We start from the raw sequence: 144179 nt of genomic DNA, 5'->3' as shown, positions 1-144179 counted from the left end.
AATCTTTTATCCAGTGAGAATCAATTTTTGTTAATGGTGAAAGGTGGGAGTCCAATTTCAGTCTTCTACAGGTCGCCAGCCAATTCACCCAGCACCATTTGTTATATAGGGAGTCCTTCCCCCAATGAATGCTTTTGATAGGCTTATCAAAGATCAAATGATGATAAGTGGCTGGGTTCATCTCTTGGTTCTCTATTCTGTTCCATACATCTACCTTTCTGTTTTTGTGCCAGCATCATGCTGTTTTGATTACTATAGATATCTAGTATAGCCAGAAGTCTGGTAAAGTGATACCTCTTGCTTTGTTTTTATTTATGAGTGATGTATTGGCTATTTGAGTTTTTTTCTGATTCCATACAAATGAAGTACATTTAATTCTTAATTAACCATTAAGCAATCTAAGCAGGGTGCTTAAGGAAGAAAGGAGAGGGTGCTAAAGAGTTCCCTGACCTGATCATGTCTCCCTTGACTTTAATTCAATTTTTTTTTTTTTGGCCGGGGCTGGGTTTGAACCCACCACCTCCGGCATATGGGACCGGCGCCCTACTCCTTGAGCCACAGGCGCCGCCCTTTAATTCAATTTTTGTATCATCTTTACCTGCCATATTTTACTTTAATCTACATTATTAAATGTTTTCTTTGGCATAGTAAGTGATCAAAGTTTAAGTTTGGCTTGAAGATGTCAGACACCATATTTTGTTTCTAGTTCATAGTTTGAGAGTTTTGATTCCATTCAATGTAAGCACAGCTGGCTGTAAAAAATCCTTGAACTATTTTCGGCAATGGAAGCTCTGAGAGGGCACCATACTGGATGGTACTGATGACATCACCTTGCCTAAATTCAGCCTGGTAATTATTTATTCATTTATCTCATGTTTTAAAGGCTCCTGTGTGCCAGGCATTATGCTAAAACTGGAAATGCATGATGAAAAAGACCCAGTCCTACTTCCTTTCAAGATAGGTCAGGCTAATAAGTAAAAAGGAAGTCATAATGCAATAATTAAATATTATGATAATAAGTTCACTTAATACTCTCAGCCATAAGTCAGACTATGTGTTGTAGTTACATTGATCCAAATGTCTTCTTTCTCCCAGACACAGTTGAGTTTTCAACTCAAAAAGCAAAACCCAGATTTTTTTATGGAGGAAAATATCCTAAAACCCAAAATATCCCCACTAGGCCATACTTATTTACAAACATAGACATTTCAGCTTTTCTATTTGGAGAAGAAATTCTCAAACCATAATTGTCTAATTTCATCTTCTATGGTACGTATGCATCCTCCTTGCAACCGAAGGTAATTATCCCTGAGTACGCGAACCTAAAATTTGGATTAGGACTGCCTGAAGCCACTCTGGAAGTGCTGAAACCACAATAGAAGAAGGAATGAGCGCAATACCAGCGTGGGTTGTTAAGCATAAACATCAAAATCTGAATTTTCTTTAAAAAACAAACAAACATGGATCAGTAGCTGTAACCAAGGTCTCATAACTTTACTGCAAGTGATGTAGATCTGTGGATCCTCCTTTAATTTTACTATTTAAAAGAACAGTTTAGATTTTCTTCAGAGCTGGTCCTAGGTTATGGGAAAGGGAGATATATATCCTTGAGAAACCAACACTATATATCTACATACTTAGATCTTTATCTGAATCTATCATCTACTTCATCCAGATACACAAAGATTTGGGATATAAATAAAAGGTCAGTGTAACATTTTAAATCACCCAAAATATTTTTTCATTTATAATGGAAGATAAAGATGATTCTGACTCTTACAAAGTAAGGAAAGTGAGGCTTAGACATATCTGTGATTTGCCCAAGATCACGTACAGTTGTTCAGTGATAGAGTAAGGATTAAACCTTGATGGTTTCTCAGATGTCATGTCAGAAACGAAGCCCATGTCAGAAAAACTGGGGCCTAGAGGTCATTCATAATGTGTCAGGGTCTAGTCACAAAAATGAAACAATAGCAAGAAAGTCATTGTAGGAAATTTAATATGGAAAATTCACCACAGGTTAGAAGATCTTGAAAGAGCAACCTGGGAAAGTTGAGGTAACTCCATGATAAGCAACTACTGGAAATCATCATTACCCATGAGGCTAGAGGGAAAAGGGAGAAGATGCCCAGGAAATGGGAAGCTTGCAATGAGGGGGCCATCCATGGGATACTAAAAACAGGACTACTGAGGGAAGATGCATCTAGCAGGCAGAGTAGGGCAAGTGCTAGGTAGGTATTTAAAAATGAGCAGGGAGGAAGCTGAATGTGCTCAGCCTATTTTGGCTATTTTGGACTGGCTTGGGTCAGGCTGGCCCAGGCTGTTGTAGGAATGGGGCTAATCAAGGCCTTGCAAAACAGGATCTTGCAGGTGGGTTGTTTGGGGAGCTGGCTGTTTGGGGGGACTGATTAATGTCCCTTGAACTTTCTGATGAGGACAGGTATATATGAGTTGTTACGGGAACATGTTATGGGAGCAAAGTTGATCAAAACCCTGGGAAACCTACAAGCAGCAGCTGATATTTCTCAAAGCCGTGTATAAAATCTAGACACGGCACTTTCTGCAGGGCCTGTGGTCACTAGGACAGGACTTGGTTTGTTGTCCAAACTGTTAAAATAAATATTTCCTTTTGTAAAACTTTACTTACTCTTGTTCACTTTGGTTATTTCGGTGACTATCTTGAGCTGTGGCCGTGCTACCCTAACCGGAAGCATTGGTTTTCAACCTTCCTAATGCTGTGACCCTTTAATACAGTTCCTCATGTTGTGGTGACCCCCAACCATAAAATTATTTTTGTTGCTACTTCATAACTATAATTTTGCTACTGGTATGAATCGTCATGTAAATATCTGATATGCAGGATGTGTTTTCCGATGGTCTTAGGGATTGTGACCCACAGGTTGAAAACCGCTGATAGGGAGTTATTCTCTTTGCAAATAACCTGCCGGATGAGGCGCTGGGAGACCAATTTGCAAGTTATCCTGGGAGACACAGTGGGAGTCCCTCCCCCCTTGGGGAAAAAAAGCAAAGTGTGAAAAGGACGAGGAACAAGTCTGAGGAAAATGACCATCCTGCCATTTTCTTTTTTTTTTTTTTTTTTGTAGAGACAGAGTCTCACTTTATGGCCCTCGGTAGAGCGCCGTGGCCTCACACAGCTTACAGCAAGCTCTGACTCCTGGGCTTAAGCGATTCTCTTGCCTCAGCCTCCCGAGCAGTTGGGACTACAGGCGCCCGCCACAACGCCCGGCTATTTTTTGGTTGCAGTTTGGCCAGGGCCGGGTTTGAACCCGCCACCCTCGGCATATGGGGCCGGCGCCTTACCGACTGAGCCACAGGCGCTGCCCCACATCCTGCCATTTTCAATTGGAATATCTTGCATGTATGTGTTTTGCCTCTTAGTGATATTTTACTTGAAGAAGGGAATCTACATCCCCAAAACTGGAAGCTTGATATTCAGTAGGCTAGACAGACTCACGTTTAAGAGGCCATTCTACATCTTTCATTAGTATAGTATTTGTACTTAAAAGGTAGAAAGTGTGTTTCCTCTTAGAAAAATGAAAATTATCATTTTTTTCTTTTTTTGCAGTTTTCAGCCAGGGCTGGGTTTGAACCCACCACCTCTGGAATATGGGGCCGGCGCCCTACTCCTTGAGCCACAGGCAGTGCCCTTATCATGTCTTTTTTTTTAAATGAGGAAATTAACGCTTAGAGTAATAGCCCTCCCCTGTAAGACAGGGCTAGAAGGTGCAGCAGTCGGGACTGGAACTCTGGGTCTTGGGCTTATAATTTAAGTGCGACAGTACAAGTTCCCAGTGGTTGCTGAGGCACTGTAGGGTGCCCAGCAGATGTGAAGGGACGACACTAAATATTTTAGATCACTGAGGGAAATATAGTAACATCTTTTGGCTATACCTGAACTACTAACAGTTGCAAGGTTCAATTTCTGTGGTTCCACTTGATCACAGCATATCTTTGTAAAGGGGGGTTTTCTAGGATAAAAATCAGGACCACATGAAAACCATTTTAGGCAGAGGAAATGAAGGTAGCAGTGTCCCATATGATTCCAAGGTCCACGAAATTGTGCTGTGCTCAATAGATACTAACAAGTAATTACAAGTTTTTCAAACTTAACTACCTTATACCTTAAATGGTTATGTATTTCTTTTTGTCCAAGGTGTGCTATGAAAAAATTATTATGATATATAGAACATCCTAAACTGAGAAAGCCCCTCTGTTTTGGGGACATTACCCCATTAAGACTGAATGCAATAACCTTAAGAAATTGAGATCGGAGGGCAAGGAGGATATAAGGAGGGAAGAACTCACAATCTCCTAGGTTGTTCTTTTAGAATTTTAGCCACCCTCTTTGTTTGCTTGTACCTGAGGAGTTAACATGAGCCATGGTTGAGATGAAATGACATCTAGTTTAACAATGTGAAAGTCAAAGTCATTCTTACTAAGACAAGAATGCTGTGAGCATCCTTAGACTATTTGGTCTTCAGATTGAGGAGTGGAAATTCTGGTAGGTAACTTCCAAAGCCCACTGCACGACCAGCATGGCACATCATCCCTAACACCTCCTATCAGTGGTGGTTGTTATCTTGGCCTCTGTCAAGGACTCTCTGCGAAGCTTAACTGTGGCAAGAAGATTGCCATCTCTAACTGTCATTCAGATGTTAGGTTATTTTTCCCCTTCTCAAATCTAATTCTTGAAATGATTCTTATATCTCGAACACTTCCTCCTTATCTCTGTATAGAACTCTAAAATCTGCCTTTTAGTGAAAACTACACCTGACAATATATTCTCTGAGAATCATAGACATCTTGCAAGATCAAAGAAAATAGGCATTGAAATTTGTAAGTGATGTTATTTTAAACAAAATGGGTGAAACTGACATCCCGTGACAATATGGGGTGCTATGATGTTTTGTACTTGAGGAACTAGAGAACTAAATGTCTTAAGATCAAAAGATGAGGAGCAGAAATAAGAAAGAAATCAGTTGCAATAGTCCATAAACTGTTTCCTTCTTGTGAGTTAGAATGTAACTGGAGTCAGTATAATTTCAACAAAAGAGACTTTCACTTTAAATTTTTAAAAATGTACATCGCTGTGACTTCTTAATATGCAAAAATTCTCAGCCCTGGTTATGAAACAAATCATTCCTAGAAATTAAAACAAAATGTGAAGGCCCTGTCCCAGACCTTGACCTACTGATTCCCAGGGGCTACGGCTTTTGAATCCATGTATAAAAAGTGTCATTTAGGTACAGCTATTGAATCAGAGAATTATTGAATTAGCTGTCGTCTGCTTTGGAGCCATAAAGCTGCAGCAAGGTTGATTGGTGTTGCCTGGGTGTTTATGACAAAGGTAGAATCTCAGAACCCTGAGTCTGCATCCAGTTCAACAAGGTTCCGAGTGATTTGTATTAAAGTTCCAGATGCAATGGGCTAGGGGAGACAAACACCAGACTGGGACTCCAGGCACTTGTATGCCATTGTCCTGTCACTTACATAAGTCACATATCCTCCGTGAGTCTATTTCTCCAGCTAATGCTATAGACATAATTACGCCTACCCAGTTTACTCCAGGATTGTTGTAAGGGTATAAAATGGGATATGGAAAATATGTGGAAGTACTTCAAAAGATGAAAAGTGCACTGTTTATGTAAAATGCTTCTCTAATGTGGTCAACAGAACCACAGATTTGTAGAGCTACTTGGCTTTTCAATTTATTCCACCTCTATATTTTGAGCCACATCCTTGATTGCTACATGGTTAACTCCCACTCACGTTTATTCCTACTACAGATGCCCAAAGGTAGCACTGCAGTATTTTTTTCTCATAACTTTAAAGTCATAAGGAAGTAAAAAATAACAGCAAAAGGGAAGTTCAATTAGTATCCATAGACTACGTGTTAATCTGCTGTATATGTTAAGGAAACTGTATTTGGAATTTTGCAAATTAAGGATTTCAGCAGAGCCACCCTGGCTTTATGAGGCCTAGTAGTTTCTCTCGTCTTTATTAGTTGGTATTTTATTCATGTTTTCTTGATTAATAGGTAATCTTCTAGGGGTAAGCTTCTCTGGGACACCAATGTGTCCCAGGAATTTGGTCCTAGAGCTGTCATTCTGTCTAGTAAAATAAAAACGGGAAGAACCTCGTCTTTAGAGCTTCCCTGGGCCCTGTTCTCCCTCCTCCTTTTCTCCATTTCTGACACTTGGTGCTATTTGAGACTTCTTTTACTCCCAGCCCCTTCCCTACCTATCAAACCCTTTCTACCCCACCTCCATGCCTACAAAATGTCCTAAATGGAGCTTAGAACGACTTAAATACAAATCTGGATTTGCCTTTCACTCCACTCCTCACTTTTTACTTCTGTTTTACTTCTGAGCTCGCTATAACCCTGAGGCTCCACTCTGCCCCTTCTACTTCGAGAGTATCTTTCTGCAGGTGCTTGGTGTTCTTAATACATTTCTCAGAATCCTGCTGTGCCAGATGCAAATTCTAATAGCATTATTTTGGACTTTTTTTTTTTTTGCTTCTTCTCGCGCACTCTTGATTTTCCCTTTTTTGCATGTCTCCTGCCTGAAGTTACCCAGTACATTCATTGCTCCCCACCACCATAGGGAGCATGACCTGTCTGTCCATGGTATTGCTTCTCTGTGCCTTCAGCACATTCGCTTGAAGTTTTTTTTTGAGACAGAGTCTCTCTTGGTCACCCTTGGTAGAGTGCTGTTGTGTCACAACTCACAGCACTCACAGACTCTTGGGCTTAAGTGATTCTCTTGCTTCAGCCTCCCAAGTAACGGGCGCTACAGGCGCCCACCACAACACTGGCTATTTGTTGTTTTATTGTTGTTGCAGTTGTCATTGTTGTTTAGCAGGCTCAGGCCAGGTTCAAACCCACCAGCCTCAGTGTATGTGGCTGCCCACTGAGCTACAGGCACCACCTCACTTGAAGTGTTTTCATTCTACTAGGCTCAGCTACAGTCTTTTATGTTTAGATTCATTGTATTTTTCTTCAATCTGTGCCTCTAATTTTAGGTTGCATATTCTTTGATCATCTGTCACTAGGGGCAGACTTCAGCAGAATGAAGTATTTTACTTTCCTGTTCACATGTTTCTTATTCTTATTTCCTAGATGATGGGGGACATGATTTATTCCATCAAGAGCCATCATTATTCTGGAGGCATAGTGTCTTAGGATGCAACTGGAAAATCAGTTCTGAGGAAACAAAACCAGCTTGGGCTCTCTATTTCCTTTGATGAGCTCATGTCCAAAAAAAGAGATAGGACCAATGAGTCAATCATCCATTAATATTTTGAAAAAGTAGAAAAACATCTTCTATTTATGCCTATTTATGGTCTCTATTTCATGTAGGGCACATATATGGCATTTTTAACAGAGGGTTTTTTTTTAGTAACAGGTAATAAACTGTTAAAACTGAGAAACTGTTAAAACTCAGTTTCTGTATTACAAATTGTACTATTTAGTTACGTGGCTACAGGCTAGTAGCAACTAGAAGTTAGTTTAGAATTCAAATGGTTAACAGCTTATTTTTTCTTGTTTTAATTTCTGTTTTCAAAACTTAATGAGGTCCCTTCTATGCATGTTATTCTGTGTCTTCTTAGTGTTGAGAGGGAACGGGAAATCGAATCAACAAACATGATGAGGTATCTGTTATTGAAAGATTTAAGAACAATTAAATTAAAAGAAAGGAAGAAAAGGAAGGCATATGTCCTATGATCTCAAACAAACCTGGTCACTTGCATCTGGGCTTCATTTTAAAGTGTGAGTAGTTTTTGACAAACTCTGTGCAGTATTCCGTGAAATAGTCCAATACTAAAGCACATGTCAACTAGTCATGCTCTGAAATTCTTATTGTCAATTATCTTGCAGTTCATCTTTCATCATTATTCTTTCTGGCATTGTGTTTTTTCCTTCACCCCTGGACTAGATTGTTGTAGCCCATCTCCATGATTTTTGTCTTCTCACAGTCACTCTTGTCTATGTAGGAATAAATTATGTCATCCATAGGTCACTGTGGAAATAATGGAATGGGATTTCTGAGACTAGGTGATAGAAGACATTGTGCCTTTTTTTGGCTATTTTTGGGTCATTCGATTTGGGAAAGCCAGATACCATGTTGTGAGAACAATCAAGAAGCCCTGTGGAAAAACCTATGTGGCAAGGACCTGGGGCTTCCCGCCAGAGAGGATCTGAGTCCTCTTGAAAATAGACGTGAGCAAGCAATTCTGGGGAATCCCCCAACAAGTCCGTGGATGACTGCAGCTTGATTGACATTTTAAAAGACATCTCATAAGACAACCTGATCCAGAACCAAATGCAACAAAGCTACTCCTGAGTTGCTGACCTACAGAAAATCTGAGACAATAGATGTTTGCTGCTTCAAGCAACAACTTGTCATACAGCAGTAGGTAACTAATGTGTAGACACTGTGTTATCAGATCTCTGATCTGAATGATGTTAAATACAAGTCCCAAGTTAAACTGCTAAAGAAATTAGCATCATCCATGTCTAGTTTATTTATATTTTTGTATCTCTCAAATAAAACTATTTTTCCTTGATTTTATATTTGAAGATAATTTAAGCTAAAATAAAGAAAATAACACTATTAAATTAAATAGGGTAGGAATTTAAAAATAATCAATATGAAGGTTATTTGTGGATCTTAATTAATTATAGAAATAGTTGCTCTAATCTCTAAATAACTATAGAAATCAGTAATCTCTATTCAAATTAGCAATTTTTGAGATATAATAAAGAAACTAGGTTAACACAATTAAGTGCCACTTGCCAGTATTTTCCAGTTCTCTATAAAGTTAACTGAACATATAAAACATATTTTCTCCTGCTGTTGACTTTTTATTATCCTAAGCCTGTAGTAAATGTAAGGCTGCTATGCTTAAGGGTATAATTTTGTGCAGGAAACCACAATATGGTCTGGGAATAATTGCCCAAAGACTAAGATGAAAAGATAAAGTTAGCAAAAATCTTTGGACATTCCTATCCAAGTCTGTTTTCTGAAAGAAAAATTCCAATTATTTCTTCAATGATAAAATCAATATTAGAGGAAATGCAATAGATTTTATTTTGTTGTATAGTTAAGCAACATTTTAATCTATCTGTACTTACTTTAGGCAAAAAAGAAAAATTAAAAGTCTTAAAACTTTTTTGAGTCAAACTAGAGAAAATTTTTAAATTTTTAGTTTTCTTTAGCTTTAAATGTTTCTAACAAGTTACTCTCCCCCTTCACAAAATCATTCCCTTCAGTTATCCTCTTTCTATTTTTCGTTACGATGTTATAGAAAGTAAAATCAGTTTGGGCCAAACAGTGTACTATTAGCATTATGGAAAGATTCTGGCCATTTCCTGGGGAGCCACACAATGGCCCTGAAATCAGACCAGTCTTCAGGTGTTTTCGTGATCCTGGACCACTCGTTGAGGTCTACAGAGTTCAGAAGTAGCTTATAAAGCTCAAAAGATTTTGTATCTTTTTGAATTTTTATCTAGGATCCATAAGTTGGTGTAATGATTTTTTTTAAATGTACCTGAAGGGAGTTTGTAGTTATCAGCTTAACTCAACTGAGCGGGAGATCTTTGAGAAAATATACCATGCTCCTCGTCCCATCTGTGTCTTTACCCCAGCATTACCCCTGAGTCAAAGTGGGAGCATGTATTCTGCCCACAGTCTTTGTGAGAGCTTGCGCCTCTTACCAAACCATCCCTGCCTTGGGATGGTTTACTAGAATCCCATCAACACTTTTACCTGAGGCTTTAATAGGGAGATCCCAGGAAAATAAGACTGAAAGATAGCTCCTGTAATTAATTCTTTGTCAGGAAACCATACATAATATAGAACAACATATTAATGTGAAGAAAATGGAACTAAAGAGTCTGATTTCACAATAAAGACAAGCTGTCATTCTTTCCCAAATAAATATTCACTGGGCTTATTACAGTCATGCAGCTCATGGCCTGCATAACAGAAATTTTAAGACATATTGTAAACAGAAGTTTCAACACTTTGAACTAATGGACAGAGATGGCAAAGAAGAAAGCATAATATTGAGGCTTCTGTTTGTTTTTCCAGGGGAACTCAGCCTTTATTGTACATTTATTACTAGAAAGATATCATATTGTTAATAGGCAAAGTCAATGACAGTGATCCAAATTATTGGAGGACCTTAATACCCATGATCTCAATTTGACATATAAATCCATATGGTTTCAACATATGAATCCGTAGTTATTTGAGTAGGACTGCAACAAATTGATGACTTGATCAGCATCTTGAAACTTCACTTTTCCTATCTGAATTTGTGCTAAACAACATTGGTTTTGAGCAGAGAAACAAACTATAACTTCAGCTGGTTGAAATCCAAAGCTCTGTTTTCCACAGACACATAAAAGTTGAGAGTAGCCAATATTCTAGCCTGTACTGCAGTCTGTTACAACATCCCGTCTGCAAACCAGGTGCTCAAAATATCACAAGGAAGCGAAGTCTGGTTGCCAGTAATTAATGGGGTTGTTTGGTGGATGAAAGTCAAAGCAGTAGCAATATACTATCCTAAAGAGTTAGAAAAGTTTTCCTGAAGCTAAAACAGGACCTTGCAAATGAAAGCTTCCAATATCAGTGAACTAGGATATTCTTGGATTCATTAAAATTCAGTGTCTAATCATCAACCCTTGCTTAAAGAAGAGAGGAAGGGAAATATATTTTTACAGGATGGATAAAATATTCCCTAGAAAGCAAATAAGGCAAAGCAATTCATGCTAATGAACTGTGAAAATAATGGCCCCCTATTATTTTAGTGTGCTTAAGTGATAAAATTAAGGTTATTTCATATCTCCACTCTTAAAATGTGTGCCGTCTGGAAAGTTTGGCTCATGATTGGTGCTGGAATCTACACTTGTTCTCCTATATTTGACATTATTTTCTTTAAATACAATCATTTGAATCATGTCTAATGATAAAGAAGTAAGAGCTTATTTTGAAAAGATGGGAAGTAAAAGTATTAGAAGTCATTGATTACTGATCATTTGGTTACTTACGCTAAATAACTACAAATAAATGATTTTTTACATGAAGTGGGACTATGTTAAAAAGAAATGAGATTTTGGAGGTTTTATAAACTATATAGTCACACAATAACTCTAATTTTCTTTCATAATAAAATGTATCAAAGAAAGTTGAAAGATTATATACCACGGATGAAAGAGAGTTATCCTGTTTGCATCCAGAGTCAAATCACTAAATAAAAAATGAAAGCAAAATCAAAACAAAACAATAGCAAGAACAAGGAAAAAATAATCCCTTACCTACTGATAGACAACTGTCATTTTCTATGTAATGAATATTTAGTCGTATTTCCAGGTGTTTGGATAGGAATCTTTTAGTAAATTAACAGTTCCTCCCAGATCTTTAACATTGGACCAGACTAAGCTACTGTGATTTGTACTAGGAACATATGGTCAGATTGTAGTTTGTAAATGCAGATTACATAGATACAGAAGCAAGTAATTAATATCAATTTGTAATCTTTTCTGAGTATAAATGTTATCTCTCTCTCTCTTTTTTTTTTTTTTTGCGCTGGAGCAGCAAACCTATGATTAAAATTTAGTTAGCCAGTATGAGATGATATATCACTCTGATATTCCACTCTAATGATAGACCAGTGATACTTGATCTCTTTTGGTGGTTGCCCCCTTTTTTGAAGCTTTTTATAAAAAGAGTACAGTTTAAAATTATTGAATTTGTAATAAAAAAGAAAAAGTATTAAGAATCAGATGATGCACCTCCAAATCATGACACATATACAAAAAAAAAAAGTCTCTCTTACCTACGTTCTTTGTAATAAATATTTGGTCCAATTTCCAGCTGTTTTGGATGGGAGTCAATCAATTAACAAGTGCATACATAATAAAGGTAGTAGAAATCTCTGCTTTTAAACGCGATTTTCTTGGAAAAAGTAGTTCTTTGGTTTCACTAATGGGTGGCAATTGTAGCCAAATATAGGAACAAAACCATCCATGGGGTATGTTTAGAACACAAAGAGGATTGCAAGAACACTGGGTGACGGTGATGGTGACGCAGTTAAGAAAGAGAGAATGGAGGAGAAGAAGTCCCTGAAGGGGAATAAATAACAAACAATAGTCGGAGAGGAAGGAGAGATGTCTGAGGAGTATTATGACTGTGATGAAGGAGCTTGTCATCAAGGATGAAGTGAGCACTAATGCTAAGTGTCCCTGAAGTCAGGCAAGAGAAAGAGGTCAGCCATGTGACTGTTTAAGAATAGAATCAAAGTTCCCAGAACCTGGGCACTGGGCACTTACATGATTAGAACTTAAGGTTTTCAATGGATTTTGAAATTCTCTGCCATAATTTCAGGGCTTAGTGTGGGAAAGTTCTTTATCCCAGGACTTCTTTGTTCCATGTGAGTTAGGTTCTGGGAAGTGGTGAAAATTTGTGGATTCATTCTGACATGCAGGTTCAAGCCAAAACACTGAACAGCAGATCTAAGAGGCTCAGAGAAAACCAAATAGTATAAATACCAACAACTCTACATGTAGGCATATCCTTTTCAAACTGCAGAAAACCAAAGACAAAGAAAAAATCTTGAAAGAAGACAAGGAAATAAAGTACCTTAGCTAGAGAAAAACAAGATAAAAATTAGAGCAGATTTCTCATTAGAAACTATGACAGCAAAAAACAAAAAACAAACAAAAAAAGTGGTATCAAATATTTTAAGTGTTGAAAGAAAAGCTGAAACATCAACCTAGAATTCTATAACCAGCAAAATATCTTTTAGTAGTGAAGGAGAAATAAAAATTCCTTAAGTATTTCAAGACAGTCAAGTTTGAGAACCACTAGTTTAGAAAAAGGTGGCTTATGAGGTCTGACAATTAAGTTCTCAACTCATCCTAGAAAAAAATTCTACATACTTCATTGCTGAATACCACTATAGTCACCTTTGCAGTACTCCCTTTGAGAAGCTATGCACCAATAACAACACCTAGTCGGCCCTTTAAAGCAATTTTGGAATTCTTTCTGGAATGAATATAACCTGTTATTATATTATCCTTAATGTCCTCAATGTCATCAAAATGTCTTCCTTACAATATTTCTTTTATCTCCAGATAAAGAAAAATGTCATTGGGGGCCAGATCAGGTGCATAGCACAGGTGTTCCAATACAGTTATTTGTTTACTGGCTAAAACTCCTCATAAACAGTGCCCGGTGAACTGGTGCATTGTCATAATGCAAGAGCCCATTTTGTACACACTTTGCTCATGCCAAGATTTTCAGTGAAGATTATCCTAACTGTTTCTTTACTTGGTCTGCTATGCTTCCCACAGTCGGCGGACAATTTTATGCACAATTCGACACAGTTTTGCAATGTTTTCATCAGTTCTGCTTGTTACAGCTGCCTTAACCTCTCTTTGTCAGGGATGCTTGCTCCCCTCCAAAAAAGATGTCACCCATTTGTACATTGCCTTTTTCTTCATGACAGCATCCCCAGAAACTTGGACTAACATGTTTCTGATTTCACTTCCACTCTTGCCAAGTTTAACAAGAAATTTAATGTTTGTTTGTTGCTCCAATTCAAGCCCTAACATTCTAGCAACAACAATAATGAATGCCACTGAGCAAGACATCGTCACATGTCCGCACAAAGACAGCTGTGAGGCACTGATATAGCAAGGTTATGAGCCCTGACCATGTTGTGTGTACAGTAAGCTCCTGCTGGCAGGTTCACAAACTTAATTGTCAGAACTTGTATACTGCAAAAAGATATACAGTGGGTTTCATAAACAGAGTCAAAACATTTTAAATTAAATTTATCCATAGTTCTTCTTTCACTGAATACTAAAAAGAAGTTTGGTTTTGTGGTCTCAAGTTTCTCTTCCCCTTCCCTTTTAAGAGCATCTTACCTAACAGAAAAAGAAATAGTATAGAGAATAAGACTAATCAACAACTTACAGAAATTTTTTCTTACTTTTTCTTTCTCATGTGTGTTTGTGTGTTTTGAGAGATAATCAGCATGAAAGCAGTAGCAGTATATCCACTGAATGAGGAAAACTTAAGGGAAAAGAAATGAAGTTTTTGAATAAGTATTGCCATAGTGTTTACCCCTTTAATGATGTTGGAATGATGGAAGTACGTAAGTTGAGTTTGCTTTCACTTATTGCTCTGTGTTCTACTCTGCTCTAATAATGGACAAGTGGATTTTGACTTGAATAAGTTCATATTAAAACTGTATCTCACAATTATCTTCATGAAAATTTCCCCAAATTTGTTGAAACAACCATATGCTTCTTAAAGTTTCCATGATCACATCATGGACATGCATGGATGGATATTTTGTATTGATTGTGAATTGGGATAGGTTTAGGGAGGCTTCTATTTGCTTTGGTGAGGGCATTGCACAAAATATCTCAAATATGATATGAAGGACTGCTTCATATCATACATGATCTGTAGCATATTTATTGCTGGGATAATTTGACCACAGAAAGACGTCAATAGATTACTCAAAGTATTTCTCAAAAGTGGACAATTTAAAATAATTATTTCTCTCTCAAGAGGGAATATGTTGTCTTTTGTCTCAATCTAGTGGTTGCATAAATCTTTTCTAAAAACTAAAAAATGTGCCTTGAGTTTCAATGGGTCAAAAAAAAAATAGAAACATTCTAATAATTAACCAAGCATTGTTCCCTCCCCCTTTTATTCACTTTTCTTTGATTTTATTTTCTCCCAACGAGGAGATAACAGATAAACTACAGGATGATGGAAGGCACTGGACTTGTGTGTCTTCAGAGTTTGTAACTGATTTGGTCTGTTTTTGTTTCTTTTTTTATGGGAGGAGAGGAATTGGTGAAACAAAAATCTGAACTCATGCCCTGGTGATAAAACTTTATCTTTGATTCTTTACTTTAATCATAACAAACAAAAGTACTTCACAGGCAACTAAATTAGAGACAGCCCAAGGAGTTGAAATCTCTTACAGGAATGGTACAGGGCTAGAGTGAACCAAGCTGTGTTCATTGAGCCCTTAATCCAAATAGAACTATTTTTTCTCCCTATCACTCAGGGGCTCCACCCAGTGTAAAGGGTTGAAGGAATCTGGGAAATCTGGCCATTTGCTCATTCATTTAGCATAGGATTTAAATCATATATTATGATAACAACTAAGTCTTTTAAATAAACACAGTGCGCATACAGATGCAAATAGACATGTATATAAACTATATATATAAGCTTTATTTAATTTTTTAAAACTGCAAAAATCTCTCTATGAGTAGAATTGCTGTGATTTAAGGTATGCAAATGTTTAACTTTTCAAGATAGTACCTAATTATTTTTTAAATGGTCACAAAAATTTGCTTTCCTCAAAGCAATGAATATGAGTTCCTATTGATCCACATTACCCTCTCATAAATTGTCATCTCAAACTTCTAAATTTTTGTCAATGTGATTGGAAAAAAAAAAACTCATCCAGAACATAGAAGGGCAGTAAACATTTCTTGATGTATTTTACAAAGTCTGCATTATCATTTTGATAAAAGCAAGAACATTATAAGAAAAGAAACATTTAGGCTGATATTTTTCATGAATATAGATATAAAAAACCTTCAACAAAATATCAAAGAAAATTCAGCAATATTTAAATATGTAATGACACCAAGATTAAGTGGGTTTATCTTGAGAAAGTAAGACTGCTTCAATATTTATAATCAGTGTAGTTCAGTAAGTCAATAAACTAAAGAGGAAATGTGATTCTATATATACAGAAGAAGCATTTGACAAAATTAAATATCCATTAATGATTTTAAAAAAACCTTGACAAAATAGGAATAACTTCTCAACGTAATAAAAGGCTGGACTGAAACAAACAAACAAACAAAAGCTAACATAGTAGTTACCTGTGAAAACTGAATTCTTTCCTTCTAAGATTGGAAAAGAAGAAAGTATGTTCACTCCCACCACCACTCTCCTACTTAACATCACACTAGAGGTTCTAACCAGAGCAATATGGTAAGTAAACTAATAAGTAAATAAATAGATAACATACAGGATTGGAGAGAAAAAAATAAAATTCTCTCTATTCAAAGATAACATTTCTCACTGTCTATGAGGAACCTACAAAAAAAGATATTACAAGATCATAGAATATGTGGTCAAAATACAAAAATCAGTTTTATTTATTCACACTACTCATGAATAATTTGAAATTGAACTGAAAACCTAGAAAGGAGTATAACACATGTCTGGATACTCATTAATTCTATTGACTTATTTTTCCCTGTACAGGATATGATTAAGAATCTTAGTCAGGACTTGGATTTTCAGAGGGCTTCAAAGAAAATAGTTTATTTATTGGGTTAGCTTTCTCATGGTCTCATTTCAACATTTTCTTTGTCTCGCTTCAAATCTCTGATGATGCAATCAATTCAACAGCTGTTGCATGCAACACAGATTGACAAGATGTTCATTTTCAACAATGGGTCTAGAATAGTTTAGTCAAAGTTAAAATAATTCATGGACGGAAAATGCATCTGATCTGCCTCATGGTATCTCATCACTCAGAAGCATAGGTTCTTAATAGGTTTCTTAATAGGTTTTAAGAAAAGAACAGAAAATGAAAGATGTCTTCAAAATGGACTATTGAAAATGACACTTGAAAAGACTTCCAGATTTCTTAGAACCCAATATGTCACTATACATTTCATATATGAAAAATACACCTTTGAAGCATAGATGTGGTCTGGATATAGTTCACCTTTTATTTACTTTTAACTTAAATATAGGTATTTCCCTCAAACCACTGACTTGAAACATGGTAGGTTGCTATCTCTTTAACATAGATGTTTCAGTCTATGTTTTACGAGGTGTATTATATGATATGGCACTGCCACGTTCACAGACTACCAAGGTGTTTCTCCTGAGCTGCCCTGACGATAGGTCACCATTATGTGAGTCTTCACTAGAGATATAAGGCAGTGAAATTTTTCTTAGCCACAAGTCCTCAAGGCCCTCAGAAGAGGAAGTAATTATTTTCCAACCACTACAATGACCTAAGTAAAAACATCTGGTATTTCTACACCCACTATTACAGTAGAAAGGTAGCCACACTAAATCTACTCAATGGCTGGTTAAATAATTATTTCAGAAGAGCATTATGCATTCCTTAATGGATTTCATTTTAATTTTTTCCCTATGGATTTTCCTAAATAGATTATTTATTTGCTCATTCATTCTTCAAATATGTGAGAACTTAGTGTCAGGCAGTGAACCAAGATACAAAAATAATTGAGTAGCAACCAAAGTGAAGCAAAATTATATGGAATTATTTCTAAGCACTAATCCATCAAAAGAAACAGATCCTCAAATCTATAGGATCTGTTGGAATTTCTAGATTAGTTCTCTATAACCACATTAAGATTACCGTTTCATTCTGCTCTCTGGGACAAAAAGAATGAGAAGACAGCTTTTAGAGGGCCTAATGCTATCATTGTTCTTTTGGCTTTGAATCTCATGACTAATTTTATTTATTACTTCTTAATTTCATAGAAGAATGCCAAATTAAATATATTAGACACTTAAAATATAAATGTTGCTAGAAAGGTAAAAGGATATGTAGCCTCTTGTTGCTCTGCCAAAATAACTAAAAAATATACTTGAATTGGAAGAAAGAGAGATTGATCTTGAAAGTTTATACTGGATTGTTGTTTTATGCTCTGGAGAGATGGTATCAGCTCAGAGAAAAGAAGAGGAAGGATCTGTAAGTGAAATCTAACAAGTTTATATCAGCGATGGTTGGGATTCATGTCCTTGAGTTTTGTTTATTCAAAGGAAAAACAAGGTCAACCAGCCCAGAAACATTTTGTGGGCAGTTCGTATATTTCAAAACCATTTTATTTGCTTTTTTGGCTCACTCTTCTTAAGCAAAATCCCATGTTTTTCCAGCCACAGTAGCCACACCATTGTTCTGAAGAGTATACTTTCTGTATTATAATATTAATATCTAGTTGCCACAAATGCAAAGAAGAGAAGAAAAAATACACCTATTTCTTTTATATTTATATTTATGATACCATTGGGAAAAGAATTTTATAAAATTACAGACAAGACTGAGGATGCATAAATGGCATGTGTTAGTTTTTACAAGGTTGCTTTGAACTCAGTATAAGTTGGGCCATCTAGTTAGCAGAGTGCCTCTTTAAAAGCTCGTAATCTAGTGATCTCAATTCTGATAATGGCAAGAGAAATATAAGTAAATTCTTAACAGGATTTTAGAGTTGAAATTAAATATTTGGAACATACTAGTAGTTATGAAGAAAAACAATCGCTTTGACATTATTTCTTTGGAAGCTCTTGTGTGACCAGAGGAGATATATTTAAAGTCAGAGAATTCCGTGATAGCTGTGGGAACATATTCCAGTTGAGTTAATTGCACCTCCAGTAGGAGACTATTTGAATCAGTTTGAGCTGTGTTCTAGATCTCTGATGACACAATAGACATTCTGAAGTTGTTAAAACACAGAATGCTAGGTTCCTCTATATAATTGTGAGATTCCTCTATCTCATTGAACTTGAGAAGATATTTTAGGATGTTAAAAGAGTATTACCAAAGAATATTTAAGTTTAGGTGATTATAAACTGTTTGACCTCATTTCAGGGAATAAGAAGAGGAAAAACAGCACAGAAACCGAGGAAGAGGCAGCAAAATATGAGGTAATCAGCATGACGGAATTTACGTGAGAAGCGTAAGTGGTTCATATAATGTAGTCAGCACAAGGAAGTGTGGATTCCAAGAGTACAAGTTCTTGCTTTGGGGAGATGTTCTGCCTCTGTGAATATAGAATCTTCAGGTGTAAAATTGGTGATTACCGAATTTAGCTTGGAAGATTATGGACAGCAGTAACCTGATCCTAAGATTAAAAGATAGTCAGCGTCCAATAATCTCTAGCCTTTCCCACTTATTGTTCAATATGGCAACTGTATGTTACACTGCACTATGAGGTCATTGAGTAATGAGCCATGTCTCTTTCATATTTATACCCTGAGCACCTCATCACACACCTGGTGATAATGGAGCTAGAAACATTAAATGGAAGTAACAACAGAATTGTTGTTATATAAGAAGACCATGAAGTGACATATTTAAAAAAATAAACATACTAAATATTGTCTAAACATTATTGGTAGAATTGTAACAATAGTAAGGTTAGTAGAAAAAGATCAGAAATAGTTTTAAAATGCAGTGAAGGATTTGAAAGCCAATGGATTATGGTTCAAGAGAGTTGTGTATCAATGACTAAAAATGTTCTTTAGTTCTCAGCAGCTCTGTAAGAATCAAAGATGTGCTTAACTGTTCATTCCTCATTTACCTCAGTTCAGGGGATAAGTAAAGGAATAAGGAGAGGAGAAATAGTGAAAAGGCAGCAAAATATGAGGTAATCAGCATGAAGGAAGCTCTCTAGGTCAGATGAACTTCCCTTCTTTGACTTGCTGCTACATTCACTGCCAAGATCACTTGCTGCTACATTCACTGCCAAGTCATGGTCAAAGTCAGTCTCACATAGAAGCAGAGTTTGTTGGTGTGATGCTGGAAGCACCGTCCTACACCCTGAAGACAGAGGTGAAGGAGACAGTCAAGGTCCTTAGTGCCCCAGAGCTTACATTCTCACTGAGGAGCTAACAATGAGCTGAGACCTGATTCTTACTTAGTTCTGTGTTTTGCATGTATAAATTTTGTCTCTGTTCTTTCTCTTCCCAAGGAAAAAAACTAGTTCTATGAAAATAGAAAATCATCATATACTTCTTCCATAAGTTTAATCCTTGCTAGGATCTAATGTCTTAAAAACAAAACAAAAGAATAAAAAACCTAGTAGCTGGGATGGGATAGTAGGTTTTCAACTTGCTCCTCTCAGTTTCACCATTTCATCTTTGTGTCACTTGGATAGATCAATTTTAGAAACTAGAAATAGGTTACATAGGAAATTTCTAAATAGGAATAGTTAGAGAAACTTTCAAGAGAGACGTGATTAATGATCAGAATAAAAATGCTTAAAAGAGTGAATGCTCAATTGACATGCCTCCAAAATAGTGTGATGTCTTAATTGGCCGTACTCTCCACCCATATCACAAGTGTGGGAGAGGTAAAGAAAAATGACCTTCTAAAATTCTATCTGGAATTGCTCTGGTGAAATTGCAAAACCTAATGGTTCCTAATTATTTTACAAGCTATTGAGATACAGCTGAATTCTTTTTTCCCTGTGCAGATCTACTGGGTAAAGTTATGATGTGTAACTTATAGTTGAGATATTTAAGTTCATTTTATAGGCTACTAATCTATGGTAAGAGTGTTATCCAATTCAAAAACAAAATCAGAAAATGCAAAATTATTTGCTAAATGCAAAAGTTACTTGGTAACTTCAAACAAAAAAATTCATAAAATTCCTTAACTGAATAGTAAAAGGCCAGCAAAATAAAATAAAATCTTAGAACACCAAGAAATAATTAAATAGTAATTAATTCAAAAAAGTATATTATTTAACATGTAGAGATTATTTTGCTGAAGCAATAGTGTATATTTCTGACCAGTAATTTATAAACACACATAAAAGAAGATTAAAAGAAGTAACAGAACATTTTCTCTAGTAAGATATATTAACATAATTAAGGTGAAAAATTACAAAAATGATTATTTCTTTCTCAATGTCTATATCTATAATCCCAAATATAAAATCAGTAAATGAATCCACCTCTAGCTTTACTTGATAATATTTAAACATTTAGGGTGAAATACAGAACATTAAAATATTTGGGAAAATGGTTTATATTAAGGGATATTAAAATTAAACTCAAAGTATAACTTTACTAGATTGAACTTAAGGAAAAAGTCAAATGGTATGGTCAACCTGAAGAAATCATCAGCAATAAGTACATGGGCACCTCACCTTAGGGCTCTGGGAAAGAATTATATCCTTCATCTCTGTTTCCTTTTCATTTTTCTTTACTCAAAGGTTTATATACTAAAAGAGAATTAAAGCCCTAACTGTAGTTTATTACATAGAATGGTTATGTCTTAGAGAGGGCAAACTACAGTAATTACTTGAAGTGATGGGCAACAGCCTTTCCTAAAGTGAGCAGACGATGAAAGCACCAGTGGGGGGTCCAGCCTTTCTTATTGTCTAGTGATAAGAATTTGAATGTTGGAAGTAAGAGGATAGAAGTGAAACATTTTTGTCTTCAATATGTAGAATTAATCTTTATTTTTTGTCTAAAAGAGTGGTTAGAAACTAAAGTTGAAAGTAATATACAAATGCAAACAATTTTAAAACAGAATTATGTCTAATATTAAAATATGTAGATATATATGTATAAAAATGTCTAAAACTATTTCAAGGGATAAGTGAAAGGAACCCTAAACAAAATGAATAGATCCTAAGAAACCCTCTTACATTCTGCATTTTATGAAGGGGGAGGGCTCGTTTTTCCAAAACATCTCTGTAGCTCCAGAAGAAATTTATTTGAATAATAAATACAATTTATTTGATACAATCACAGTTGGATTAGGAAAAATACGTAATTTGGTGTCAGCATAGCTCTCTTTTGGTATTAGTTATTTCCTTTCTTATGCTGCTTTAGGAATTGGTTTGCTCTTCCTTTTCTAATTCCTTCAGATAATTCGTTGGGTTGTTGATTGCGATTTGATCAGTTTTTTAATGTAGGCATTTAAGGCTATAAATTTTCCCTTTAGGACTGCTTTTGCCAACCCCCACAGATTTTGATTCGTTCCCTTTGTCATTTAGTTCAAAGAGTCTTATGATTTTCATCTTAATTTTCTCCTTGACTCAATAATCGCTCAGTAGTAGATTGTTTACTTTTTCTGAATTTGCACAGAATTGAGTGTTTTGATTTTTAATTTTATTCCACTATGGTCTGAGAAGACACATGGTATAATTTCTATTTTTAAACATTTTTTTCGACATGTTTTGTGGTCTAATACGTGATCAATCTTGGAGAATGTTCTGTGTGCTGATGAAAGAGTAAATACTCAGTAGTTTGGGGAGTAGAATATTCTGTAAATGTTTGTTGGGCCCATTTTTTCTAGTGCAGAGGTCTCCAACCATTCCCCCCCCCCCCCACTGCACATTGGAAGAAGAATTGCCTTGGCTAACAAATTAAATACAAAACTATTAGTGATTAGCTAGTGTTTTGTATTTAATCAACACAAAGCTGATTAGCAAAAAAACAAAACAAAAAGCAAACAAACAAAAAGATGGTCTGTGTATACATTTTGTGAGATCTGGAAAGCACAGATAAACAGTCCCTACATAATCAATATGTGGCCTGCAGGGTGCAGGTTGGGCCCCCTGCTCTAGAGTCTTATTTAAGTTTCATGTTTCTTTATTTATTTTCTTCTTGAAGGATCTGTCCAGGCTTATCAGTGGGGTGTTGAAATCCCTGACTACTACACTGTTGCTGTTTATCATTTTGTTTAGATCTCTAGGTGCACATGTATTGGGTGCAATAATATTTAGAATTATTATGTTTTCTTGTTAAATTGGTCTCCTTACCATTATGTAATGATCATGTTTGTCTTTCTTTACTTTCATTGCTTTGAAGTCTACATTACCATATACGAGATGTCTACACTCACTCTCTTTTTGTTTGCATTTGTATGGATATTGCTTTTCATCCTTTCAACTTGAGTCTGAGTCCTTGTGGATCAGATGCCTTTCCTGGAGACAGTAGATACTTACCTTGTATTTTTTGTTCATTGAACCAGCCTATGTCTCTTGAGAAGGGATTCAATCCAATCACATTTATTGAAAGAATTGATAAATAAGGTGGATTTCTGTTCATCCTGTTGAGTAGAATGTCACTGCTCTGTTTTACCTCTTGAGCCATTGTGCAATCTGGGCTCTGAATTTTAGCATGTGTGTGATTTTATACAGGTGGTTTCGATTGCGCTGTTCAGTGAATAATGCAGATCTGAGAACTTCCTGTAGGGTTCATCCAGTCTTGACTAATTCCCTCAGAGTTTGCTTGTCTAAGAAAGTCTTTATTTCTTTATCATACAAGAAACTTAGTTTTTCAGGATATAAAATTTTAGGCTGTCTATTATTCTGTTTGGGAAGATTGAAAATTGGGTCCCAGTCCCTTTTGATTTGTAAGATCTCAGTTGAGAAGTATGCAGTTAGTCTGATGGGTTTTCCTTTGTAGGTTACCTGATGCTTTCACCTTATAGTTCATAGAAGTTTCTCTTTTGTGTTAAGACTGTTTGTAGTGGCAATTCCCTCTTGGTGATGAGTCTCCCCGGAGACTGTTGTGTTCCTAGTACCTGAGTGCCCAGATTTCTAGCAAGAGCTGGGAATTTTTCTTTAAGTATTCCTTCAAATAGGCTGTCCAGACCTTGTGTATCTTCTTCTTCCCTTTAAGGGATGCCTATAATTCATGTATTATGCCCCTTTTTATAATCCTGTATTTCTTGCAGTCTTTCTTCATTCCTCTTATTTCTCTCTCTCTCTCTCTCTTTTTCACTGACTTGTTTATTCAAAGGTGGTGTCTTCTATCTCTGAGATTCTTCTGCCTGGTCTAGCTTATTCATAAGAAACTTTTTTTGGCTAATTAGCTTTTCTTAGTGTTTATTTATTTCATTGAATGAATTTTTCATTTCAAGAAGCTCTGATTGATTTTTTAAATAATTTGATTAAAATAATTAATCAAAATATTTGACATTTTTATTTGCTGCATTGTTTTGTGATTTCTTTGTGTTGGGTTTCTATTTTCTCTTGTATTTCATTAAGCTTCCTTACAATTCATAATTGAAATTCATTAGTCATTGCAATATTCTCATATTGGCTAGTTTTCATTTGTACAGAGTTATTGTTTTCTTTCAGGATATTCCTTCACTCCAATTTATCATGTTTTCAGAATTTTTTCACTGATTCCTTCTCATCTAAAGCAGCTGCTGTTTCTTAAATCTGGATTTTCTTTTTTTATTAGACAATGGCATGTGCCTCATTTATTCTCAAAGACAGTAGATGGTGCTTGTGGGTGAGACTCCTTCATACCCTGTATGTCTGAATCAGTAAATGAACCCCAATTTTGAGACACTGTGAATTAACCTATTGATTGTCAATGAATGGTAGGGAAATGAATCAACAAAGAGACTTTTAAAAATTGTCACCTAGATATTACTGCCTCTTCATACTCCTGGCTAAGGAGCATGACATTAGATAATAGTGGGTTTTTTTCTCTGACATACAGAGAAAGAAAATTCCATTTGAATGGGCATAAATTTGAAAATAATTGCGCGGCTAGAATTCAAGACTATTGAACAATAGTAGTTCCCCAAACAGGATCATATTTTATTATGTTTTCTTGAATTCCATTTCTTCTTCTCCCACTTCTTAAATCACAGAGTTAAAAAAGAATACACATAAAATTATGTTTAGAGTATAATAATCTCAGCATATGAGAAGAAATACCATACAAAAGGGATGGGAGGAACACTACCAGAAAAAATGAAAGCAATGGGTTATAGAATTATGAATTTCATTTTTATGAACTTTTGTTTCTTTATTAATTAAAAAATTGGAAAACCAAAAGTCCCAAATTAAATATGAGTTTATGTTCAACTCTTGTGGGAAACAAAAATTTAGAAGTAATTTTCATGAGAAGAGTGAGCATACTTGACAAACCAGTGGAAAAGAAAGCAGAGTTTCTGGGCATTTCTGGAAAAGCAGCACATTTGAAAGCCTGTCTGACCAAGTCTCATCTCGGCCATCACTTAATTTCTCAAGCCCCCGTTGATCATCCATTAAATGAGTGAATTGAACTAATTGATCTCTAAGACCCTTGCAATGTTGACATTATATAAGGTATATATGTCTAAAACATTTAGAAGACAAATCAATTTGAAGTAAATATCAGTAAGAAAACTTTTAGATTTTCTTCTTACAGTGTAAATGACTTTGCATTTATTAAGCATTGTCCATAGAATAGGAACTGTGATAGGAGCTTTACATATATTGTTTTAAATCTTTATTAAAAACCTATGGATGAATTATAATCCTTATTTTACCATAGTAAACTGATCTTCAATTCAGCTAACAAATGACTGAGCCAGAATTTGAATGCTTGTGTGGCTAACTGCAATACCCATATTTTCTCTAGCACAGTAAGATTGTCTATTGAGATTAGTTCTTGACAGGCCTGTAAAGGAAATTATGAAAGAATATACTGAGTTATTTTACCTTAGAGGTGGAAGTAATAATTTTAAAAGACAAGGAATGATCATTAATGATTTTACTCCTTGCACAGTATGCTAAAAAGGATTAGAAGATAGTTCGTTTTCTCTCTCTCTCTCTCTCTTTTTTTTTTTTTTTTGCAGTTTTTGGCTGGGGCTGGGCCTGAACCTGCCACCTCCGGCATATGGGGCCAGCACCCTACTCCTTTGAGCCACAGGCGCCTCTCTCTCTCTCTCTCTTTTTTTTTTTAAGTAGATTTATTTAAAGTTAATGTGAGAGTACAAACAACCAGGTAGGGTCCTTATTGTGGTTATATCCCGAACAGAAAAGATGTGCCAAGTCCTCCCCACCCTGTGCTCAACCCCCTGCCCCTCCTTCATTGTAATTCCAACAACTTGAAATGAGTTTTTCACTCATGTGGGCATGCATCAAATCATCTACTGCCTTCATATTAGTATTGAGCACATTGGATAATTGTTTTTCCATTCTGTGATACTTTACTAAGAAGGATGTGTTTCAGTTGCATCCACTAAGTTTGGTTTTAGGTGTACCTGAATAACAGTTATCATGTAAAGTATGTTCTACAGGTGTTTACTTTTTATTTTCCTGAATGTTTGAAAACCCTTATACATGTTTGTGTGTGTGTGTACACCATCATGTATATTTATTCTTAAATCTGTAATTCTACCTAGGTGGCAACGAATCTGTTGCATATTTCATGCTCAATTAAAAAGAAATATTGCAAGATTCCCATGTATTATGGAGAGATCACCATCTGTCCCCTGTCTAATTAGGTCCATCCTGGTCAAGTTGAATGTGCTCTGGCTCTCTTTAAGTAAATTTTCTAAATATACATGAAGAAGCAGTTTTTAAAAAATGATTGTCAGCAAGAACCATAGGAATTCAAACAAAGAAATAAACTCCAAGAGAAGCTTAACAAATAGAACTACCTCCTATCTGAATACTTAGATTGAATAAAATATTAAAAATTCCTCTTTACCTCTCATGACTAATACACACCAAAATGCAAACGCAACTTGAAACCAGTCATTTTGGAAGCAGGAGTTTGGTTAATTTTTCCATCCTGTTACTTTTCACTTTGGAACACCTTTAGGCGTTTGGGATCTAATTGGAGCCAGAAGTGGAAATGCAGAAAAGACTATAGGAAAGGCTTGTTCTTGTTCTTTATACCTGATTTGAGGAAGCAAAATATTACTATACATTTTACACTAACACACACACACCCACACACACACACACACTTTTATGACTGAAATTTCCAGTGGGCAGAACAGATGCAAGAATAAAATAATTCAAATAATAAAACAAAATTTTGATAATCATGCAAAAGTAAGGAATTGTTAGAGGCTTCACAAGAGTAAGGGATACAGTACCACGTCTAGGCTCTGAGGCTTAGCTCTCTCCTTTGCTTTGCCATAAATTCTATGATTGTTTTCAAATGTTTCCCCTAAGTTTTCCTACTTAAAAATACATAACGGCAATCTTTTCCCATGCCTGATTACTAGAGATATGTGAGCATTTGAAGAACCCACAATTTCCTTTTTAATTCATTTATTTATGAAGGAGGGAGGAGAAGGGATGGGAAGGGAAGGGGGAGGCCAGATCCAGGGAGGATTAATGGTGGGATCACACCAACGGTGCATAATGCAAGGATACATGTTAGATCTATTAGTATAGAGTATAAATGTCTTAGCACAACAACTAAGTAAACGAGATGAGGTGTATATTAACCAATGTGATGTAAGCATTCCTTATTCTATATGAAATCAGCACATTGTACCCCATAAATGCATCAATGTATACATGATCTATTGATTATGATTTAATAAAAAAGTATTTATGCACTCAACAAATATTTGCTTGCCAACTACATAGTAGCAAGTCTAAGTTCTGGGACTACAATAATGAACAAAAAGTTTCTTCTCTAACAAATTATAAATTCCAGAAGTGAATAAATAAATATGTAATATGTTAGATTATATTAAATGATATGCAAAAAATGAATCTATGCTGGAAATATTTTTATAGAATGTTTAGGAAAGGTCTTTCTGAAAAGTGCCATTTAAACAGAGACTTGAGTGAGTGAGCCATCCAACATCCTGGGAAGAGTCCCACAAAGTAGGACAACACGTACACAAGTCTTGAGGTGCTTTGAGTTGGACAAACAGTGAAGACAATGTGACTGGAGAGGAGTGAGCATGGAGGAGAATGGGAAAAGACGTGTTTGGAAAATTGGCAAGAAACAAACAGTTCCTAAGTACTTCTTGATGCGTTAAGCAATAGTAACCAGCACATTCAGGGACACAGTTGCTATTCTTCCATGATACAGGAGAAAAACAGGAATTTACACTTTGCTCCCTGAATTTACACTTGCAGAGTCTACCCTACATCCAATTTGTCGGGCAATTGGTAGAAAACAAGAGAAGGAGATGACTGGGGGAAAAATATCAATCATCTCCTAAGTGAGCTATGCATTATGAACAATTGCATCAAATTTCAAAATGGTGCTTTCTGTTCCTCTTCTTCCTTCTCTCCCCTTTTCTTGCCTTGTGGCCTTCTCTTCCTTTCTCTTCTCTTTTCTTGCCTTCCCTTCCCTCCCTCCACCGTGCCTTTCTTCACTTCCCCTCACTTCCTCTCTCAAAGGTTACATGCCGTATGATGTCATTTATATAGGATTCTTGACATGATAAAATTATAAAATGGAGAACAGATTCGTGGTTGCAGGTGTTAAGGAGAGGGTAGAAATGGGAAGGCAGTGGATTTGGTTAGAAAAGGAAAAGTGAGAGATTCTATGGTGAAGGAAAAGTCCTATAGTTTTATTAATTGTAATACCCTATTTCTGATGTTGTACGGTAGCTTTTCAAGATGTTACCATAGAAGGAAATTAAGTAAAGGGTGCAGAAAATATCTCTGCATTATATATTGAAAGAGGATGTGTATCTACAAACATCTCCCAATAAAAGTTTAATTTGAAAGACTGAGCATCAGCCAGGTATAGGGGCATGTGGCTTAGGAGACCTAGGGAGGAGGATTATGTGAGCCCAAGACTTTGAGTTCCAGTTGGGCAACACAGAGAGACCCCATTTCTAGAATGAATGAATAAGTAAAAATTTCAAAATAATAAAATGCTGAGCATTTTATATACTAGAGGATGCCTTGGTACCAAATATATTCTAGTGGTTCTCAACCTTCCTAATGCCATGACTCTTTAATACAGTTCCTCATGTTGCGGTAACCCCCAACCATAAAATGATTTTTGTTGGTACTTCATGACTGTAATTTTGCTACTGTTATGAATCATAATGTAAATATCTGATATGCAGGATGTATTTAGGCGACCCCTGTGAAAGGGTCGTTCCACTCCCAAATGGGTCGTGACCCACAGGTTGAGAACCGCTACGTTTGGCACATTGATCCCTGGTATGGTAAAGTATCATTACCAATAATTTAAATTAGTTCTCTATTAAGCAAGCAGACTGTGATACTGTGATGAATGAGTTTTGTATGTTGAAGCTTATGAGTATAGCCAGTGAGAGCAGAAAAATCACCTAGATGAACAAAAATGCTTTTAGAGAAATAAGAGAACTTCATCTAAAAACTCATATAGAATAGAAAAGGGCCGGAAACCTTTGGAATATTTCAGCTAAGAAGAAAAATTAAATTGACTGTCCTTCTTCCTTCCTTTTTCAAAGCAGTGAATGAGTCTTTCCATTTCACCAAATTACCTCCAATATTTGCTGTTATCAGAATTTTTAATTTTTTTCTAATCTAATAGGTACCAAGTTGTCCCTTACTGTTGTTTTACTTTCTAGGAATTTGTAGGACTTCTTGGTATATTCTGTATAGTAAAATAACTCAGTATTATGTATTGTAAATATCATTCCCCTTTCTGAACTTTATATGAGTGTCTATGATTTAAGGTTGTATCTTAAAGCTTTGTTAAACCTTCCCTGAAACTATTTGGCAGGTTAAACTTTTAGTCATTAAGACTGTGTTTTGGCAGTAGGAATAGTTTTAGGAGAGGCTGAAGAGTCAAAAAATAGACCCACATACAGGTTGGAGTCTGGTTTCTGAGTAAAATGATGATATGCCCTGGCTTTCCAGGGATAGTTCCTGCTAATGCCTGTTTTCCCAGTATAATTATTAATAATGTCCCCGCTCAATTTCAAAAGCTTTTTGGTTTGGATGAAACAAAACATATGATCTTCCTACATATAACAGGGGCAAACTTCGAAATCAATAGGAGTAGCTTTGACTATTCATATCAAAAAGAATAAAATTTTATTTACGTTTTATGTACCATAGCGTAAAATAAATTTCACACGAATTGAAAATCTAAATGTGAAAATAAATCTTCAAACTTTGAGAAATAATTACAAGAGAAAAGCTTTACACCATTAAGATGGACAAAAATTCTTTAAAATTAGGTGAAAACACAAACCATGTTAATTTTTTTCTCAGCAAACATTAAGTGCTTTATTAGGAATTTTTTTCTGTTTGCATTGGTTCACATTACAGCCCTAAAAGGAAAATTTAACCATGTTTTCTTAAAGATTCATCACGAGCTGTTTTCTTTTAGTGAATGGAAGTGTTTGACAAAGAAACAATTTTCTAAGGTACCTTTAGAATTTTTTTTGACTTTATATAGATTTAGAAGATATACGTACATATTTGTTACATGTGTACATTGCATAGTGGTGAAGTCTGGGCTTTTTGTGTAACCCTCCCTCAGGTACTCTACATAGTACCCATTGTGTAATTTCTCAACCCACACCTCCATCCCACCCCTCTGAGTCACCAGGGTGAATTATTCCACTGTCTATGCCCATGTGCTATCATTAGTTAGCACCCACTAATAAATGAGAACAGGCAGAACTGACTTTCTATTTCTGAGTTATTTCACTTAAGATAACAGCCTCTAGTTTCTACCAACAATGTGTAAGCACACCCTTTTCTCTGCATCCTTGCCAACATCTACCATTTTCTGACTTTTTAATAATGGTCATCCTGCCTGGGATAACGTGGCATCTCATCGTGTTTTTAATTTGCATTTTTCTGACGATCAGTGCTATTCAGCAGTTTTATATGTTTCTTGGTCATTTATATGTGTTTAGATTTATATGTAAATCTATGTATTTATATGTAAATATATTTATATGGATTTTTCATGTCCTTTCTACACTTTTGAAAGTGTTTATTTGGGTTTTTTGTTGTTGTCGTCATTTTATTTGAGTTCCTTGTAGATACTGGGTATTTGTATTTTGTTGGTGAGAAGTTTGTGATTTTTTTTAACTCATTCTGTAGGTTGTCTCTTTACTCTGTTACTTTTTTCTTTTGTTGCTCAGAGGATTTATTTTTACTTTTTTCTTTCTTTTTTTATTTTATTTTATTTATTTATTTATTTATTTTTTTTTTTTTTGAGACAGGGTCGCACTCTGTTGCCTGCACTGGAGTGCAATGGTATGATCATAGCTCACTGTAGCCTCAAACTCCTGGCTCAAGTGATCTTCCAGCCTCAGCCTCCCCAGTAATTGGAATTATAGCTCTGTGCTACCATGCCTGGCTAATTTTCCTATTTTTTTTTTTTTTTTTTTTGTATAGAAAAAGTTTTACTATGTTGCTTAGTTTCGTCTTGAACTCCTGGCCTCAGGCTATCCTTTTGCCTTGGCCTTCCAATGTGCTAAGATGACAGGCATGAACTCTCATGCGTGGTCCAGGCTTTTAAGTTGAATTTATTTATTTTTGTTGCATTTGCTTATAAGGACTTAGTCATAAATTCTTTGCCTAGGCCAATGTCCAGAAGAGATTTTCCTCTAAAATTTTTATAGTTTCAGGTCTTTAATCCATCTTGAGTTTATTTTTTTATATGGTGAGGGTTATAGGTCAAAGTTCATTCCTCTGTATGTTCATTCCTACTAACTATCCCAGCACAATTTGTTATGAAGAATGTCCTTTGCCCAGAATATGTTTTCATCTACTTTGTCAATTATCAGTTAATTGTAGATATATGGCTTTATTTATGAGTTATCTATTCTGTTCTACCTATCTGTATGTCTATCTTTATACCAATACCATGCTGTTTGGTTATGGTAGCAAAGTAGTATGATTTGAAGTTAGGTAATGTGATGCCTCCAGATTTATTCTTTTAGTTAGGTTTATTTTGGCTGTTTAGGCTCTTTTTAAATTTCGTATGAATTTTAGTATTGTTTTTTCTGTTTGTAAAAAATAGTGTTGTTATTTGATAGGCACTGCATTGAATCCATAGATTGCTTTAGTCAGAACAATTACATTAATGATATTAGTTTTTCTGATCCATGAGCATGGTATGTATTTCCATTTATTTGTGTCATCTATGATTTCCTTCATAAGTGTTCTGTATTTTTTCTTGTAGACATCTTTCACCTCCTTGGTTAAGTATATTCTTAAGTTATTTTTCTTTGTTGTTTTTGTTTGTTTGTTTGTTTTGGTAGCCATTGTAAATGGGATTGGGTTCTTGATTTGGTTCTCAGCTCAGTTGTTTTGGTGTAGAGAAATGCTACTGAAATTTGTACCTTGATTTTGTATCCTGAGACTTTACTGAATTCATTTACCAAACTGAGGAGTAATCCATATGGTCCTCTCAAAAGGTGCAAAAAAAAAATTATTTGATAAAATTCAGGGTCCCTTTGTGATTAAAAAAACCCTCAACAAACTAAGTATAAAAGGAACACACCTCAAAATAATAAAAGTCATATATTACATCTAACATCACGCCGAACTGAGATAAGTTGAAAGCAGTCCTCTAAAGATAGTGGGACAAGATGAGGATGCCCATTTTCACTCCTCTTATTCCACATGGCAGTAGAAGTCCTAACCAAAGCAACTGGGCGAGAGGAAGAAACAAACGGCATCTAATGGGAAAAGAGGAAGTCGAATTGTGTTTGCTGATGATATGAACTTACACTATGTTAAAATTTATTATTAAATATTCTCTCTGGACACACTTTGGAGAACAACTTGAAAATATGTGGGAAAGTTGAAAGATACTAAACCCTGAAATCCTCTTTAGTTACATGTTCAAGAGAATTTGGACTTTGTACACAAAGGAACTTGTGCAAGACATTTACTGTAGCAGTGTGTATAAAAATTTAGAAATGACCTATATATGCATCAGGTTAAAGAAGCATAAATAAATTGTTGTACTTTCATAAAATGAAATGCATGGCAGAAGTTAAAACAAATGAACCACGTAAAAATTAGCACAAATCATATAAAGGCATATTTTGGCCTTTTCTCTTCAAATTGACTAGGTCTCCTGTTCTGCATACCTAGAGTTCTGAAGGCAAATAGATGGTTCATCAAAGACTATTTTTATGAAAGAGGAACTGCAGATACTTTTATATTTTTAAGATTTCTTGGCAAACTCGGAAGTTTCAAATAAAACTCTGTCTATAGTATTTTGGTTTTAACCCCCAAGTGAGGTCTTGGATATAATGAAGCCTGCGATCTAAGAAAGAATTCCATCTTAGAACTTAAAACATTTCCAAAATTGCTGTCCTATCTTGTGTTACTCTCAGACATATTAATATAAAAATTTACTAGATCATGTGAGATTTTACAAGTCCCCAGAAAATAAATATGACATATGTAGTAGGGTGAATTAAATATATATTATATTCAATTGTCTTGAGTTAAACCATTATTTGCACCATTTGATGACCTTTAACACTTATTCTAATCTAAGCTTATTTTTACTCCAAAAGGTTTTTTTAAATTCCTATATTTGTTCCTGGCCACTGGCTATTGAAATATGTTCTAACTCGCTAAACCAATATTTGTCCTTGCCTCATGGAGGTTTGGGTCTTTCTGTTGGGCTTGAAAAGTATTTCTGTTTTTTACCTTTGTTTCCACTACTGGCCAGCCACCAGTTTACCATGGTGTTAAAACTGGATAATTGGAAGCAAAATGGCTATCTGTACTGAAAAAAAACTTTTGGTCTCTTAGATTGGCAACTTGATGGTGACACGGAGGAACCAATCTAGGGACTAAGACTCAAGGATCTGTGTCATAAGTAGTATCCAAGGTGCAGCAGGAGGTTGGTGTTCTAGTAGTTTGTTCAATTTTAATTGTACTTCTTCATCTCGGAGCTGAAAATCCCTCATACTTCCCATTTCGCTTTTTGCTCCTTCACATGCCTTATAGCTGGCAAACTAGTTACTACAGTGTATTGGAGGCAGGGATGCTGGTGATAAGGTTTTAGTAGAATAATCAAGGACTGATTTCCCTTTACTTTGTATATTACTAAGAAGTTGGATTGGATTATTGATAATATAATTTATTCTACTTGGTAGCCACTAGAGTATAACTGCTTTAAAAATGTCTTTCATCAGAACCCAAATGGGAAAATTGACCCAACTGACACGAGAAATGACAATGTGGAGGGCTATTGAACTTGTGAGAAGTGCTGCACCTTATTGCTTTGACTGACCTTGGCTGTGTGGTAATTGTTAGGAAAACATCTGGTTGCTGTCACATATTTTAGTATCCGATCTCATTGCATGACATTTTGTTCTGTGACATTTAGTTCCCACTTGGGATTAGGAACTGGAAACCTAACATTAAGTCCCATTTCCAACATAATAATAGGGAATTGTCCTGGGTAATGATGTTTGAGGTTCTCAGTAATGGAATTTTAACACAGCACATTGGAAAACAAAAATAATAGCAAATTGTTATCAGTAATTTTCTTTAAAAAAAGGTAAATATATAGGCATTCTGAGGACACAGGCCTTAGAAACTTTTTGAAGAGGCTATTCTAGACTTTAAGTTTTGAGAAAATTATCCTTTGCTTAACTCAAGGTAAGTTAAAATGAACTCACTCATATACCTACATGTCTTTCATTTTCCCTTTATTTTATTTTTTGTAAGGAAACTTAAAAAAATGTTCCTTTTGAAATATGTTAGTATACTTTTCTAACATTTAAGTTTTCTGAAGCATAATAGGTTCTTTCTTCTGGTTTTTATATAAAATAAAAATGGAAATAGCTGAGAGAATTGCCATTTTGCCTTGGCCTGAACTTGGTATCTAGGTAGTGCCCATGTGCCTCTCTAGTTCCTATGCTGGGACTGGACTGGTAAATCCATGGGACTCATGCTCCCTCCAAGCTGGTCCTAAGTATTGCTGCTTTCCTCATCTATTTGCTCCTAGATAGTGTTGGGTGACTTCAGGTTTCTTCAACGGACTTATTAAATTCACATGCTATTGAAGTTGCAACCATCATTCAGAAGAAGAAACAGATTATGTTGATGGAGGCTTACATGTAGGAAGTTAATTGGGAAATGCTCTTGGGAACATGTGTGAGAAGGTGAAGAAAGCAGGGCTGAGAATAGGAGACAAATGATACGAAACCAAGACACAACAAATGTCTCAACGGATCCTACAAGGGATGACTCTGTAGAATTATTCTAAGTTGAGTCACACGAAGTTTGCATTCCTCACACTGAGGCTTCATTAGATGTGGTGCCCCAGTGGAGACATGCAATTTGTCTTCAACAGCTAAGGAGTAAGTGTCTGGTGCCTAGGATCTGGGGAATGCTGCATTCCATTTACTACACAGGATTCTAGAATGGTAATTGTTTTCTTGGGCAGACGTGGTGGCTCATGCCTGTATCCTAACACTCTGGGAGGCTGGGCAGGAAGATCACTTGAGCACTAGAGCTCAGGAACTCAAGACCAGCCTCAGCAAAAGTGAGACCCACTTTCTACTAAAAATAGAAAAATTAGCTGCGAGTTGTGGCTCACACCTGTAGTCCTAGCTACTCAGGAGGCTACGGCAGGAGGATCACTTGAACCTAGGAGTTTGAGGTTACTGTGAGCTAAGCTGACACTATGGCACTCTAGCCTGGGCAACAGAATGAGACTCCTGAAAGAAGGACGGACGGAGGGAGGGAGGGAGGGAGGGAGGGAAGGAAGGAAGGAAGGAAGGAAGGAAGGAAGGAAGGAAGGAAGGAAGGAAGGAAGGAAGGAAGGAAGTTTGGTTGGCTTTATTAGGAGCAAAGATGGCAAATAGGTAAGTTTGTCTTCATTTCCCTATTTATTTAGGCAAGGATTAAGAATGTGACAGATAATAGGTGGCTACACAAAATCTGTGAGAGATTTGTTCATTTTCTTGTGCCCCTATTTCCTATGGGCCGGACAATTTTAAAATTCTGTAGAAGCGATGCTTTGATTAAACCATGGTTTTACTAAGACATTTACATCTTTCGTAGAAGCCGTCATGCTAGTAGTGTATATGCCCTTCCTTTCAAAGGAACTTCATAAGACATTACTCATTTTTAGTGGTTTTTAAACCAAACTTCCTATAGTGTCACCTCCTTTTCTGATGTAAGACAGCCATGTTCATGCTTAGCTCTTTTTTACATTATCTTTGCCCCTTGCATTCTGATGCCTCAGAAAGCCTATCTTCCCACAAGGAAAAACTGTGGTTCAGAACAAATGTGCTGGCCCAGTGCCCAGTAACCCACAATGCTGAGAGAAATATGAAATGATGGTCCAGTCAATGTAGTCAGAGAAAGGTTTTCTGGAGTAGAAAGAAATATTATACAAATTAAACTTGAAATCTGTATAGTAAAATAATTTCTTGAGTGAAGAGTGGATTTTGAGGGTAACCCATTCATTGTTTTTTTTTTTGTTTTGTTTTTTGGTTTTTGGCTGGGGTAGGTTTGAACCTGCCACCTCCGGCATACGGGACCGGCGCCCTACTCCTTGAGCCACAGGTGCTGCCCCCATTCATTGTTTTGATACCATACTTTTGTCTTCAAGGGTTCTTGGTCTTGGTGATTGGAAGAATGAATCCACCCACCACAGATCAGTGTAAGACAGGATTTATTTAAAGAAAAGAAAAGAATACAAAAACACCGAAGCTCCTGGCAGAGAACCCAGGTTGGGAACAAGCTATCTCACTCCCTCTCTCTGCCTCTCTCTGGGCTCTTTGCTAGGGGTATATATAGTTGCATGGGGTTATTTAGCCAGAACTCAATTGTTACATTTAGCAGACGTGAGTCTTCTCAGTTAATGAATGGCTACAGTCCCTTCAGTCAGGGGTTCTCAAACTTTTTAAACAGGGGGCCAGTTCACTGTCCCTCAGACTGTTGGAGGGCCGGACTATAGTTCAAAAAAAAATATGAACAAATTCCTATGCACACTACACATATCTTATTTTGAAGTAAAAAAACAAAACGGGAACAAATACAATCACACCACCGCATGTGGCCCGCGGGCCTTAGTTTGAGGACCCCTGTTACTAGGAAATTTACATGAAATTGACCAGGCCTAGAAAAAGGTGGGGTTCCCCATTCAGCCAGAAGTGCAAGGGGAGGGACACCTAAGGTGCTGGTGTCCCCCAGCAGTTGTCTGGTCTCTCTGGTTACTGGAGCCTCCTATGCCACCCTCCCCTCCAGCCCACTGGTTCTGCTGCCGGCTGTGGGGGCACCAACACTGCCAGGGCTAAGGCAGCAGGTCCTCCAGCTCAGCTTACCTGGCTGAGGCCCACCTGTCCTGTATCAGTTTCAACACATGAGGAAACTTTTTATAAATGTTTACAATTGACCAGAAAGAAAAGAGGAAACCAACATGGACTGAGCGCTTGTTGCTGGCCAGGCTCTATGCAAGATAGTTAACTCAAAAGCTAACATTCAACTCTTATGACCATCCCAAGGGTTAGAAATGATAACCCAAGTTTTTGTCCATTTGATTTTACCTTAAATCAGATAATCCTTCTAAGTTTGATGCTTAAAAATTGGCAGAGCCAGAATTTATAATTACATTTTTCAGATTCTAAAGTACATGCTATTCTTCCCATAAAAGTATCTGCAAAGAGAGATGCGCCATTAAAATGAAACACCTTTATTATCCTTAGCATTACATTTCTGAAAAATGGAACATTGGACTACAAGAGATATAGTGGATTATTTTTAAGTGCTCATATAATTGACAGAAAAGCGATTTTAGAGTCAGGACATCTGCTTCATTAGTTAGCAGTGAGATCTGGGAAAGAAAGTGAACTTCAATTTTCTCATTTATAAATAAAGACATTAAAGTAGAATGCTAATGATCAACATTTTCGCTACTGGGCTACATTTGATATAGCACCCAAATCTTGAACAAGATTTCTTATAACAGGACTATGTTGTGTCTCGGAATCTATTTGAGGTATTTTGAATGTTGAGTGCTTTGTAACCACTGTTTGACATAACTTTAGGTTATTCCAACATAATTGAATTTCTATTTTGTTGAAGTTCAGCTAGCTCCTTGTTCATTTACCTGCTAGTAAGAACCAAAGAATATGGAAGTTCGGATGATGAAGGCAGGATGAAATACAAAGCACTGTAGGAATTCTGGCTTTTATTGGCTTCCCCAGTAAATAATCAGAGAAAGTTAGACTTTTGCCCTAAATACCCACACTATGATATATCTTCCTGTGTGAATTCAAAATTACACAAACCCATAGTCCGTTTAAATATATACTATGTGATATGTATGTTAAATATATATCATAACCAAAGCAGGAATCAGAATTACAAGGCTCATAAAATACTTAGCAATAAACTTGATGAGAAACGTACAGACCATATAACAAGGGTCTAGTAAAGAAAGTGATAAGTGTGTGATGGGAGAAAATATTATTTGAAAGTTTATTTACCTCATACTAGTGACATTTTTGGCTGTTACAACTGGTGGGGCATCATGAGCGTTTAATTCATAGAGGCCAGGGATGCTGTGAAGCATTTTGCAACACACAGAACATTACAGCATACAACAAAGGTTGAGAACTCTTGCTTTAAAGAACATCTTCAACAGAGAAAATCACTAAATCCATTACAGGTCAAGTACAGTTTGAAAACAAAGCAGTGGTTTGCCAGTTGTTTAAATTGTTAGTCAAGATGCTAAATATATTTTTACTTTTCTGCAATATTAAAGGAGGGTTTGAGAACTTTATGTTTATCAAAGGGATAATGGATTTAAAAGTATGTGAAACATTGGGTGGTGATTAACAATTATAGTGTTTAAACCTAATGTAGTTAATAATGACTCAGGAAGGTTTTTAAGAAACAAACTAATTAGGGGTGCCAGTTTGGCAAATGTGACTCTATTCACAAAAGATCCTTGTAGTTTGAGGGTAAATAACACATTGTTCATTCTGGATGGGTTTACTAAAGTGTTTGAAGGACACCCTTGTTATTTATCCATCTTGTGGATGCACACAGTAGGAACTTAGGAAAGAATTCAGTAATGTGTTTGGATTCGAAGTTGATTATACAATTCTATTGAGAAAAGTAAAACTGGGATCAAAATATGCCTTGACAGGAGACAAGAGTCGCAAAACTTAATTAAGAGAGCATCTGACTTTGGGCCAGTGCAGTGGCTCACGGCTGTAATCCTAGCACTCTAGGAGGCTGAGGTGGGTGGATTGCCTGAATTTACAGGTTCGAGACCAGCCTGAGCAAAATTGAGACCCCCGTCTCTACTAAAAATAATCAGGTGGTGTGGCTGTCGCCTGTAGTCCCAGCTACTTGGGAAGCTGAGCAAGAAAATTGCTTAAGCCCAAGAGTTTGAGTTTGCGGTGAGGCAAACTCTACTGGGGGCAACAAAGTGAGATCCTGTCTCAAAAAAAAAAAAAGGAAAAAGCATCTTGTTCCTAAAATGAGGACTATGAATATAAGTAAAGTCTTTTAAAGTTGTAATCTGATGTAGGCAATATCCATTTTGATATATACATTTTGAAATATTAACCAATTTAATTATTTTATAGTCATATCTCCTTGATAATGTAATTTCAAATATTTTTATGTAAAAAGATCATTATTAAGAGATGTGTTACTCCATAAAATTTGGTATAAATTAACTGGAATGAATGAAGGCTGCCATAAATGTAATATTAGCTTGATTATGTTTTTTCTTATTTCCATAGTAAACAGAGAAGCTAAAAAATTTTTAAAAATTTAAATTACCAGGCGGCGCCTGTGGCTCAAGGAGTAGGGCGCCTGTCCCATATGCCAGAGGTGGTGGGTTCAAACCTAGCCCCGGCCAAAAATCCAAAAAAAAAAAAATTTAAATTACCTTTAGCAAGTCTATTCCACATGACATTTTCTGGCCTACATCAAACTTGTCTAACACGCATATGTTAATGTGCTTATTTGAATCTCTCATGTTTAGTGCCACTGGGATAACTATATAATAAATTTAGAAGGGTAAAGCATCACACAGTTAAAGACTTATTGTGAAAACCCGCATGTGGGGCTTTGCAGTGACATGCCATGGGGGCTCATTAAGGCTGTTTTGCCAACATGAATATTGGTACCAAATAATTCTAGTGTACCGACTGAAGGATTTAAGATTCCAGATGTGGCAGGCAACTTCCCAACTCTGAGTTCTGTGGTCTTAAGTTAAAGCCCCTGTATTAGTTTCCTAGGACATCCATAACTAAGTATCGCAAACTGGATGGATTGAGCAACAAATATTTATTGTCTCACAGTTCTAAAGACTAGACATCTGCAGTCAAGACGTTGGCGGGGTGGTTCCTTCTGAGGGCCAGAGGGAGAAGCTGGGCCATGCCATTCTCACATATTCTGGTGGTTAGCTGGCAATTTTTGATATTCTGAGACTAGAAGACTCAGAACCTCTGTTTCTGCCTGTAGGTTCTTGTTGTAGACTGAATGTATGTGTCTCCACCAGATTCAGCTGAAAGCAAATCTCCACTATGATAGTAGTAAGAGGCGGGTGGGGCCTTTGGGAGGTGATTAGGTCGTGAGAGCAGAGCCCCCTTAGATGGGGTTAATACCCTTATAAAATAGACCTAGAGAGCTTCCTTATCCCTCTGCTCCACGTGAAAACACTGAAAAGTTACCACCATGAGCCAGGAAGTGGGCCCTCACCAGAACTCAAGCATGCTGGCAACCTGGTCTCAGACTTCTAGCCTATGAGAGATAAATTTCTGTGGTTTATAAAAGCCACCCAGTTTACAGCATTTTGTTACAGCAGCCTGAATAGACTAAGACTGTTCTCCCTGGGTGCCTGTCTCTACATTTCCCCCTTTTATTGCTACTACAGTCAGGTTAGGGATCCACCCTACTCTAGTCCCACTTTGCCCTACCTAATTACATCTGGAGTGACCCTGGTTTCTAATTACACCACTGTCTAAGGCATTGGGATTTAGGACTTCAACCACAACACCCCCATGTTTATTTTTTTCCTAATACCAGGAGGACTGAATAATTTAAATTATGAGGTGTCAATAATTCTCTCACTAGAAAATGTAATTCCAGGTTCTCAATACTAATAGCGTCCAACAATCTCTAACTTTTCTACAGTCTTTACTCATTTGAAGCAGTTGAAGTAGATAATCGGTTTAAATAAAGTCAATCTTTTTCTTATGAATCTAGTAAGAAAATACATGTCACACAGCTACTGAATATCGCCTGGCATTAAAAATGAGAAGAAAGGGGGTGGCGCCTGTGGCTCAGTGAATAGGGCTCCAGCCCCATATGCCGAGGGTGGCGGGTTCAAACCCAGCCCCAGCCAAACTACAACCAAAAAAAAAAAAAAAAAAAAAATAGCCGGGCGTTGTGGTGGGCGCCTGTAGTCCCAGCTTCTCGGGAGGCTGAGGCAAGAGAATCAGGTAAGCCCAAGAGTTAGAGGTTGCTGTGAGCCGTGTGACGCCATGGCACTCTACCCGAGGGTGGTACAGTGAGACTCTGTCTCTACAAAAAATAAAAAAATAAATAAATAAAATAAAAATGAGAAGAAAGAGAAAGATTAACTACTGCAGTTGAAATACACTGATGTGACTACCTCTTAGGAGATGTTGGAGGATGTGGTGTAGAACCTTATAAGATGATTGCTGTACTTACTTAAAAATCCTATTTAGTCTCATTTGTTTGCTGCATGAGAGTAAGTTTGAACTGTGAAATGCATTTTTGTACCCGGAGTATCCAATATATCAGGAAAGCAAATCAGATGTTATTCACACCTGTGCTTCCACGCAATGCCCTCATCCAGGGCTTCCCTTTTGTTTTTCTCAGTTGGAAAACTCGTTAAGTCAGATTATTTTAATAACATGTTTCTAGATATTGGCTTAACTATCACTAGTGTCTGATATTCATATTGATCGTGTCACTGAAAAAAAAAAAGACTATCTAGAAATCTAGTGTTTAAATATCTGATGTTAAGATATTTTTAATGTTAAATTGAATTGATGTGACCCCTAGCCCTAATGCATCTCATAACTATAAAAATCCAGTCTTTTTTATTTATAATACCTCATGAAACACTGGTTTTAATTTTCTTCCTCTTGAAGGACCTCTCTGAGAATATTTTCATTGTCAGCAGCTTAAATTGACCACAGAAATGATAACTAAATAATTTAGAAAATTGTAAGCTGATTTGGGCATTCAATGTGTATAAGGTAATTAAAACCAAACTTTAGGAGGGGTAAGGCCACACTGCTGTTGGTTATTCTACAGCTGGGGTCACTGCTTAAGTGGTACAAAGGCATATGTTTAATTTAAAGTTGTAATGAGGAACATGGGATGTTTTGATTCTTCATTCGCTGTGCTCATCTCTAGAGGATGCAATTGCCTATATTAAAAAATGAACACAGGCTCTTTTGTGGAGGATAATAAAAACGTGTAAGATAATACATGCCACATGCATGTATGGTTGGCATATGGCTTTTCTCTGACTATAGAATTGTTGCCCTTAGTTGCTATCACGGAACAGGCTCATAGAAATGTTCACTATTAGCCACTTGGGAATGAGACTAATTCCTTTGATCTCATTAGTTTGATCATGCTTATTCCATTGTAGCTAATACATAGTGTTTGTAAAGGTGCTTTCAGTAGATTATCAACTTGCAAGGGCATTTTATGTTTTATATCTTTTCCTAATCTGCGAAAGGAAAGAGATGTTCAAGTTATAAAGTGTCTTTTGGTCACATGTTGAATATATACAAGACATAGTAAAAGACAAAAACAGGCTTTTTCTTTTTCCTTTTTTTATTTTACAATTTAAAGAAAATGAACGACATTGATGTTAGAGTTTTTTCTATATGCTGATATACTTGAAGATACTAGTTACATAATTGGGATAAACTTAGAGAAATATTTATAACATCACTTTTTGATACAAGTTGATATTTAATAGGAAGATCAGCTTTTTTATTCAGTGAAAAGTTGCATTCATCCCAATTATCATTCTATAAAGTTTCCAGAAACACAGAGAACCTGGCTATATTCAGGGTCCTACTCTTGGCTTAAACCAAAACAACACAAATATAATCTTTCCATTTTAAAGAATGTATGAACAAGAAATATCTTTAAACCTCTCTGATTTAGACAAATAGGTGAAGACTAGAATCAGTGAAGAAAAATACAGGAATAAAAAATATGTTTGTAAAAAAAAAATATGTTTGTCAGTAGTCTCATTTAAATAGATGTAGCTAACAACCATTTTTTTTTTGCACCTGCCCAGTTCTGCTTTCTCCTTGGTACCCCATTCTTCAGTACTTCCAAGTGTGTGGGCTGCCAAAATCTGCACCTTGCTCCTCTGTGGTCATGTGACTGAAGATGGGCCAATCACAGTGCCCAAATCCCTTGTCCTAGTGATTGCTCTAGAGGTTGGTATGTCATCCAAACCAGGCCAATAATGAGTAATATCTAGGATGTTGTCCTCTTTGGATCCTGAGAAAAAGGAATTTTGGATTTTCGAGTTGTAAGGAAGTAAATCGAAGGCAAGCAGCAGCCAAGGGAATAAAGCCAGAGATCAGAGGAAACGAGTGTCAGAGAGGAAGCAGATCTGAGTTGCCTCCTTTCCCATAGAACTAAAAGTTTCCCCCTTTTCTCCTAGCATACTTTCAAGGTATTCCTCTCCCTCTCGTTCTTTTTTTTTTTTTTGCATTTTTAAGTTTCAAAAGTCTTGTCAATGAAATAGACAAGAACTCTTAATCAACATGGTATTTGTTTGCCTGTCTATATGCTTATGTACAGACATCTCTTAAACATTTCAACCTTCCTATACATATCTTTATTAGACAAAATTTGGACCAACTAAACCATTCACTGATAAGAAAAAGGTAAATTTCACTTCACTGAATAATCATAAACTCTGAATTAACATTTAAATTACGAGGACTGCGTAGCATGAATGCTGATCCTTTTAAATTATGTTCATAAAATTGCTTGGGCCCTGGAAGCAACTTGCATTATTATGTATTTTTTTCTCTCTACTTTTCAAACCAAATTCATTGGCCTACTCCATCCCCTTGAAATCATATTTTGCAGCCTCCTGGCTTCCCTCCAAAAGCTTTTCATTGTTTCACAAGCCATCCTTGTTTTCAATTCATTCTTCTTTATCCACTGTGTAAACTAGGTGGACCTGAATACTTAGGAAAAATCAAAAGCATTTGGTTGTTATTAGAGTAAGGATAGCTGACTCACACATGTGAAACATTAAAGAAACCTTACAAATGTTTGAGTAATTTTTTTTTTTCTGTTGTTGTTTGGGGTTTGGGGGGTGGCAGCATTTAACCACATCCTGCCATGCACACAACACTTGAGCTTCTCTTTTTATTACTAGGTAGAGTTTTAGGCTAATAAAACAAACAAGGACAATATTTTTATTTTCTTTTCCCAGCATTTTTTATTGTTTTTATTCAAATGTAACATACTATACATTGTTAAGCCTTTTGGGAGGTAGGAGGAGGGAGTGATTCTATATCTTTATGAGGAATCTTCTCAGAACCAATACTCATATGAACAAAAATTTGTTGGCTGATACACCTTAACTTTGTGGGCCAGAGCCCACACTTTCCACAGAGGCAGAGGCCCCAGAATCCCAACTGCTTTTTTTTAAATCTACAACATTCAGGGCTGAAACTGTTTTTCATCAGTAGTTGCAAAGGGGATGAGAATTGTATTTCAATATCAAGCAAAGATATCATTTATGTCATTTTAAAACGCAGGAGAATTTCATTACTCCTTACAAAAAGGTTTCTGTCTTTATCTCTGTTAAGATCTGGGTTTGAGGGAGGATTTAGGAGGGCAGGGAGGGAGATGTTTTCTATTTTTGGCCTCTGCAAGCTTTGATACATTTTGCTAGAAGCTATTTTAGTGTCTTGAGTACCATAATGATGACTGTTTACACATAGTCTCTTTGGTAATCTAAATGGTTATGTGAAATAAGAATCCAGTTTGTGCCCTATTTGCTGTTACTGTGGTCATATAATACTATATTTATCTCACCAAACATTTAATTTTGTTTGTGGGTGGTCCGTGTTCATGTGTCAGGTGCAATTATTACTTTAAAATAAAAGAAAAAAGGTATCTAGTTCTGATAGGAATGCATTACATTATAGTTCTCAGACTCAGTTACAAATTACATGTTAACATCCAGATTCCAAACACAAAAATTAAACATTTTTAGAATCCCATTTGTCAAAAAGCAAGTTGGAAGCAAAGTACCATGAGATGCAACTTGCTCCATCAGCCAAGACATGGTGCCTCCAATGCATTTCTTTTGAAATATCAACTTTTTTGAAGAGCAAGAGAAGCTAAGACCTTTAATGAGATGATTTTATGAGAAAATTACTTAATAAAACTAATTTTTAAATACCAGACTAACTGGAAGTGCTGGTTAAGCATTGACACAAATAAGTTATAAGAGAATCACAAAACACCAGCCTTTCTAGAGGTCAAACTTTGTTAAAAGACACATTTAGTGAGTCTTTTCCTTATGCCAAAATACTGCATCCAAACAATGAAAATAAACAGACTTTTTCAAAACAAGAAATATGAGGATAAAATTGCAGCATCAATATACTCTTATAGTTTATCGCTTAAAGTATTTAGAACAAATAATATTTTTCTACATTGTTTAAATCACTACAGACACTGCAAATAAGGCTTATGTATGTATCTATTTAGTGGAATACAATGTGAAGATGACTGGTAACCTCTTATGCGCTGTTTTCTATACCTGCTCTAACAAAATGAATTCCAACATGGTTACAATATGGAACCTTCTAAAGCTCTTTAAATTTACAGAAAATTTTGTAAAGACTAGATCAACAACTGGAACAGCTTTTAGTATGTGATTACACATAGATCAGGACCTATTTGCTCAGTTTAAGCCCCAGAAGAGTTGCACTTCTTACCAAATTCCTTGATCATTCCTTTGGGGAGATGCATTATGTGGGACTTACAAAGGGTTCTTATATACACACACAGCCTCTTCATCATTTACCACTGTGACATAAGGCAACAAATCACTAGTAAATAAGGAGGCGAAGTTATGAAGTTGTATTTACCAATTAATTTTCCTTCTTTATGTGTATTCTTGGAAACAAATCGATGTATCAAAAGAGAAGAATTTGGCCGTCTGGTCTATTTCTTAGAAAAGGAAGCCTCAGGGGTAATATATGTTTTTAAAGGATGGCAGGTATCTTCACTCAAACCCGGGGCCAGCACTGCCATGTTGACTGTGGATGGCGCTTTCTGCAGGAGTGCAGACTTAGTCCACTGACAGCACACGTGTTACTCCTATTGCTTCCCTAATCTCATCTCCTACTTTTGAAGTGCTTGCCAAGTTTTAAAAACATTGTCATGGACGTGCAGGTGATGTGCTGAAGAAAAAGGAAAGATAAATCAGAGGGCAGCTGCTGAGGATACTCTTTAAAACCCCAAAAGATATTTAACATCCTATTAAATAAATAACTTAGAAAGAAATAGAAAGGGATGAAGGCAGACTGCACAAGCATACGATACGATTCATATTGTTAGAACAGTTTCACACTAACATGTTTATGTTTTTCAATCCTATCCAATTCTTCCACAAGGCCACACCCAAAACTCTTTTGGTTGTGCATAGATGACCAAATGCTTTCCAGTAAATGCTTGCGTGTTATTACTGCTCACTGAATCACTAGGTTTGAATGAGCAATGAAAGTCTTTGATATGAGTTCGTATTCCATAAATAACTTTTCCCGAAGATCATTCAACAGATTGCTCCATGTCCTTTATGTTCTATCTCAGAGGTTCAAAAACAAAAACGTAACAACAACAACAAAAAAACCCCAGCCACAACGTTGTTTGTTTGGGAAAAATCTCCATCCCATTTGATCTGCTTATATCTTGATTATGAGGCATGACACAGAATTATTGAAAAGAACATCATGTGACAGCAGTGAGTACAAAAGCCTTCCAAAGCCTGCTTTCTTTTAAGCAAGCAGATATCTGCAATGTGTCTTTGCTTTTCCAACTACTGTCTTCATGAAGAGTAGCAACGATTCCTGGCAAAAGATCCTTTGGTTCCACTGCCTCTACTATCACTGCCTTCCCCTATGACTGTACTACCATGGGAAGAAAGTGAGCTGAGGTGTTTTTCCTTCGGGTTTTCTGTCCTCTTCTGGGAGCTCCTTTTCCATTCAATGCCACATACATTTGTCTTCCTTTGTGCTGCCAGTTAAAGGATGCGTAGGTATTATATCCATTTTCCTCTATCCTCTCCATCAACTTACAGTCGTTGTTAAATTCTTTCTGCAAAGGAAAAACATAATCTTTTATTTCTATGGTGATACTTGATTCTATTTGACCTAGACTATCTAGAGAATTCCAGTTCAAGAGTGTTGCTTTTAGTCGCCATTTGTACATACATCGTGCACTTAATATATAATGTCAACAGCAGAAAGTATAACTCATAACCACAAAACATTCTGTGTTTGAAAGCACAAGATATATTTCCATTAGTCATGGTAGCCAACTACGGAGGCCCTTTTCAAAAAGCTGGTGTGCTTTGAATATGACATGGTTTTGGTGCCTAGAAAGACTGTCGAGAAGCAGGCAACCCACTATCAATATTTGCGATGAACAAATAATAAAGAATCTTTCATAGTGATAGAAAGATCTTTCACTCTTCATAGAAAGCTCTTTCACTGTTTTCCCCAGTGAAAACAGAATGGTGGGAGGAATGTGGGCTTATCAAGTTTGTAAACTTCACCTACAAATTCATATTTCATACGCATACATACATTGATAAGAAAGAAGATATTATAGTAAAACTTAAATAATCCTACATCACTGAAAAGGGAAAACATCTACCTCTTTTCCAAGTACCACACTTCTAAGTTTTACTAGATTATCTACAATTTTCCATAACCTGGGATGTGAATAGATTTTTCTCTGAACTCTAGGAAGGAGTGAAAACTAGGATCCAGAATGCCTTGTTTTGTTATCTACCATGTCAAAGAAATTATGAACCTGGTGACTAGCAATGTCTGTATCGGATAAAGCTGAAGACTTAAATCCTGGGAAATTCCACTTCATAGCCACAGCTTTTTGACTTTGTTTCAGGTAGCCAAACGGTTTTAAGGAGATCTGATGGGACAAAGATTCACTCTCATTCACTCCGCAAGTCCAGGATCTTCCCTTGAAGTTAACAAAAGGGAGGTACAGTGATCTCAAGACTTTAGGTTCAGAAATGTTCCTCTTCTCTTATACCCAAACTAAAATAGTTAAGAAGCTAAAGATCTGGGGCTTGAATTGTAATCAAATCTGGTTTCACCTTCTTTATCCAAACTAAGAGTCCTGTGGGCATACTGCAGTTGGGTTCTCTACTTGAGTTTTTATTGAGACTTTTTGAAATTTCTACTAAATTCTAAATTCTTGAATATGTGTATTGATTATAATTTTGAACATTATCAGAGCCATTGCAAGCAGGCACATTTTGTGTTGTTACCAGTTTGAGCTTCCTTTGCTAGAATAAATTAGTCCTAAAAGCTTCTCTTCTGTAAGGAAATATTTAAATGTAACATTCAAATGATGACTTAATCTGTTAAAAGTAAGAAATAAAGGTAAATTATTTAAAGTATGGATTTTAATAAAACAAAACAAAATTCTGCATTGGAAAGGACTTATATCCTTAGTGTGCGTTTATTTCTTTTCTCTTTATTCATCTCAGTCTAAAACATAGGTTTTGAGCATAGGAGATTATTTTTTTAATATGGATAATTATGCTCATTTTAATAAAGGATATGCAATTTTTATACTAAAGGAGGGTTGAGATTATTCCAAGTGATTTCATATTTGAGACAAAGCTGTGCATAGAAAAGTGGGAGTGGATGCTTAACTATTTTTCCTCCCCAAAATTAATTTATAGGATATTATTTCTTAAAGTGAAGTTCATCTGTGCTAGCTTCTTCATTTGGGTGTTTTTAAAGACTTGGGACAGAGGTCAAAATTATAAGAATCTCTGGAGCCAGGACCTAGGAATCCCGATTTATAAGATCTAGGTGAATCTTAAGTACTTCTGTTAAAAAAGTAGAAAAGTCCAAGTAAGACCTGGATTTTGAGACTTGCTTTGAGCAAGATCTCAAAAGCAGGATTTTGGTCATTTGGAAAAAGTCTGAATTTTTTCCTGCTACCTGGGAAATTTCTTTGGTCCTGAAATCATGCTTTATGACTATCTGTTATATTTAATTCAGCTTTATAATTAATTACATAATTTCATCAGTCAGTAGAAAGCTCACAATACAACAGATATGATGTTCACGGAATGAATAATGAAAATGTAAGAAAGATATACAGTTACCAGAAAGTAATAGAGAAAAATAATTCAAGAAATAATAGCTACAGAGCTGGTTTAATCAATCAGTCTGAGTGTTTCTCCATTTGAGACTTTTAGGAAAGCTTAGGAAATCAATGAAATAAAATGAAGACAGCAATCGCAAAAGCTATCACCTGGTGTAGAGAATTATGTACATTCATGAGTACGTACTCATGATATTTGATGGTATACTCTGAACAAGCATCAGTTTTTCACTATTTCTGGTAATAATGCAAAATTCCAAAAGCAGAACACTGTGTTTAGAGAATAGATTTCTTTCTGAGACAGCCTGGAAGTGGAAAGCATATTCTCTAATGGGCTGAGCTACCAAGATAGGCAGTTTCTGCACTGTTTAACTTAATGCTCTGTATGGTGCTAAGTGCTGAGCAGATAGTGGAGGTAAAGCTGGTCCTGCCCTCGCTAAGGTCACAATCTACCAGGAGAAGACAGTCAACAACATGTACATTGAGAAGACTCGCAGATCGGTGCCACTACAGAGAATTAAAACAGGACAATATAACAGAACACTACAGGGCATCTACTTCAGATGAAAAGATGGAAGGAAATAATTTATAGAGCTCACCACCCAAAAGGAAGCACAAGCAGAATTCATAGACTGGTTGGGGTAGAAGAAAAAAGTAGAGAAATGGGAGGGAAAGTATTAAATATTTTTACATCAGAGTTCATCTAAGTCATCCATTTTTCTTGATGTCATGTCTTTAAATAAGTGTATTTTATCAATTATAAATAATATTATTTAGATATTTTATATCAAAATTATTTGCATTTTCTTCCTTAATTTAAATTAAAATTAGTGTTGGCTGGCTTTGCTTTAAAGTATTGGCTTTTCACTAAGTGTTGGTACATCAGTATCTCTTCAAAGAATATATACCTGGTCCTCTTCCCCTGTATTCCTGATAGAGTAGATCCAGGAATGGCCGAGGTGTGTACAATAAGAGCCAAAAAATGTCTCAGAAGTGATTATGTTGCGAATGTCTACATGAAGCTGCTTTTTAAAATGGTCTATTACTCTTCTAGGCTCATTATTGGAGCAATGCATAATGGAGAAATTTACCTAAAATTCTTCTGACCCCCATGCAAAAAGCATTTCTACTAGCCAAAGGGAACACCAAAAGCATTCCTGATTCCCCAGTTAAAAGTGGACCTGATATGAAAAAATGCAAGTCTATTCTATGTCCAGACCAGTGGTTCTCAAATTGTGGTTAGTGAACCAGCAGCATCAGGTGCACCAGGACCATTAGAAAGGCAAATCACTAAGTCGGGCATGGTGGCTCACACCTGTAATCTTAGCAGTTTGGGAGGCCAAGGCAGGAGGATCGCTTAAAGCCAGGGTTCAAGACCAGTCTGAGTAACAAAGCAAGACTCCATTTCTAAAAGAAAATAAAAATTAGCCAGGTATATTGGTGTGTGCTTATAGTCTCAGCAACTCAAGAGGCTGAGACAGAGGGGTCAATGGGGCCCAGGAGTTTGAGGTTACAGTGAGCTATGCTGATGTCACTGTACTCTAGCCCCAGCAACAGAACGAAACCTGTCTCAGGAAAGGGAAAGGGAAAGGGAAAGGAAAGGGCAAAGGAAAAAGGAAAGGAAAGGAAAAAGGAGAGGAGAGGAGAGGAGAGGAGAATAGAAGGAAAAAAAGATTCCCTAAACCTCACCATAGACTTAGTGAATCAGAAAATCTAGGCATAGGTCCCATCATTCTGTCTTTTAATAAACACTTCCATTGATTCTAATGCATACTCAAGTTTGAGAACTACTCCCTCTAAACAGTCACTATAATCATTCTTATGCTAATGAACAAAATAAATTCTGAAATTTCTTTTGATCCTAAAAACAATATAAAAATGACATGAGATCTTGTTGGAAAAAAAGATTATTTAAGAGATCTATGTCATAGGTCTTATTTCTGGCCACAGAATATTGTTATACATCCTTCCAAAACATGCAATTAAACTTTTTTAAAGATCAAGTTTATAGCTGGCTTCAATGTACTCACATAGAATCAAAGGAAATCAAAGGAATCAAAGGAAAAAACTTAAATTTAGTTCGAATTTCCTTGATTTAGCTCTCGGACCAACACAATAAAATGTAACCACCTTCATAAACTGATCCACACCTGTCATCAACAAATGCTAAATAAGAAATGAAAATTTAGTTCCCAACTGTATAATAGGGTGGCTCTATTACTGCAGGTCCTTCTTTATATTTAACACTTAAATGTTCTGTAATTATTTCACTCTTTTTCCCAGATAAATGATCAGAAGTGAATTATTTGAAGTCAAGGCCCACTTCTTATACTTCTTTCTTACGCATTTTTTTCTTATTCACCTTTGATATCTCAATTGATACCCGGCATATAATAGATGTTGATACGATTGGTTGATATATTTCTTTTAAAAACTTGAAGAAAGGGCGGTGCCTGTGGCTCAAGGAGTAGGGCGCTGGACCCATATGCCAGAGGTGGCGGGTTCAAACCCAGCCCTGGCCAAAAACCACAAAAAAAAAAAAAAAAACTTGAACAAAATAAATTGTTGCACTGTTTATAACTTCATTATAACTATAATTATAATTTTAATTCCAAAATCACCATTTGTTATTTTAAGTGAGAGCTTAGGCTAATACAATTGGTCTAAATGACTGTGACCCAAGAATGCAGAGGTGATTGATATTCAAAACACTGGTATGGAACACAGGCATGGATGTATCCAAAATACTCGTTGGATACTTGTTCCACATGCACTTTGTTGCATGGGATAATATTTCTACATATATATGATGTTTAGGCATGATTTCATTAAGGACTATGGCCCAGATAAATAAAATCCTAGAGTTGATAGAACAACGTGCAAAATAATGAATTTCTTGATATGTTTTCCCATTTCAGATTTTAACAAAACGCAAAACATCTGAGCCCTTGTTTTATCTTCAGCTGCAACACACACACAGCACATGGTTTTCTGCTTGATTCAAGGTCTTTGTTTTTAATGATTCTTCTCCAAGTTGTCTACAGCTCCTGTGCCAATGTGACCAGATGCTTCCGTGAGAGTCTGACTGGTTAGCAGTTCAGAACATTCAGACAAATGCCAGTAACAGCTTGTGTGGTAGACTAATGGGTGAACTACAGAGGAGATTATAGAGTTGGAAGAGCTACTTTGCCACTCTTGAAAAGCTGGTAAACAGCCCACTGTGTCTCTATTTACTTGCAATAGAATGATAACAAAGCTATTTAATGTTTGGAGGAAACATTAACGAAACTGTGGTAATGATTTCCTGCAGTGGATTTGAAAACAAAAGCAGAATACTTACTGAGCCATAGAGTTTCCCCTTCTTGTTCATGGCTAAGTAATAGTTGCTGTTAATGGCTTTAACGGCAACAACTCCAATTTCCACTGAGGTTATCTCCAGGATACCTAAAATATACAATGAGAAAGGTCTAAGTATAAGAAATCATACAAATTTAATTGAAAAAGTAAAAAAAAAAAAGAAAAAGAAACACTGAGTTTATTTTTATTTACTTATTTATTTTCAAATTAATATGAGGGTACAATCCCTAGGTTACATTGTTCTCACTTCCAAGGCAAAGTTCCATTTGTAGAAGAGCCCCTCACTAGGGGTCATGAAAAAATGCTCATCATCTTTAATTATCAGAGAAATGCAAATCAAAACCTCTCTAAGATATTACCTAACCCCAGCAAGATTAGTCCACATCACAAAGTCCCAAAACACCAGATGCTGGCATGGATGTGGAGAGAAGGGAACCCTTCTACACTGCTGGTGGGATTGCAAACTAATATAGCCTTTTTGGCAAGAAATATGGAGAATCGTCAAAGATCTAAAGGTATTTTTTTTTTTTTACATGCTTGCAAACTCATTTTATGAGGCCAGCATTACCAAAGACATCACAAGAAAAGAAAACTACAAACCAATATGTCTGACAAATATAGATGCAAAAATCCTCAACAAAATAATAACAAACTGAATTTAACATCACATTAAGATGATCGTAACACATTACCAAGTGAGACTTATCCCTTGGATGCAAGGATAGTTCAATATAACAAAAGTCAATTAATGTGATATACTACATCAATGGATAAACAGAAAAATAGATAAAAATCATATGCTCATCTCAATAAATACAGAAAAAGCATTTGACAAAATATACCATCCTTTCATTTTTTGATGGTTCTAAAAACAAAAGTCTAAAAAAGGATATTGGGAAAAAAACAAAGCAACATTCTTGATGTATCTAAGAACCCAGCAAATATTTTCAGCAAATATATGAAAACAAGCAGGAAAGCTTTAAAAGAATTCCCCTTCATTTTATTCTGAGCATATATAGGAGAATATTGTTTTAATTAAAACATTTCCTTTGTTAACCCTGCATTTTAAACCCCATAAATATTGAAACAACACTTCTCCTCTCAACCTAGATTTCACAGTAACTTATCAGAGCCCATATCTGTACTATGGGATTAAAGTAAATCTATAGCATATGTCAATAATATGTCAGATTACCTTGATCAGGAAAAACAGTGGTCAACTATTTCTTTTTTGTAGGACACTTGGATAAACTAAATTGCTTGGCCACATTTAAGTGGTAAATTCCCTTTTGGCAAATGTGTTGACATTCTGAGATGCAGAGAGACTAATGCCAACACCAACACTGTCTTTAAAATAGCAGAAGGCCTCTTGTCTAGTGGAGTAGTGACTCTCGTCTGGGGGAAAATCCATCAACATTTTGAAAAAAAATTTTTTTTTTTCCTAGAAAGTAAAGAAAATTGAAGGAAGTGGTAACTAGTAGACAAGAGGCCTTTCTCCCCTCACACACAGGTCTTAATTGTGCATTTTCTCTGCCAAGGGGATTTTCTCTGCCAAGTTTGTAGGTAGATATAAGAAAGGCATTTGATATTCTACTCAAAGGGCTCACCAATTTTAGGATAAGAAAACCTCAGAAAATAAAACTACTTATTTCATAATTTTCAGGAAAGCTTTCTCAAAGTAGAGAAAAGGCATTGCAATGAGCATGTATCCTCTGGAGCCAGAATATCTAGGTTCGCCTACCGGGTCTGCATTTGTTAGTAAAATGGTCCACAGAAGACGTTATGAACTGCTTCAAGTCTCAAATTTGTTTGTAAAACAGGCAACATCATAATCCCTTCCTCATAATCTTACTGCAAAGATCAAAATGAGATAATACATAAAAGGAATAGAATTTGCCTAGAGCTTAATATCTCCAAAATTATATTATTAGGAAGAAATCTTCCTTCAATAGTTCTAGGTTTGAAAACTTTCTCAATGGGCTGTATAAATCTTAAACATACAAAACTGCCATTGGCTTAGGCCATAGAATGAAAGTTGGTCTTAAGTTACCATTTATCATGTATTTCCTATCAGGAACAACACCATCCTAAATGTAGTCCACTAATTATATGTTTATACTCATCCCTTATGGATAGAATGGTGGCTTATTTCCAAGAGATGAATGTTTCTTTCCTTTTCTACTTTCACAGGTTAGCCCTGATGGAGATTAATAGAAATGCTTGAGTTCCCCTACTACAAAGTTGACCTAACCAGAGACTTATGCCAAGACTACATACCATGTACCCTTCTGTCCACATACCCACAGGAAGTCTCTGACCTACCACAGTGCTCCTTTCTATTAGAAGAGAGAGCTCAAAGGCCAAGAAAAAATTGTAAAGAGTGAAGGACACAGTACAGTAGAACCTCCATAGTTGACCACCTCGCTGCACCAACCATCTCCTTGATTTCACCTAAATTTCATAGACATGCATCACATGTACGTATCGTACAGCAGGCCATGTTCTTCATGTTGACCAACTCTGTGTGTTGAACATTTAGTTACAGTCCTTTGGGTGATCAATTAACAGAAGTTCTATTGTACTTGTATTTTTAATATCTTTTCCCTTTTGCTGGTTACCTTCAAAGTATATGCACACCAATATATTTATTTATATATTTTTAAAAGTACTTTCTTGTAGTTTATGTCTTTAATTCACATAGCAGCCTTCTAAGGAGGTATTGTTATTCTTGATTACAGATGAAAAAACAGAAGATACTTAAGTTAACTCAGACATAAGATGATAAGGTGACATAGTCCACCTGAGACCCTGACTTTCAGGCCACCTTGCTCTCCTTCCCTGACTACTTTGCCTCTCCATCAAATCTCCCCCTCTTCCATTGTCTCATGGGAAACCTGTAGGAAAACCATCTGACTAAATGACTCATCGAGATAATTGTCTTTCATGACTTAATGTGCTATTCTTCCCAAGAAAAATGATGTGCCACAGAGAATGATGTCTGTTTCAGAGAACAAAATCTAATACATGTCACAAGCAGAAGATAAAGAGCAGAGCAGGAGTAAAATTTTAGGTAAAATATTTAGGCTGCTACTTACTTTGCTTGCCCAAGAGGCAAGTAAGTACGGTTAGTAAATTGCAAGACATTCCCTACATATGCTTTTGAGACTGAAATTTAATAGAATGAAGAATGAAAGCTGATTTTGAGCAAGGGGCAGACCAAGATTTTTAAAGGTGAATGGAAAGATAGTAAGAATAAACTGAAGAGACAGATGAGTAGACAGAAGGAAAAACATGATATAAATGTTACCAAATCCTTGATGGGTTATTTCCAAGAGTGCACTGTACGTGGTAGATAATATTCAGCTCAGGTACCTGTGAGTTTCTTTCTGCTTTGCCAGATACAGGAACTCAAAAAATCAACCAACCATTTTTTCCAGTCTGCAACCAGTTCAGGCTAGCTCAAAAAAGTCTAGCATTATTGCTTCAAAATAAAAAGAGGAAAGATCTAGATAATTTGAGGCCCTTTCAAATTTTGAAACTAAATTTTTGGATGCATGATATGGAGAGTAAGTTATAATTTGATAGTCTCCTGGGTAATGGACAATGATTACATTTATTATAAACATCTGTGAATGTGAAAAGTCACTTTCTGGAGGACTGAAGTCTAGAGGACTTCCCCATTTTTCGAAAGGAATCATTCTGATTTTTTTCCATTCTTTGGTAAGGAAGTTTGCCTGTGAAGTTATTTTTGGACAGGAGCTCCAGAATTTTTTTTTTTTTTTAGGGTTATTAGACCAATAGCTTATACTTCAACATATGTGTACTTTGATGCATAATTAAATGCCAATTAAAAGAAAGAACCTCTGGTGGGGAGTGAGTGAAGATACTGGATCTCCCTATGTGTCTTACAACTTATAGACTCTACAATTACCTCAAAATTAAAAGTTATTTTAAAAGCATTGGTTTTTTTTCATTCAAAGAAATATGAAAATCTTATCATTAGTAAAAAGGCACATAAATTATATTTCCCATTCACAAAAAACAGGTATTTTATAAATTTAAAGATATATTTTTGCAATGAAATTCTATTATTTGCATTAAATTTTAACTACAGTATGTCAGTTTTGATGGCTGAAAATCCTGGGTGGGAGTGTGAATCTGTTTAAGGACTTTTGGACTGTTTACTTTAAATACTTGGGGAGATGGAGGAGGAGAAGGGCACACTTTTAGGAAATAGAAATAAAAAGTTCATCTCTTGAAGTCTATGTTCTGTTGGGAATAAAAGACAAGTATACAGGGAATTATAATAAAACATATTACATGATAGTTAGAAAAACACCAATTGAGGTAAACTGAATTGCACAAAAATAAAAAACTGATGCAGAGTGACTTTCATGTGTATATACTTTTATATCTTATTCGTATCTTAATGACTGTTTGCAAAATACACCAGATGTGAGCATTACGTCCTATAAATGTTGAAAATGAGCCTTGGAGAAATTAAATTAACTGGTGAACATATATTCATTCAGCTATGATAGATTGTTTCCATCCAAAGCCTATTCTCTTTCCAGTACTTCACCAAATAAAGTTGACAATAGCAAAATAACCAAGAAAAATGATTAGCGTAGTTTTTCCCATTTTTAATATGTTCCTCCATGTTTGATTGTTACTTTTCAAAAGTGTTTTAGAGAAGCATAACATTTAATCCACACAAAGAGATGAAGTTGCATAAAGGTCTGTGTAAACAGTTTTCCTGCACCTAACCTTACTTATTTATATAAAAAAAGAAACAATTTGGCGTCTCAATCTTTAGGTTTGTGCTTTCACATATGGAGATTACTAAGCAAAATTGAATGTTTTCTTTGATGACCCAGGGTTACTAGCATTAGCTTTAATTAGTTTCTTTACTATGAAAGGAGAATGTTCTCAAGAGCAACTTAGCATCTGCGTCAAAACAAATATTGTGCGTAAGCCTGCTAGAATTGAGTCAGAAATATGAACAAGGTCTGGTGAATGTTCTTTTCTGAATACAGGACACGAGAGTCTGTGTAGAAATCCTAATATCCCTTTTCAAAAATTCTCAGTTGTAGTATAGAGAGTAGACAAATATACAAAAGCGATGTTACAATTCTGGAAGAACTATAAAAATACATAGTTTTATGTCTATGATAAAAAAAAAAGTGGCAATTTGCCCTAGTCTATGTTTTTAAATTAGAATAGAGGATTTGCAAATAATATAATTGAGCATAACTTTGCTTCATAAACAGTGGTATAGAAAAATATATACAGAAATTATTATTTTAGCTGGTAATTCATTACACCCTTGAATTTGTTAAAAACATGATTGCACTGTGATTATAGACATTAAAATGTTACCTTACCACCAGGATGCCCAGTAGATTTTAGGTCTCTATGATCATGCCACTCAAAAATAAATTTTTTAATATCTAAATTTTCTATATCTGAATAATTTCCATCATAAAATAACTAGAAATATTTCAACTAATGATACTTTCATCTCTTTTTAAATGTGAAATAGTTATATTAAGTGAAGCCTCATAACATTATGGGAGCTGGGAATTCCCACACAGCACAAAGGATTTCTTGAACACAGTAGTAAGTTTGTTATTTTGGACTAGTAAACTTTAGTCTGGCTTTCACCTGCATAGGCCGTGTAAAAGTGACCTCCCCAGGCTCTCATGCTGACTCTTTGCTAAACAAAATGCAATGCTGCCAACCGCCAAACGTAATTGTCCCAACTCACCCTGCCAAACCACTGTATTTCCCCCACTTACCCCTCCTATAATTTTCCATTTCCACTTAGTCTCTCATCCTTTTTTCATCCCCTCATTTTCTCTTTCTTATGGTACCTTTTGTTCCCTGTCTGTCTTTCCTTTGAAAACCTCAGTCACCTTTGTCTTGGTTGGAGTTGGGTTCAGTTTACACTGAGTCTTTCCTCCTGCAGATTGTCTGAAGAACATCTCTCTTGGCTGCATTGAGTAAGTGTCTAGTGCCATTTTTTTCCTTTGACAATTACATGAGATTAAAAAAATCTCATAGAGATGTTGGAGTAGGAAACTGTCGCCAAATTTGCGAGCAAATGTGCCCAGCATGTGCCCAGCAAAATGGAAACATTTTGGAAATGTAGATGGAAAAAGGAAGGCGAGATGGGCTGTTGAAGCCTGGTTAAGGAAGGCCCTTAGTGGAGAGGCAGAATTGTGTTAGGGTTTGTTAGCATAGGGTCACATGCTCTAGACCTGTCCAGGACAGCATCTTTGGTTGATTCAGCAATCTCAAAAAGCTCACCAACATTGTAACTTAACTATCTTGAAAGAATGTCAAAATGCACCCAAGTCATTTGCTGTATGTTGAGCGTAGCTGGAACATTTGTGATATTACTTTTATTTTTGTATTACTTTTGTATTTTACTCTCCCTCTCCCCACTGCACAACTTTTGCAAGGGAAAAGGGAAGTCGCTTTTCATGTGATGAAATTAATGGAGGAGCTTAGCCATCAATGAGAGAGAAATGAGTGAGAGGCCCAGCAGAACAGAGGGGTTTGGCTTTTCCTCTTAGCTTGGCTACGTATGTAGTTGTGTGACCTTGGATAAGTCAGTATACTCCCTGAGTCTTGGTTTCCTTATTTACAGTTTGGGATTAATAGGCTTGCATAGAATCTCAGAGCGTGGGTGTTGGATTTATTGCCTTTTATTGCCTCCCAAACAGAATGGTGACAAGTTAACCAGTCTTATGTGGTTCTCAAACTTGAGCCTTCATCAGAATCATCTGGAAGACCCATTTAAAGACAGATTTCTGAGATTTCTGATTTAGTAATGACAGGTTGAAGCAGAGATGTAGAATGTCTAGCATATTCCCAGGCAATGCAGACTCTGCCGCTCAAGAACCACATGCTGCTCTATGTCCTCTGATTCAGAGAAAAAGCCCAGCTTTGATGTAAAAAAGCATTGACAGAAACGTGTGCAGAGAAGCAGCACCACAAACAGCAGTAGATACAAATAATGGCAGCGGCTTAACACCAAAGAAAGAATTTCAAAGCCATGTGGGAAAAAGTAAGGGATTTTTCTTCTGCCTGTTTTTGACAGGTGTGGGATTTTTAACATCTGCACGACTGAGACTGTGTGGATTTGAGATTTGTGTACAAACTGAGAGATTATCTCCAGTCAGGTTTTTAGAGACTTACAAAAAGACCATTATCAGAATATTTTCTTTTTCTTAATAAGAATGTGCGAATGTAGTGGAAACTTAAGTCCCTGCAACTGTCTTTGAGTATTTTATAGGCATTGATCATAGGCTCATTGTATTAAAATTAAAAAACTGTACGGCCCCCTTAGAGTTATGACTATAACCAAGACATCTCAAAGCAGTAGGGCTTCATGTCATCCCCCAACCTCAACCCAGAGTTGAAAAGTATACGCTTGCCCTAGAAATATGTCATTGCCTTTAAAAATACCAGACGCCGCTAATCACTGCTCTAGGTCCGGTCCACCGGATCCAGCATATGCTCTGGCTGCCTTGTCAACATAATGCATTAGACATAGTGGTTCTCAACCTTCCTAATGCTGCGGCCCTTTAATACAGTTCCTGTGGGTCACGACCCACAGGTTGAGAACCGCTGCTTAGAGCTATTTAGTTTCTTTACCTGCCACAGTGCTTTCAGATACACTTGACATTCATTTAGAATTAGAGAGAGAGATGAAACCTGAATGAGCAGAAAATTTTTACTATTGCTACGTAAGATATATCCTCCCGATTTGCTAAAGGCTGAAATGACCTGTTACATTCTCACCTGGCAATCCAAATATAGGATAAATGCAAGATTATGTTGGCCTTATTGGTGAGTGCAGTGGCAAAGTCTAAAATACTTTTCAATTTAAAGCTATAGTTAATTAACCAATATGTCATTTAACATTTTTATTTATCTAACATTAAAAATAGCACAAATTTACAATGAAATCTTACAATTTTCACCAGTTGTAAATTCATTACTAAATGATGTTCAAGATCAGTTCCCTACTGCATTTTTGCTGCAAATGAAATGGGACTCCAGATCGTCCCACACTGATCATTAGTGAACAAGTGTTTGCAGATGGTCATCTTATGTGTCTTTTTACTACACTGTGTTTGATCAATAGATTTAATAAACTTGACATTGTCTTTATAATTTTTTTCCTCACCAGCAGAGACTCCTTTTGTATGTCCATTTAACTTTATGGAAATACATCAGAAAGTAGATAATATCTTATCAATATTGCAACAGTATCAGGGTTTCAAGCATCACCTTCTATATTCTTAGGCTAGATTCACAGAGAGACATAACTGGCATGTTTCTGGAGCAGGAATTCATTTGGAATTCTTGAGACTTGTGCACAGTGACTGCTGATATAAATTAACTAACTCAAAAAGTGAGAAAAGGTTCTATAGCTAGTGTTGGGTGAAATAAAGACCTGGAAGGCTTGTGTGCCCCTAGAGATAGGAGCTCTAGCCCCACTCCCAACTAGCAGGAAAGAAAAACAAAACAAAACAAAACAAAACTGGAAATATTTGCATGTTTGAGTCATTTGCTATGACCCAAGATAATTCACATTTGATACCATTTTGCAAAGGAATAAATGGGAGATAGCATTAACACAAAAGAATTTAGAAAGGGAGGCTGAAGATCAACTCAGAAAAGTCCAGCCTAATACACTTAAAAGGCAAGAAAATCACAAGCAAGGCAGAAATTACTGGAAATATTTCCTTCTGATAAATAAATGTATTTCTGTATCAAAAATTATATTTTTATATAAAGTTTTATGAAGCAATTTATTAGTTTGGCCTTTTCTTCCCCTATTTCCTTTAGTAGATAAATAAACCCTTCAAAAATTTTAGGAAGTGAGGAATGCTGGTTTCATGCCAGGACATCATGGCCACACCCCACTTTTGGCTCTACTATTATATCTCCTGCATTTCACATTGGGAGAAAAAGCCTAGGAGTTATCTCTGTATTCCTCATGTCTTCTCATCGAACATGCAAAGGAAGGAAATTCTGCTGTTAATAGTATAGAAAAAATTCCATACACCAACCATACAAAAAGAAAGGATAGTCATTACAATGCTAATGCTTCTGCAAAAATCTGTATAGAATGCAAAATAATATTAGAAACATATTATGCACTAGTAAAAGCCAGCTGATTCTCTAAATTTTATCTATTATGATAAGGAGGCTTTGGCAAGCTTGTCACTTGTCATATCCACCCCCCAAAAAAACTATAAATCATCACATGGATTATTTTGAGAAATTGTCCATGTTTGATCAAAACCTCTGATAAGTCCAATTGAAACTGTGGATTTCAAAGCCTCAACATGAACTAAAATGACTAAATTAAACAACCCCCCCCGCCAAGATTTATTTTTCTCAGAAAAGTTTATATCATTTTAAGACTTCAGAAAAAGATGGATCTTAAGCAAACTGTAGAGTCAGAGAAGAGTTTGAAGAAATCTAGAGATTGTGGGCTTCATGTCTGATTCTCTTGGGTTATAGATCACACTGGGAGATCTAGAAAGATTGGGGAGCTTACTCTAGCACCCATAGGAGGTTAGTTGGAGCCTGAAATAAATATTTAACCCATGTGCTTTCTACTGAACCATGAGCCTCCTATAGACAGACTATTGGAAACCAGGCACAGGTTTTATATCTACTTAATGTTTTATGGACTAATTTATCTTATTCATTACACAGAAATAATTCATTCTATTTGAGGTTGACCACTGGAACTTACTTATAAAGGAAGGAAAATAATTTAAAGCATAAAGGGTTAAGGGAATTACTATATGGCATATTTCAATAAATGAACACCATGCTAATATAGCCAATTACTGTAAAGATAAATAATAAAATGTCTACCACATTTACCAAAATTTCTATAATTTTCTTTAATGTAACTAATATAGAATATCTTTTCTTCTCAATTTAATGACAAAAATAAAGTGGGTCAGGGAAACACATCATGATGTTGGGTTTCTTACAAGAAGAAGTCCTACATGATACATTGAAGTGTTCACAAATCATCTAAGCATGAATGGCCTGAAGTAGTTTGAAATATTAATATGGAACCTGTTTGAGGTGTTCAAGCTCAAGGCTCACTTTGATCATGTATAGTGTAAATTTCACAAGCTTCCAATAAATTATGGGATAATGTATAATTAGCCTCTTAACCCTTTCAAAGATTCTTGGCATGGTTAGATAGTGGGTAGTTACAATACTTGTTAAGTAATATAAATACTACTAGCTCTTTTGTGAATTTTTGATAGTGTAAAAAGCCAGGATTTTGCAGAGCATATTAGAGGGACTACTTTCATAGAAATCAATATAAGGGGGTTCCCTAGTACTTAAAAACAGTATTTTAAGAAACTGTAATAAACAAAGATTAAAAATCAGCATAAGAAGCCGGGTGTGGTGGTGGCTCACTTCTGTCATCCTAGCACTCTGGGGGGCTGAGATGGGTGGATTGCTTGAACTCAGAAGTTTGAGACCAACATGAGCAAGAGTGAAACCCGTATCTACTAAAAATAGGAAAAAAGAAAATGGCCAGGCATCATGGTGGACGCCTGTAGTCCCAGCCACTCAGCCCTGGAGGCTGAGGGAAGAGGATTGCCCTAGCCCAAGAGTAGGTTGCTGTGAGCTATGATGCCAAGGCACTCTACCCAGGGTGACAGAGTGAGATTCTGATTGGAAGGAAAAAAATCAGCATAAGAGTCAGACATTGTAGCATAGGCAATACGGGAAAAGTAATTTGGGGCTAGGAAATGTTCTAAGAACAGATACTATTGCCTTTACCACACGGAAGGAGAGAGGATTATCGTTACTCTGTCCTTCGAGAGATGCAGCTAAGAATATTAGAATTCAGCAATAATGTTTCATTATTTTTTGTGATGGAAAGTTAGGTAAGATTTTTGTGATGCTCATTGAATATTTTTGTTGTTTTCATTAAGTCTTGGGTCAACAAACTGTAGAGAAATTCTTAGGCAGGGTAAGTCTACTTGACACATTATGATCTGTTTCCTCAGTATGAAGAAACACCAGAAATATCTTAGTACTATAGTTCACTTATTAAAAATGCTTAAATTGGTTTAAAATAGCATGTTCTTGAGAAAGTGCACGTGCCCTTTAAGAGAAAACACGATCTTTATCTGATCCAAGTCTGAAAGTGAAAACTGATGTGTTGATCCCAAATAATCAACGAGAACGTTTAGGAGGGCTTTAAAAATTTGAAGAGGAAAATAAGTTGAATATAAAAACACATATGTATGTATACACATACACACGTGTTATTTCATACTTGGTGCAAGTCTTAGCGAAGAGTTCTAAATAAAATATGTTACAATTTCCAACCCTTACAAGGATAGGTTATAACTACCATGTAATTGATTTTGTGCGCATGCACATAGGATATTTCTGGGATCCAGATTAGAAGACAAAGGAGATAAAGAGATTTTGTATATTTGGCACTAAAACATATATCCAAACCATGCTAATTGTAAATATATAATTTTACATGATTAAAATTTTATTCAAAACTGTTAAAACTTAAAAACTTAGAAAAACAATATTCAAAGAAAAGTTATTTTAGACTATGTAGTATACCTAGGTTTAACTGGATGAAATGCGACAATATAATATCATGAAGAAATATTTGCATTTCCATTTATTCCTCAGTCTGAATCTCCCCCCTAAGATGCTCTCAATATTATATAATGCACACATTAAATTGCAAAAAGGAATTTGAATTGATTTCTTTAATCCTGAATACTTTGTATCAGATGATTATTAAATTCAACTGAAATAAAAGAACTAATTTTCATGAATCTGTAATGATTAAAATTTTTGGTGCATAGATATGGAACGGGGAAAAGCAGAGGGTCAAAAAAAACTGAAAATTTTTGAAAATCCAAATGGCCATCAAAATGGAAAAACACAATTTTACATAAAATGGCTGGCTGTTTAGTAGGTCAGAGTAATTAATTAAGTGTAACATCTGTAAAAAGAATAAACAATATCCAACAGTCTAGTACTATTCCATTTCTATTGTAAATTTTTCCCCTTTCCTGCTGATTAGGGAAGAGCAGGAAAAGAAATGTGTTTGTAACATCATTTAGTATAAACTTTGAAATAGTTCAATGTAAATCATTCCTGGATAAGATTCAAAATGGATCCTGTTCATTTGTCTTCATATAAGGATCTTACAAATGATCCAAATAGACGTCAAATTTAGTGTCATAATTTAACTTTAGAAGGAGCTATATTTGAAATCTTCATATTTTAACAAAATGGATTCAAATTCAGGACCCATCATACAGCACAGATGCCAGTCATTGTTAATAGGTAGATTACCTTATACATAAACCTTATACAAAGGTTCGAAAAATAATTTAAAAATAGAAATGAAACCTAATGAAAGCAAAAGTAAATAAAAATAGACATGCCCTTAAAAAGCTTGAAAAACTTAATTAAACTATGGCAGACTATGGAAATGAAGCTCACAAACAATTCAATTAAGCAATTTTGCTGATGGATAGATTACAGCTACACAGTAGTTGAACTTGTTTCTTTATGCTCGATACAAGAACTAAGCCTGTTATCATTTCAATGAGAAATGTTTAGTATGCAAATTTCAAGTTATTTCAACATTCTGATGATTGATCACATGACAGAAGGGAAACGTATGCTGAAGAAAGAGGACAGTGAATTTGACTTGAGGCAGGAGGAAATCCAACTTGCTCTTAGTTTATACTGAAAACATGACTCTTCCATTTCTTCATGTGGGCCTCCTTGATGCTATACCAGCAGCTGATCCATATTACATATGTGTGTACATATGTACTCAGCTGACCCATATCATAAATGCATGTGTGTGTGTGTGTGTGTGTGTGTGTGTGTGTGTGTGTGTGTGTGTGGATGTGGATAATTTAGCTGAAGAAATTCATGGGCAAGATTCCCTGTTTTAACTTAGGCAAACTCATTAAAAAGAAAAAAAGAAAGGAAGTCTGGGTATTCTTTCTGTTCACCATGGTCCAATTCTTAGATTTAAAAGGGACATTATAGGAAAAAGGAAGTTACTCTTTATTGGCAGGTACTCCTGCTTTAATTATATGCTGATTCTACCCAGGGTATTCAATGGATTGGAATCAGAAACCCTCCCAGGGAAGGCAGAACTGTGGAGTAGCACACCCACACCCTTACTGCCCTGATCTGTCTTCCATCTCCAGTATAGCCCCCAGCCTGCAGACTGAATCCTCACATTATTTTGCGGTATAATCAACTCACGGTAATGAACAGGTATCCAACTCACATAATATTTTGAGTATAATCAACTCACAGTAATGAACAGGTACCCAGAGGGACTGATTGCCAAATGTAACCCTATGAAAATCACACTTACAATATCTGATGTTTCTGCATATGAAAAGCCCCATCCACTAAGCATAGAGGGCCACTTTGACTTGGATGCTATAGGAAGAAACAGAATAAAACAGAGTCCCTGGGTTAAACCAGAAGTGTTCTGCTCAGACTTTTTCTACTGAATCTACTGGTTTCAACCACAACAAAAATCAAGGACTACTTTGTTCCCTTTTTTTACACAAATGGGCAGTCATAAGAACCTTTTAAAAATGGTTTTAAAAGACAGTCCCTTAACCACTAAGTCCAGCATCTTGGTCCACACCCTGGATGTTCTTTGCAGCAGAAACTTGGCCAAGGATGTTAAGGTAATGAGGTCTGCTGCAAACATCCAAATATAAACAATTGCTTGATGACTCTAAAACCCTGATGAGTGTTTTCATCTTGAGTGCTTAACAGTTTTCTGACATAGCAGGAGATCCTATCTTTTTTCCTCTAGCCAACAAACAGCCTTCTCATCCCCCGCTTGCCTTCTCAGTCATTCAACACTTCAACTACAACAAGGATGACAAAGGCTTTTCTTTATATCAAGACTTAAAAAGTCTACTTGGAAGAGTAAAATCATTTCACACCTTCCTCTCTCATCATCATCAGCTCCTTTTTTTTTAGTGTTTCTCCCACTTGCCAGTTGATGAAGACAGCTGCTAACAATGTTTGCTGTCAGGCTACGTGATCTAATTGCACAGGCCTGCGCCACATGCCTTGTCCGGTTACACAGACTTGATTTCCAAAAAGAGGGCTTCACAGACTTTTCCTCAGATGGCTTCCCACTCACAAGCTTCAAGGGATGTATTTGTATACTATTCTGTTCAATGGCTGCCCTTGGACATTTTCATCTATTTTTCTTCCACCTTCATTTAACCCCTCCAAAAATACTGGCACCGATGTCAGTGAGGAGTGTACTACTCATTGGAATCTGATAGTTTTCTTTTCCAGTTGCCCTTGCTAGCTCACTCCTTTGTAAGGTAATCACGTTGGAGAGTCAGAGATATTTTTGACTTTGAAAGTGAAGCAAAATACTGACACAAACACTTTTGGTAGCAAATCTGCCGGCAAATACATTACAGGCAAGAAAATACACAATCGGTTACTTTCTTTATAAGACACTTTCTCAGATAGATTCTGTACATTTCTTTAACCCTTACAATAACCTTATCTATAAGATCTTTATACTGACAATCTCATCTACGTTCATAAAATACTTTTTTTCATAAAATACTTTTTTAAAAAATCTAAGAAGTAGAAACCATATAAGGAAAATTATTTCAAGTGGGTTTCTGTCCAAAACAACTAGTTGACATATTGGAAAAATTACTGATGTAGATTTTGCTCTCATTGTTATCAGATAGGTACATCTCACTGAATTCTTTTGGTTTCAAGTCTAGTCTTTACTGTGTTTATAGAAGCAGTTCTCTCCCTAATAGACTGACATATTTCGATCATAGCCTTTTTTTTTTTTTTTTTTGAGACAGAGTCCCACTATGTCACCCTCAGTGGAGTGCTGTGGTGTCACAGCTTACAGCAACCTCAAAAACTTGGGCTTAAGCGATTCTCTTGCCTCAGCCTCCCAAGTAGCTGGGACTACAAGTGCCCAACACAACACCCGGCTTTTTATTTTTTGTTGCAGTTGTCATTGTTGTTTAGCAGGCCTAGGCTGGACTCAAAACTTGCCAGCCTGGGTGTATGTGGGCCAGCGCCCTATTCACTGAGCTACGGGTCCAAGCCTGATCATAGCCTTTTAACTGGATATCAGTCTCCTAACCTCCAGCTTAAACTAGAACTCATACCCACACAATACTTGAAATGGAAAAAAAAAAAAAACCCACAAAATAAGCTTGGCATCCACTATCAGAAACACTGCTTTGAAATTTATGGCTCAGACTATCTAAAGAGTTCTAGCAAAATTACCAACTAGCCTCCAACACAAAACAGCTGTTTAGGTGGCAAAGTCTTGTCAAGTTAAGGCACCCTTAAAAATGGGTAATTGGCAAGACCTTATTCCAATTCATCTTTAGTCTCTACTGAATGTGGGCAAACAACTGTGAATTTGTGACAAATTCCTCCTGCTGTGATGGGCAGCCTGGCTTCCTGCAGAGATGTGCAGTTTTCGGAATGTTAGTGTTCTTGGGGTATCTGCCCATACAAAGCTAGTTTAGAATAAGCCACAGTAATAGCAGTTTCCTGTTATTATTCTTAAGCTGTCCTTTTATATTTAAGAACTTATTCCCATGAATTAAATATTTTAGATATATTTTTGATATTTCAACATTTATCTAATACTTACTTGAACTGCAAGTTGTTTAATCCTTTACTAAATAGTTGTTCAACATTTCCAAAAATGATTGGATTTTCAAAAGAAAGTTTGTTAAAAGAAATTATAAACAAGGAGCAAGGAGACGATGGCAGTTGATCCTTCTCTTTCTCACCATATGGCTTATGTTACGCCTGAGCAGGACCCCAGCTTTTATCTCTGGGAGCTGTGAAGTTGACTGCTCGTAAGGTTTCAGTGTTTAATTAATCCTTACTTAAAATTCAACTAAGTCAGTCTAACACGGATAGGAAGTTGGTTTCTGTTAGCTGTTCCACCTTTCACCCTACCAAACATCTGGGAAATATTCAGTTTAAGATCTGATCCAAGCTTTTTGGCATTAACTACCTTAAAACATTAAGATATCACCAGTAATTTGCCTCTGTTTCGGAAAATTAAAAGCACATTTGAGATATAAACATGAGGGTCCTGCTAATATTATTGGCAATGATTGAGAGCTGTTCTTTTGTTATAATGGGGAGGAAAAGAGGATATTCTCAGATAAAATATGTAGACTAAGGCCAAATTGCAATATTACTGTCCTGAAATAAATGCATATGTATTTTTGTGTGAATGCTAACAATAAAACATATTAAATGCTTCTGTTTTTTTTTCCATAGGTATTGAGCTGTTATTAAGGTAGAGAAAATACATAGTCTATATAAATACTACATAGTATAAAATCTGGTTTATCTTTTAGGTATCAAAATAAAAATTGTAAGTGTTCAAATTATAAATAATGTATTATTAGCTCAGTTAATCACATGTCATTATTTTTGGGTAAGATTATTGACTATTTGGTTTAAAGGGGAAAAAAACGCTTACTTGGATATTTTCTTCAAACTCGGATTCAAGCTGGTGACTGTCTTTGCATTCATATTCTTGATAATTAAAGATGAGCTCATGGGGAAAAGACACTCTAATCAGTGATTACTGGTCCAGTCATGCCAATTGGCTGTGACTTCATCTATGTACTAGAACTAATCGTAAAGGATAGATAGATCAATGAGTAGTGCTTTTCTGTGGTTTGAGACATGGCTCTGAAAAATTCATTTGGGAGCTAAGTTTAAATTTCTTACAATCCCTTTCCTTTTGTCAAGGTACAAATTAAGCTGGGCAGATAGTCCTTAAAATTTTTTTTGTGATTATTTTAGGAGCCCCTTTGTTGCTAAAGTTCACTCCACCAAGACTTGGTCTCATTATATTTTTCATTTTGGAGCTTTGCTTAACAATTTGGACTTTTTCTTAGAAACTGCTTGCAAAATATCTATCAAATCCTTATGCTCATAAACTTTATGTGGTTATCATTGTTATTAAATAATTGCATTGACAAGTAAGAGAAAGAGGGAGAGGAAATTGAAAATGTGGCTTTGTTCCTTTAGATGGAGATTCAGAAATTTTTCTCAAGTAATTACCATGCTTGGTTCAATGTTTTCTAAAAAAGCATTGACATTTAAAACATTCTTTAAAAGGTCATTTTGAAGACATGTGAGCAAGTTGTACTGAGGGTGCTGTATGTGCAATTAGGGTTCTTTTCTCTATAAAGCCTTGCCAGTTTCTTAGATGAATGAGGATATACCAGCTAAGTTTTCATCACCTTTTAAGTCTTTGGGTCTGACACAATGTTGTTGATCCCATATTGCATGCAAAAAACATGTGAGATTGAGAATTAAAAGCAGTTACTAGCCAAGCTATTATAACACATGTAACAAAGACCACCAAGGGCAGAAATCACGCTAGCATTGTGCCAAAAGAAATGTCGAACAGTGCCACGAGTGTAATGGTTACTCAATACTTAGTGTTGGTTGATATTTACATGTGGACACTTTTTGGGCCTGAGATGGAGACTTCCAAGCTATGGTCTGATGGTGGTGCAGCTGAATATGAATAACACACCGGGGGAGGGGCCAGAAGCCTGCAACCCCCTCTAATCTCTCTCAGAAACTAAGAACTAACAATATTAGACTCACCATATGTGTAAATCACAAGGACAAACCCCATTTTACCAGTGGAATAATACAAAAAGGTGGTTAGCATCTTGTTAAAATTTCTTTTTTCTTTTGGTAGAGACTCTTTATAGTTTTAGCTTTGGCTTGGCAAACTGTAAACAGTATGAATTTGGAAGAGGCAGTTAACCTATCAGAGTCTCCTTCCTCATCTGTAAAATAAGGAGGTTGCCCAGAGGTGATTATCAAAGCCTTTTCCAGCTTTATAATTCTATGATCTATGAACAAGAGCCAAAGTTACAATTTAGGATTTGGCACCTGATTTTATATTACATGAGTGCCATGGAACTGCTTATTTCATTAATCTCACATGTTGAATTTTTCTGTATAACCTTTGTTGTTTTTCCTTTAAAGGAACTAAGCATACTATCCGTTTGGCAACTGTAGATGGTTCTTAAAAGAGCTTTTAATCCTACTTGGGAAATAAATGCAATGCCCAGTGGCACATATGTCCTACTGCCCCCTAGTGGAGGACACCGTATCTTCCCGAGATTATTCACTGATCACCTAATCCCAGTGAAAATGGCTTTTACATGTATAAAAAAAAAAAAATCAACTGATATTGGTGTGGATGCAGAAAGGAACTCTAATACACTGTTAAGGGGACTTCAAACTAGTACAAATTCTATGGAAAGTCGTTTGGAGAACTAAAAGTAGACATACCATTTGATCTAGCAATCCCACTATTGGATATTGACCCATTTTATAAAAAAGACATATGTACTCAATTATAATTCTATAATTATGCAATTGACCCATTTTATAAAAAAAGACATATGTACTCAAATGTTTATTGCATTCAAAGATGTATGGAATCAACCCAAGCACCCATCAATACATGAGTGAGTTAATAAAATGCAGTGCCATGGAGTACAACTTAGCCGTAAAACAGTGAACTAATGCCTTTTGTAACAACCTGCATGGAGCTAGAGACCATTTTTCTAAGTAAAGTTTTACAAAAATGAAAAACCTAACACCATATATGCTATTAAACTGGAAGTGATCGACCAATACCCTGGTGCACATTTGGTAGTAAAATTCAAGGGAAAGCAAGCAGATGGGGAAGATGGGAGAGGAAGGGCAAATTCACCCCAACAGGTATGATGCACACTATCTGCGAGAGGGGTGCGCCTGTAACTTTGACTTGAACTGTGCGAAAGCAAGTCATGTAACCCAAACATATGTACCTTGTAATATTCGGAAATAAAATATATGTTTCAAAAACATAGTGTGGCTCACACTTTATGCAAGTCACTTGAAGCGAGGCATTAGCGTCTGCATTGCAAATTCCCAGGTGATTTCAATACTGCTGGGCCCAGGACCACTCTTTGAGTACCAGAAGTTCAAATGATTAATTTTCCTTGTTATATAATTGGTTTAAAGAAGCAAGGAAACATAGTCTGCACATGATATGAAAGAAGTTTCTAGTTAGCAGAAAAGGAAGAGGGGAGTAAGCAGGAAGGGAAGAAGGAAGAGAAGGAAAAGGGAGAAGGGTAAGGGAACAGAAGGAGAAGGAGAGAGGACAGAGATGAAGAAACACTTCAGTTCACCGCATGAAAGAGCTCTTGTGGGAAAACCACATTGCTCTCCATCACTGGAAATCTCTATCAAGTTTGTAAGTCTAGGCTCAATATGACCCTGAGTGCATTCAGACTTATATTATATTATATATATTATATTATATCCCTCCCCATTATGATTTACTCTATTCTAGTACATTTTAATTAAAAAATAGAGTTCATATGACCAAAAAAAATTGAGTTGAATCAGTCAGGATTTTACAATTCTATAAATGCGCAAACATATTAAAATGAAAAACTCGCCCTTTTTTGAGTAATTATTACAGAAGTAAGCTGTGTTGATGTAACCATGACTCTATGTATATATGGCACTTAACTCTCTCATGTTGGGATTTCTTTACAGACAATAGAGTGGTCTAAGTTTAGCAACAAAATACTGTAAGTTCAAAGCACTATACAAAGCACTATGTATAGACCTAAACAATGAAGCCGATAGTGGTGGTATTCTGTTAAGAGTTTATTTTAAAAAGAAGAGAGAAAACAAACATACACACATATAACCATGTTAAAGCATAACGAAATTATACAAATTATAATAAGAGAATAGGAGCTCCCTTTTAGGGGACATCCCTATGTCGTCTATCCTGTGTTAAGCTCACTGTTGTCATGAATTTGATAGCCTCATTATATGTCCCATACATGCACATGAAGAAGCTAAAACTGAAAGGGCTGAGGTCTAAATTCATGTATGACATCCAGTATTCACCAGTAGATGGGTTAGTTTTCAAAACATTCACTCCAGTTAATTAACAGATGAAGTGTATTCTTCTCTCTGTGATTTGACTTCCACATTCTCAACAGCTGCCTCTTCAGTGCAGCAGAAGGCCCTGATGTGAAGCTCACGGTTTGCATAATTAATGGTGTGTGTTGGCATCTCAGTCTCTCTTCATTTCTACTCCACATGTGGGGAGCATGAGCGTCCTAAGAGGGAGGAGGTGGCCACAGTAGGGAAGAAAAGCCTGATATTCACATTTCTTTTTTGGATCTGGTTCCCTGCTTTGCCTCTTGTAGGAGCTTTTGTTCTCTTCCACTAAGACTTCTGGAGCTTTACACCCTCTTTCTTTTCCAAAACAAATGGTCATAGAGCAAAAGATGATTCTCATCCCCTTTGCTGCTACGACCAGGTTGGATGCTATTTCCTTACAATAGTAGTAAATGTTACTCCAAATTTATCTTCCCAGTTTTCTGTTTCTAGGTAAGTCTCAGTTGTCTCAAAACTTTGCAATGCCCAAATTATTATTATTTTGGATGAGGACATAATTTCCTCCTCTACGTTCTCAGCATTGCGCTTTCCATCTTGTCATATCATCCCTGCCTCCAAAGTAAGACTCCATTTGAAGATGCTGCTGCTTGTAGCTCTTTCCTAGAATATTCTGTTTGTATCTGGAATATTTTTAGGCCTCTTCTACAAAGAGTTCTTGAAATCCAGCATAAGGTGTCTCCCAGTTCGCTTGAAAAATAAATGCTTGCCACCTTTCATCACAACTACATAAGGATATGTGGCCACTCCACATAAGAAAAACGGAATTCAGAAATGCCTTAGAAGATTATTGATGGAAGTCCCCATTAAGCAATGTTGGTACTTAAGACTGGCACGGCGGATATCCCAATGGTTGACTGAATTACCAAGCGTCATACAACTTGCGGTTAGTACAGCTAAACTTCAAACTTGGGTTCTTTCGATCTCAGTCTAATGTTCCTTCTACTAGTTCTATAAAAATGATAGTACTGCAGAATAGCTATCACCTGAGATGGTAAGGCCAGGTGAACAAGGAAGCTGGTGCCTGCCATTGTTTAGTCAGCTGGAAAATAAAGACACTTGTCGTAAACAAACTCAAGTAAAGGTCAATGGAAACTAATCGTAATGCTGGAGGATAAATCCTAAGAGACCATAAAAGAAATTTTTACATTATAGAAGAATTATTCTCTTTTCTCTCTTAATCATGCTTATTAAAATTTCTTTAAAGATACAATTTTATATTTGGTTTTATTTAATCTTTTCTTCATACTGTCAGATTCAGAATTTAACCTCAATATGAAAGAGCGATGAGAGATTAATGAGAGAGAATAATGAGAGATTAAGTTAGATTAGAATAGATTATCTTTTTATAACCATCCTTTACAAGGACTAAGGCCTCCATGTAGAAACATGTGGGTCATGACATACCAATAATCACTCATAACAATGATCACTTACTAAGATGCATTCATTCATCTCTTCTTGGTGGTGAGGAGAAATGACCTCCTGACCTATTGTCTCATCCTGTAAGTGAGCCCAAGTAAACTAGAAGCCTCCAGCTTTCCTTTATGAATCAAGTCAAACTTCACTTTTGGTTATATGTCTCATCTTATTCATAGCTAGCATTCTACTTAGTATACATTTTCATATATAATAAAAAAATCCCCTTTCATATCAAGGACACTTTATAAAAATTAAAAAAAAATTAAACAAATGCCTTTTTGGGAATTCTACTGGTATGAATCACTTAGATTTTATAATCTGAGATCTTCATGCCAAAATATATTTTACATGTTAAATTATTCACTTATTTATAACTTCAACACGAGTAATAGAAATCAATGAAGTTTTATTTATTTTATTTAAGTTACTATTTTAAACTACGTTTTAGTACATGGAAGCTTATCATGGTAAGTAAGTTCTTCATATAAATTCATGTGGTAAGTAAGTAGAGTTTGCCTGTCTAGCTATATTATTTTCTGTTTACTACACATATTGAAAATGTACAGATTGTGAAAATGAGAAAAAATTCTGTAAACAAACTTCACAGAATATGCTGGTTTACATATGCATGCCTGTTTAACTTGTTTAACTCATATAACTATTCATATTCTTGAGTATTTGAAATATCAGAATATAATCAGTGCATATTAATCATAATAATGACTTCCACAGAGGACTAAAGAAGAGGGAAATCCTGTGGATTCAAATCTCTGACAGACTAGAAAATAACAATGAAGAAAATTTAAATAGGATAACATAAAATATATACCCTTTCTATGAGTATTGAATTGCTTTATCCTTGTCATTGCATGTTGGTGAACCAACATATTTTTAACATATTTTAAAAACAAGTTTTTACCAGCATTTCATTCATAATCTTGGAAAGCTTTAGTTTACTGTGCTACTTCTTAAGTACTTTATGTGTGAATTTGAGTTCCTTATATTCCCTTTCATTTTTTATTTCTAATTTATTCTGTCTCCTAATGAAGGTGACCTACAATATACAATTATTTTCTCTCTGAAACAATATTTAAGTAGTATAAGAAATACTGATGTTTTTACAAAATTGTTTTCATGATATATGAATGCATGCTTTTGTGCTAGTTAATATATATTTTATTCTCGTTTTTTGTTTGTGTGTGTGATTTGGTTTCATAATGTTGACCCAAATCCTTAACTATCAGATTCTTTGTTTTGTTTTGTAGTAATCGTATCACTTCATTTCCCCAAGTCTTCCTCCTCTAGAAAGAGGTGGGGGAATCAAGGAATGATTTCGATAAGTAACATAATGGGCAAGGAGATTATATAGAGCAATGCTTATGAAGTTTGGTTTTGGAAGTTTCAGGCTGCTAGAGTCCCATTCTTGACTCCATCACTTACTATCTCTGTGATTTTGGGCAAATCATTCAAGTTTGCTAAGCCCATTTTCTTTTTTTAGAACTGTGGTTAAGAATCAAATGAGATGATGTCTCCTGGAGAATGGTGACAACGGCACATGGTAAAAGGACAGTTATGATTATTAATCTCTTTGTTTTGCACATTTCAGAAGTCAGTAACTTCATCTAACTTAAGTCCCTCTACGGTGAAGTCTAAATAGAGGAAGTGACATAGAGGAAACAAAGTGCTTACAACCAATTGGGGAGGGACAGGGTGGGAAGGTACAAACCAGGAAAGTAACAAAAGGGGAGCATGAAATTTCCTTACACCCTGTATTCCACAACAGCTAACTCAAACTGAGAAAAGGAGATACCTTAATAAAGACAGAGTAACATTGTTACTACCCCTACTAATACAATTTCTTCAATCCTAAAAACAGGTTTTAGGATTTACTGATGGAATATTATCAAATTTTCTAAAATAGTTAAGCTCATGCTATATTAGTGATTCCAATTTGTTTAGCAAAAAGTAGCATGACATTGATACTGACATATGATGAAGATAACACACAAAAAAGCTACTATTAAATTCTAAATAACATATAATCAGTTGAATTCAGTATAGTATGGGAAGACCCTATTAGGATCAAGTGAAATTTATCTCAGGAATTCAAATATATGTTCCTATTAGGTAAACTATATCCACGGACACAACTAGTATTTAACATCAACCAAGAAATACAGGATAGTGCAGTGTAACATTTTAAGCAAAAATTAGAAGGGTAAGTACTGAAAAGAGGAAGCCACCTCATCATTACCTTTAACCATGCTTTAAGTTGGCTTAACAAAAGATATAAATCAATCATTTTTCTACACACCTACTAGTAATAGGAAATAAAATGATCAGAGATGCCAAAACAGACTTATGCATTAAAAAGTATATTGGGGGCGGCCCCTGTGGCTCAAGGAGTAGGGTGCCGGTCCCATATGCCTGAGGTGGTGGGTTCAAACCTAGCCCCAGCCAAAAACCACAAAAAAAGAAAAAAAAAGTATATTGGAATCATAATACATAACAATGACAAACTGGAAACAATCTAAAATTCTAATTAAATGTATGTGTTCAATAAACACAATTATTCTAGTATATTTTATTTCCACCAACTATCATAGAAAATATGCTAAAACAAGTGAGAAAGAGCATTAATGATCTGAGGAATTGCTAATAATGTAAGCTTTAAATATAATGATATTGTATAATTATAATTTTATAAAAGTTAAAATTCAACAAATATGTTTGTTTCAGAGTACAAAACTGATTTTCAGAAAAGAAGACTTAATAAGCAAATTTGTCCCTGGAGGTCCGCGGCCATTCAGAGGAGATAAATGGCAGATCTACCTGGAAAGATGCGACAGGCATACCAGTGAGGTTGACAAAAGCATCTGCCCCACGTGTTTAGCTTTCCTAAGGCTTTGATGTGTTTAAAAGATCAGCGAAGCTCTCCCCTTGTCTTCCCTCACTGCAGCACAAGTTCAAAGAAACACGTATTATGCAAAGGCTAAATTGTAACAAATGCCTCTCTTCAGTTTTTTTTTTTGTAGAGACAGTCTCACTGCACCGCCCTGGGGTAGAGTGCCGTGGCGTCACACGGCTCACAGCAACCTCTAACTCTTGGGCTTACGCGATTCTCCTGCCTCAGCCTTTCCGAGCAGCTGGGACTACAGGCGCCCGCCACAACGCCCGGCTATTTTTTTGTTGCAGTTTGGCCGGGGCTGGGTTTGAACCCACCACCCTCGGCATATGGGGCTGGCGCCCTACTCACTGAACCACAGGCGCCGCCCGCCTCTCTTCAGTTTTAAATTACGATGTAAAGCCTGTGGCTCAGTGAGTAAGACACCGGCCCCATATACTGAGGGTGGCGGTTCAAATCCAGCCCCCGCCTAACTGCAACCAAAAAAAAATAGCCGGGCGTTGTGGCGGGAGCCTGTAGTCCCAGCTGCTTGGGAGGCTGAGGCAGGAGAATCACTTAAGCCCAAGAGCTAGAGGTTGCTGTGAGTCCTGTGACGTCATGGCACTCTACCCAGGGCGGTAAAGTGAGACTCTGTCCCTACAAAAAATAAATAAATAAATAAAATAAAGTTTCTCTATAACTTTAATTTAATTTTTTTAAAATGCCCCAACAGCCGAGCTAAAGTACTGTATTAATTTTCATTAGCTGTTTGTGATTAATATATTCTGTTTCAAGTACCAAAGACAAAAGAATGAAACATGTTATTGTTATTCAGCAAGGAATATAAGAAGATAACAGTGACTTAATGCAGAAAAGTAAGCTATGTCTAGATTGAGGTTATCTAATCAGTGACAATAATGAATTTCAAGCATGTTAAGAACACAATTAAAATCTGGATAGATTTTCATGTAAACCTAAACTGATGAATCTTACTTTCTGTTCATTTAAGACCAATTATATTTAATTTTTAAAAGCCTCTTTCCCTTTGTTTTTTTTTTCTTTCTAAAAGTGATCAAAGCCCACAATGAATCCATAGTGTGATTTAAAGAGGGTATTTCCCCCCAAATTTCCAAATATCTAACCTGTTTCCAAGCAAAGAAATTAAAATCCAAGCATAAAAAGGCATTTTAAAATTTATTTAGTTGTGTTTATTTGAAGTCTGTACTTCTCAGGTTTTAAATGTTATAAAGAGAGGATAGAATAGTTACATTGTTCTAGAGTTCAGTAATACAAGTAACCTATAGCTCAGAAAATGTTACACATATTTAATTGGCTTTCAAATTTAAAATGTGCAAGCAAAAATATTGTCCTTACAATATATTAAAGAAATTTGGGCTTGAGAAAAATAAACACAATTGTAAAAATATTTAGTAGAACGCACTTCATTAAGGAAATTATCTTTCTTTAAATAAATGGGCTTTGTTCCGGTATGGCAAGACAATTTTCCTTGTTGTGTATTTGCAAATTATCTAAAATGCAGAGATAACCTTCTTTCAACACTCTATTTGTGAAACAGTAACCTATTAGGCCCATGCTGGGAAATTTCCCCTTCCTTCTTTTTTTCCACTTTGCACGTCTTTGAATGATGTCTTCTTATCTTCAAGGTTTCCTCTGGCCATTTGACCCCTATCTTTAGCGTCATGCTTTCTGCTCTTTGCTCTTCAGCTCCTCACCTTCCCACTTTTGGCTAAATTCTTTCCCTCTTTTAGGCTCCTTATTATCTCAGACAAAAGCCTGGCACTTCAGGCCATCTGCCCCATTCTTTCATGTTCCTATCAACACCCATCTCTTGCATCTGAAGGCTCAGTTTTTCGTTCTTATACACTGCTTTAAAATAAAGCATAACCCACTTCATTTTCTCCTTAACTTTAAATGTCTGCATTACTTGGCTAAGAGGACAGAAAACGGTAAGCAGTGAGGATTTATGGGAGACCAGGAGTGAAGCGCTTTCGTACATAGTCCTGTCTTTGCCTCATTCACCAATTGCCACTACTGTCAAAGTGACCGTGAGATATTCCACTTCATACTCATCTACCACCTTGGACAGCGAAGGAGGAGTGATGTTAAAAGAGGGAGAAATCTATAAAAATGACAATGGCAGATGAGACTGAAATAATAGTAGAAGGACAAATTGCATGGACATAGAATTTGGAAGCTGAGATGAAAGCAGTCCAAAGAATAGAAATAATGTCCACTATGCTTGCTCCTTTCCAGTCCCTTTAAGAACTGCGTGGAAGTTATAAACTTGAGTGAGAGTCATAAACCTTTAAAATCTACCCTTGTATCCTCAAAAGGCCTACTTTTTAGCTTCTTGATGTGTTCCCCTTTAGCTCTGTAACAAGCACACAGATCTGACCTAATAGTAAAATATTATGAGCCATAATAAAAGTTTGAAAGTTTAAGAGCTGGTATATACAGGCATTGAAGCAGGAAGCATTAATCCCAGGACACAGGGAACTGTTTCTTTATTATGACGGCTACAGGTATTGTCTTCTGTCACTGTGATAGTTTTACTTTTCATTATTCTGAGAGTATTGAAATAAATCATCAATTGCCCTCGGTTTCACTTTAGGACTGCAGAGCGTTACCAGGCATGAAATTCGAAAAGAAAATGCCTTTCGTGAATGTATGCTCCAATGGAATAGGTTTTTTGATACACAGCTGGCTTTTTTTTTTTGAAGGATTTAGCATCTACTACCTTGGTAAATTCAGAAAGGTAAAGAAGAAAAGAATATTAAGATTTTATTTATTCTCTTTTACCTAAAAGAAAAAAAAAAAAAAAGCAGCAGTATCAAAGAAAGAATGGCTCCAATAAGGGGAAGATATACTTCCTCACATAAATCCTAGAAATTTACAGAAGAAGCATCCTGGGTTAAGAATTGAGTTATAGAATGAATTAGCTTATATTTTCCATTTATCAAGAGAAGAATATATTCTAATCAAGTCTTCGTTTTTAATTTTTAGATTCTACTCTAGATTCTAGAGTAAAAGTTTGCATATGAGTTCTAGGTGAAATAAATAGCAACAAATGTTTATTAATCTATAACTATCCTAGCATAATGTTTTCTAATAGAATTTCTTTCTTTCCTATGTATAGTATACAGATTTATTGAACACGACTTCTTGGAAATTTGGTATATGCAATAAATGCTGGGTTATATAAAAATCAGTTAAAATTTAGCTTTTAAGGAATACACAGAAAAGAATAAGAATTTTATAAAAAGTAAAACAACATTTTACAGTTTTACTTCATTAGATCATGATTTACTGAATGCAGGGAGAGACAAATATAATATGGTTCATTGTTTTATATAATCACATAGATGATAGGTAAACAGTCTTAGCGATCCCCATACCCCACCTCCACATCATTAGAAAATAAGGACACCAAACTTACTTGAGTTTGCAAGTATGTAAGTTGTTTTAACCCATCCTTTGAGGCAGAAAAATAAAGTTCTTTGCATTATAAATCACCCGAATACAATTTCTTCAAGGTTTTTCCCTGCACTCTCTTCTAGTATTTTTATAGTTTCATGTCTTAAGTTTAAGTTGGTTCTCATCTAACTCCAGTAAGATTAGCCCATATCACAAAATCCCAAGAGCAGAGATGTTGGCGTGGTTGTGGAGAAAAGGGAATACTTCTACACTGCTGGTGGGAATGCAAATTAATACATTCCTTTTGGAAAGATGTTTGGAGAACACTTAGAGATCTAAAAATAGATCTGCCATTCAATCCTATAATTCCTCTACTAGGCATATACCCAGAAGACCAAAAATCACATCATAACATCATACCAGAATGTTTATTGCAGCCCAATTCATAATTGCTAAGTCATGGAAAAAGCCCAAGTGCCCATCGATCCACGAATGGATTAATAAACTGTGGTATATGTACACCATGGAATATTATGCAGCCTTAAAGAAAGATGGAGACTTTACCTCTTTCATGTTTACATGGATGGAGCTGGAACATATTCTTCTTAGTAAAGTATCTCAAGAATGGAAGAAAAAGTATCCAATGTACTCAGCCCTACTATGACACTAATTTATGGCTTTCACATGACAGCTATAACCCAGTTATAACCCAAGAATAGGGGGAAGGGGAAAAGGGGAAAGGTGGGCGGAGGGAGGGCGATTGGTGGGATTACACCTGCGGTGCATCTTACAAGGGTATATGTGAAATTTAGTAAATGTAGAATGTAAATGTCTTAACACAATAAAAAAAAAAGATTGTTGTAAAGAACAATAACAAAAAAAAATCAGACAGACTTGAACCCAGGTCTTTTACTCTTTTGTAAGCGATACTCTGGGTATCACTCTTTGTGATATTGAACAACTCTACTACCTAATAGGATTTATTTAAATAATAAGTTATTTAATTTATGGAAAATATTCAACAAATGGTGGCTATATTTATCTCTCTATTCTAATTAATTCAGTGAGCTTTGTAGAAATACCATTTGGTGATGAGGGAAGGCAGAGGTAAGAAGGCACCATTTTCTTTTCTATGATAATCTTTTAAAAATAGATATGTGTAACTTAATAACCTCATCATGCCAATAATATTTGTGTATTTAAAACAATCTGGATGTTAATAAATTTATATTTTCAATTCATGCTACCTCTTAGTAGGTATTCCATAATTCATTGTCTTCTCTATGAAATTATTTTAGTCTTAAATTTGATCTTCATAAGCATCACAGACAAATTAATGACCACTTATGAAGTATGACTTATGTATTATTTACATAAGAAGAAGAAAAAGTACACAGAAGTAGAAGTTACACTCCACTTACTTGTAATTTAGCCACTGAAATTTGGTGAGCAAGGTGTTAGGCACATTCTGTCAAAGGACAAAACAATTTGTCAAAAGTTAAAAAAATATTAGATGTCATAAATCCTTCTGCAATATATGAGCTGCAAAAGGAATTGTATAAACAAAAATTTCAATGGTAATTAAAAGGTACAGGATTTTGGATTAAAAAGCTTATGGAAGTTTTTATTAAAAAGCCAGAATCCATTATTCAAAGTACAGTATGTACTGAGGGCCAGCTATAGATGGATCACCCTAGTAAAAGGGGAAAACCAAGGTATCTTACAGGAAAGGGAATGGAAGTATTTAGAAAATTTTTTATATCCTTGTCCACGCTAAAAGGGATCTATATATTTTTTAAATCAATCTTATGCTTTGAGATGTTTTAGTAATTTAAGTTTTGGGTCCTTAGAGAAGCCCAGTGATGTCTTCGAATTTGAGGATATCAGTCTCTTTCTCTCAAATTAATAAATGAAATATAGAACATTAAGGCAATTCTATCAGAATTGTCTCTAAATTTTAATCTTTTTTTTTTTTTTTTTTTTTGAGATAATGTCTCACGCTGTTACCTCATGGCAACCTTAAACTCTTGGGCTCAAGTGATCCTCCTGCCTCAGCCACCCAAGTAGCTGGGACTACAAGTGCCCACTATAAGGCCTGGCTAGTTTTTTTAGTAGAGATGGGGTCTTGCTGTTGCTCTGGCTGGTCTCAAACTCATGAGCTCAAGTGATCCACCTGGGATCTTGGAAACTCTTAGATGGTTTCTTCATTAGACCATTTTACAAAATGATATTGGGAAAGCAGATCACACTGAATGACATAGAATCTGTGGATAGCGAATATTACAACTCTTTGAAATGGATCCTAGAAAATGACCCTACTGAGCTGGACCTCATTTTCTGCATAGATGAAGAAAATTTTGGACAGATGTATCAAGTGGATTTGAAGCCCAATAATAATGGGCTTCAGAAATAATGGTAACAAATGAAAACAAAAGGGAATATATTGATTTGATCATCCAGTGAAGCTTTGTGAACAAGGTCCAGAAGCAGATGAATGCCTTCCTGGAGGGATTCACAGGACTGCTTTCTACTGACTTGATTAAAATTTTTTATGAAAATGAACTAGAGTGGCTGATGTGTGGTCTCAGTGATGTGGACGTGAACAACTGGAGACACCATTCTATTTACAAGAATGGCTACTGCCCAAATCACCCTGTCATTCAGTGGTTCTGGAAGGCTGTGCCAGATTTCAGGTGTGAGCCACTGTGTCCAGCCAGTCCCTCACTTTTACTGTATTATCTTCTAGCCCAAATCATCAATCCTCCTCTCAAAATGCATCACATGTTTGGTAGGATCTCATTGGTTTTATAATAATTCTCTTATCATTCTATCAAAGTCTCCCAATGGCAGGGAAGAAATATCTCCAGACATAAGCACCAATTCAAATGGAGGAGGAGTGGTTGTACTTTTACATGGACAAATAAAAATAGTCTACAGTTTTCATTTTATAAGAATGTTTTTCATTTAGAAGTTCTATTAAAGTTTAATTTAAAAAGGGACTTCTTTAATTAAAAATTTTCACTTTATGCACAAGTTAGATACAAAGTACTCATTCCCCACTAAAATCTATTCTACAAAGCTTAATAAAGTCTTATCAACTGACAAGAAAAATAATTGTTAAAATCATAACTTATCTTGGATTCTTAAACTCTAAAGATTCCTTACAGTCTATTCCTAATGTTATAGACCAATCATAGGAAATATGGCTGAAGATCATGCATTAGCAGATGGTATTACTAGTTTTATCTATAACTCTGACAGGTAGTTTTATGTTAAAATATTCTCTCTCCTAAAATGTGGGACAATAACATTCTAGTTGTTACACAATATGTAGAGATATTTCTGAGGTGACCATAGACTTGGCATGCAATAATATTAAATCTTCTAATGAGACATTTACTGCTTTTCAGTCTTGATGATGTCAAAGAAAGCCTCAGTTTATGCTAATATGTCTTTTTTTTTTTTTTCTTTTTTTTTTTATTGTTGGGGATTCATTGAGGGTACAATAAGCCAGTTACACTGATTGCAATTGTTAGGTAAAGTCCCTCTTGCAATCATGTCTTGCCCCCATAAAGTGTGACACACACTAAGGCCCCACCCCACTCCCTCCCTCTCTCTTTCTGCTTCCCCCCCCCCATAACCTTAATTGTCATTAATTGTCCTCATATCAAGATTGAGTACATAGGATTCATGCTTCTCCATTCTTGTGATGCTTTACTAAGAATAATGTCTTCCACTTCCATCCAGGTTAATACGAAGGATGTAAAGTCTCCATTTTTTTTAATGGCTGAATAGTATTCCATGGTATACATATACCACAGCTTGTTAATCCATTCCTGGGTTGGTGGGCATTTAGGCTGTTTCCACATTTTGGCGATTGTAAATTGAGCTGCAATAAACAGTCTAGTACAAGTGTCCTTATGATAAAAGGATTTCTTTCCTTCTGGGTAGATGCCCAGTAATGGGATTGCAGGATCGAATGGGAGGTCTAGGTTGAGTGCTTTGAGGTTTCTCCATACTTCCTTCCAGAAAGGTTGTACTAGTTTGCAGTCCCACCAGCAGTGTAAAAGTGTTCCCTTCTCTCCACATCCACGCCAGCATCTGCAGTTTTGAGATTTTGTGATGTGGGCCATTCTCTCTGGGGTTAGATGATATCTCAGGGATGTTTTGATTTGCATTTCTCTAATATATAGAGATGATGAACATTTTTTCATGTGTTTGTTAGCCATTCGTCTGTCGTCTTTAGAGAAAGTTCTATTCATGTCTCTTGCCCATTGATATAAGGGATTGTTGGCTTTTTTCATGTGGATTAATTTGAGTTCTCTATAGATCCTGGTTATCAAGCTTTTGTCTGATTGAAAATATGCAAATATCCTTTCCCATTGTGTGGGTTGTCTCTTTGCTTTGTTTATCGTCACCTTAGCTGTACAGAAGCTTTTCAGTTTAATGAAGTCCCATTTGTTTATTTTTGTTGTTGTTGCAATTGCCATGGCAGTCTTCTTCATGAAGTCTTCCCCCAGGCCAATATCTTCCAGTGTTTTTCCTATGCTTTCTTTGAGGATTTTTATTGTTTCGTGCCTTAAATTTAAGTCCTTTATCCATCTTGAATCAATTTTTGTGAGTGGGGAAAGGTGTGGGTCCAGTTTCAGTCTTTTACACGCAGACATCCAATTCTCCCAACACCATTTACTGAATAGGGAGTCTTTCCCCCAAGGTAAGTTCTTGTTTGGTTTATCGAAGATTAGGTGGTTGTAAGATGTTAGTTTCATTTCTTGGTGTTCAATTCGATTCCAAGTGTCTATGTCTCTGTTTTTGTGCCAGTACCATGCTGTCTTGAGCACTATGGCTTTGTAGTACAGACTAAAATCTGGTATGCTGATGCCCCCAGCTTTATTTTTGTTACTAAGAACTGCCTTAGCTATACGGGGTTTTTTCCGGTTCCATACAAAACGCAGAATCATTTTTTCCAAATCTTGAAAGTACGATGTAGGTACTTTGATAGGAATGGCATTGAATAGGTAGATTGCTTTGGGAAGTATAGACATTTTAACAATGTTGATTCTTCCCATCCATGAGCATGGTATGTTCTTCCATTTGTTAATATCCTCTGCTATTTCCTTTCTGAGGAGTTCATAGTTTTCTTTATAGAGGTCCTTCACCTCCTTCGTTAGGTATATTCCTAGGTATTTCATTTTCTTTGAAACTATGGTGAAGGGAGTTGTGTCCTTAATTAGCTTCTCCTCTTGACTGTTATTGGTGTATACAAAGGCTACTGACTTGTGGACATTGATTTTATATCCTGAAACATTACTGTATTTTTTGATGACTTCTAGTAGTCTTGTGGTTGAGTCTTTGGGGTTCTCTAAGTATAAGATCATGTCGTCAGCAAAGAGGGAGAGTTTGACCTCCTCTGCTCCCATTTGGATTCCCTTTATTTCCTTGTCTTGCCTAATTGTATTGGCTAGAACTTCCAGCACTATGTTGAATAGTAAAGGTGACAGAGGACAACCTTGTCTGGTTCCAGTTCTAAGAGGAAAAGCTTTCAGTTTTACTCCATTCAGTAAAATATTGGCTGTGGGTTTGTCATAGATAGCTTCAATCAGTTTTAGAAATGTGCCACCTATGCCTATACTCTTCAGTGTTCTAATTAGAAAAGGATGCTGGATTTTATCAAATGCTTTTTCTGCATCTATTGAGAGGATCATGTGATCTTTATTTTTGCCTCTGTTAATATGGTGGATAACGTTTATGGACTTGCGTATGTTGAACCAGCCTTGCATCCCTGGGATGAAGCCTGCTTGATCATGATGAATGACTTTTTTGATGATAAGCTGTAATCTATTGGCTAGGATTTTGTTGAGAATTTTTCCATCTATATTCATGAGTGAGATTGGTCTGAAATTCTCCTTTTTGTTTGGGTCTTTTCCTGGTTTTGGTATCAGGGTGATGTTTGCTTCATAGAATGTGTTGGGGAAGATTCCTTCTTCCTCAATTTTTTGGAATAATTTCTGCAGTACAGGAATAAGCTCTTCCTTAAAGGTTTGATAGAATTCTGGAGTGAAGCCATCTGGACCAGGGCATTTTTTGGTTGGAAGCTTTTTTATTGTTTCTTTGATCTCAGTGCTTGAAATTGGTCTGTTCAGGAGGTCTATTTCTTCCTGGCCAAGTCTAGGGAGAGGGTGCCTTCACATTGTCAAATTTCTGGGCATAGAGTTTCTGGTAGTATTCAGAGATGATCTCTTGTATCTCTGTGGGATCAGTTGTTATTTCCCCTTTATCATTTCTGATTGAGGTTACTAGAGATTTTACTTTTCTATTTCTAGTTAGTCTGGCCAATGGTTTATCTATTTTATTTATTTTTTCAAAAAACCAACTCCTTGTTTCATTAATTTTCTGAATGATTCTTTTGTTTTCAATTTCATTGATCTCTGATTTGATTTTGGAGATTTCTTTTCTTCTACTGAGTTTAGGCTTAGATTGTTCTTCTTTTTCCAATTCCATAAGGTCTCTTGTGAGATTGTTGATGTGCTCTCTGTCTGTTTTTCGAATGTAGGCATCTAAAGCGATGAATTTTCCTCTCAAAACTGCTTTTGCAGTATCCCACAGGTTTTGGTAGCTTGTGTCTTCATTGTTGTTATGCTTAAGGAAGTTAGTGATTTCCTGTTTGATTTCTTCCTGCACCCATCTGTTATTCAACAGAAGATTGTTTAATTTCCATGCCTTTGGATGGGGTTGAGCATTTTTGTTAGAGTTGAGTTCCACCTTTAGTGCCTTATGGTCTGAAAAGATACAAGGTAAAATTTCAATTCTTTTGATTCTGTTGATATTTGTTTTGTGTCCCAGGATATGATCAATTTTGGAGAATGTTCCATGGGGTGATGAGAAGAATGTATATTCTTTATCTTTGGGGTGGAGTGTTCTATATGCGTCTATCAAGCATAATTGTTCTAGGGTCTCATTTAAATCTCTTATATCTTTGTTTAATTTCTGTTTAGAGGATCTGTCCAGCTCTGTAAGAGGTGTGTTAAAGTCCCCTGTTATGATGGTATTATCAGATATCATATTGCTCAGACTGAGTAAGGTCTGTTTCAAGAATCTGGGAGCATTTAAATTTGGTGCATAGATATTTAGAATTGAAATGTCTTCTTGTTGTAGTTTTCCCTTGACCAATATAAAGTGACCATCTTTGTCTTTTTTGACTTTAGTTGCTTTAAATCCACATGTATCTGAAAATAAGATTGCAACTCCTCTTTTCTTCTGAATTCCATTTGCCTGAAAAATTGTCTTCCAACCCTTGACTCGGAGCTTTAATTTGTCTTTTGAAGCCAGGTGTGTTTCTTGCAGACAGCAAATGGATGGCTTGTGTTTTTTAATCCAGTCAGCCAATCTATGTCTCTTCAGTGGGGAATTCAAGCCATTAACATTTATGGAGATAATTGATAAGTGTGGTAGTATTCTATTCGTCTTATTTGGTGAGAGTCCATTGCTTAGTTTTATCTTTTGCATCAGTGTGGAGGTTAGGTTCTGTCCTTTGATTTCTGAGTTCTTACTTTGCTGCTGATCCATTGTGGTGGTCAGTGTGCAGAGCAGGTTGAAGTATTCCCTGTAGAGCTGGTCTTGTTGTGGTGAATTTCATCAATGTTTGTATATCCGTAAATGATTTGATTTCTCCATCAATTTTGAAGCTTAGCTTAGCAGGGTACAGAATTCTGGGCTGAAAATTGTTCTGTTTAAGTAGATTAAAGGTAGATGACCATTGTCTTCTTGCTTGGAAAGTTTCATTAGAGAAGTCTGAGGTCACTCTGATGGATTTGCCCCTGTAGGTCAACTGGCGCTTACTCCTGGCAGCTTGCAGAATCTTTTCTTTTGTCTTGACTTTGGACAGGTTCATCACAATGTGTCTTGGAGAAGCTCGGTTAGAGTTGAGGCGACCTGGGGTCCGATAGCCCTCTGAAAGCAGTGTGTCAGAATCTTTGGTGATGTTTGGGAAATTTTCTTTTATAATATTCTCTAGTATGGCTTCCATTCCTCTGGGGCATTCTTCTTCCCCTTCTGGAATTCCTATAACTCGTATGTTGGAACGCTTCATAAAGTCCCATAATTCTGACAGTGAACGTTCTGCTTTCTCTCTCTTCTTTTCTGCCTCTTTTACTATCTGAGTTATCTCAAAAACTTTGTCTTCTACCTCTGAAATTCTTTCTTCTGCATGGTCTAACCTGTTGCTGATACTTTCCATTGCATCTTTAAGTTCCCTGATTGACTGTTTCATTTCCTTCAGCTCTGCTATATCCTTTTTATATTCTTCATATCGTTCATCTCTGATTTGATTCTGTTTTTGGATTTCCTTTTGGTTATTTTCCACTTTATTAGCAGTTTCCTTCATTGTTTCCATCATTTCTTTCATTGTTTTCAACATGTGTATTCTAAATTCCCTTTCTGTCATTCCTAACATTTCTGTATAGGTGGAATCCTCTGCAGTAGCTACCTCATGGTCCCTTGGCGGGGTTGTTCTGGACTGGTTCTTCATGTTGCCTGGAGTTTTCTGCTGATTCTTCCTCATGAGTGATTTCTTTTATCTGTTTCCTTGCCCTAATTTTCCTTTCACTTCCTCTTGCTCTTTAAGTTCTTGTGCCTGTGGACTAAGGGTTACAGGACCAGAAAGGTGAGAAGGTTGAAGAGCAAAAAAGGGATGAAAGAAAGGAGGACCGAGTGATAAGAAAAAAAAGAAAGATAGAGAAAGGAGAGGGGGTAGGGATAAGGAATATTGACAAAAAGAAGAGAGGCACAGAAAGAGGGAGACAGGGCAATATAGGTGTACAGTAGGGTACTTTGACACAACCTTAAAAAACCCCACCTTCTGGGGGTTGGGTGCCCAGTTGGGTGGTTCCCTTGAGGTCAGCAGCTCTTTGCTAACCTGGTCAGACACAGTACCCCACGTCCACCAAGTAGAGAGGAAAGACAAAAATGCTATAAGTCAGACTAAAACAAGCAAACAGAAAACTTTATGGCGATAAAATTGGGTGAAAAACCAAGTGATAGCGGTAGAAACACTAGCAAAAATGAAGTTGTAGTTATTAAAAAAGGCAGCAATGGGAAGTTATAATTAAACTAGAAAAATTGAGAAAGAAAAAGGGATCTGTATGGAAAAGATTGAAATTAAGAAACAAAAGAACATCAACAACGTCAAAATAAACAAACAAAAAAAAACCCAACCAAACAAACAAAAAGAAAAAAAAATACACAACCAAAAACAAAGCAGTTTGTATATGTTGTTGAATATTGTCTGGGCAACACGTGGTCTTTTGGGGTATGAGATGTTAGTCAGAGTTCTGATACGACTGGAGGCTGCTGATTTCTCAAACCCCAGCAGGTAGACACCCTAAATCTCTCTTCAGCCCACTTAAAAGGCACTTTGAACTTGTAAACTTGCTGAGCAGAAGCTTTCCCAGCTTTCTCGCTGGAATCACTGCTGAAGTGGCTATCCACTTACTCAGTGTGCCAAAACCGGTCTCACTCTGCCCCTGAGGGTTAGGGCTGCAAGGCGGCTCAGACCCCACCCTTAGGCTACTTGGTTGCTGGGTTACCAGCTCCCACCCGTTTCTAGCTCTGCTACCCTGAGGGCGGAGCTTGCCGGGGCAGATCACTGACAATGGATCCGTGTGACCCACCGCCAAACACTATTAGCTCCGTCTGGCTCAGCGGCTCAGACTGGGGCCCTAGACAATGGCCAAAGTTCTCCGCACTCCCACTCAGGCCTTCCCCAAGGCAGTTCAACTCAGTGCCAAGTCCAAGGACATCAAAAGAGTTCACAGGTAAGGCCTTTCTGGTTTGCAGTCTCGCTGCTACTGAACTTACAGTTGTGGGCGGGTTTAGACGGGTTGAACACACGCGACCACTTGCCGGTTTTCCACTGTTTTAGTCCTCCTCTTGGGGTCCAGAAGTCTCTCGCTGACTCCCTGTATCCTCATAGGAGTGATGATAGGCAGTTCCCACCAGCCAGAGATGCCTGGAGTCCTATCTCCCCAGACTCACGGTGCCCAGATGCAAGGAAGCTGTTACTCGGCTGCCATCTTGCTCCGCCCCCCGCTAATATGTCTTTAACGCCTCTGGAAAGCTTGCTTATTTCCCTAGCAAATAAAATATGATTCTTTTGCAAACACACAGTGTATAGCCAGAATTTAACAATGGTGTCTTGTTTTCATTATATTTCTATGATTACCTCGTACTCATGGCAACAGATATTGGCTTTCTCTTTATTAGAGTTATATGATAATTTCTTTTTGTGTGTGAGAAGTAGAATTTTTTAATGGGTTAATATGAGGATACGTATGGTTAGGTTACATTATTTGCGTTTGTAAGGTGCGGTCCAAAGTCTGAGTTGTAGTTGAGTCTTTCCCCCACAAAGTACATCGTACTCCTACATCGTACCTGATAGGTGGCAGCTAGTAGGAAGAACACAATTTAATTCAAGAAGGGGTTGGGAGAAGGGGGGGGGGCTCAATAATTTCTTTTTAAAAATAAATGAGTCAATTTAAAGAAAAGGATATAGTTGGGTGGTGCCTGTGGCTCAAAGGAGTAGGGTGCCGGCCCCATATGCTGGATTTGGCAGGTTCAAAGCCAGCCCCAGCCAGAAACTGCAAAAAAAAAAAGAAAGAAAGAAAGAAAGAAAGAAAAGGATATAGTAAAGAATAGGATAGAGACCTGAGAGACAAGGCAACATCTGTGCAGTAGTGTGTGAATGACCGATGTTAAGAAAATACTGCTAATGATCGTTAGCAGTAAGAGTAAAAATTCCTGCTGTATGTAGACATGTCAAGGCCAGGCTATGACTAAAGAACCAAAGTTGGGAACAGATGTGACTAAGACACAGGGACCAAGTTGGATGGTTAGAGATCTGGTCAGGAGAGCAAACAAAGGGATGGCCACGTAGAAAGTGAGACAGGTGAAACTGAAAACAGAAAAGTTGGTGGCTCCAAGGCCAAGACCAGCTCTTTTCCCAGTTAAGCCCTTCGATGCATACCATTGTCCAAGAAGGGTTTGCCGAACTTCATGACTGAATGGAAAATCTCAGGCAGATCACAACACCATATTCAAGACAAATTCTTAGGAAAATAGCATTTACAGCAATTGGACTTGTCACTAGGTTGCTGTAAAACCATAAGCTGTATCATTTGAAAATTGTTAAAGATTAAATGAATGTTTTTTGTTTATTAACTTTCAACAAATGTCAGATTTGAACTGAGTTATAATTTTGGCAAAAGTTAAATTTGTTTCCCCCTTTTCACTACAACCAGGGTTTTTACTGATTTGCTTTTTTTTTGTTTTTGTTTTTGTTTTTCCTGACTTCCTGACCCACTTCTTCTTCCAGGGACAAATATTTTGTATTTTCAATACTTAGGATTGAGAGAGTACAATTTTTCCTTCAAGATCATTTTCTGTGGAACATTTGCTAATAATAACAGTAAATTTGAGCATTGTTCTGATTTTATGGTATGTGCTGGGTCAGTGGTTTCTTAGGGGTCAGTAAAAGAAAGGAAGTTTTTGAAGTTTCAAAGGATTTCAATTGAAAAAATGACTTTTTGAATTTGGATAAAGGCACTTTTATATTCCTAGTAACTTCCCTGAATCAGGGTACATATTTAGATACAATTATTTTTCAGCTTTCCTCTTTTCATATTGTATATGAACCACCAATCTGTAGCCACAGGTGTCAGAAGACTTGAAATTATTACAATCGATAGTCATGTTACAGATTGGTTATCACTTTAAATAAGCATTTATTATGCATATATACTATTTTTCAAATACACATGGATATTTTAGTGATAACATAAAATTTCTTTTAAAGCATCCATACTCTCTTTTTATCATGATGTATACAACATGATTCCCTGTGGGAGTCTACAGAATATCTTAAGTTCAAAAACAGTCTTCAAATTTCAGAAGTTTGAGAATCACTGGAAGTGCCTTATTTGTTTTATTGGAAAATAATGAATAATAGAATGAAAAAATGAGAAGATTTGATTTGAAGATACATTGAGGGAAAAGTATGTAAAAAAATAAACTAAATAGTCTTTTCAAAGAGTATCAGGTTTCAACCAGATTTTTTTATTCTTCTGTTTACAAGAATATTTGTATGTTATAATTTCCCATTATTATTTAATTTCCATTCATCTTAGCCTAAGTGAATGATCATTGCTGTCATAAACATATGACAATCTGTGAGAACACCCTCTGACAGATGCTAAGATACCTCTCAACTGAAAAACAACTTTCTCTTGGCTTAAAGTTTTTCTCCAAATTTTTCTCCTTATCTTTTCTACCCTTTACAGAAAAATATAAAAGTTTTTCTGCACTGTCTTAGTTTTCATTCTCTTTCTCAGCTCAACAAAACTGGACTTCCCCTTGCCTTTCATTGGGCACCAACATTTCCCATGTTACAATGCTATTTTCTCCCTTACTCTTCCTCTCGGTGACATTTGTACCCTCCCTGCCTCTAGTAGCAGTTTTCTCACCTGTCATGTGAGACACCATGCTCTCTTGATTTTCCTCCCTTCCCTTTAGAATGTCTTCTAAATCATGTTCTATCTTCTTCCTTGCCATATGCAGTATGGAAATATCAGGTTGACTCTGGCCTCAAGCTCAAACGTTTCATGCCGTCTCCCCAGAGACCTCTTTTTCATGACTCTAAATTCCACACATATGTTGACGATGCCCAATCATTATCTGTCTCCAGTCCTGAGCTCTTCCCTAAGCTCATAAACCTCTTAATACTAATATTATCCTGAAAAAGCTGCCTTTGAAAGTAGTGATCTTAATAACTCTGGAATTAACTGATGTGTCCTTTCTAAGCTGTCCCTCGTCTGTATGTTTTTTATTCTATTTTTTAAAAAACATACATATATTTAAAATTATACATATATATTTTAAATTTAGTAATGAACTTTGGAAAAATTTCTCGACAGTGTAAACTGCATGGAGGTGAGAATGTCTTTTGTCTGTTTCTATATACTTAATATATACTCCTCCATACTAAAACCTAGAAGGCGGCCCAGGACAGAGTAGATAATAAATATTTATGGAAGAAATGGGTACATGAACAAATGAATCCATCTTTCTTCCTCTGTCTGGCAAAGTCAGGCCATTAAAATAGCACCCTCTCTATTCTCCGTGGGGGCTATTCCTGCCTCACTCAAATCTCCCCTTCATGTCACTGAGTGATATATGTGATCAAGTTACACACTCCTGCTTAAAGCACTTGCGTTTTTATGTTGCCATTGTGAGGAAGTGGTGAGCATCCCTTTATGATCTGGAAACTTCTGCCCAGGCTGGCTCTGTCCACTTCATAGTCCACTCTCAAGCAGCACCAATAGACTTGCAGAGTTTTGCACACATAGTAGACTGGTATGAACAGAATTTCCTTTTCGTGTTTGGCCAACCCATATCCATCCTTCAAAATCCCAAAGGACTGATCTCTGTGATGTTTCTTCTCTGGAAAATCTGCCTTCTCTTGCTAAGAATCACTCTTTTTCTGCCTTTTGGAGACTTTCTATATTTTGCCCATACATTGCTACATGAATAAATCATACTTGATGACAAGGACTGTGATTTACTTTATAACCTTAGCACAGGGCGAAAGATCTAGCTAGAACACGTACTAAGAGCTCAGTGAATAGTTGCTAACTCGACCTAGCGCATGCCTCTACAGCAGGCTCCCCTGACCTGTGGATGAGACCCAGGGGTTCTGGCTCAAGGTTTTTATATTCCTAATAGAAAAATAATTTATTTTCTTTTCTGCTATTTTTCTTTTACAAAATAATTATTTTTAGTGTCTGGGTAATATGATTATATTTATGTTGGGACCATGTTATATTTTTCTTTAATTTGAAAGGTAAATGCAAATGATTCCACACAATCATTCTGAAGTTTGTAACGTTTCCTAAGACTGTCACAGTTTGGTAAAAAAATATAAATAGAACTTGACTGAGTAAAAATATTTGACAAATAATGAGGATAGTTGACAGAAGTTGCCAAGGATTCGACCTACCTTCTATCTACCATGGAGGAAGTGAGTAATAAGGCATTAACAGACCTGCAATGTGTTTTAAAAGAAATGTCTTAACTATTTTGAAGAGCTGTGCATTTAAAGGTAGGCTAGCAGTAAGTAATTAAATATGCAATTTTCTTTTAGGAAACCACTGGCAATAGTAGGATGAAATATTCTATAAGTATTAAACAAAGTTAACACTAATAAAACTTACTGATGGAATAGTCTTGCCATAAATGGAAACAGAACTAGGGACAGAAGAAAGGGCACTTCACATGGGATCTGGATTTTATATCATTCTGACAGTAATTGTGCATATTTGCACTGACCAGACCCTCCGAGTTGTAAAAGAGGTTCAGTGCAAGTTTCTATCATTCCTGTCCCAGATAAGGTGGGACCTGCCAGCCTTCCCATTGTCTCTGGAGGTTCTCAGGAGCAGGTTGCCAGACTTAGCAAATAAAAATACAGAATTCCTAATTAAATTTGAATTTCAGGTAAACTATGAATAGCTTTTTAAGCATATATATGCCCCCATGCAGTATTTTGAATATGTTTATTATACAAAAAATAATTTTTTTGTTATCTGAAGTCCATATTTAATTAGAAATCCTATATTTTTATCTGGCAGCCCCATGTGTGGTGGGTGCTGGGAAGTGGTGACCTGTGCTTCTCCTTTTCACTTCTTGTTCTAAATCCTTGCACACCCTAAATGCTCAATCTCATGTGTCCACTAAGATTTCTATCTCACTTTCCAAGATTTTATTATTTGTTATTGTATTGTGAAACAGAGCTTCTTTCTTGTAATTTATCTCCCAGAACTCATTCAAGGTTATTTGTGGATGCAGCAGACTTGGCTTACCATTGGCCACTGGAGAGAGGTTATAGACTATGTCCACATAAATCATTTAAGATTAAAAAAAAAAAAGATGTGCTTATTTTCTAGGAGACTTCAGTCACACTCCCTCCCCCTCTTCAACTTTCCACTATGAGTAAATTTCTCACTATCCCCTCCTCTCCATAGTCTTTCCCCTTCTTCTATCTTGTTACACATCTTCTTTCATTGCCTGAACCTTCTCTCCTGTCTTGCTACTTACTCCGGTAGCCAAATCTCTACTAAGTCCAAGTACAATGCAATTTGGAAATCTCATCTTTTTCATTATCACTTCACAAATTAAGGTCTTTATGGCCTTAATATATACTGATAACATTTGTTCTCTTGTAGATTGTATCTTGTACTTCTTGCAATTGAAGAAGTCGAATGTGACTTGAGTATTACAAGTTTAATACAGTTTTTTTTTCTTTTCTTAAAAAGTGTATACATTTGCTGGCACTCTCTGTATTTTTAACAATGGTGATTTTCCCTATGGAAAAGAAGAAAGTAAATAAAGCATTTCCGATTTATATACATCAGAAATGCTGGTATATATAAAAAGTCTATGTGCCATATCACCTTGACTCCTACTTGATTTTGAAAATAGTTTGATCTTCTAATTTTACTATGGTTAAATATCTTTAGGACAAAACCCAGAAAATATGTCTGGGCATAAAAAAACTGAACACTCTTTGATCTAAAAATTTGGTTTCTAGAAAAACATTTGGAGACAGTGAAGTTGAGTAGTTAAAATCATAGCTGTTAGAATCATACAGACCTGGGTTCAACTCCTAGTTTTGCCATTTGTTAGCTGTGGAAAATTTGTCTGACTCATTTGTCTAGAAAACTGAGATGATAAGAATATTAAATTATTGTTAATATTTTAACTACTGATAGGTATATCTCCTAAATATATAATAAATATATAGATAAATAACTAAATAAGCTGTGATATAACTAAGTCAGGATATTATAAGAATCTTAAACTAATACACACAAATATTTTTAATGATACAAAAAAGTACCCACAAGAAAAACAAAAAAACTATAACTGGGATAAAATGTATGATATACAGTGTGATATCTATTCAGAGTATCCATTTAATGTATAATTAGGTAAACATACACACAGAGAAAGGAATAAAAGGAAATTCACAAAAATAGGACAGATACTTCTAGGTAGTAAAACTATGAGTAATTATTATTATAATATATCTTTATCTTACATATTTTTAACAGTGGGCATGTAATACTATTAATTATGAAAAAATTACATGTGCATATACAAAAGTATATAAGTATAACCTACACACACATCTAATACCTAGGCTTATATGCATAATATACATATGTATTTGGTAAGGGTGCAATTTAAGAAATGTATCCAGCTTAAAATGTCCCATAAAAATTTTTTTGAATGAAAGATTTTTATTCTATCTATAGTTTATTTCATGAAAAAAATTAGTATGGGTATAACAAAGGCCTTGTCAAATTACTGTGGTTTATTCCTGGTCTCATTACATGTATTAGAATGGTACTGTTTACTACAATTACTTCTTTAAAAGAATGTGATTTAAGGCCAAATGCAGTGGTCAATGCCTATAATCCTGGCACTTTGAGCGGTTGAGGTGGGAGTATTGCTTGAGGCCAGGAAGTTAAGACCAGCTTGGGCAACATAGTGAGATTTCATCACTAGAAAAAATAAATAAAATGTAAAATAAAATAAACAGTGATTTTAGTAACTTCCAAGGTGAGCAAACTTACATTTTTTATCTGTATCCTTAGGTAGCTTGGTAAATAATACCCAGTGAAAATCATTATGTGTATTATATTGCAAATGTCTAAGGATTTTAAAAGTACTTAAAATAGGTAAATTTCCGTTAATTGAAATTAACCATCTCAGGTCCAATTGCTTAAATATGAACGAAAAAAGCTATTTCCTTTTAGCCCACATTGAAACATGAATTTTTTTTGGATCTAAAATACTCTTATCTTCTTTCTTTAGGGAGATGATGATATTCTATAATACAATTTCTTGTTTATCTCATTCAAAATACACTAGTCAGTTATATAAGTTATGCTTTACAGACATGTCAGTACCTACCAATTTCCTTGCACAAAGGAATGGCTCAATTTATTATCCCACAATAGATAAACCATAAGATAGTTAGATCATTAATAAAATGAGTCAGCGGTTTGCTGTCATGGTCTTGATAATTAAACATTATGTTGAGATTTCCCATGCTCAATAAAAGATAGGTCACATTCTCTGATATATCCCATTGAATATGATATAACTTCTCTTTTACAATTAAGTGATTTTCTGAAGGTCTAAAAACAGAAAAATCTCTGTAGATTTGAGAACTATTATAGGTTGATGCAAAAGTAATTGCAGTTTTTGCATTGCTGAAATTTGCCATTTGATACTGGAATACATTCTTAAATGTGTTTATGCTATACATAACATTTAATTTTAATGCATATTTCTTGCTTTTTTTGGCTAAAGGTTAGTACTTGCTGTTTATTTTCTATTTATTTTGAACTATGGAAATAACATTAGAGAAAAAGCAAATTGGAGTGATTTTCTTATTTAAGTTCAAAATGGGTTGTAAAGCAGCGGAGACAACTTACAGCGCCAACAGAGCATTTGGCTCAGGAACTGCTAATGAAGGTATGGAGCAGTGGGGGTTCAAGAAGTTTTTCAAAGGAAACAAGACCCTTGAAGAGGAGAAGCATAGAGGCCGGCCATCAGATGTTGACAACGTCATTAAAGGTGATCCCCTGACAACTACATGAGAAGTTGTTGAAGAACCACAGCTGAGTTTTCTATAGTCATTAGGTATTTGAAGCAAATTGGGAAAGTGAAAAGGCTCCATTAGTAGGTGCCTCATGAGCTGATGGAAAATCAGAACATCATTTTCAAGTGTGGTCTTCGCAACAATAACAAACCATTTCTTGACTGGCTTATGATGTGAGTTGAAAAGTGGATTTCATGTGACAATCGGCAATAGCTAGTTCCGTGGTTGGACTGAGAGGAACCTCCAAGCACTTCCCAAAGCCAAACTTGCATCCAAAGAGGGTCATGGTCACTGTTTGCTGATGTGCTGCCAATCTGATCACTGCAGCTTTCTGAATTCCAGTGAAATCATTACATCTGAGTGTGCTCAGCAAATCCATGAGATGCACTAAAAACTGCAATGCTTGCAGCCATGGCCAGCAGCGGTCAACAGAAAGGGCCCAGTTTTTCTCCACTACAATACCTTACTGCAGGTCACACACTAACCCTTCAAAAGTTGAACGGGGCAATAGCTCATGCCTGTAAATGTAGCACTCTGGGAGGCTGAGGCAGGTGGATTGCTTCAGTTTAGGAGATTGAGACCAGCCTGAGCAAGAGCAAAACCCTATCTCTACTAAAAAAAAAAAAAAAAATAGCTGGGCATTGTGGTGGGTGCTTATAGTCCTATCTTCTTGGGAGGCTAAGGCAAGAGGATTGCTTAAGCCTAAGAGTTTAAGGTTACTGTGAGCTATGACCCCAGTGCATTTTACCAATGGTGACAGATTGAGACTCTGTCTTGAAAAAATAAAAATAAAAAAATGTTGAAAGGATGGGGCTATGAAGTTTTGCCCCATCTGCCATATTGACTTGACTTCCCATCAACCACTTTTTCAAGCATCTCAACAGATGTTTGCAGGGAAAAATGCTTCCACAACCAGCAGGATGCAAGAAAATGCTTTCCAAGAGGCACAGTTTTTTATGTTATAAGAAGAAACAAACATTTCTCATTGGGAACAATGTCTTGAGTATAATGGGCCCCATTTTGACTTAAAAAGATGTGTCTGAACATAGTTACAATGATTTAAATTTCATGGTCCCAAACCACAATTACTTTTGCACCGACCTACATAAGTGAAACTTCAGCTAGATGATCAATGACAAATACTGTTTGCTTAATTGAACAAAGAAACAGGATACAATGTGAACTTTACCTCTGAAAACCAAAAGTACATGCTTTCCAAGGCAGCCTCATTATTGGAATCTTATTTGCTTTTGGAAAGAAGACTCCCAGATTACCCACGGATAAGGCTATGCCAACGTTTCTATTGATATTTTGCTACTATTATCAGTTTGGTATTTAGAAGTACTAGATTAAAACAAGTGAGTTTCCATTTTTGTAAAATAATTTGGTAAAATGTAATCAATAGTATGTGACTCAATTTAATAATTTGTACCAAAAAAGTGAGTAACTGTATGTTCTTTAAATTTAACACGCAAACACACACACACACACACCACACTGGAGTTAAATATTTACTCATTTGTTTGTGTCTGGATTTTTTAGTTTAAGGTCTGGGTTTTCCGACAAGTGGGAATGGCATTTAAATTTAAATTTAGTGATAAAAGTTAGAAGCTAATGGATGTTCATAGAATAAATCAGTTATGCTATTATTAGTGATTCCCTTTCAGAAGAAAGCTAGCCTAAGGTGATTAGAAGCATAGTCCATGAATGGGGAATTCAAAACATTTGGAAATGAATGGACATATAGATAGGCGACTATTATTGAGCAATGTCCACAACATCAGGACTGACAAAGATAATGCCATGCCATTGACCCAGCAAGGGGATTGGAGGAAATTTTCTGATGTTTTGATGCACAAAGCCAGATGTTAGAGCAATATCTAAAATCTATTGTTAGAGCTCAAGGGTTCTGTAAAAGAGTTGCTTAATCACAATGCAAAAGCTACCGCAGAGGGAACTCATGCCTGGCCCTCCATGGGTCCAAAAGGCAACACATACAGAGATGGCATGACCCTTAATCCAGCCAAGGTGCAAGCCAGGCTCCTACACATGGACAACAAAACATCAACTGTGCCTTCCAGGAACTCTACCCGACTGACTCTTACTACTTCCTGTCAGAACTAGGAGACAATTGACATTTGAGATCAGCATTCTAAAGCCCTAGAACATTCATGAAAATATTCTAAAACTCCTCCTAGTACTAACTTAGATAAGAAGGGGTATGTGATTCAGATATTACCCGGGGCAATTTCAAGGTTGTATACTTATGGGAACCTGGGCTTCTTTTGCAGAAGAAAAAATTTCCAAATACATTCCAATTTTACTAAGAGAACCTTCCAATTTAGAAGATATCTGAGATGTTCTCATTATATTACTTGGAAAGTACCCTCAGGATTTTCTCTATGACTCTTTTTCTTTATCAGTAAAATAAGGATATTAATTGTATCACAAAAGGTATTTTTCTGGTGTTAGAATAAGTTAATTATAGGATGTGTTCAATAAATGCTAACCGAAGTTGGTTTTGTTACTATTAAACAAAAACTTTCTGGCTTCCTCATCAATACTATATTCTAACCTTGCCACAAGAAGGGTTAAGAGATATTTTCTTAGAAAAAAAGTTTTGGAATTAAAAAAGCCAAATTCATAAACATGGCATGATTCCATATCTAGGTGGAATAAACTACATGTTTTCAGTGTTCTTATCCTTCTAAGGGAGAAGTTACTTATTTTATGGTGATGTTGTGTTGATTATAAATTAGATTATTCATATGAAGTACCTACAACAGTGTCTGATCAATACTTTCTTCTCTTTTTTTTGGGGGGGAGCACTTTCTTCTTAGTTAACATTAGTTTCCAAATGTGTAATCTATACTTCCTCCTCAGTATCCACATAAGAATCCAAACCATGATATATTTTTATTGTCTAAATGACCTGCTTGTTTTCTTAACATACTTTTAGCCTCTGAATGACCTATTTCTTGTTAAACTGTTATAGAGTATCACTTTGTTTCCCTCGGTAGAGTGCCGGGGCATCACAGCTCACAGCAACCTCCAGCTCTTGGGCTTAGGTGATTCTCTTGCCTCAGCCTCCCGAGTAGCTGGGACTACAGGTGCCCGCCACAACACCCAGCTATTTTTTTGTTGTAGGTTGTCTGGGGCCGGGTTTGAACCTACCGCCCTCGGTATATGGGGCTGACGTCCTACTCCCTGAGCCACAGGCTCAGCCCATAAACTGTTAGTTTTTTTATTTTGTTTGTTGTGCTTTGTTTTTTCTTGAGACTATATGCTTTATTCTGCACCCCCCCCCCTTCACCTTTCACTCAGCTTGGAGCTAAATGTTACGCTTTTAGCAAATCCTATTATAGCTTTCAATAAAACTAGTGTCATTATTTGAATTTTATTCTTGTTTCCTCATTTTATTGGTTTTGTTTTGCATTTGTACTTTGATTTTAAATTGCCTCAAACCTCTTATTAATTGGATAGATATAAAGTAAATCCCAAGAGTACTTTCCAAATAGCAACGAGATCTTCTTGGATTCCTTCTAAATTGGAAGATTGTCTTAGTGGAATTGGAATATATCTAGAAAACTTTTCCTCAGCAGAAGGAGCGAGTTAGTAAGGAAATTGGTGGAAGCTTGACAATCTCTTCTTATGAGTTTTAGATTAAGTGAGCTGTCTACTAAGTCAACAATGGAAGACAAAGGCTCTTGTTTTCTCTGATACAATATAGAAAAAGCTTGAAAGAGAACTTCTGGTTTATCCATCTAGCTCATATGTTTCTATTTCTGCAATAAAATAATATTTCCGAAAACATGTTTTTTTATTTCATAAAGAATATGAGGCTTTTCCCCTCTACTTTTATATTTCGTAGGTAATAATACAACCAGGTAACAGCACAAAGTAAAAAGACAGAGAACAATGAGCTATAATTCTCCAGAATTCTTAGTTTAGGCAAATGAAAATATGTTGGATCTGCCTTATCTTTTAAATATTAGAACTTATTTTTTCTTAAGAGAATACAAAAAAAAAAACAAAACGAGGAACACGTTAGATTCTTCAGTTGCATTTCTGATAACTCCTTTTCCAGTAAAAGGAGTTGGAGAATAAATAGGAAGTGAGATTAGATGGCATGTTAAACATTACATTTTAATTTTTACTACAATGTTTTGTCTAATATATATGTTGCCTTAATATTATGACCAATGATATTTCTTACACTGGCGAAGAAAATGGTATGTTTTTAATTATAACTGCTCCTTAAACCGTTAGCTAAAATCAGTACTATATTTTATTTAATATTATATCTTCCTTGACTTTCCAACTACCTCATACAAAAGGAAAATTACATCAGCTTTTTTAAGTCAAATAATCAATTTACTCTTAAATCTATTTGCCGCTGAGGACCTTGAGCTCCCCTAAATTTTGTTCATTTTTACAGCAGAGCCATAAACATCACTTAACAAATATATCTAAATTTTCCATTCAGCTTGAAGGTATCCGAATAGACTCCATCCTCATATAAATGTGAAAATCTCTAAAAGTGGTGGTAGGTATGTTGGTCCATAGCAGGGGTTGGTCATGTAAGGGAATTTGTTCCATGAGAAAGTTTCAATGCAGCTGAAGTTTGATACTAAATCTGTAATGGATAAAACTCCAGGCTACTGGTTCAGCTACTGCCTGCCCTGAGTCACACCATCTCCTCTCCAAAACACATGTAACATATTAACAATCCAATAATTAGTGCAAATTCCTGCCTGCTTCTTAAAAGCTCACTCCCAGACACAGCTTTGGTGTGATGCTGGTTTTATTAGTTTTCAGGATTCACTACCTTTGTGATACCAGTTCCGTTTTCCATTCATTAGGGCTTTATATCTGGCTAGGCAGTGTTGATATAAACTCAGATGTAAAAAGACAGTGACTTCATCCTCTTTGCATGCACCTGCTCTCTAAATTATGAGTCTATGTAGTATAGAACTGTTGTCTTTGTGGCATGAAAGGAAAGTAAAATTTATAAGAATGTTCATTTCACTTCTTATTTAGAGTTGGGAAAATAGGGTAGAAGAGGATAAAATTGATTTGCCAGGCACAGCCATTGTCTCCTGGCCTACGCCGGATGTGTAAAGTTCATTTTACTAACCCACTTTAATGTAGGTACCACACCCTAATACTATAAAGTACCTTCTAAAGGATATACGTAAAGTTAAAGTGTATATTCCCGTTCTATGTAGGACAAATGCCTTTCTTGCAGACATGACCAAAGATTGAATAGAAAGAAGGAACAAATGATAAGAATCTAATATGAAAAGACCCAAGTAAAACAGGAAGCTTGTTAAGGGCTCTGAGTACAGATTTATCCTTCTATATATTAACAAGGTATGTTTAATGGTACCATCTACTCAGAAAGGACAGAACTACCAAACATCTCAGATTCCTGAGTATAAAACAAAGGAAGATGTTAGTGTATAGAAGCTATCATAAAAAAGATACTTTCTACAATATTATAGCAAAACTGAGAACAATAAAGTACAATACATCATGGAAGAGGTGACTTCTTATCTATGTATAACTCTGCATAGCTATTTTGAGAGCAGGGTGTATTTATTTATGTTTAAAATATCAGCATTCAGCTTTCCTTTTCCGCATTTTATAAGTAAACTAAGTTGAGATAAATTATCCTAAGTTGTACTTCCCAAAAGGCTCAATCCACTGATACTTTAACAAGAGACTAATGGTCATGTAATGCTCAGTGTCAAGAAAGGGAGGGAGGTATAATTGCTATCATCTCCCCCAAGAAATCAATGATGGGAGGCTGAGGATTTAATTTCAGCCCCATTTCTAAACTTTGACTATCTCCATTCTGGCTCACAGTCATAGGTCAGCCAACATAAGAAATATTCTTTGCCAATTTCATTTTAACAAATTTGGGAATCAAAATCAATTAAAATAGATGACTATTAGCAATTCAGTAGAGATTGGCCAACTTTTCCCACTAACAGGGAGGGATTCCCATGGGTAATATTTAGATAAAGAATCTCACTCCCTGTTATCAACAAAAAGTTGGGTCTGTTTCAGTTTATCCAAAAATCAACTCTCTTGGTCCCCACTGGGGAAGTGAATTAAACTCAAATTCAGCTTAGATTTAAGTCTAAAATAAGTAATTTTATTAGCTGATCTACCTAACACTTTGTTACACAATGCATTCAGTGTTGTAAACATAGTTTTTGGCAATCTCTTACTTTAGCTCAGGAACTGAGCTGGAAAACGCTGGACAACATTTGGATAATGACAATTTCATCTTGTCTTCTTTGGAGAGTAATAATGTAAACAAAATGAACTCTTTACTGGCAGCCAAATGCAATGGAGTTTGTATCTGTTCCTTTTCTAATATCAATGTCCCAGGGCTGTTTTCTGAGCACACGGCAGAAAGACTCCACGTCTCTATTCAGAAGGAGGATATTTTATGGTATTATCGATTGTGTTTCTCAGACTCTTCTAGGGAAAAGTATTACTCAAGAAAACCACTAATTTATCTGCTATTTTAAACAAACAGTTCTTGAAGTTCTCTGATGCTTGAATGGAGGCATATCCACAGAAAGTCATCTCAGATGGTTTTAGTTGTCAGGAAGGGCAAGGGAGCCTTGTCCAACTGATGCAGTTCTATCCAACTGCCCTCCTCGAGGAGCAAGAATGAGGTGAGAGAGGAAAGAATTACACACTTCAGACTAAATGGGTGACCTGACATCTTTTTCCCCCAAAATACTTCGCTTTTAAAAATCTAATGTTTCACTTCTTCCCGTTTCAACTGCCAAAACTATTAGAAAAAAGATTGTTACAAAGGAAATACACATATGTGTAGGTAGGAGATGTCATTTAGATCACTGACACCACCTGTAATTTCCTGAGATTTTATGGAAAACATTCTAATGTAATTTGGAACCATGGTAAGTTAGTTATTTTGGCTTAACAACAACAAAACTATAGAGTTGGAGTATTTAGATGTTATACCCAAAAGCATCTCCTTCAACCTCCTTATTGTACAGCTGAGGAAACTTGAATCCTGCAAAGATTAAGTGATTGTTCAAAGTCACAGTTGCCAGTGCTTGGGGCAAAATGTTATCTTGTAAATTTGTGGGGGGTTTTTATTTTTCTCATTAATTTACTGATAAAAGATTGACATATATCTAAATGATGAACAATGAACATGTTATCAGAGCAATGGATGACATTAAGATTTCTCAGTTGGAATTTTGTTTAACACTTGCCAAATGACATATATCAAGTCATTTAAAATGTCCTAATAGCCCTGAGGTACTATGAGTATCTTACTGAGAGGTAACAGCCGCTTGAGGTTAAATAACTCACCCAAGGTCACAGACCTCCTAAGTGGTGAAGCCAGAACTCAAACTTCAGCATCTGACCAGTGTCCTCACTGTTAACCATGCTATTTTTCCACTCTTTGTGAAGTGCCTAGGTAGTTTGGAGACAAAAAGTGCCAATCTGCAGCAAAATTCTCCTACCTTTTCAACATCAGGGGCGATATAGGTTTCTCTTATATGTAAACAGAGCCAAGTAAATGCCTTCTCACTTACAAGGTTATTGGAACACCAAAGTTTCCTAATCTTTTCTGCCATGGAAGTGCTTAGGAAGACCTCTAGAAATTATGCATGTTCCTCTGTCTCCTCCAGAATTTACTAAATCCACCACATTATAAAATGATGGAGCAAAACTCCTGTGGAACTGGTATGCCCCAGAGCCTGAGGGACTGACTTCAAAGTCAGGAGGCTCCACGTAGGGCAAAGGCATTTCCGGATCAGCTTAGACTCCCTGGTGTTTTTCCATTCTTCCTTTGTTTAAGAAGAGAAGTAGTGTTACAGATAAGAAGATTATGGTTCATTGATAATTAGGAAGATTCTACGTGGCAGAAGTTCCAATAGATAAGACACGGCATACTCAAGGGAAAAGATCTTGAACCTGTGTTCATTGGCTAATTTCTTTACAAAATTTCTGCAGGTTAGCATGGCCTCCAGTGCCAAACCATGTACTCTGAAATTCTGGGTGAACACTGGCATACTTTCCCGGCATGCAATGGGCTGCTCTCCTAGGGCATGCAGTCTTAAATTAAGAACTATTTCCTAGATTTGATATTTAATGATTTGGCTTCATAAGTGCACATTTGATTAAGCATACATTAAATAAAACAGGAGGGCTATTTGAGTCAGAAGCTCTAAAAAAACTAAAGGACATTATAGGACACAGACAGCTAGCTGCTTTCTTGCTCTGCTAATAAAGGTCTCCGTCCAGACTGTTTATGTAGTATGCACGGAGTGTCAACTGATGTGGATTGTACTGGAAACTTTCAGACATAATTAACCTCGGTAGCCTTGTAATGCAGTTTCACCTATAATGCACAACCCAGCCTGTACCCCAGAAGAATCTAACAGCTAGCTCACCCCAGGATTGCAACATTTCATGAAGGATCTGTGATTAAAGCCAGACCTATAGACAGGAAGAAACCATGTGGTGCGTATTATCTCCACACATCAGCTTTAATGGTACATGCCCTACCCATGACAACACTAAAAGTCAGTACATGGTATCGTAAATTGATATATCTATTTTAAAAGCCAAGAAACAATGGAAATTATGTAATTTAATAGGATTAGCCTCCCCAAAATAAAAATCTCACAATAATATTCTCCAAGAAAGACTCTCTGCTTTTGTGATACATTTGTTTTCTATGTGATACAATATACACTGGATCAAATCTTAGTATGCACAGAGGCTAAGCCTTTCAGCAGTTTGTTATGTTCCGTATTACATCCCAACGAGAGCCTCTAACAACACTCACTGCTCAGAAAAGGCAGGCTATCATCTTGTACCTCTTTGGAACCATCCGTAGCTCCTTGCAGAGGGCTTACATTTAATTGCTGTGCCAATGAAGCTTTGAGGGTTTTCTTCCTGCTATTAGGTATGCTGTAAACTTGCCTATTTTTGCCTAAAACACATTGTAAGGGAAAGTTATTTTAACACACCTTGGATGGATTATCATTGCAAAAATCACACAGGCGTATTCAAAGATACTGACATATGATGTTGTGGATCTCATAGGGAAAAAGAATCTTTCATTAATCTACCTGGCATTTGTTATTGTTTAGCTCTTCCGAGAAGTCATTGAAAAACTTCCACATTACCTCGGAGAAGGAAAGTCTGGATTAGATAAATCTCTTCTGGGCCAATCCTGCAGATTGAATTATAGGGAGGATGTTACACATTAAACATTTCAGTGTTAAGAGACTGGGCTAATGTCTTAAATTTATTACTTGGGTAACATCAGTAAATTGACTTAATATCTCAGAATCTTAGTTTTCCTAATTATAAAATGGGAACAGTGGCACTTTCTTCACTGGGTTATTTTGGTGACCTAGAGCATAGCACATGTAAACATTTGCACATGGCATTCACTCCTCAGTGATTGCTTACTTTGCCCTCACATAGCGTGTGCTGGCTAGGTAATGGCAATCTAATCTGACTGGGCTGGAAAACCTAATTCCATCTTGAAAATATGTGATTGTGGGTTAGTCCTCTGATTGTTTAGAAAATGCTATCTTCCTGGACTGAGTCACTTTCTTGGAGTACCTTTCATGAACCTTAAGAATTGCCCTTCAAATCATCCTAACCCTCACAATCCTGAAAACCAGAAAGAATTTGCATTGACTGGTATTCATTCAATGCTTGAGTTCAGAACCTCATGGGAAGGCTTTTGCCAAGATACGCTTGGAAAATTTTGAAATTCAAATGTTATCATTCATTATGATACTATAAAATGACTTCATAATCAAATTATAACCATCTTTAATTAAAACAGATTTCACTGAATTGTTCCAAATATACTCCATTCAGAACAGAAGTTGTAAAGAACAATGTTAAAGAGTTAATGTGTTAAGGAGCTTTCCTACTTAGCCCAACAGTTGAAATCCTTTGATGGTTTTTGATATGTCCATTTAGCTTTCTCTATTAATCTCCAACACTCCTTTCTCTGGGGCATTCATTCAGCCACAGGTTCTTGATTGCTGAACATACCAGCTACACTTGTAATGTAGGCCAAGGACACTGCTTTCAATTTCCTGTCATCACTCCTCTAGACTGAAGCCTTCAGATGGCTCAGTGTTAAATAGCAGGTCCTGCGTGTTGATCTCCATGGCTTCCTCATGCCTGGTCTGTTGGTTACCCATGTACATGTCATCCTGTTGTGCTGCACAGGAATTTTTATAGGTACTTATCATGAGACTACCTGCCTTGTTTTCTATAGTAGATGGCAAGACTTCTAAGCAGGGTCTTATGTCTCTTTCTCTCTGCCTGAGGGTATTTAATGAATAATTTCAGGGCATGATGATAATCATTACTATTATTACCATTAAAAGAAGAAAGATGCCTCTAGAAACCCAACCACCAATTGAATGATTGCCAAAGAAAACTGATAGCATAACTTTATCTAGCAAATACTCTGCTTTAATGATATTTTGATAATTGGATCTTCTGAGGATGCCTACTGCAACATGGGTGAATTCTCCCATTTTCCCAACTTCAACTTCTAACTTTTCTGAATAATGTTGTCTTAGTTATCTCATTGGCTCAACTACAGAACACAAACCAAAGTATCCAGAAATATCTACATTAAAAGATACTCTGTATACTTACAAGCAATAAGAAAAATTTTAAATGGAAAGAATTGCCTTGCAGCAGGAACTCTGTGTCAAGATTCTTCTTCAGTGTTGAAATCTTGACTGGAATGATGACAATCAGAGGTTTTGCTAGTTCAGCTAAAAGCAGCTCCTGCTGCCCCACAGAAGCTCCCTGTGTCTTCTTAACTTGTGGTTTATTGCTTTCTGAGTTAAAAACTTTTTAGGTTGGAGAAATAACAGCTGAGATTTTTCAGACACTCATGAGAGCCTTCTATTTTAATACTGAGGCATTTGAAGGCCACTCAAGGGTCCAAGCATCCCTCTCCTCCCCAAAGGCAATGTCATAGATATGAGAGTCTGGCAGTCCAGTTGCTAAGAACTACTGGGTGCATGGGGATGACCCACAGTGTTAATTAGGAGAGCAAAGCTTGATGCATCACTTGGAAAACTCAATGGGGAGTAAGAGTTCCACTCCAGATGATTGATCATCAAATAAGAATTTGGAAGGGGTCAGAGCATCTGGAATTATCTCTCAAGATAATAGTTGTGTTTAGGAGCTGAGCCAGGGAGGAGAGAGGTCTGTCTTGCATAGTCTGGCAAGAATTAGACACATTAGGTTTCTACAGATTCTTTGTGCCTTACAAACTCATAATTGTGTTGCACTTCATAAATCTGCGTTTGATATTTTCTGTAAGTTTGCTTGAAATCTTTCACTGACTTTGGTTTATCTACTCAGCAGTTTTGTAGTCTCTGTTTCCTAAGTACCTAGAGAGATTCTCATTCCCTTTCTTCTGCATTTGCAAAAGTATCTCTCTCTCGAATGCACCTACACACAAAGCCACCTCCCGCCTCTTTCTCCATTGCTCTCTTTACTAGAATGGAATCTATATTTACTTTTCCCAAACAAATATCATGCCTTTATGCCTCCTGATTCCATTCCTGAAGGTCTTTAAGGATACTATACACTTGAAAAAGCTTTGCCGAACCAGATAAAACACACAGAAGACGGATGATATTCTACCAGACCTCGCTTGGCATCATGGCTATGCTACTTACTGTCCTTGTCAATTTGGACAAGTTACCCCTTAATTCTTTGAAAAAGGGAAATGACATTACCAGTTCCATATTATTTTTGATAAAATTAACCAGGACATAAAGAAAGCTCCTATAACTCAGCATGTACTACATAACACAAAGAGTTCTATACTTCCTCACAGTTGACAGCTAATATCATTCTATGCATAGATAGAATGTTCCGGTGTTCTATGCATGCTGTCATATTCTCTAGCCTATGACATATATCATAGAGCATTAATGGATACTGTATGTCGGAGAGCCAATACCTGCCCAGCAGGACAAACTGTTATAATCACATCAGCCTTTCTGTGTGCCACGTTCACTCTATTAACAGCGTCCCTGATATCCTGGAGATATTCTTCATCCTCTTTTAAACAGAGTCCCACTTGGAGATACTTGAACTGACATCTCTGAATTTTCCTGACCCAAACACTCAGACATAGGCAGAGCTAATTCTTCCTATTTTCCATGCCTCTTCTGGTCTATTATTCCATGGCTGACTGTGCTATACAATTACGTTTTTATGTATTTCTCTCTGGTTTTAGGCTGTGTGTACAATCTGGGAGTCAGCAATTACTAATTTTGTTGCCCTACAAATATTTCGCAAGCCATGGAATGTAGTAAGTACCCAATAAATAGTTGCTGAATGATGAATGTGCTCTCAATAAAGGTGCCTATAACTTTTCCAATACTCCATGACAATATCAATTTTCCTAGACTTTAGTTTTGAAAAAACAACTGATGAATATAATTTAACTAAAAATTGTATGTTAAATAAGAGAAAGTTTCTTGCACTTGCTTCCAATCTCTAAATTTCCATTATTTAACATACTGATAATACAGTTTTTGATTAGCAGTACCAAAAATAATGGCTCTTTAAATGTAAACTTGCATGAAAGTAACTGGTTAATTTCAATTAAACATAATTCTCTTTTAATGGCTATTTGTATCATCAGAAAGCTTAAATAAATGGAAGTAATAAAATTAGAATTTTAGCCTTTCATAAGGAATAGAATTATACTTACAGTGAAACAGCCAGAATTAGCCATTAGACATTCTTGTAATAAATAGCAGTTTTTAAAAAATACAGATTGGAAGATTAAAAGACATTTCAAATAAAGTTTGAGCGCCCTAAATTTTCTGAGTACTTTGGTCCAAGCAAGTTTCACAGAGTTTGATCTTTCTCATGAATTATCTTATATATTCAAGAAGCACCAAAAAAGCGATATTTTCCTTGAAAACTGAAAATAGAACATGAAGGATTAGTCCATTCTAAATGTCATGTTCCAGTGAGATCACTGACATTATCTTTCTCCAAAAAGTCTCTGCAGTATGAGGAAGGTAACTTTCAGCTTATGTTTTAGGGAAATTTATTTTTAACTTAAGAGTGTGGGGCGTTACTAATTACATATTGAAGTCACTCATAATTTTGTAGACACTTTTTGTCTATGGAAAATCCTTAATTCTTCTTTTTTTTTTTTCCATGAGTTCTTTTTTTGATTGCATTTTTCTTCATAGTTTATGCCTCCCTAGTGTTCTCATATACCCCTAGTTACACAAGTAAGATAGCTCTGGATAACATAGTAATGAAGCAACAAATTAGCAACAATAATCACAACCTTTTTGCATTGGAGTTGCATTGTAGAACTCACTATGTATTTCAGAAACTCAGAACTTTAGGGAGCATCATAAAAAAGAAAGACAACTTGGGCTTTCAGACCCTGGCTCTCCCCCAAGGGTTAGGTGGCTAAGAGACTTCCAAAACTTATCTGAGTTACATTTCACTCTTTTACAATTAAACTTTTAAGAAAAAAATAATAAATAGTATTTCTTACTATGTCTCTTTTTAAAGGAAAGGTGGAAAATTATTTTTCAATGGGAAACTAAAGGCTTTAGAAGTTTTTAGGGGAAGTACTGGATTATGTCTTCTCGGAGGGGACAGGTGCAATTATTATATAAAAAAGATAGCTCAAGAAATCTCTGTGTATTAATAGGAAGATGCACATCTTACATTTAGAGGATCTCATGACACCAAATAGTGATTAAATAGTTATTCTCCAGATATTTCAGGTTGTCAATCCCTCAGCCCACAGGTCGGACAACAGTGATTTTGGGTTGTCATAACTGGGAGGGTGGTGTTACTGACCAGTAGTTAGAGATAAGGCATGCTGCTAAACATCTTCCCATACCCAGGACAGCTTCCTACAACAACGAATTATCTAGTTAAAGTAGTGCTGTAGCCAAGAAACACTGCAGAAGAAATACCAGGCATGCCAAAAAATGTATACACATTTTAAGAGATGTTATCTATGTATTACTTTTCAAAGTTGAATTCAATTAAGGTAGCAATGTGTAGTATGATATTCATTCAAAAGCACTAATCAAATGAATGCAACACTTACCAATTCGACAGAGATGAACAGGATAGCTTTTTCTCTTAAAGTGTGTATGCATTTTTTTGTGCATGCATCATACCTTGGAAAGATTATTAATTAGAATCACAGGAAGAGAATTCTAGTTTAAGTGCAATATGATGAGATTATTCCCATGTATAATAATGAAGGTATCACTGTTAGGGGTGAGGGATCAGGTGTCAGATATCTGTGTTCCTAGCTTTTTGGTTCCCAGTACTGGGGAACGGTCACTGGTACTGAGTTGACGGAGTAATTGAGCAGAGCAAGCAGGTGCAAGCCGGCAAAGTGCCAAAGTTTAAACAAGAGCTTTTCCTGGCTGGCTCACCGAAATGTTAGGGCAGTGCAGTGATGCTTCAAGGTCGTTGCCAAAATAATTGACAAGACCAAGAGCAAGAAGAATTTTAGCAAGAAAGGAAAAGTTTATTTTAACAACCTGTGGAAACAGCCTAAATGCCCACCAACCCAGGAATGGATTAACAAGCTGTGGTATATGTATACCATGGAATACTATTCAGCCATTAAAAAAAATGGAGACTTTACATCCTTCGTATTAACCTGGATGGAAGTGGAAGACATTATTCTTAGTAAAGCATCACAAGAATGGAGAAGCATGAATTCTATGTACTCAATTTTGATATGAGGACAATTAATGACAATTAAGGTTATGGGGGGTAAGCAGAAAGAGGGACGGAGGGAGGGGGGTGGGGCCTTGGTGTGTGTCACACTTTATGGGGGCAAGACATGATTGCAAGAGGGACTTTACCTAACAATTGCAATCAGTGTAACCTGGCTTATTATACCCTCAATGAATCCCCAACAATAAAAACAAACAAACAAACAAAAAAAAAAACCTGGATAGCAGGCTGGTCTGGTCCTAAAGGCCACAGGCGTCATGGAGAGTGCAGTGCTGGATTTTACGCACAACTTTTGAGAGGTATAAGCTGTATCTTAGAAGTTTCCCAGGGTTTTGATCAATTCTGTTCCCATAACATGTTCCTATAACAGCTCGTGTCTATCTGTTCACATCAGAAAGTCCTCGGACATTAATCAGTTTCCCTGAAACAACCAGCTTCCAAAACAACCCATCTGCAAGACCTCAATTAGCAATAAGTCCCATTCCCATGATAGCCTAAGCCAGCCTGACCCAAGTCTGTCCAAAATAGCCTAACTGCATCCACCATCCACCTTGCTCATGTCTAACTAACGGCCTAACATCACTACCTTCCCTGCCTAATGGATAGAGCTATTGTGTAAACCAGATAAGACTATATTTGTAAAAGTATCTTGTAAACCAAATAATGGATCCAAATGAATTTTACCCCAGTATGAGTTCTTTTGGATTATTGATATCGAGTTAGAAATCTGGTAATATGATCTCTGTGTATGATTTTTACATAGAAAATGCGATTATTTCTCATGTTTACTGAAAAGAAACTGTAACACAATAAGCTAAAATTAGAGACTCAGAAATTTGAGTTGACAATTGTAACTGATCTTAAATTGTAACATTTAAATAGATATTATAGCCCAAACCTAGAGTTAGATATTAATGATTGCTGTGGATTATCCAATTATAATTATTATTGTCAAATGCCAGTGCCTAAGAGATGTCTAAAATAACAAAGAATGTGACTTGTGAAAAGAGGTCGAAGTGACCTAAATGACCTCTGTAAGCTTCTTCCATACCTAAGACCTCCACTCAAGACTTTATATCCTCAGATTGGCTGTCAATGGGCTTCGGCAGATTGTCTTGTAGGATTCCAGACATTGCCACATTCGGGAGCTCTTTAATCAATCATATCCTTTTGGTTTCTTCATGCCTCTTCCCAGGCGGTCAATTCCATTCTCAAATAATTTGCCAAAGGAAAAAAAGAGCTTTCTTTTTGTAATTCTTTCTCACAAATCCTGATGCGGTAATGCTATTTAAAAATACATTTGGAAGGAAACTCAAAATCTTTTTTCTTGCATCTCCCCTTTCTTGCTCCATAAAATTCCTACTCCACTCTGAGCCATGACTAACACGTACAGTATGCTTGCCATGAAAATTGTTCCCCCCCACCCAAAATGTCTTAACTCCAGTTTTCACTCTTATGACTTTTGGCTTTGATGAAGACATATGTTTGAAAGTAAGAATCATTTTCATCTCCGTCGCAGGTCCCTTCTTTTGTCACTGAGGTACTTGACAGGAAGATCTAACCTCAGTACATATTGTAGTTAGGTCCAGCACAGAGACCCTCAAATAGCTTATGCCACTAAAGGGAAAACACACAGGGTTAGAAGGGCGAGAACGAACTACAAACTACAAACTGCGTGATTGTGTGTATCTCAAAAGAACATTTGGCTCTTCTTCAAAGTATAAAAGTAAATGTAAATAAGGGAAATGTTAAAAAGAATATAGCTTATGCACAATTGACCACAGTTGGACAATTTCTGGGTACATAGATTTAAGAGAAATTTTACTAGTATTATATCAATCATCTTTGATTTGATCCTTTGAAACTGGTCTTCTGTCATCCTGATTATAATTTTCCTAGATGTTAGCCAATCCAATGTTAAAAGTTCACTCTCTCACCTCTTTATCAATTATTTCCTATATTGTGCTATTTTATTTTCCCATCCCTCCCCTTCATGGAAGCCAATTAGAATAATGAGGGCAAAAGGTTATATATACATCTGGTCCCTGCGTTTAACATCCTGGTTTATCTTTTATGCCTTGTTGAGAACAATGGTGAAAGGTGGGCAGGGATATCCTCTTGTATATATTTTTGATGCAAAAAAAAAAAAAAGACATTCATTCACATATGTGACATCTGAAATAACTCAGACATGGCAACATTGAGGAAATCATTGCTTCGTAGTTTCATGTTTAATTGTCAGAGCCAGGAAAGAAGGAGGTGAAGAAAGAAGGCAGGACTCACACGGGCCGATGCTCTTGGAGGGACTGGGCTAGAGCAGGCATGGCTTTCATTAGATTTAAGTGAATTAGTCTGTTTCCTTTAAACAGGAGAGATTAACAAGCCACCAAGGGCCTGCTGTGGGATTCTGACACTTTTAGTGGCTTGTGACATATGATTTGTGAATATCAATTCACCTTCAAAAGCAAAAAGCAAATCTACCATTAGCATGAAGTATGCCAAAAGCTGATTCTAGGTTAGTTTGGTTGAAATTCATTAGAAAAGGCATTTGTTAAGGTGGGAAAATAAATATTTAATTTGATACAGTGACTACATAATTTCAAAGTTATCCTTTCGACTTAGAAATGGCTATGTGTAGATGTGTTGTATGTGAATGAATTTAATAAAAGAATACTTCAAGAACTTTGGAACTACGGTGAGGTTAAATAAAAGGGAAAGTATCAGCAATCTTAAGTAAACTTATCTTAAAATTGTGCTTTCTTAGTGAAAGAGTGTCTTCAGGCAATTTTATATCAAGACAAATATTCCTCAAACTGCCAGAAAACAAAATAAATATTTTTTTCTCACATGTAAGTTAGAGATCACTGATATTAAATAAACGACAGAAGGAATTTCAAGCTGAAAGTACTGATAGAAGAATGAATTCGTGGTACATAACTATTTTAAGAACATTTCCATTTACCATCCTCTGAAAAGCTTACTGCAGGTAAACAAGCACTACTGATCAAGAGCAAGACTTTTGAAGCTGCAGGTGAAAATTTATGAATTTATAGTTGGCAAGAGAAGATATTTTTCATCTTTATATAATAATGTTGAATCAAGAAAGCACAGAAGACATAAGTTTCCTTTAGTTATGAAGTTTAATTTGTGGGTATGTCATGGTGCCCACTTTGGCTCTGTTGACTGAAGGATTTCAAATTAGACTAGTTGTATCTTCTTGAGAGACCCAATAGCATAGCGATGGAGCACCCGTGAACTGAAGCCAATGACCTGGATTCAAATCCTGGTCCCACAACTCATTAACTCTAAGACTGCAGGGAAGTTAGTCTCTTAGCAACTTCAAATTTCCCCATGGGTAAAATGGGATGAACTAGTGTTCACACGTTGGGATTGTTTTGATCATTAAATGAGCACACACATTAAGTGCATAGGATTAACTAAGTATTCAATACTGTTAACTATTATTATTTTGTCCTGGTCTAAAAACAGAGCTGAAGCAACATCAAAACCAGAAACTAGGTATCCGTAGTTAAGACTATTTACCCAGGGTGCATCAGTCATTCAGTGCTACCTAATAAAATCCTAATAAACTGTTGTTGTTTTTAATCTACCTGTTTATCAAATGGATTCTCCTGGTGTACAAAATAATAATAATAATAATAATAATAAACAAGATAATGTGAAGAACTCATATGTTGATTAAAACTAAACTGCCTCAAAACATTTTCCATGATCAACCTCAGGATTGAGGATTTTCTATATAATCGAGCTTAGAGATTGTAGGGGCATTTCTGAATTCTTCATTTATTTTTAATTTAAGAGCAAGATGAATTTAATAATCCAACTTATTCCAAGTTTTAATTTTTCCCTTTCTAGTTCCAGGCTCTATTTCATCATAAAATGTCACTATTACTAGTTTAAAAGTTTGTTAATTTAATTAGAGTGTCATTCACTGATTAAGGACGGGAGAAGGCAATGTGTTATAAGACAGAGATAGCATGTGTTTATTCTATAATCATAATCACCAAAAAGGGAAAATATATAATTGACAACTGATGGATGACATTTTTCAGGTGAATAAAATTGGCAGTATGCGATTCAGATTCTTTAATAGTAGAAATAATTTGATGCCTTCTTTGGGGCACAAAACATTAGGGAAAAATGCCTTTGGCCATGTGCCTCATAAGATGTAGGACAGCAAGACATAATGAACAATTTCAACCCCTTGTGACATCTTTTGGGATTGTGAAAACCCAACAACACTGGTTAGGTTGGTCTGTATAGTAGCAATCACAGACTAATAAATTATGGCCAATGTAAGTGGTTACATACCACTAAGCTCAGTTGAACCTCTTCTGGTTAAGCTTATTAAATGACTTTGAAGCCTTCAGTACAAAGAAAAAAATATTTTAAAAAGTGAATAGAGAAAAGGGTGGCACCTGTGGCTCGGTGGGTAGGGCGCCGGCCCCATATACCGAGGGCAGCAGGTTTGAACCTGGACCTAGCCAAAAACTGGAACAACAACAAAAAAAATGAATAGAGAAAAAAAGATGCATCAGAGGGTTTGTTACATGTTGTGAATTCTTTATCAACATCTTTAGATTCATATTCCCCATGACTTTGCAGAAAATATTCCATGAGTTACATGGTACATAAATGTGACTTTAAATATCTTTTTGTAGGTAAAAGATATGCCATTTATATCAGAAGTGAGGCTGTTATTTGCGTATTCAATGAAATACCTTATGTGGACATTCACAGCTTTTGCTGTAGTGTCAATTCCAGTCATCTGAGCAAAGGGTCATATACCAAAATGGAAACTTAAATAATTTCCACAGCTGAAAAAGAAAGAAATCCTGAAAACACAGGACATTTTTGTAATAAAGCATGGGACATTAAAGAACTGCTTGAGTTTGGAAGATGGCTCCCAAGAAACTATAGAATCCCACCAATTTTCTTTGTTCACGTTTCCAGCTTTGGAAGCTTCGTTGCAAATTCAAGTGATCATTTTGAGGGTTAGGTTCCTGGCAACACTCTTGAGGTTAGAAGCACGTATGCATAAATTTCTGTGACTTAAAAAAGAAGCAGAGAGGATCCCTGGATCTCTAAAAGTTTGTTTTCACAACTGTCATTTGCTGTAACATCCCCAGCTCTTCCTCATAAATAGCAGTGGCGGAACACTTTGACATGGTGAAAAAACAGCCAGCTTGCTGGAGTATCAGGTCTTCTCCCTCCCTTCCGTTGTAGCACACACGCCCGCAGACATTTACAGTAGTGAGCTGAAAACAAATCTAATCTCAGATTTGTCAGAAAATCCCCTCCCCAAACCATGGTGTATTTAAACTTAAACATATGTTTTGACCTATTTTAAAAACTGCATCCTTTTTACAGAAGATACTGATACTTTCTCCTTTTCTAGAATGTGTGCAAAAAACTAGAAAATGTACAAATGTGAATATATGCATGAAATTCATTCTGTCAAGTTTTTCAGATTATCTCAAGTTTAAAACACCTTTGACCTTTCCTCCCATCACCTACACACTTAATTTGTTGTCACTCTCAATTTTGTTGTTTAATCTTAGAGTTTTGTATGTATTAAGAATCACTTAGAGATGTTTGTTAAAGTTCAAGTTTTTATGCATGAACATGGTATTTGTCTCTTTTCTCCAACTTTGTGCACTATTTCTGGAAGGAAACTTTTATAATTTGCATGTTGAGCAAGCTCATTCTGATCATGGGATCCATAACCCCAGTTTAAGAAAAATCAATTATTGCCTATTATCATTACCTATTTCTAACCTGGCCTTCCTCCCCTTCTGCTCCAAGCTTTTCTTCTAAATCATCATTATAAGGAAATTTCTTTTGATAAAGAGAAATGAGTAGGGGCTGGAGTTCAAATTACAATACACAGCTGTCTCTGTGGCCATTCTATGACTAAAAAAAAGTTTAGAAACCTTCTGGAGATTTGAATGGACCTGTGATATTTTTCTAGTGTCAAAGAATGTAAGTAAAATATCTTTAAATGCCAGCAGGGTTGGCAGGATTCATCCTCACTCTAGCAAGCTCTCTGTACTCTGGGTAATCCTGGGTCATATCTCTTACGCAGGTCCCTTGCACAAGAGCCCTATTCTTAATTGCATCCTCCTTTCCTAATATCACCACCTTACCTCTCTTCTCAAATTACTCTATTTCCAGCACTCAGTAGACAATGAGTGTTAAGGAGATAAAGAAGTAAGCTTCATAACAGTCTAAACTATGAGGTGTCATGGTCAGCCTCAGCTTGGCAGAAGCCTCATTGCCATAAGACTTGATGGCAAAACATTTATTGGCTGCCTGAAACTTCATAGCCTGTTACTGTGACAGAAACTAATTTTCTGTAAGAGAAAAAGCCAGTTTTAGAATCTTGCTTTTTTTTCAGGCCCTAAACATTCAAGTGATATAAACAGATGTGATAATGAACTTCAGGAGAATTATGGAAATATTCTGATGGGAGAGGCTTTAACGTAGGATGTGACATGTGTTCTATGCACAGTGAGAGAAGACAGATGAAGACAGATGATGCAAGTTATTCATTTTAAAGAGAGCAATTATATAATAATCCAACATATTTCAATAATCCAATGTTGAAAAAAAGTGTCACGTACTGACTTTGCTATGATTTTGATATCTGTCCCCTCTAGACCTCATTTTGAAAGCTAAACCCCAATGTGGCAGTGTTGAGAGGGAGGGCGTCTAGAAGGTGATTGGGTCATATGGGTTCTACCTTCACGAATGGATTAATGCATTCATAAATTAATGGATTAGTGGTTGAATTATTCAATGGGTCATCATGGGAGTGAGACTAAAGACATTATAAGAAGAGAAAAGGTAGCCCGAGCCCACGCACTCGCCCCCTTGGCTGTGGGACACTTCATGCTGCCTTGATACTTTGCAGCAAGTCCTCACCAGCAAGAAGGCCCTCAACAAATGTGGCTTCATGGCTGTAGACTTCTCAGCCTTCACAACTCTTAAGGAATAAATTGTTTCTTCTAAATTACCCAGCTCCAGTATTCTGTTAAAAGCAACAGAAGATGGACTAAGACAACATTAACTATTTGGTTTTTAATTGATCTTCTATCACCCTTCACCGTAATGGGGCTTCTTTAAACAGAGATTTATCACACATCTTCAGAAAAGGGGCCCTTGGGGATGGGTTTAACAGAAACTCTTTAATCCAGTCAGATTAAATTTATAACCAAATGGAAAAACAGAACACTTTTATAGATAGGGTTTGTGTCAAACGATCAAAGGCCTTTGCTTTTGTAGATCCTGGCAGTCAAGGTAGTAGGAGCAAATAAGCTACATTCTCAAACAATGCGTACGGACGTGGGGGCGTTTAAACTTGTTATCCCTTTAGATTCAGCTAAAAGTTGAGGTTCCGTTACAACACAGATACTTTGCTAGGTATTTCACATACGTTATTTTGTTTAATCCTTCAGAGGGAATGAGGACACAGAAGCTTAGAGACTTGTCTCAGTTACACAATAAATAAGAGGTGGAAATGGCGCTGGGACTTTTGCATCTATTTGAGTCCATGCTTAGTGCTTTCCACCATAAGATGCTGCTTTTTTTCTTTTTTTCTGTCAAATTATCCTGAACTGGGGCCACACAAAGTTGTCACAGGCTGCTGCATTACTTTCCAAGGGCTGTTATAACAAATTACCACAAAGCAGTGGTTCAAAATAACAAGAGTTTATTTTCTCACCGTTCTGGAGGCTGTAAGTCTAACGCCAGTTCCACTGGGCGGAAACCAAAGTGTTGGCAGGGCTGCGTGCCCTCCAGAGGCTCTCCAGGGGAGCGACCATTCAGTGTCTCAGTCAGCTTCCAGAGCCACATTCCTCAGCCCATGACTCTTCTGCTCTGTCCAAAGCCAGCAGTGTGGCATCTTCAAACCTGTTTCTATCCTCAAATCACCTTCTGCCCTCTGTGTGTACATCTAATCTCCCTCTGCTTCCCTTTTATCAGGACATTTGTGAGGACATTTAGGGCCTCCCTGGATAATCCAAGATAACCCTTTCAGCTCAAAATCCTTAATTTAATCAACCCATAAAACTTCATTGTATAAACTAATAGGCACGGTTCCAGGAATCACAAATCTTGCCATCTAAATAATCTAAATCAGGCATGGATGAGACTCTGCATATGATCCATCCTGGGGCAAAGTTATTCTCCACCACTCATCCTATGAAAGCAACTGATCAGTTCTCAAAATATAAGGGTGAATTCAACTTAATAATAACCATCATAAACATCCTCATTCCAAAAGGATAAAAATGCTAAGGAGAAATAAATCACCAGTCCCAAGCAATTTCAAAACCAAGCAGGGCAAACGTACTGAGGTTTCAAGGTCTGGGAACAATCATTTGTGGCTTGAGGTCCTGCCTCTGTGTCCAAGGCACCTCCTTTGTGCCTACGGCTCTGTAGTCAGAGGGATTTTTTTGAAAACTATCATGTGTTTGTAGCTAAATTTTGTGCCTGTAGAATTTTGGGAGTCTGACAGCGTTTCTTCATTGTGTTCTTTGACCCTTTTAGCTCATGTCATCTGTGTTTCTGCTGATACAACATTCTCAAAAACTTTGTGAGCTTTCTGCGTGCGTTGTGGGGACTCATGCCACCAGAGGCTCCTCCACAGATCTTTCCCATGTAATCTCACGGGAGATCGTTTTCGTTGAGATGACTGATGAAATCCACCAGTCACACGTCTCAGCTCTTCAGTGGTCGCAGAAGATTGGCGGTCTTCTCTTCAGAGCATACCCTCCTAACCGTGAATCTCCTCACTTAGTGATGTTTGCAATCAGGATAAGCTGAACATTTTGCTGATCATCGAATGCTGTTTGCATTTTGCTTAACAGTTCTCCCTTTGCTTCCCCCCACCCCTTTTACTACGAGCAGCAAGAAGAAACCAAGGTCATCATTCAACACTTCGCTTCAAAATTTCCTCAGCAAATTTACCACTTAGAAATTCTGCTTTGCACAAAACTGTAGGATATAGTTAAGCCAAATTTCTGACACTCTATAGCAAATGTTGCCTGTCCTCCAATTTCTAATAATTTGTTCTTTATTACCTCTTGAGATCTCACCGAAAACACTTTTATTACTCATATTTATACCAAAATACTGTTTATGATGATATATACGTGTGTACATATGTGTGTATCTATATATATGTGAGATAGGCTTTGTCTACCGTACCGCTCCTCTCCTCCTATGTCCTCAGCAGAGCTCCTTTAATGTTCATATTTCTAACAGAAGTCTATTTAAGAAAATCTAGTCTTTTTTTATCATGTGCATGAAAGTTCATCCAGCTTATACTCACTATTCAATTCCATAGCCACTTCCACATTTGTAGGTGTTTGCTATAACAACACCTCATTGTTTCTATTGGGTAGAAAGTTATCAAAGTTGATGTCTTTAAACATGTAAATTTATAAATCTATACTCTCACAGTTCTGGAGGTCAGAACCCAAGGTCAATTTTACTGAACCTAAATCAAGGTGTCAGAAGTTCCAAGTTTCTCTATAGGTTCCAGGAAGATAATCTTGTCTCTTCTGTCTTCTAGAGCATATTCGTCAGCTCATAAATCCTTCATCCACTTTCAAAGCCAACAACATCGTATCTTTGAATCTTTCTGTTTCCATTGTCAAATTGCCTTCTGCCTTCTATGTATGTCTAATTCCCCCTGTGTCTCTCTCCTAATTTTAATAATGGCATTTAAAGAAGGACTAACTACTTAGATAATGCAAGAAAATCTCATCTCAAGATCCCTACTGTAATCACCTCTGCAAAAACTTTACCATATAAAGGAACATTCACAGATTCCAGACATTAGGACACGATGTCTTTGCGTGACCATTATTTAGCATACGATAGCTGTTATTTCCTAATATACTATGTCCTGGGATGTGGACCTTAATCTATGAAATGAATATACTAAACTATTTTCATAATTGGTTCAATATACTCATTTTTTAGATTACATCTCTAAGGTTAAGATAAAGTAAATGATCTGCTTAAGATCATATAGTAAATATTTTGACATAGCCAAGACTACAAACCATCTCTCTTTACTCCCACTCTTTGCAGTATTTTTTCCTTCCTCACTAAAATAATTAGTAAGAATTGCTCATTTCAATTGCCACCAAATTATCCCAGAATCCAAACACAACTCTGAAACCTATAAGACTGTCTCACATCCAGCAGGAATTTTGAAGGGCAGTAAAGTCATTGCTAATCACTACCAACCATAATTAATAGTAACCTCTGATAGGAAAATTGGAGAAATACAAAAAATTATCCAGTTTGTGATTACATAATTTTGATTCAGAAATTTGGAGGAATTTAAGTGCTTTACTTCAGTTAAATAATGATAGCCTTACTAACACTTATTTTGCGAGTTTTCAGAATTATAGAACTTAGAAATGAATGAAATTTTATGAGAACATTTCATTTTTAGTTAGGTAGTATAGTAGTCACATTTTCCAGAACAGATGACTGAATCAAAGTCCAAGTAATGTGATCAAGGTCATGCAGTTAAAAGGAGAAATGTACTTAATAATAAATATATAAATAAATATATAAAAGAGGACCTATTATACACTAGACACTATTTTAAGTACTTGCATGTAAAGGTCACTGAGACGTCCTCACCCTCAACAACTTTTCTGTTTAGGAGAAAACTAGATAGGTAAATAGTCAATCAATCAAATGTAGAATTGTAGAAGTATAATACCAAGTACAGGGTTCTGGGACAGCACAAGATTTGAGAGGATAGTAGAGTGGTCTGGAATGCTTCCTAGAGATGAGTCTAACTGAAATCTGAAAGAAAGGAAAGCTGGGAACGAAAGCAGGGAAACCATCCGAGGCAGTCCCAGTAGTATCTTCAAAGGCTAACTATGAGGATACAAGGATAAAATCAAGCTAACATTAACTCCAACCTTCTTCCAAGTCCAGAATTCACATTCCTTCTCCCTTCTCTGCTTGCTGAAGGAGGCACCCAGCTCTCCCCATGGGAGGCTCCTTTCCAGCTGCCTCTTCAAAGCACTTCTCTAGCCATGTTGTTTGGTAGAGTTCCCAGGTGTTTTTTTTAAGCACTCACTTGTTTCTTCCATAACCCTCACCCCAATCTTTTTTTTTTTTTTAATCACATATCGCTTGGCTTACTTGTTGTTGTTGTTGTTGTTGTTTGACACTATCTGTAGAGTATAAGTTCATTGAGAGCAGAAATACTAACTTCAATACCTTACGGTCTCAGTATCTCACTGAGTATCTGACGTGAAGCAGACATTCAAATTTCTGCTGAATGAGTCAGTGAATGAATACATGATTTTATTTAATCTTTACCAGTAGGAAAGAGGTATTGTTAATGTCCTTGTTTTATTGATGAAGTAATATGAGGTCAGGCAATTAAGTTCACAAACTCATCATAGAAAAAGTGCCACATCTCTCATTGCTGAATATCACTACATCACCAGAGGCCCAAAGGGAGTTCTTCAAAGGTGACTATAGCGATATTCAGCCATGGGGATAAGGTCACCAACTTAATTGTCAGATCTCGTATACTCTCATCTGGAAATTTCCATCCAGGCTTGTAGTTTCCAAGTCTACTTTCACTCTGGGCCTCTATAGAATCAAAGCCCACACTTTTAATCACTCTGTCATACTGCCTCACAGGCAGGAACGGGGGCTCAGCCTTTCCTACTTTGGTTCCATGGCTGAGATTTCTTCTGTGGGATTCCCCTTAGATCACAGGATCTCACTGCAGTTAATTTAACAACCAGTCAAATGCCAGGGCCCGGGTTCTACTTTGCTCAGACCTTTCTTGTCCTGTCACTCCTTTTCCAGTGCTCCTCCTCAGCTTGATCTTCAGGATCCTGTCCTCATCACTTCAGGAAAACATCTTCTCCCTTCACAGAATCTGTGCAAACCCTCCATGGCCTCTTCCACTTTTCCCTTTTTCTATGTGGTCTCTGCTATCTCTCTTGCTTCTTGGGTGTCAGCATTAAAACACTCTTAGGCATTTTCATTCATCAAGTTTTTATACTATAATCTAATTAGTATCTCTAGCACTTTTTCCATGTTTATAGAAATCATATCTTTCCACATATCAAGATATTCTAAAAAAGAGATCTGGTAATTACTGCTATTAATAGCCTTATAAATATATTTCATTCTCTTTCATTCTGTGTCATAAATGGCATGTACATCAGTGTCATATGTTAACATTTTCTACATGCTACAGAATATTGATTATTATTTTAATAATTCTATCAATAAAATTACCTAACATTTTAAAAGAGACATCTGACTTTTAATTATTATTACAGTTACAGATAAATTTAAGATGCATAAATTGTCAGATTCTATATATAATAAATATAAAATCTAATTCAGCAATGAGTGCCAAATTTTTTTTCTCAGAAGTGAACATACACAACGTAAATTCAGGTGCTAACTGTTATCAGTGTTTCAAAATATTCCTAATAAAGACTTGTGCATTTCTATAGTTGGTTAATCAAAGTACATGTACATATATATTTTATATTACTTCCCCTTTAATAACCACTATTCATGAGAACACAGATTTTGTTTTAAAAGACTACCTACATTTGGTTGGAATTTAATAATAATCTAAGTGACATTCTGGAAGTCGGAAATATCAAAGACCTCCAAATCAGCATTCACCCTCTTTGAAATAAATGATGACCAAGATTGAAGAAAAGTAAGAATTAGATTTCCTAAATCATCTTCACTTTCTTTCTCTTACAGGAGTCCTGACAAAGGCAAAAAGGTAAGGAAAATGACAAAGTAGCCAGTAAGTATTACAGGTACTAAAAAAAAAAAAATTAGAAGTAAAGTAAACTGAAGCTGCAGGGAGAGTTACTTGGAGAATTAATCTGGAGGAAATATGCAGAATGATGACCTCCTGACAATGACTATTCCTTCTCAGAAGGGCACTTTCTAAGGTTTGTCCACTTCACCAAGACTTGAGTTCTGGGATACGGAAGACTTCACTGGATCTTCAAAATGAGAAGGGGTTTCCAATGGAGTACATTGAAGAAGATATTTTGCATTGTTGAAGATTTTTGTGCATAGAATATATATGATCAGTTTTGAATGTTTCATATCCAAAAATATCTAGGCCTCTGGCCCCAAACATCACCTGGGGTGCTAAGAAATGCTGCTGAATGTCCCTCGCCTCAAAAGTACACACTGTCTTTGTAAACCAGGGAAAAAGCCAAACACAACCAACCAAGTAGGAAAAATCCAATCAACCAAGCAAGGTGGAGAAATTAATGGAGTGGTGAAGAAACAGTAAAATATCAGGGATTCACAATGCCCCAGAAGAGTGTTGTCATAGAATACCTCAAAGCAAAACCTTGAATTAGCCTTGAATTGTAAAAACAAACAAACAAACAAAATTTATGAATACGCAACTTGTCCTCAATGGAGGATCAATATCTTAAAAAAAAAAAAGAAAAAAAGGCTAAGGATAAAAGAACATGTATATTTACTAGCAAAGCATATTAACACAAGGTCCCTGAAAGACTGCAATAATGATCATAGAAAAAATATTAAAATTCCTTTGTAAAAGCTCTAAATCTTGAGGCTATCCTATGGTATTCACAATTAATTTGCATTTCACCCACACTATTCAGAATTAGTTTATAGTAGCGGTAAAATTATAAAGTTTGTTTAGTTAAAAATTGAAGTTTGGGGTACATCAACTTAATCTATATTTTGCCTTTTACTAGGGTTAGTTAGATGATTCATTAATATCTCAATATCTCAATGAGATTCATTGAAGGAAGCATGCCAAACATTTGAGTATTCTTGATTAATAACACAAATACTGACAGATTAGGAATAGGTAAAGGTGGATAGATTTAACATCAAGAATTATTAGGTGAACTATAAAATGAGTTAATGCTTTACGGCCAGCACAATGAATCTATCAAATGGTAATTGGATGCATGTGTTAACAGCAGTAAAAAGTCACTGTCCAGTTTTCCACCTTACATGGGAATCTACTCTGTGTGTCTTCTTTGATTTATTATTCCAATTAGAACATAGTGTTCAAAGAAAGAACACAGCAGATCTGATTTAAAAGCAAGGGAGCCTTTAAGGCCATTATTTCATGGGTGACCTGGCTCCCTTTTATATATCTTGAAACTTTCTATTTGTATAAATTGTGTACATATTAAATACCGAGTTTTGATTCTGTAAGGCATCAACATTTTGTCCTCATTAATTCAGTATCAGAGTTATCACTGGTGGCTTCCCAAGATGCAAGTATATTTCCTTTCACTAATTTCAAAGGCACATTTCTTTGTATGTATATTGACTGACTGTCACAGGTAAAAGGTAACATGTACTGAGAAAAAAGAATACCTATCATAAAAAGCAAATATTTTATATATGCAAAACCATGTAACAAACACCCTTGGTCAAATGGCAAATGCAAGTCATCTTAAATCATTGTAGTATCCCATGGGAGATTAAGAAAGTTTTGCATAAAGGAGAAGGATTTGAGACAAAATGAAGTTCATTACATTTCTAGACTGTGATCAAACTGCATTAAAATTATGTAAACATGAATGTTATGCCCTGTCTTACTGGAAAATTAAAAGAAATCTTTAAGTTCTGGAAGGAAAATGCTAATATTTTACTTACTTAAGCAAACATCAACTATTAATGTTGACAAATGTTGGAACAGTAATACTAAAAATGTCACTTGAATTACTCTTCATTGCAGAGTTCACAGAATTAATGTTAAGATAGATTAAAATCACTTTGAACTAACACACATGTATTACTCTTCTTTCTGAAGCATAATAAAGAAATATCATTTGCACCACAATTTTGGATAAGCAAGGAGACATGTAAGGCTTAAGGAAGATGTAGATGTTCATAGGCAGCTCATAAATGTGAGGAACATTAGTTCCATTTCAAATGAGCTGTCAACTTTTTTCCAGCATTTTGGCTTGTAGAAAGTTAGACGTTTGGATAATAAATGTAGTTTGCCTCCGAACATTAAGGTACTTGTAAAGGAATTTAAAGTGCTCCTTTGTGTTCTGCTGTAAGTTCTTTAAATTCTAAAGAAATGCACCAGAATAGGTTTTTCACTCTGAACTGGATAGTAAAAATGTAGAAGAAATATGCATACAACAGAGTTTCTTTGATTCTACCAGAAACAGTTCTTCTTTTCCTCTTTTTAAAAACTCTGTGATTAGGCCTGAGTGGTGGCTCACTCCTGTAACCCTAGCACTCTGGGCAGCCAAAGTGGGAGGATCCTTGGAGCTCTGGAGTTTGAGAGCAGCCTGAGACCTGCTGAGCTTTGTGGTGGTGGCCACCTGTAGTCCCAAATACTCAGGAAACTGAGGCTGGAGGATAGCTTGGATCCAGGAGTTTGAGATTGCAGTGAGCTAGGCCAATGCCATGACACTCTAGCATGGGTAACAGAGAGAGACTTTGCCTCCAAAAAATAAAAACATAAGAACTCCAACTCTGTGCTTAAATAATATTTTTTGAAAACTCTTGCTTTTAAAAGGTAGGCCACATTACTTAGATACTCAAGACCTACAGATTAGTGTCTCTGAATTCCCATGCTCTGATACTGATATGTGATTCCTGCCCACTGTTTTCTTGGGTTTCTTCTAGTAGGTGGTTATAAATCAGGTTTATGAAGAGGAAACTCTCTTGAATTGTGCATTTTTAGTGGATTTATGATAAAGCCATCAAGGCGGAGGGTCCATATGGTAGGAATGCAGTAAGGTAACAGGACAGTGTCATGTAAACATTAAATACAGTGCCTTTCACCTTCATAAATCTCCGATGCTCATGATTAAATGCTGGTGGTTATAAATTATACAACCAAATTCTAGAAACAACCACAACTGAAATAAGATATCAGTGGAAGCCATAAATTGCTCATAGCTTTTTCTCCCCAGAAAACATTAATGTATTTATTAGGAAAAAATATTTCCTCCCACAATTATTTTTCTCACTTTATTTAGCTTCCTGCAATAAGCTCTAGTTCTGATTTAAAAATAGTAATATAAGCCTTTCACCTGTCATTTTTATGCAGTCACATGCCTTTCTGATTTGCAGACTCATTTTAAAGCTCATTATTAAGATAATGTATCTACCGTTAAGTCTCCAAGATTTTGCCCTTTTTAAAGTCATGTATCAGAAGTTTCTGCAACAGCCCAATTTCCCACAGGTATTTACAATCAAATTATTTTATTACACATGGGAACAATTAAGCATTTGGCCCTCAGCTGTAAACAATTACTATTCACAATGCCATTCATGGAGTTTTCTTAAATGGTCATGTATTCTTAATGAGCTCTGTTACCATAAGTGAGATTGATGTATGCGTATTTTGTGTGTGTCCATAAGCAATGATATTTCCAAACATAATATTAAAAGAGAGATTTCACCTAGATAATATGCTAATGTTGTCTGATACCGAGTGGCCACCCTCAATGATGTATCTAACATATTTTATGTCTATTCCACTCTCATTTCCTTCTGTTCCAATTCAATTCTAAAGAGCTCCTGGTGCCCATAATAAAAAGCAAGTAAGGTTTCGGATAATTTGGCTTTTTGATATTTGTGGTGTCTAATTCTAACAAATCGATAGCAGTGTTAGAAGTAGCAGATAGGTACAGTAAATAAGGAGAGATATAGCCAAATAGGCTTAGGCTTTAATCCTGGTTCTGCCAAATTCTAATTGAATGACCTTGGACAATTTACTTTCTAAGCTTTTATTTTATGTTTGAAAAATGTGGATAGTCATAGCTAAATCATAGTCCTCTGGGGAGTATCAAATGAAATATATATTTAAAGAGAAAAGGCACATGACACATATTCAAAATATATTGATTTCTCTATTTTTCCCTTCCTAGAAAGGTCCATCAGCTCTGTGACTTTCCACTTTGGGAATCCATCCTGAGTTGTCTCAAGTTTAGGGATACATTTTCCTTTCACTAGATTCCTCTTTTATATAAATGACAACCATGGGAGAAGCCCACAGCTGTTTTACTCATGTCCAGAAATAAGTCAACTGGTCCCAGTTGCAAGGGTACCTAACAGCTGTATCCAGCCTTTCTAAGAGGCCAGAACTGGAGCCGAGTGGTAATGTTTCAAGGGCAAAGCTCTACATGTAAAGAATGATAAAACAAAACCTAAATGAGCCTGCACACATCTAGTGACAGATACACCACAGCGATTCTAAATTATTCAAGCTTTCTCAGACTTCTAGCAGGAGAAACATAATTTACCTCTGCTCTCTTTATTCCACTTTCATATGATGGCAAAGAAGGAATCAAAAACAAATCATAATAATCCTTTAAACTAAGAAGAGTTTCTTTAGCACATGGAATATTTTTAGAACCATCCAATTTCTGGGATTGAACTTTGGAAATAGAAATTAAAATAATTCTGTAAGACTTATAGGTTATTTCCTTACTTTTTTCCCCTTACTTTTCTTTCCTTAGCATTTTGCTGGAAAATGCAAAACAGTTGTTTAATTACCCAGGACTTCACAAAAATATAACCTCTTAGATAAGACATTATTGTATTATAGCAGCAATAATGCCAGAGTTAAAAGTAACAAAGAAAACTAATCTTCAAATAAGCAGATCTCAAAAGAATAGCTTTCTTTCTCTAATGAGAATAGTTAATAATCTGTTTAGGAAAATGTTACTGAAATGTGGTTTTTGGAAAAGGAACTGACACTCTTCAGAGGTTAGACATCCTAATATTTAACAGGCTACCATTTGGTGTACCGGTGGCTGGCTACCCTGTAGGCATGGCAAGAGTTTGTTCACATGTAATTACCCAACATTTAGACAATATCTTCATGACACCATGTATTTCAGCTGAATCAGTCCAGTTGGAAATTGTAGCAGCATTCTGATTCCCTAGCCACACGTGAAATTAAGTCTTTTTCAACCTCTACTTGTTACTTGCTATGTTTTGATACAGATGTTCTTGGAAAGCCTAAATTATTTATGACTTGATAACATTTAGCCAAGTGAACCTCTCTTCTTTCATTTTTATCCATTGATTAAGATTTTATTGCTATGCAAAATATTTAGCTTGTAACTTTAACAAGGAATATTAATATACCTTACCATATGGAAGAGATACAAGTACATTTTGGACCATTAGGATGGAACTTTTCTACATCCATTTTATACAATGAAAATTGTACGCTTTTCTCTTTGCAGTTAATTCATATTGTAAAAATAAAATTCAATGTGTATCATGGAAATCCTTTTGCTAGATAATCACACAGTGATCGTTATTTTAGAAAACAGTAATTTAAGTTGCATAAACTAAAATAGTATGGACTTGTTTCTTGTTTATTTTTTAATTCCCAGCACTCTGCTCAGTCCACTGTGTGGACAGCTTCTTTCCCACCCTCCTAATTGAATGACACTAACAAATATTTTTTTTTTTTAGAAGTAAACGAAGGTTTTTAATTTTAATCAAGAACCATAGAGTCTACACATAGCATCCAATGAATTGAAATAACAAATGACTTTGAGACAAAAATAATCTTCACCATTAATGATAGGCACTTTCTATGAATCAGAATGGACTATTTAATATCTCTAGTACTAAACCTAAAATGGAACACTTTAAAATACTTCTACAAATAATTTTATTACTTGTAAACATGTTGTTAATTTTAGTAACTAGAAGTTGTAGCTGAGGAGGAATGGAACTCAATGTTCAATGTGTCTGAGTTCCCAAGGACGAAAACCAAGTCTTAACTCTTACAAATCTCAATTCAAAAATAAAATGCTAGACCTGGTACTTTGCGAACCAAGGAATCTTGACATATGTCATGCACAAATTTAGGTTAGCTGACAAATATATGCTTGGACTTCCCAACAACCAGTACACAGGAAAAATTCCATTAAAGGCGACAGGGAAGTTACCACTGAGGTAATGCTAAGTGCTCATGAAAGATGTTTAAATGTCATTGTCTGCTGTCTTCTGCGTGCCTTTACATAGCCTTGGGATCCTTTCAAATAACAATCAATAGAAGATGAGTAATTCTCACCACTTGAAAGTAACCAGGAAAGGAAGCAACAGAGTAATCTGGCTTTGTTGGATTGATTCAAGAAGAGACACAGTATCCACCCCTTCTCTCCTCCTCCCTTCCCTATCCAGCCCACACCCATACTGAGAGAGAGAGAGAGAGACACTTCTCGGGATCCCAGGCATAATGTATACTGAGGAGGAAACCTCCCAGTATGGGAGAAACTATACCCATGGAAACGGACTTATGACTTTTATTTTGAAAATAAAAGAATGACAATGAAATTTGTGTGAGGTCTGTATGAATCCCGTCCCAGATGTTTACAATGGTGTAGTAGTATGGCTCTGCAATATGAGAGGTTTCAGAAGAAACAGTACAGCAGGACACCACGAAGCAGCGCACACGCTATTGACGATGCAGACAGGAGCATCATGTTACCCAGAGCGAAGGCAGGCGGAAGACAAATCGCCGCGGTCCTGCCTGAAAAGCCCACTGCGTGGACTGCAAGCCCTCAAACCAGGACCAGGAAAGGAAGAAAAGAAAGAAAGAATCAAAACCAGAAAAAATGCTTTTCGCTTCTATCTAGAGGTGGTGGGGTAAAAGGACGGGGCTGGGAAACTACTTTTCTCTCTTAAATAAAGTTTCCATAAAGCCCCTATAATTGACAGTGGATAATTATTTTCAGCTTGAGGAGCCTGTCCCAAAACTCGTAACAAGATTGCCAGCGAAAAGAAACAAAATGTGTTTACTTGAGCTACATCCAGGAGGAAGGAAAAGGAGATGTTTGGACAAGGTGGGGAAGGGCGGTGGAGGCAGAAAGGGGCACCTTTGCGCCGCAGCCGCCCTCTTCGTGCCCTGTGTGGTCCAGCAAGTGACAGGATACACCAGAGCCAGGGGCGGGGAGGGGGCAAGGGTGGCGGTGTGGAGAGAGCGCGCCTAGGGGCGAGGAGGCAGCACGACGTATATACTGGCGGGGGGGGGGGATTTAGTGTGAAAGTATCCCGCTTAATCATTTTACAGGGGCTGGGGACGTAAATATTTAGCTGGCCACATCTGGAACAGATTTCTCCCCCCACCGTGCGGGCTGGGAGCGGACAACTGGAAGGACTAGGGGCGCGCGTTCGGGACTTACTGTACGGGCAGTTCTCCTTCTTGGTACCGCCGACCTTCCCGTTCTTCTCAATCTTGAGAAAGTACTTGGTGAAAGAGAAGAGCTTTCTCCAGCGGACATCTCCTTGGAGGTGATTGTAGCTCCGCACATGCCTCCCCGCACTGGAAGGAGAGGAGGAGGAGGAGGAGGAGGAAGAGTTGGTGGCTTCGGGTGACACCATGTCCTGACCAAGGGCTTGGCAGGTGGCGGGGACAGAAGACACCAAGAACAGCAACAAGAAGCAGCAGCAGCAGCCGGGCAGGTGGGGAGAGGCTGAGGCACAATGTGTCAGTATCCATTTCCACATTGTACTGAAACTCTCGGCACTGGAAATTGTCTCATCAGAAGGAACATACTGGAAGGGTAAGACCTGGGGCAAGGCAGGGAAACCGCTGAAGGTGGCTGCTGCTGGTTAGCTCCCTCTGGGCGCGGATCTGGCCAGAAGCGAATGCGCCAACATCCATAACTCCCGGGGAGAGCCGCTGTCTCGCTCCTTTCTCGGATTCGCCGCCTGCGCCTCTCCAGTCTCCGGCGAATGGTGGACGTGGGTGGCCGCTGCGGCAGGAGCTCGCAGTGGTGGTGGCGGTCACCAGCGCTCTTCGCTCCCCCAGGAATTACTTTGTTCTCTTCTCACTCCTTTCTTCACCATGTTAGATGCAAAAAGGGTCTGAAAAACAGATGACAGCACGGTGAACAAAACCCAGAGGGGGTGGCGTGGGCGGCAGGGGGAGGTATCCGCGCCCCTCTGCGGTTGGCACCTTCTGGTCCCCCTCGGCAGAGCCCTCGCCCGCTGGCCACTTCTAAAAGTGCGTCCTTCAGGAGTTGTCAGAGCTGGAGGCAGCTGCCCGCTCGCCGTCGTTTCCTTCCCCCTCTTCTTTTCTGTTTTTAGTGGTGCCTGTTGACTTGAAGGCTCCAGAAAGTCACTTTTTGTTTGGGGGGACGGCGGCTGGTGTTTTGTTTGGCCCTAGCCCCCACCCCCCTTCCTTGGAAAGCCGCTTTGTAAACAGGTTGAAGCCTGGAGTCTGAATGTCAGTGATTCTAAGCCAGAGGTGGGCTCTGCCTCTGCTGGTCAAACCTCATTTGCTGGGGTGGAGGGGCGGGGGGAGGGGGTCAAACCGCGGTGGGACATCTGAAACCCTCGGCTGCTGGGAACGCCAGGGAGAGAGAGAGGGGGAGGGCTGAGGGGGGGAGAGCAGGGGAGCAAGAAGAGAGCGCGATGCCTGTGCGCGGAGCTGGGGGCTGCGGGGCTCCTTCTGCCGCCGCAGCCTCCGCCTCTGCCGGCGCCTCCCGCCCAGGCCGGTTGCAGCGAAGGGCTCTGTGCTCGCAGCGCTCCCCACCGGCGGCTGTATCCTCCTGCCCCCCAACTTCGCTCCCCACCGGCGGCTATACCCTCCTGCCCCCCAACTTCGCTGCCCACCGGCGGCTGTATCCTCCTGCCCCCCAAACTTCGCTGCCCACCGGCGGCTGTACCCTCCTGCCCCCCAACTTCACTCCCCACCGGCGGCTGTATCCTCCTGCCCCCCAAATTCGCTGCCCACCGGCGGCTGTACCCTCCTGCCCTCCAACTTCGCGGCCCACCAGCGGCTGTACCCTCCTGCGCCCCCCCCCCCCAACTTTGCTGTCTTCTGGCCGGAACCAATCCCCTCCGGGGAGCCCCCTTTTCACTTGTTTTCCGATGCTGATTTTTTTCCTTTCTTTTGACAGTGAAGTACTTGGGAGCCACCTGGAGCTTGGTGTTTGGCTGGCAACCCCTCAACCCCCCAACCCCCTGCCAGAATGGGGCTGAGAGAAAGCAGAAGATGCTGAGGATAGACCCCCCCAAAGCAGCCGATTATAAACTGGTCGGAGAGAGACAGAAAAGGGCCACATAATTAGCTTCCTTTCCTCCTCTGCCAGCTTCCAAGGAGGTCTCCACTTTAATGAATCACTGATTTCTTGCTTCCGTTGCTGAAGTAAAAAGTTCACACTTTGGCCCTCTCTGATTTTTAAGCTCAGGGAGATTTATCGTCACCTTTAAAAGTTGCCTCTCTTGGTGTAAATAAAATCTGGGACCCAAGTAACCGATTTCTAATTGCTAACATGAGTCCTTTACTGAATCAAGCGGGCACTTCAAAGCGAACGCACTTTATGGACATCGCAAAGATTTTGCAATACGATTTGACCGAATACCCTGCCGTTTTCTTTTCTATGCAATTTCCTTTGCATTTTGGCATAAAAGGGTATTTTTTCTATGTTCACCTATAATCTGATATTTAAATGGTTCTGTTTAACAACGTAACTGCACTACAGTCACACCACCTCCCAACTTCCGCGCTGCTCACAGAAACCAGCTCACAGCCCAGATAGAGGCAGAACTAAGTCCAAGGCTAGAAAGGCTTTGCCAAAGTTTAAGAGGCACAAAGAAGGGAATACAGCGATAATCCATTCCAATCCGAGTGAGAGGCATTTCCTAGAGGACCACTTCCTCCAGAATTGCTCTAAAGCAGGCGAAGTTTGACTGGAAGGGTTGCCTCAACGTGTATTGGTGTGAAGTATTTGTTATGTAAGGCAGCTGGACGTTTCTGTCTTGTTGAAGCCTATGAAACTGCCAATGTTTTAATGTTTTCCATCTACAGTGGTGGCAATTTCAAACGGTTCAACCTAATAGTCTCCCAATCCAAGATAGGAAAACACTTCAAGGCGAATTTGAGAGTTTAACAACTGCCTCAATAATTTGGAGGGAACTAATCGGAGGAGCCTGTAGTCACACAATAAGCCAGAATCTTTATAATGGCATTGGCCTCAAGCTTTGCTGTGAACCAAAGAAAATACAAGGAAATTAAAAAAACATTTAGCTTTAGAGATGCGTGTTAGGAATAATTGCCCAATTACATAATTTAGTGATTTGAAAAGTAGGTTTATATGCATGCTCTCTTATATTTTCCTGTGCATTCAGAGTATTTAAGTAGAATAATTTAATGCTAGAATCAACATTTTAATTGCATTATTTACAACTCATTGCAATGCTTATTCAGAAGATTTTAACAATGTGGTGAACCTAACAGCAGATTTTTGAGTTTAATATAATTAGCTCTGCTATCTGTAGCTATTAATTGGAAAGTTAAGCAAATAAAAGCACATACCTCAAACAAATCCTGCTCTTTGATTAAAGCATGGATATTTAAACCCATACCGCTAATTCCAATTTTCAAGTTCACAATTTTATACCTGAGTGGGAAACTGCTTGAAAGAAAGTGCCAGGATCTCAGTTTCAGCTCAGTGTTTCAAAATAATCCAAATGTTTGAATTGATAACTAATTAAAACTACTTTTTTTTTTTTTAAAGAAGCTTACATTTGATGAAACCATACAAGAAAGTTTCTGCTGTGAAAAGTTACCAAACACAGGAATTTGTTATGTGGGAGTTTCTTTACACTGGGAATCAATACTATTGATGCCAGCTTGGGATTTAAAAAAAGTATTAACTCACACTGGACACCCTTCCAACCTAAAGCTCCTCTCTGTCTCTCTCCCACACACCCCTACCAACTTTCTGCTCCTGTAGAAGCTATTTAGATCTTTTACCTAGAAGTTTTATTTTTTTCTGTCTAAAATGAAAGAAAAGACATCTTTAAAACTTTCATGTTAAAATATAGTTGTAGCAGGTGCAGCATTTGAAAGTTCTAGAGCCCTTTCGCTACTCTTCTGTACAGCGTGATGACAGGAAGGGCATTTACAAAACAGCCCAAAGGAAAAGCTGACATAGCTTTTTAGATTATATCTCATTCTTCTTTTTCTTTTCTGCACAGCCTTTCTTTTATAGCACAGTTGAATCCCTAAATACCCCACTACTTTGCATTGTTAGGTCACCTCTTAGGTTAGCCCGAGAAAGCCTGAGAAAAGTTCCACAGGAAAGATGCACTATTTAACGGAATTCGATCTCTCCCAATAGATTTGAATCACTAACATAAATGTATGAATGTAGATTATATCTCTGTAATGAGGCCTGAATCATTCTCAGTTACTTCAAAGGACTGAAATTCTACCTTCCTTTTTTAGCAGCAATAATCAGGTCTTAATGGGTTCCTTTATTAATTGTTTCTCTGGTAGGATTGAAAAGGACAGTACAAGCTTCAGATTAGAGTGGTAGCTACTAATTCTAAAAGGCTCTTTTTCTCTTTTATCCAACCTCTGGAAGGCAAGCTTTATTTCTATGCCCTAAACATGTCTAGTAATAGTAAGCTAACTCTGTACTGAGAGTAATAGATATGTGCCTTTTGCTAAATGTAATGTCTTGAAAAATCATCAAGGATTTTTATTTATTTTTATTTTATTATTAAATCATAGCTGTGTACATTAATGCAATCATGGGGCACCATACACTGGTTTTATAGATCATTTGACATATTTTTATCTCACTGGTTAACATAGCCTTCCTGGCATTTTCCTAGTTATTGTGTTAAGACATTTATATTCTACATTTACTAAGTTTCACATGTACCCTTGTAAGATGCACTGCAGGTGTAATCCCACCAATCACCCTCCCTCCGCCCATTCTCCCCCCTCCCTCCCCTCCCTCTTCCCCTTCCATATATTCTTAGGTTATAACTGGGTTATAGCTTTCATATGAAAGCCATAAATTAGTTTCATAGTAGGGCTGAGTACACTGGATATTTTAGAAATGATCGAGGATTTTTAAAGCAAGATCATAGCAGCAGCCATTGAAGACTCATAAAACGTGGCTCCTGAAGCTCAGAGAAGCAATCTGTGTATGTACATAGGACTACCAGATCCTTTATTGCTCTGTGTGAGCAGTTCACATTTTATGTGTGTATTTCCTGGATTCTTTATGTTGCTCAGCATTATCTGTGGTTCAATTACAAGACATGCATTCTAGTATGGGTGAAGTTACTGGCCATGTCAGTAAGCTGCTGCAAATAATGCTAAGTCAGGTTAAAAGCCAGCCAGGCTGTTTGGCGATTTAGACATGTGTGGGCCTTATTTTTTAAGCCTGTTGTGCAGCTCTTTGGATGTCTCAGCCCATTTTCCCTTTTGGATACAGGAGTTGCCAATTTTAAGGCATTGTAAGAGCTTTTGGGCTTCCCTTGCTGCAGCTCAGTGGCATTTGGGCAAATGAAGTTGTGCTATCTTATTATTATTATTTTAGTTAAGAGCTTCAGGTGAAAGGAAAGGTGTGGACCCATAGAGAGTAATGGAAAGCCTCGGAGCCCGCGGGAATCTTAGCAGTCGCTGAGTTTGCTGCGTGCGTTTAATAGATGAATGAAGCGATCCCAGGTCACTTAGTAGTAGAACACAGTTTGGAAATCCCATGATAGACCTTAGGCTAGTACCCTAATTTTTGTAACACCTGTCCTGTTTTCTTTTTTCTTCCTCCCGGCTGTTCTTATCATTGACCACTCATCACTCTATGGAGTTTGAAATGCCACACCGGAAGTGATAAGAAGAGTGAGAGGTCTTAGTTAGGGAAAATCCATATATTTTTGCTGCAATAGATGAGCCAGAGAAAGAAATAACATAGTTTAGTGTTAAAGTACCAGCTAAGTAGCCAAAATAAATATTGGTATATTCCTGGCAAAGGAGTGTATTTTATTAAAGCTTGTGTGATTAATGTAATTAGAAAGCAATGTATACTACTTATTTTCAGGGTATCCAGGGATTTTTAATATATAATGTGAGTTTATAAATTATCTGCCAGGAAATTGATGACACCTTCTAGGAAAATATATTTCCAATTTGGTCCAGCTTTCTGTGTTCTAATATTAAGTTTCCGTAAAGCAATGTGATATTTCAAAGTAAGTATTAGCCTAAATTTTTTTTCAAAGTTTGAAATTAAGGTAAATTTTCTCATTCCTCTCTTTCAAACAGTCTTAATAATCTGTTATTGGTACATAAATATGGCTAAAATTGTGAAAAGGATCTTTAGAAAGAAATATATATATATATGAGAATATTTAACACAAATAGCCAAAATTTCCTGGAAATTGAACTATACATCCTTGGCACCAAATACTGCAAACATATTTCCACAAAGCTGCTGTTTATGTCCCCCAGCGGGTGGTAAACAGAACCTTCCCTTAGCAAAGTTGTGAAGTCACTGGAGAGTTTGGTTTCTGTGTTCTCAGCCATCCCTCTGTAGATCTGTACCTCCTTCCACTTGGGAATTTAAACATTCTGATGTTAGCCATTTATGTCTGTGAATTAGGTGGCAGATTATGAATATTTTTAGAGCTTTGATGTCTTGCCATAACAGATATTTATAGTGTGTTCATTTCTTCATCTAGTCACTTAACTGGTGCTTAGTCAACTAAAGTTTATTGAGTACCTACTATGTGCTAGTTAGGGACTGCTAAGTAAGGCAGGATTTTTTTAATAAATAAGACAGAGCAATTCACCTGGTAAAAATCATGCATGCAAGAAAGAATAAAAAAATTTAGGCACCTTTATCATGTGCGATGGGCAAAATAAAGTCACCTTAGGACTCAGAAAGCAGATGGAGAGGTCTGTGAGAAGGAAGAAGAGCCCCCGACAATTCTTTCATTTGTCCTTTTTCCTATAAAAAGAGCTAAGAGCAACAGTGATTGCTATTTATGGGCTTCAGGATGGGTCAAAACTTGATCTTTTCCTAATTCATGTCCCCGATACATTCCTTCATTCTAGATTTCTCCTACAGTGGGGCGATGCTGGCCACTTCCTGCCAACTCAACCTGACCTTCTTTCCTTTCCTTCTGCTTCTAGACTCCTGAACATATATTTTATGCCTTCTGGCTTATTTTAATTATTTTCCTATGAAAGTTCCCAACTCATCAGTTGCCCTCCAGCCTTCTATCAAAGCATACATATTATAAAATATAATTGAACCTAATATCTATTCTATTCGTTTTGCCTCTGTTAAATAGACTTTTTAACAAAGAAAACGTATTTCCTATGAATTGCTATTAACAGAAATATTATTTTGTGGAGGGAAATACAACGTTTGCCGTACTGGTTTTTCTCAGATCAGCCCCCAGATCCACTCTCTCACCTGCTCCGCTCCCTGCTGACATCCTGCCCCCCAGGTTTTCTTTGACAGATGACTTGCTGTTGGCTTTGTCAGTAGGAGAATGGGATCTTCAGATCAGCTCACTGAAGGACTGGAGAACACTATGTAGTTTTTGTTCCCCTCCTCCTCTGTTTTTCTCACTTTTCTGGAAGTGGGTATATCCTTCCACATCTGTACTTCCCGCTGAATGACCTTTCCTCCAAGACTCCAGCCATCACTGGCAACCTCGTAAGAATATTTCCTCCCCTCCTGCTTTAGCTTCAGGATTGATGACAGTTTCTTGCTATTGTTGGTTTGCATCATCATCCTTTGCTTGTTCCTTCAATGGTAATTATACCTCTGTAACTGGTAACTTCATTAAAGTGTCTTCACTTGAATCAACTGGAAAGAATTTTGTCCTGGTCAGGGCACCAATGGCAGACTGCTATATACTTCCACAATAAGTAACTGGGTGTGGTAATGTGGTTGTTGTGGATCTGCAAGTTAACAGGGAAGCGCAATTTAACACAAAGCACATTGTGTTTGGTGATATGCTAGTTCTTTAAACTGTACACATGCATTTGCCCTTCAAAAATACATAGCCTAGTATTGATTTATTATTGCAGAGCTTTTTATTTAGCTGTTGGTTTTGAGGTCCAAAATCAAAGAGTACATCATTTTTATTGCTCAACGTTCAATAAAATATTTGCACATAAAGAAATTCAGTAAAGTAGAAATTATATTCATGAATAACTTATGTTTGTAGCATTCTATAGTTAGCTCTAGATTGAAATTAGCTTTCTTCTTTTTTAGTTTATTATGAAAAATATCAACATTTCCTAATATAAATCTTTAATAATTCTTAAAACCATTAACTTTTTGTGTGAGCAAACAAATTATGCAGACACTTGCCTATAGTTTGGCATAGAAAAGAAGGAGTGAAATTAATAGTATTATTTTCTAGCCCACTGAGAGCTATTGGACATTTTATTTTCAACTAAAGACAACTCTTTATAAATGGAGAAGTTAGGCATTCTTTTTTATTTTATTTTATTGTTGGGGATTCATTGAGGGTACAATAAACCAGGTTACACTGATTGCATTTGTTAGGTAAAGTCGCTCTTGCAATCATGTCTTGCCCCCAGAAGGTGTGGCACACACCAAGGCCCCACCCCTCTCCCTCTTTCCCTCTCTTTGCTTTTCCTTCCCTCCCCCATGACCTTAATTGTCATTAATTGTCCTCATATCAAAATTGAGTACATAGGCTTCATTCTTGAATTGTACAGTTAGCTGCAAAAGCTGGAAACAGGACCAACAATCCCAAGATGAAATACACAGACAGATAATTTTGTGAGTTGATTACTATCTAGTCCAGCAGTTCTCAACCTATGGGTCGCGACCCCTTTGTAACAATGAAAATACATCCTGCATATCAGATATTTACATTATGATTCATAACAGTAGCAAAATTACAGTTATGAAGTAGCAACAAAAATAATTTTGTGGTTGGGGGTCACTACAACATGAGGAACTGTATTAAAGGGTCATGGCATGAGGAGGCATTAGGAAGGTTGAGAACCACTGATCTCATCAGTTCCACAAATTTCACGGACAAATGACTTCTTACAGAGATCAATACAGCCTAAAATGTATGAAGCCCAGATCAAGGCTTTGTCTTTCATCCTCTCACCATCACCTTGGGCAATTAGAGAACTTTAAACCTGTATGGCTGAAAAAGAATTTAACATCCTTAGTCCTACAACCTTTACTTTACAGGTGAAATTAAAAAGGCTGGGAACTGGAAGGAAGCTTCCAGTAGCGATAAGCTGCGCTATACGCACTAAAACTAGCAAATGGCGAGGATTTCAGCTTTTACATGCTTATGGGTGTAATACATGTTCAAGAATAATAGTGGTGCCTTTTGAGGCTATGGGACAGAGAGTGAAAGGGTGCATTTCAGAGCCTCTGGGGCACTTAGCATGTAATGTTCAGAAAATTGTCAATAAATTCTTTATTCACACATGTTCCTTTACAAGATAGTGTCCTTGTGATTGAGAACATACAAGGTTATTCCTAAATTAGGAAAGCATCCTGATAAATCTCTTGAATGTGAGCTAAGAATAAGACTACTCCCAGGCTAATGGTTCAAAAAATATGCACCTTTCACATTTATTTCTGCTCAAGAATCTCTAATGGCTCCTTCTTGCCTATAGCATTAGATCTAAATTATGGATTTTATATTCCTATTTTGGTTATCAGTGGAAGTTTGGATATTTTGCTTTGATATTTCAATTTTATTGACAGGGGGAGAAAGGACTTAGAAATATTTCTTTGATCAACTTGCGAAAAAGAAATATTGCTTTTAACTACTGAAGTCCATGCTCATTTGTGGGTGGGTTAGAGTGTATTCTTCCTACTTCACAGAACTAGAAAGGAATGTTTGCTGGTTTTATTTATTTAGCTTGTTCTGTTTTGAGTGTTTCACCTTTATTTATTACAGGTAAAATAGGGATATGTATATATATATTTAAAACTTATTTGTGGTACATTACTCTATTCAGTTCTATCATTTTATACACATAGACACACGTGCACACACACCTTCAAAGTCCTCTTGTTAGAAATCTCTTCTTGTTTGGAATCCTTAAAAAATAAGTTTGTTGGATCTCTTGGAATTGTTTAAGAGAGTAATAGTAAGAAGGCTCAAAGTCTTACATAAACAATCTTTCCCCAGTTCAATATTTACCAATAACAGATAAATGTTACTCTATGTATTAGTGCTAGACTCTGTCTGTTTTTGAGGTCAAATTCTAGACTGACAGAAATAGCCTTCATAAAAGAATTGCCTAAGAACAGGAAAAGGAGCCCATTGTAACTGGAAAGCAATTGCGAATAGCTGATGTATCACAAAGATTTAAGCATTCTACAAATAGACATGTGAGTTCTTTGTCCTCTAGTCTGACAAGGAAAAAGAGGCAGCAGAAAGGGACACGGGACCTTATATATCTATGTCCAAGTCCAGGAAGGTGAAGTCGTGTGCCTAAGTGGCAGAGCCGGGACCTTTCCTCTTCTTCTGACACAATCCTGGACACCCCGATTCAGTACTTTGAATCTCAGAAATGCCAATTGGCAAAGTTTAGGGGGTTCTCTGTGTTGAGAGGGGCTATAGGGAAAGGACAATTGATGTCTTTTTATATTATTCTCCTTCAGCTGTTTGTTTATTCCAGAAAGTTCTGGGCTGCGAATGTCTAATCAAATAAAACCAGTTCCTCGGCTTGTCTGTTTCATTCCTAAACACAGACGTTTGTTCTGCACAAACACCTCCCCTATTTGATTATTTATTTATTTACTTATTTATTTTTAGAGTTGAAGTCTGACTCTGTTACCCAGGCTGGAGTGCAGTGATGCTATCATAGTTCACTGCAATCTTGAACTCCTGGACTCCAGAGGTCCTCCCACCTTAGCTTTCCAAGGTGCTAGGACTAACGATAGGCACATGCCGCCGTGCTCTGCTAATTTTTATTCTTGTAGAGTAATGGGTCCCACACTGTTGCCCAGGCTGATCTGGAGCTTCTGGCCTCAAGAGATCCTCCCGTCTGGGCCTCCCCAAATTCTGAAATTACAGGTGCTACCCACTGTTTGATTATGACAGTGGTAATAGTAACAAGAGCCTTGGGACTGTGCACCGTGTCAAGTTAACCCTTCTTCTTCACTCCCTTGGGACAGAGACCTAATTCTAGGACTACTTTTATGCCAAGATGAAAAAAAAAAAGTGTTATTTTGCTTAGAAACCTAAGGGTGGATGGCTGCACCGAGGCTCTATCTAACCAGTGGAGAATATTTTTCAAGCTTGAGGACATTCCCTGTGAGCATGTGGAACTTCCTTCAGGGAAGATTCTTAGACAGAAATCCTAATCTGACCACTAAAGGCCTGAGGCATGATGTCAATTTTTTATCTTATTATTTTAGAAAACAATGAAGGCTGTGAAGAGAAAAAATAACCTCTGCTTACTCATTACTGGAAAGTTAGAATTTAACAAACTTGCCATTTTCACCTCTGTTTTTAAATTTTAGTGCACTTTTATATTAAGTAAAATTTTAAATTGAACATAGCCAACCTAAGGACAGGATTCCCCATTATCAAAGTCTAAAATAAAATTGTTTGTAAGATTTAAAAAAAAAAAATGTAAGTAAGTAAAGCCAGTGGGAAAATGTGACTAGTTATCTTTTGGTAAATAAGCAAGGGAAATGGAATAC

General features: G+C 36.7%; 1 protein-coding gene across 2 annotated transcripts; it reads right to left on the bottom strand.

The window, feature by feature from the left end:
* Positions 1-42347: 42347 nt before the first annotated feature.
* FGF10 (fibroblast growth factor 10) lies at positions 42348-133932 on the bottom strand. 2 transcript variants are annotated; one of them, XM_053591022.1, is made up of 4 exons: positions 133664-133932; positions 132888-133572; positions 52269-52372; positions 42348-46879 (listed from the first exon to the last, which is right to left on the bottom strand). In XM_053591022.1, exons 2-4 carry the CDS (start codon positions 133210-133212, stop codon positions 46682-46684), a joined length of 627 nt encoding a protein of 208 aa, XP_053446997.1. In that variant the 5' UTR covers positions 133213-133572; positions 133664-133932; the 3' UTR covers positions 42348-46681. The 2 variants fall into 2 exon arrangements, with proteins under 2 accessions (XP_053446997.1, XP_053446986.1); XM_053591011.1 differs by having other exon boundaries at positions 132888-133932.
* Between the last annotated feature and the right edge of the window lie 10247 nt (positions 133933-144179).

Source organism: Nycticebus coucang, chromosome 1 (genome assembly GCF_027406575.1).
Source record: "Nycticebus coucang isolate mNycCou1 chromosome 1, mNycCou1.pri, whole genome shotgun sequence".
In the NCBI taxonomy this organism is placed as follows: domain Eukaryota; kingdom Metazoa; phylum Chordata; class Mammalia; order Primates; family Lorisidae; genus Nycticebus; species Nycticebus coucang.
The sequence above is the reverse complement of the archived record's forward strand: the minus strand, read 5'-3'. Positions and strand labels throughout refer to the sequence as shown.

Coding starts and splice junctions, on each gene's coding strand:
- FGF10 (XM_053591011.1), bottom strand. CDS start 133,212: ATGTGGAAATGGATACTGACACATTGTGCCTCAGCCTCTCCCCACCTG. Junction 52,373..132,887: donor GAAGGAGAACTGCCCGTACA/GTAAGTCCCGAA, acceptor TGTATATTTTAG/GTATCCTGGAGATAACCTCA. Junction 46,880..52,268: donor AGGGGAAACTCTATGGCTCA/GTAAGTATTCTG, acceptor TTTCCTTTGCAG/AAAGAATTTAACAACGACTG.